This window comes from Ptychodera flava, chromosome 18, assembly GCF_041260155.1.
Source record: "Ptychodera flava strain L36383 chromosome 18, AS_Pfla_20210202, whole genome shotgun sequence".
NCBI lineage: Eukaryota > Metazoa > Hemichordata > Enteropneusta > Ptychoderidae > Ptychodera > Ptychodera flava.
The window spans coordinates 9157115-9284522 of record NC_091945.1 but is presented as its reverse complement, the minus strand read 5'-3'; the positions used below and the strand labels follow the sequence as shown (position 1 = coordinate 9284522).

The 127408-nt window shown below is 37.5% G+C and overlaps 3 protein-coding genes across 7 annotated transcripts; all 3 read left to right on the top strand.

Moving 5' to 3' along the window:
* The first annotated feature begins 17360 nt into the window (after positions 1–17360).
* On the top strand, positions 17361–29466 carry LOC139117913 (multiple epidermal growth factor-like domains protein 11). Its single transcript, XM_070681150.1, has 7 exons — positions 17361–17434; positions 18071–18141; positions 19403–19537; positions 20426–20569; positions 24754–24913; positions 27750–27811; positions 27930–29466. The coding sequence occupies exons 1-7, from the start codon at positions 17361–17363 to the stop codon at positions 28202–28204; spliced, it is 921 nt and encodes a 306-aa protein (XP_070537251.1). The 3' UTR covers positions 28205–29466.
* Positions 29467–31781: 2315 nt separating this feature from the next.
* Positions 31782–77848, top strand: LOC139116791 (multiple epidermal growth factor-like domains protein 10). 4 transcript variants are annotated; one of them, XM_070679447.1, is made up of 11 exons: positions 31782–32137; positions 34394–34492; positions 34703–34773; positions 36000–36152; positions 36376–36510; positions 36656–36790; positions 37329–37463; positions 38443–38586; positions 38749–38881; positions 39204–39262; positions 44294–46236. In XM_070679447.1, exons 1-11 carry the CDS (start codon positions 32043–32045, stop codon positions 44929–44931), a joined length of 1797 nt encoding a protein of 598 aa, XP_070535548.1. In that variant the 5' UTR covers positions 31782–32042; the 3' UTR covers positions 44932–46236. The 4 variants fall into 4 exon arrangements, with proteins under 4 accessions (XP_070535548.1, XP_070535551.1, XP_070535550.1 ...); XM_070679450.1 differs by lacking the exon at positions 37329–37463 and having other exon boundaries at positions 31793–32137; XM_070679449.1 differs by lacking the exons at positions 34394–34492; positions 34703–34773; positions 36000–36152; ... (5 more) ...; positions 39204–39262; positions 44294–46236 and adding exons at positions 52586–52684; positions 52881–52951; positions 71909–72061; ... (4 more) ...; positions 75954–76012; positions 76641–77848 and having other exon boundaries at positions 31852–32137.
* A 6746-nt stretch (positions 77849–84594) lies between these two features.
* Positions 84595–105350, top strand: LOC139116788 (transient receptor potential cation channel subfamily M member 2-like). Of its 2 annotated transcripts, XM_070679446.1 has the most exons (27): positions 84595–84744; positions 85369–85473; positions 85867–85928; positions 86190–86349; positions 87950–88130; positions 89584–89759; positions 90470–90656; positions 91075–91288; positions 92910–93076; positions 93310–93407; positions 93782–93916; positions 94199–94270; positions 94437–94584; positions 96377–96584; positions 97216–97444; positions 97759–97857; positions 98360–98409; positions 98743–98866; positions 99333–99461; positions 100559–100807; positions 101208–101379; positions 101720–101867; positions 102175–102368; positions 102714–102846; positions 103014–103056; positions 103580–103630; positions 103764–105350. In XM_070679446.1, exons 2-26 carry the CDS (start codon positions 85417–85419, stop codon positions 103625–103627), a joined length of 3483 nt encoding a protein of 1160 aa, XP_070535547.1. In that variant the 5' UTR covers positions 84595–84744; positions 85369–85416; the 3' UTR covers positions 103628–103630; positions 103764–105350. The 2 variants fall into 2 exon arrangements, with proteins under 2 accessions (XP_070535547.1, XP_070535546.1); XM_070679445.1 differs by lacking the exon at positions 84595–84744 and having other exon boundaries at positions 85174–85473.
* The last annotated feature ends 22058 nt before the right edge of the window (positions 105351–127408 follow it).

Below are 127408 nucleotides of genomic sequence, written 5' to 3'. Positions count from 1 at the left end.
ACCACTGGATGACAGAGAGGATTTTACCAAACGGCAAACATAAAAGTGAAAGATTTTGCTTCCGTGAACAGTGCACAATTGACTTAAATACAAGGATCTCGCGTACTTCAAAATACACGCAAGTCTACCGGATCAGGCGTGTCAGTGTCGGATGCATGGGGACGTACCCGAAGCGAGAAACTTAAAACAACTCCAGTTAAAAGCAGCGAAATATTCATTTGTGGATGTGTGGAATATCTGGATATCATACCGGCCATTCGGGCAGGTTAGTTTCAATTATTTCTTACATTTTCCCGGCGTGACTGTTATCGTTATTGTTTCTTCCATCGTGTTTTTGAAAGGCCAGTTTAATATGACATGATAATATTTGAAACGTTCGATGCAATGGGTCTATCCCGCCCGCTGAGTGTTGTCCTTTGAACGGAGTTTCAAGTGTGGGATTCCATTACTTTCGGCTCAAATGTCATACCTTTTCGACGGCAATATTTTTCAATTATTGATTATTTTCATTAAATGCAGGTTGCTGCAGCAACTTCTTTGTATGCATAAGGGCTTTGATGAACAACTATTTAAAGAATGCGCTGGTCATCGTCCTGATGAAGAATTTCGCACGTACACTGCGTATCAGCAATTTCCTGCAGAAAACCGTGTCTAACGCTTTACAATCCCCACAACCTGTGACAAAAGTTGATGTAAAAGTTGAAGAGTACCATTCTCCGTGCTGCTTGTCAGATACCACTACGTTTAATAACCTCGTACACAAGTTCATCAGGCCATATTTCCATTCAAAATCAGCACAGTGATAAGTTGTCATTGAAATGTAATTTCGCCAGTTCATTAAGAGTTGCCATCTGTACAATCTGCCAGATGTTTGATTTTCGTTTATATGTAGATAAGTAAACCTTTACGCGTACATTGATATGGAAAGTAGTAAACCTTACGTCTGTATTCATATGATAATGAAGTCTATTCATTAAACTGTAAGGTTTACTAATTTCCATATCAATGAACCGTAATGGTTTACTTATTTGCATAAGAACAATTGGTGTTGCGATAATAAACGTACGGTGAGAACAATGTGTTACATGATCATGAGTGGTATAAATAAAATAACGGTAAATATTCCCAAACTTTGTGGAGAATGGATTGAATTGATCAAAAACCTTGCCGAATCGACGTTCCTGTAATGTTCTTTCTACGGTACAGTTCCATTGTACAATTTGTATGGTATATAGCCTGACCTTGGAATGTGGGTCAAGAATGTACAAAGGTCATTTGCTCTGTAATTGAAACGTGAAAGAGCTTTCCAATACAAGATGCTTTGTTCAACCCGTGACGTATCAACGAGTAGAAAAAAGGGATAAATAGCTTTAGTGAGAAAGTAAGAGAAAGGATTATCTCTTCAGATTTTACACTTTATTTATTAAATCAACCCTTGTCATATTCGCGTGGAGAGGTTATAGACGATGCATAAATGAGTCCTCCATATTAAAAAGTCATGTGTCATGATCTACGCAGTGCCACTCGTATGAGGAAGTATTCTCGTTGGCGAGTTTTCATTCATGTGCAGTTAATATTTTACGATTCAACTGGTCAAGTTATTATGTCTTCAGGAAATTGCGTGAACTTCCAAGCGGATGCAAAAGTAAACCATTATTACCGCGAAGGGCTTTCTACGGTCTACATCGGTAGAATGGTCTGGACTTTGCGATAATTTTGGGTCGCTGTGCTTTTCGTATCTGATTCTTTCCGGGTTCACAAGATGTCAAGGATCCACTGTATATTGATTACACTAGGCGTGTATGTCTTGATCTATTGTACGCCAAGTAAATCTGAAAGATGTAGTGTATCTGTAAGGTAAGCTGTTTTCTCTTGAACCTTAAAGGGACAGAGTCGGCCATATTTCATGAATTTTGTTTGATGTGAGATTCTACTTATATTGTTCGACATGTTGAAAGATACTGAATGAATGGGTGACCATGCATATATTAGACCCCGCTTTTAGACAAATTAAATGAAACCATAGCGAAAATGAATTAATGGTCATGACTATTAATTCATTTTCGCGATGATTTCATGTATTGCAGTGTTTAAAACCGGGGTCGAATATATGCTTGGTCACCCATTCATTCAGTATCTTTCAACATGTCAAACAATATAAGTAATATATCGCATCAAACAAAATTCATGAAAAATGGTCGACTTTGTCCCTTTAAGCAATACCGTTTAAAGTAATCATACACTCAAATACTGCGTAAAACATTGGTTGTAGGGACGTTAGGTTGAATTCAAAAATAATGGTGAGGGGAAGGGGTCTTGAGGAATCGCGTTTAAAAGATGAAATCTTATTTTCCAGCCCCTCTCAATACCCTAAAAACTTCAAATCTCCCCATCTCTATGATCAGAAATTTTCAAGTTTCCCAAGCTATGCCGAATATTATTAAGGGTGTATGCGCGGAAAAATAAACATGTATTGCGCAGTTCTGCTCGCAGGTGTTCAATACTTCCCTTTTCCGACGCACACATGAATATTCTCTAGTTGTTAAAGAAATTTTAGCAGTTTGTAGAGCAATATTCCTATGGCAAAGTCTTAAATTGACTCATTTTTTAAATGCATCAGTAGATTATTTTTATTTATGTATTCAAGCCGAGTCGAGCTCTAATCATTAAATATCAGTTGCTTAAGACGACTATAGTATATAAAAATGATTAATTTGTTTAAATGCATTAATGCCATCGAAACTGTTAGCTGTACAAATAAACAATACAATTTATGGACAAGGAATAGTGCTGTAAAGGCTGGCATAATATACGCGATTCACGAGAGTGGCGGAGGTTATATCTCAAAAGAACGGGAAATGATACTTATACCAATTTGAACTTCCGCATACTAAAAATAGTGTTTGAGATTGTTAATATCAACTTCCTTTTGGTCATTTAAGGAATTTTATGCTTAACAGGCAATCTATATATCTGAAAGGGATAACTTACGAGGAATAATCTTAAATCTTTATTTCTTATATTGTGCATTACATTAAAATAATCTTAAATGCGCTTTACACTTAACAGTAACAAACAGAAGGGTAAATCATAAAATTGTTTTGAAAATCACTGTTAAAAGCAAGAAAAAAAAAAAGCAAACTAGCTACATTTTAAAACCTCATCATAAAAACTACGAAAATTACGAATGAAAAGACCTACAAAGGCGAGTTTTCAGTTCACTTTTGAAAACATCCAATGTTTGAACCGCTCGAATATGTAATGGCAGAGAATTCCGTAAGCGAGGTGCACAAATTGAAAAAGCCCTATAAACGAGCCCGATAAACAACGATGAGACTTATTGCCGTTGAAGGCAAACTTGCCTTTGCGTCAAGTAATTCAGAAGTTTTGAGAACGGGTGTTTTATGGACAGTTCGATTAAGCGATGATAGCAATACCACCTCCTCTGCGGTGTGGTCGTGGTATTTGATGAATATTATACCCATCAAGTGTTGAAGTAAAACCAGCTTTCACTGTATCGTCCACTGCGTTAAAAAACTAAAATGTCAGTGTGATCACAGACAAGGAAAAAAACTGACTAGTAGAAACGGGTACTGTTCAAGGTTTCCAAAGATTTCCGAACAGGCACCCTTCGGCACTTTTCGGATTATCGCCGAATTTTAAGTAAGTTTAACAGTATTTTCGGGAAAGTTCGTGTTATCCTTGTACTTAAGTGCTGAACGAAAGTGGCGTACCTGGCGAAAACGGGAGAAAGTTTGAGCTTCGGAGAGGCTAGTTTGACGATTTTCAAAATTCCCCCCACATTTTTATGAATATATGATAAGTGTGTTTGAACCAATTTGAAAGTCTTCTATCGATACTGTCAGATTTTACTCAATGGTTTACAATCAGTCATACCGTCTCCTACGAGTGTGTCATGGGAGGAAGTGTTTATGAAACCGCTGGCGTGTTATGTTTCGATTGGCGTGAAGCAGTGTTTAGGCCCTGAGAGCAACGCAAAGTAATCATGATTGTGATAGGCAGTACGATTCCATGAACTTGTCAAAATTACAAAGAAGGGCCCGGTGGTGCGATTTAACGGATCGGTTTAGTTTCCTCTTTGCCCCGAGAGGCACATCGTGTGTTTGCTTGCCAGTCAAAACTCATTTATTCACGTCTGAAAATGAAAGTAATCGTACTTTTCTGTCAGCATGACACAGTTCCTAGAACTTGGTCTGTCGATATCTACAACTTCTCATTGCTTTCTCCCGAAAAGGACAGATTAAAACCATTATCAAAGCTACTGCCTGAAAGTTCGTCACAGAAAAGGAGGCCTTTCTGACTGACGCACTCATCTATGTTTGTTTTTGTTTGTATTGAAATAAGGCGCCACGCACAGGACTGTGGGAAATTTCTTTCTACTTTTCGCATAATCTCATGTAATTAGCAATTATGCGCGAAGTCTCGGAGAAGTCTTGGCTGGTCCCCGCCTCAGTCACAAGCACAAAGAGGAAGGTAATTGCAAACCGCCATATATCGAATAACAAAATCTGATTGGTTGAACCGTGGGGCGCTGTCATTGGCTGTTCAATAATTTTACTTGGAAGTAAAGCTAAAATTATCAGAGTTTTATGATGGGAGAGTGGCTAGAATTTAACCAAGGATTTAATAACCATACTTCCAAGTTTTGAAATATTGGCAGCTACCAGACTAGACTAGGAAAGCACGCGAGAAAAGGGATGCACTATGTGCGGACATGAGCAATTAACAACTTCCGGGAGACCAAAAACTAGCACATTTCAAAATGGCAGTTTGCCTCTATCTGCGTCTTACTACGTGCTGCTTGTCTGGTCACTTGAGATACAGTGATAAGCGAACGAGAAGTCTGACACTACTGAAGCTCATTTTAAAGAGACAAAATCGCCCATTTTCTACAAATTTTCCGATTGCAAAATTCCTCAGTCAAATCAATATTAGACCCAAATAGTGACCATAAATGGCTTAAAGGATATATAAAAGCGCCTTCTTGCTCTTTACAGCAATGTTCAATGCTTGCCTGGGCGTCCGGGCGATTTGAATTAACTGCCATGGTTGAACCCCATCACTATTAAACTTCATATCATCGTTTTGAAGAGTGCGTGAGCGGCCTGTAACCTTCATACAATCTTCAGTACAATGGATAACGACGAACACACGCCAAAATGAACTACTGTGAAATAGTGAAACTTACATGTAAACAGTTCGTTGCCACTCTTAATTTGGAGGGTCGTTTTCGAACGACTGCGCATGCCCAGATCTCAACGCGATTACGTCACTGACTTCGAAGTCTTCGTGTCTGGTTTGGGACATCGGCTAATTTCGGCCTTTGTTTTAACGCTATGCAAGGCCAAGTTACGAAAAATTCGGTCGTGGTTAACCTCGTGACTAACCTCACTACAACATCATGGCAGCAAGAGAGCATGATAAGTCGTAATTTGCCAACTTTCCGAGCTTTCTGTTTGACGTAGTGCGATCGTGACCTCAATGTTTTCAGTATCGGCAGTGACAGGTCAAGCACCTGCAGTTCAAAAATGTCCCATTTTCGCGTACTTATTTGTTTGTGAGCAATGTAATTCAAGTTATTCAATCGATAAATATAGATGAACAAAGGATGGCAGTTTCATTGGGCAACGTTGATGGGGGACGTTGGGGGACATTTTTGAAAATCGGTTACCCTTCCAAATTGTATTCGTTTAGCCTGGTGAAGCCAGCGAAATTGATGATCGCCGAACTGTGGATGGTTCAAAGACTTTGGAAGTGCAGATTTTTGACAAAGAGCTATGTTTATTGACTGAATGTTTCCAAGTTGTCTTTCCCGGGGTTGAGGCATTTATCACACTTCATACGATTATTTCCAAATACCCCACACTAGGGTAGTACGTGGGTAGGGGTTGACATTGACTTCGTACTTTCCACTGTCCCTTATAAAGTTATAATAATAATAATAATAATAATCTTTATTACCCTTAATCATAATAATATTACAATTCAATGATGAATGTACATCTGAGTTGTGCTGTGATAAAGGGTAAATGGAAACGGTAAATACAACCATTTTCAGTAATAGAGCGCGAAGAAATAAAACTGCTCACACTAATTAGTTTCAGCTGTAGCCAGCTGGCAAAGTCGACAACATTGTATGTCCCATGCAGACAGTTTGTCTGGGGAAGTTGAAATAAAAAAGATTTGTACATGGACCATAGGGAATTCAGGCTCCGATGATGATGATCAGATGGTGACGATGATGATGATTAAACATTAAAAATGAAGGAAAATAAAAATATAATCGAAGTCAGTAAAGTTATTGTTGTTGTTGATAGTATTTGATGAAAAGAACAAAGTATGGGTTGCAAATTCAATACAGCCAAACTATACACATGCACTGCAAAAATCAATACAGCCTTTATAGTATACTATACACATGCGCAGCAAAATTCAATACAGCCTAACTATACATGTGCGTTGCAGCCTAACTATACATGTGCGTTGCAAATTCAATACAGCCTAACATTACCCAAGGGTTGTCACTTCATTGCCACACACTTTTTTTCAATCGTCAAAAATGCACCCAGCAAGCATCGAAATCGGTAAAATTCGACGTAGGGTCAAAGCACATTAGTCCTTCTCAATCATACTCAGACATTTTTACCTCTTACCGATGAAAAGTCGACAAATCGGCAGGTTTTTCAATGCATCTTGCCGTCTCATTACATTCCAGATTGAAAAAAAGTGTGTGGCAATGAAGTGACAACCTTGGGTAATGTTAGGCTGTATTGAATTTGCAACGCACATGTATAGTTTATAGGCTACAACGCACATGTATAGCTAGGCTGTATTGAATTTGCATCGCATAGTATAGTTAGGCTGCAACGCACATGTGGGGATATGTATAGTTAGGCTGTATTGAATTTTGCAGCGCATAGTATAGTAAAGCTGTATTGAATTTCGCAGTGCATACTTTGTTCTTTTCTGCAAATACTATCAACAACAACAACAACAACAATAATAAAAACAACAACAACAAATTTACAGAGTCCAATATATTTTTATTTTTCTCCATTTTCAAATGTTTAATTATCATCATCATCATCAATATCGCTGTATTGAATTTTGCAGCGCATGTGTATAGCATGGAGATAGCTTACCTCCATGTGTACAGTGAGGCTGTATTGAATTTTGCAGCGCATAATTTGTCCTTTTCTGCAAATACTATCAACTACAACAACAACAACAACAACAATAACAACAACACCAACAACTTTACTGAGTCCAAATATATTTTTATTTTTCTTCATTTACAAATGTTTAATCATCATCATCATCGGAGCTCGAGGACCCTATGCATGGACCAGTGCATGGTAATGTTACATTGTATCGGTAAAGGCTATTTTTGCACCAATTCTTTTCTCAGAGTTAATGTCAAGTTTCAAGTATTAGAATCAAGATATTTAGTTCAAATTTTCAGGATAACTCCCTTAGTTAATACTTTCTCCAAAGAATATAAAAATTGTATATTTGTAGCCATGATTTTGAAATATGACACCAATCAATATTAAAATTTAATTTTTCATATTTTTTTACATCTTTGAATTTATTAATAAATTAATATTACAAAATTAGTTATAAATATGTTGACACTATTAATTGTAAGATTGTACGGCAGGATTTGTAAATAAAATTTGTTTTATGATTTTACATGGGTTTACATATCAAAAAATTATTAAAAATTCTTTCAAATTTCAAAATGTGACTTTTCAAAAAGTACTTCAAATACAGGAAAATTGTGCCGTACAAATCTTATCTGTAACCTTGTTAATAGGCTGTAAAAATTCCATGTCCATATCTCATTTCAAAGGTTGGATTTAATTGGTATAAAATTATGTAGGAAAACTGTTATTCTATCAAAATTGTTGAAAACAAGCCATATTTGCACCCCTCTTTTGAAGTCAAAGAGCAGTCTTTTTGGTTAATCTCACTTTTGACACCTCTTTGACACTCAAAGAATCTAAAAATGCATTTATAATAGCAGTCACGCATTCTGAATGCAAGCACTGCCTTGTCAAACTTTCCTAAAAAACAGTAAAAAATGACTTTCCCTTTTCAAACGTTTTTTTAAAAGCTAGGGGACCTCTACCATAGTTAATACACTAAGGACTCCCCAACTTCCTCTTATTTGGTCAGTTTTTCAGAAGTTTCAACGGGCTATAACTCTGCAATGCCTTTGTGCCCAAATGTCTAGTTTTTTTTATTCCACAGAGACTGTTGACTACTTTTATGTTTTAATAGTGTTATTGAAGTTTATAACTGACGCTCTAGCCTTTACCGCTACCTTAATCTTGAACACAGGGTGCCAATCGTAAACTCTCATTTACAACTCGAGCCTCAGACAGAGCTAGTTTTGCCTTTGTACAAGCAGACTTTTTGGTCTTTATCAAGTAGCCTTGTTCAACACCAAAGTGGCCACGGCTACAGCTGAAACTAATTAGTGTAAGCAGTTTTATTGCAGTTCACTGCGATGGCTTCGCGCTCTATTAATGAAAATGGTTGTATGTTAAGCTTCAGCATGCTCGAGATACAGGTTTCAATACAGATACACTGCTGTTAGTCAAACACGTGTATGTCACACATTCATAAACGACCTGGACACATTGGGCACGGAGTGAAATCAGTTACTTTGCACGTCGTAGGGCCGTGACCTCTCAACTTCTAAACACAAACTGAGAGATTCATCGTGTGATATCGATGACCATCGTTCGTCTGATGGACATTCCCAGTCTCACAAAACTGAAACAAAACTTTTACTTGGGGGAAAAAAGTTCAGTCCTAGGATCTATGATTATTTGTGGCGCGCCGCGCGGATGCTTGCCGTAAGTTAGTTTGTGTTCAGAAGTTGAGAGGTCACTGCTACGTCACTGTAGTGACGTACTGCAGGGATCCTCGACCAACAGTTTTACGCCAGCAAAATGGCGGTCTCCGTGTAGTCATGTCGCGCAAACTTAGAAAAAAGGCGATATTTCAGTGAATTTTGAGCGGATTTCTGGTCTGGTGAGTCCCTAATAACCAAGCTTTCGATGAGTGTTGGCAATTTGTAATATGGATGGAAAATTTTTCGAAATATCGTTGAACAAACTTGCGCAAAGGGTGCTTGCGGCGGAACATGGACGCTAGTCTATGGAATATCCCATAGCTGTGGTGGCGGGGTTAAAATCGTAAAAGTCAAAACCAGCCCGTAAAAGGCATGAATCCCGTCTGAAAACACCACAGCTATGGACCCACAGCTAGCTGGCCTCTAGCTCTGCATGGCAGGGCTGTGTGTTACCGGCGTTATACGGCCTCCCACCACATGGGCAGAGCTAGCTGGCCTCGGGCCATCGGGTTTGCGTACATGGAATCTAAAACTACATTTCAAACAACGAGCAACTTGGCATCGGGCGAGTTGGAATCGGGCGAGTTGATATCGGGCGAGTTGGAATTGGGCAAGTTGGTTCTGGGCGGGTTGGGAAAGGTGCGAGTTGACTGTAATTTGTTACCCGGCTGCACTGTGGCCAATCATCGTCCATTTCCGCGTCAGATAACGTAGGCAACACGTACGTACATAGATTCCCACTGTAATCTGTTTGATGCATTCTGGGATTGAATACGCATGCGCATATCAAAGTTCACCGAGGTCATCCACTCTGCGATTGCGCAAACGAACCTCTAAATTTAGAGTGGTAACGAACTGGTAAAAGGGAAGCTATTTATAGAATGACACCGACTGTGAAACAGAAATAATACCATGGACCCAATTGTTCTATGATAAAGCTTAAACCATGTAAGATTGCTACCGTGTGTTCGTGATACTGATAGTGAAACAGTTACAGAGTCATACATTTTCTTTGCATTTCATGGTGAGCAAATCTTCATCATAAACCTGCATCTTCGTAGACTTTTAAGACTTTTACTTTGCATTTTTCTGCCATTCCATGCTTTTTCAAACATGGCATGATCCAGATGATCGAACGTTGAAACATCGCACCCGGAAGTGCGAATGAACGTTTGTTAGGGGGCCTTCAGTAATTACAGGGGGGTGGGCCAGGGGAATTTCGCGAACACCTGTACCGTAAAATGTGACCCTCCCCCCTATCCTCCTGTCTAAAATGTGACCCTCTCCATTGTCCGACATTCTAAAACTTGACCCTCCCCCCAACCACTGCGGTATTCTCCCCGGGAATAACTGAAACAGTATCAGCTAATTTACATAACAATTGGTTCAATTGTTATGTTAGGGACAAATTACAGAGGGGAGGGCTGGTGTTTTTGGAGGGACAGTCGCAATTTATCACGCAAGAATTTTTGAAGAGATATGGTATTTCATACATTTTAGGGAGGGTCACCATATTTTGTGCAACTATAAGAAGGCAAGATGTAGCTGATTTAGTGCTTCATCCAAAAATATCAAATTATAATACATGGAGTCTATCAGGCAAATTATTGACAATTTACCCCACAAAACATGCTATATCTGTACTTTATATATGTTTGATAATGTATTTAAATGTACTTTGCTTGAATAGGGAAGTAAAATGAACATTTGTGTACAAGAAATTGATTTCTGAATTTCGTCTAAAAAGTAGGTTCACTATCCATGGTGTTTATGATGAAATTATGAATAGTTTTTTCCAATACAAAAATAGGTAAATCTTTGCATTTGTGTACTCTTGATTATTGATATTAATTTTCTTGATTAGACTAGAGTGGTTACAAGTCTATGGTTGTGTAAGAAATTTGATTTTGGAATTTCACCAAAATGTCATTCAATACACTATGCATTGGGGTCTATGATGAAACTATGGATAATTTTTTTTCAGTACAAAATTAGATAAATCTGTGCATTTATGCATGCTTGATTATTTAGATTATTGTTCTTGATTAGACTACAGTGGTTACAAGTCTATGGTTGTGCAAGAAATATGATTTTGGAATTTCACCAAAATGTCCATACGCTATACTAGCACTATGCATTGGGGTCTATGATGAAACTATGAATAATTTTTTTTCAGTACAAAATTAGACAAATCTGTGCATTTATGCATGCTTGATTATTCACGTTATTGTTCTTGATTAGACTAGAGTGGTTACAAGTCTATGGTTGTGTAAGAAATTTGATTTTGGAATCTCACCAAAATGTCAATTCACTATGCATGGCGGTCTATAAGTGTGTGCGTATTTTGTTCGTGATTTCCTATTCAGGAAATATCACACGAACAATCAAAGTTTTGGCTATAATATCAGCTTCTGTCAAAAGTGACCCTCCCCCCAAGATAGGTTTATAAAAAGTGACCCTCCCCCTTGAACTGTTTTCTAAAAAGTGACCCTCCCCCCAATTCCCCCGGCCCACCCCCCTTGTAATTACTGAAGGCTCCCTTAAACATCGTGGAACCGCCGAGTACTATCGATCGTTGGTTACCTCTTGACACACAAAATATGTGCGAATGTTATTGAACGGGGGATTTCTCTGTGCACCATGTAATTATTTGTTACAGTTGAACTGTATTTCGAACCACTAGTGAGTACATGGATGGCAATGACCGTGACTTCCAGTAGCAGCAGTCACCCAATGTCACGTCTTCCGGTCACTCGTATCGCATGGCAGTTTTTACAGCGTTTGCTGCACTGACTGATAGTGGTTTGCCTGTCCGCTAAACAAAAATAAATAGCCGCTTATCTGGAAATTGGCTTTGATCACTAATTGCTGTGAATACCGTAAAAGTCATGCCACGAACAGGAACACATCGTTTGAACCTTTAGCTTAGACTTGATCCATGTCGCCTGGCTTTCCTCGGCAGCTGAATTACTGTAGCTGGTCATTGGCAAGGCGTTTGCCCCATGACTACGCAACAGCCTGCCATTAGTTTGTCGATCTGCTGATGTTTAGTCCTTCAGTTTTGATCCCTAGGCCCTATATGCCCACAGACTTGGAGTAAGTCTATCTTTATCTGCACAATATTGTGCTTGCCAGTACAGCTGAAACCACAAGACTGATCCCACTGGACATAAATCACTACTGGAGGCCTATAGCCGGTAACACACAGCCCTGCCATGTAAAATTGGTTACTTACTGGTGATAGATGCCAGTCCAACAGAAAAGTCCACCGTAAATACAATACTGAGTACAAGTGTTGACATCGCCAATAAACTCCGACTGCCAAGTATCATAGTTGATATGGATCTGGCAATTTATTCAAAGGCACAGGAAATCCTATGGTGGAATGAAGAGTACACACAACGCCTAATACTACGTCTTGGAGAATTTCACACAGCAATGTCATTTCTATCTGCAATAGGAAAGCGCTTCAGAGATGCAGGCTTGGAGGATATCATGATAGAATCTGGTATTTTAGCCCAAGGTTCAGTCAATTGTGTAATGAGCGGACATCATTACAACCGAAGTGTTCGCTGCCATAAACTGGTTGCCGAGGCCATGCACCGTCTCCGCTTTAATGAATTCCTTGACAGCTTGACTGAAGAAGATCACTTAGTGATCACATAAACACTTTACCGAAAAGTGTTCTTGCATCTGCACTTTTATAACCTGTGAGGGCATACTGTACACTGAATCTCGAGAGCCTGCTAAATCTTTGTGACAGCTATCCAGTAACATTTAACATCGAAGCAAATACAGAAGAAATGAAACAGTTGCAACAGAAGTACAAAGACCATGTGCAGAGCCGCGGTGATAGCAACATTAATTATGCTTTCTGGAGCTCATATTTGGATATGGTTCAGCTTCTACTCCTCTTCATTCGAGCAACACGTGAGGGGGACTGGCATTTACATCTAGCTGCTGTACGACAGATGTTACCATGGTACTTTGCGTATGGTAGAGTTAACTATTCACGCTACCTTCCAGTGTATCTACAAGAAATGTCAGCTTTGCCTCAAACACACCCAAATGTATATGAGAAATTTTGTGAAGGTGACTTTGCTGTACAAAGATCTCATGACCATCCCTTTTCGATGACACCATGTGATCAAGTCATAGAGCAAACATTCAATCGTGAGTCAAAGACGATAGGTGGCCTGGTTGGTTTTACGCGAAACAATGGTGCACTAAACCGATGGATTCTAAGTCATCCAGCACGTTCAGCTATTGCAATAGATTGCTTCATCCAAGCTGGTAAGACAGACAAGCAGTCAGAACATAAAGACCTGACGCAAGCTAGGATGAAGAGAGATGAATCTGATGTGCAGGAAGTGATGACAACCTTGCTGTCAGTTGGGTCACCTTTCACCAGTGATAAAGATAGTCAACTGGTACATCTTAGAGCAGGTGCCTTGGCTAGTGAAGAGATTACATCAGATCTTACCAATGCATATTCAAGAGGTGAAGAGGCCTACCTAAAGTTTGAGAGTGAGCGTCTGACACAAGGAGTAAAAGACTTGTTTGATAAAATGTCAGTGGTGCGAGGGAAGACCTTTGCAGATATATCAAAGAAACCAAAGTCGAAAGTGACCATGAATTGCTTGTCGCTGAAAGAAAATAGAAATCTTCTTCAGAGAATGCTGTTGATTGCACAGGTACGACAACTTGATCTTCATGAAGTCCTCACGTACCCTCTTGGTCCTGTCCCGACGATGTTAGCCAACTTTGATGAAACAATGACCAAGACAAATAAGGCTGTTCTTGCTCATCATCTGGAGGCAACATTTCCTGAAGCAGTTGTTGATCTCAGTCTCAAAGGAAATACTGCTATTATGGTTGATGCGATGGCGATGATACAGATGCAGTATAAAGTTCCTGCTACCTTTGGAGAATTTGCCTCAAGCATATTTCATCAGTGAAGAGCAATTGCTGCAAAGTATGGTGCTACAAGAATTGACTTTGTTATCGATCAGTACAGAGGTATGTCTATAAAAGATGCAGAGAGAAAACGAAGGGCCACTACAGGTACCTTTACAGAGATCCGGATCACACGACCTAGTCTAAATATGCCAAGGCAATTCAAAAAATATCTTGCCTCTGGTGAGAATAAGGAAGCTCTCCTACTCTTTCTGTTTGAATCATGGAAAGAATATGAATCAGAATGCCTGCAGGGTATCACCATGTATGTTACCAAGGGTGAACTTTGCTACAGATTGCGTTCAACAAATGGTGTCATGGATGTAACTGAAGTACCAGAATTGCAGTATGACCATGAAGAGGCTGACACAAGACTACTACTCCATGCTCAACATGCATCATACATTGGGGAGGCAGACAACATTGTCATTCGCAGTCCTGATACAGATGTCTTGATGTTAGCTGTGAGTTGTGCTCATCAATTACAGGGCCAGCTGTTCCTTCACCAAACCAGCAAAAATGGTCGTATACTACACGTAAACAAAATAACAGAGTCTTTGGGAGACAAGACAGCCCTAGCTCTCCTTGGCCTTCATGTATTCTCTGGCTGTGATAGCGTGAGTGCTTTCAAAGGCAAAGGCAAGAAGAAGATGATAAAAATGCTGCTTGGAAGTGATACCTACACTGGTACATTCCATGACCTGGGTATGTCATGGACATTGCCCGATACACTGATAACACAAATAGTCCTTTGTATGTGATTTGTATGGGCAAAGTGGGTGTAGTAATGTGAATGAAGCAAGATGCAATTGCTTTCGTCTTGGCCTACAAAGTGATGATGGTGCCCTCCCTCCAAACAAAGATAGTCTGAAACTGCATACACAGCATGCAAACTACCAAACAGCAATCTACAGGCGATGTTTGCAAGCCAAAATGGATGCACCAAGCCCACATGGACATGGATGGATAGTGCAAGACTCAGATGTATCAATCCAGTGGATGACACTTCCCCCTGCACCAGATTCTGTCATCAATTTTGTAAGCTGTAAATGCAAGAAGTCTGGATGCTCATCAAGATGTTCATGTGGAGAAGTTGAATTGCTTTGCACTGAGTTGTGTCAGTGTGTTTCCTGTACAAACAATTCTACAGATGATGAAAGCAAACTAAGAGATGAAGAGAATGACTGTTCCTAAGACATTGATAGTGATGCTGAATAAACAAAATGAATTGCCTGAGACCAAGATGGATATTACTCAGTGATGATAGAGAAGTAGCGGGACATCTCTGTATTTCAAATACATTGCAACAGAAAAATTAGTACACAGTCATAAAGAATGCGTGGCAATAGTGTTTTTTCAGTATTTGGTTAAACTGGAGTTAAAAGAATAATTTTTGGTCAAAAATTAGTTATAACTATCATTTTCCAATTAGAATGACATAAATCATCAAATATTTTCTCTAAGAATCATATACTAGTCAAATGAAATCATTTTCAATTCAATTTTAGGGCCTTTCAAATTTAATGAAAAATTGAAAAAAAAACTCGATTTTGGTCAAAAAAAGATTTATTTGACGTTTTGATCAAACTTAGTTTTCGTTTTATGTCAGTAAATGTGAAATGAGAAAGGAAAATGGTTTACTTTTCATGAAAGAAAATAAACTTGTATGCATGTCAACATTTTGGTGAAAAAATTGAAAAATGCACGTTTTTGGTAAAAAAGGCCCCTTTTTACTGTAATTTCATTAAGTTAATTGCCATTTTGCTGATAAGTACGATTTTAACTGGTAATTTCAATAAATGCAATGCAAAGTAAAGCAACCTTGACTTAGTCGTTTTTATCAAAAATTTGCAAATCTGCACTGATTTGGTAAAAAATCTGAAAATTACAGATCTAACTGCGGTAGAACATTAAATTTTCTATACAAGTATGTGTAAGGTATAAATTCTACCGCATGACAACTTGCTCAAATTTCCTCTTTCAAAAAGTCAACTTCTAGAGCCCTTTTCAGGGTTTGGCCCACAGACTAATGCAGACTCTGAGCTGCAGAACATTTTTGTATGGACGAAGCCTGGGTTGAAACCTATTCCCGGCAGTGAATCAGATTTCTGGGGATGGAGCTCTTAGTCTCACAAGTGTTTCTTTTAGACGTGATAAGAAAAAAGTAGAAGTATGTCTACAGTATCTTACAGCGTATTCACGCAGTCATGACCGGGCATACACATCATGCAGTAGTGCACAATGTACGCGTCAGTTGCCAAAGTATATTGCTTCAATCTGGCGATCACCTCAATACTAACATGACAGTCAGCTGAAGTTTCTTCCTTCATTTCACTCCCTTTTGATATTTCTATGTCCACAGTCCATGGGCAAGTAAGTCTACATGGAGGCACAAACGTGACAAAAACAATCTGCTATTTAGCCAATAGGTCACAGTGAGCGAGAGAGACTGTGAATAAACACTGTCGTCGGCAAACGACTCCGTGATTGTTGTAGCTTACTCTTGTAGGCATTTGAAATGCCCTTTTCGAAAAATGTGCTCTTTTGCAGCAAAGAACCGTGTATCGAAGAACAAGATTGGTCAAGGTCTGCATGCAAAGCTGACCGTCAAAATGTAACTTCAGCAAACGGCATCGATAGTAAGCTTAGGTGAATCCAGAACACTGCGTTCTTGACCTGGAGCTATGTAATTATAAGCGGGACGTGTCAGTGTGTGGGTTTTTTTTTCACACGCGGATGCTCACACTACTCACAGCGGTGAACAGCCGAGTTGTTGGTCATAAGCAACAATGCTTTCTCGCGATGGTTTTATCTATCGTGTCTAAAACCGGGATGGAATATATGCATGGTCACCTATTCATTCAGTTTCTTTCAACGTATCGAACAGTATAAATAGAGTCTCGTATCAAACAAAATTCATGAAAAATGGGCGACTTTGTCCCTTTAATAGTAAAAGGCCATAGTTTATAGGAACGACCATGACATCAAACGGCGTGCCGCGTTTCTTGTCTGCTTTTTTATCAATATACCAAGCATTCCACAATGTGCAAAACAGGGGGCGTGCAGTAAGAAAGTTTCAAATTCTTTTCACCTGCATCAAATTTAACAAGTTTGCAGAACCAGATGACTGACAGTGACTGTCCACATGACGAAAAGGGTGACGTGGAAAATAGTTCACAACGCCAATCTCATATCTTCTCCTTCCTGAACGTTTCCCTCTTGCTCGTCTTCAGCGAGAAAACTGTTCCAACAGCTTGGTGGCCCTTTTAGTTGAAGTTGGTTGTTGACTCGCTAAGACAGTATCGCAATAACAGTACTTCTTAGTTGTATTGTAGCTGTGATGCGCCATCTTGACTCAGAAATTTAAGTTTCGGAGTGGCCAATGAAGGAAGTTCAGTGGACGAAAACTTGTAGATAACCGTACAATTCCTATTGAAATTACACTCAGCAGGCGCCGCAGTGACTGAGTCGATCACGCAAGATTAAAAAAAAATTAAAGTAATAAAATTATTCCAAAAACATGTCGAAAACACGGAGTAGAACAATGCAGCAGGCTGCCATGACGGCGCCTCATGGTAAATATCTCATGATCAGGTATTTCCATCGTTTCATTTTCGATGTTGCTTTACCTTTCCATCTCATATTTCCATATTTTACAAACTTCTGAGACTAAAGTCAGAAACATTTATTCAACAGCAAACTATTTTCTTATTGCATGCGAATCCTTTATTCGTCTAAAATTGAAAATGGCATGACATGGAAAACTTTGAAGTCTTAGTTGATTAACGAGATATTTTAAACAACCTCCATCTCCAGTAACATTCGAATTATTTTGTCAGTTTTATGGTCTATGTATAGTCTGAAACAAGTATAGGAAGCTGACGAAACATGACAATGTTGTTTATTTACAGCAAAATTGTATGGACGATGGTAACAATCAAAAAATCAAGTCAACAGATGTATGTAACAAAATGTGATAGGGGTATTTGGTGGACTTGGCGTATTTGTACAAGATATAGGTGAGATATTAACTAATCATCTGCTTTATTCGACAAAATTCAAATTAAAGTCCATAAGATAAAGTTAATTTCATCATCAATATCGAAGGAGAGATGAGCAGTAATAAATATAAAATAGCATATCAAATGGCGTTTGTATTTTATCGCAGAACTAGTTTGCATAATTCCAATTTATGGCTAGTTATACGTTGTCGATTTTTAACGTCTGTAGACCGCGCTACTCTACCCAATATACGACACAATACCGAAAGATCTATGAAATACAGTACAAGAAATGTCTAGGTAAGTAGTGTTTATTGACAATATTACAATGACACAGACGAAATAGTTTTGATTTGTGTTTCAACCTGATCTATTAAGCCATAGTTTCGTCTGTCCGTTTCTTATGAATTATACGTTAATTGGAGTTACATTTGCCGCAATACCAGTGGCACATATACAATCGCGATTAAGGAGTCATTACAAACGGAGACTGAAAAATCGCTTAACGAAGAATATAACAAAATATATATTATAAATTAATAATATCAAGCCTTGCGCGTCAACATTTTGAGATACTTTTATTGGTCAAATAGGTTCGATATATGAGACGTTTTAAGCCCCCATGCGTGTAATAACGAAGCAGATGTTCTCTGATATGTGCAAATATAACCTTATACAAACTCAGATTCATATAATCTTCCGCACACGGCATGTAACACATATAGGGAGTACCCAGGCCAAACAACATTAGGCCAGTCAGTGGGAAAATGTTTGGAATGGAAAATTGCCTACTTACCCGTAATGCACCTTTTAAATGTATTTTGAGTGCGTAATTATTCTGTGGTGTGCTTATAAGATGCATATTTGACGTACCTCGGGTGTTCTCCTGTGTTTGAGAATTTGGCAAGGAAATTTACATCATGTGCTTTTAAGTACCAAACTTACTAAATTTGACGAGCTGAAGACATTGAATATGAGCAATCTAGCCCTCCACTGTGCACTGTGCCTCTAGAGGTGTATTGAAGCGAAGAGAGCGTACACGATCTGTACCGTGGAGCTAACAATTTCGTCCAGTTTTACCAATTTTAAAAGGAGTGGTCGATCTGCCAAAATATAGACAACACTAATCGCAATGCGTTTGCCCCTTTCCCTTCCATAAAGTAACGCTAAGACATTTAACCTATTGCTGTCTGGAATGATCAAATTAGAAATTTACTGAGAAATCTTAGCTTCCTCGTATATGCGCGTCATGACCTCGTTTCTAAGACACTTGCAAATTCCATCATGAATCTGAACGTTTCGTACCTAGATCCGTTTAAACTGATACAGCTTTATTTTTGATAAACAAATAATAGAAAGTTTTCAAACACTCAGACAGATGCACATGTGCTTTCTCTGTCAAAAGGTATAGTTTAAGGCCATCATGAATTATGTTTGTTGTTATGTTTACTCCTGACAAGTTGTCCTGACCGGTATTTTAGAAAAAGTTACATAGTAGACTGCTACAGTAATGGTGGAAAAGAGAAAGACTTCAGTAATATTTCATACTTTCCGATTTCAGAATGTGAGCAGGGGATGTACGGAGCTAATTGCAGCAAAAAATGTAAGTGTGATATGAATAATACAGTGTCATGTGATCACCACGACGGCACATGCAGATGTAAACCGGGATGGATTGGAACGACGTGCAATCAAAGTGAGTTATCACGTTAAAGGCAATTTTCTCTGAATTTAAAAATGTTATGAACCGGATTCAGTGTACAGTATGCCCTCACAGGTTATAAAAGTGCAGATGCAAGAACACTTTTCGGCAAAGTGTTTATGTGATCACTACTTTCAGCTTGTGAGGTTTTGGTATAACAGAGACGATTGCTCGATAAGCTGCCTCTGTGAAAAAAGAGAATGCATTGTTCTGTTCTCATGACCATGGAATATGTCCATGTAAGCTTGGCTCATGGCTGGAAGGGCACAGGGCGCAGTGAAAGTAAGTCAAGTGCTTATTGTTGCTTGAAAATTAATTCCTGGTTCGTAGATATGCTCTCATTTTACTTAAATGCACCACAAAACCTTTTTGGGGTTCATCGATGCAATTTGTAAGCAATCACTATTTTGTTCAAACAAAATATTTGGCACCTGTATATCTCTTGTACAAAACTTCTTTAAGTGAAAAGAATTAATGCGAAAATTGAGATTGGTCAAAGTTTATAAGTAGCCGTAATGTCAATTTCCCTGAAAACGATCAGGAAGAATTAGTCAAGTAAACTTGATTACTGGAAAAGTTTAATTTACAGAATTTTGTACATTAAATGTTTTCGATGGTAGCAATTACATTATCTTTCAAGAAAAAAACTCTGAAATTAAGGGTTACGTTGTATGTGCGTTGAAGACAGAAGTGTTTGAGGTGACCAGTTCGAAGAATAAGCAGTTGTGTTAAAATGGTTCCTCAGGTGACAATTGTACAGTCATAAAAACTGGTTGGAACGTGCTCGAATGTCTGCATTGAACGAGGAAGAGTGCGGGCTTCTTTGTAAGTATTTGAAGTTTGTAAAGTCATCATGCACTGCCTGTTGTTTTATTTATGTAGCGTGTTCCGAGGGATGGCACGGCGACAATTGTGAGGAACGCTGTATTTGTGTAGAAAACACAACAATTCATTGCGACGAACAGAATGGAACATGTTACTGTGCTCAAGGATGGTGGGGATCAGACTGCAGTGAATGGGTAGAAGGTAAAACAAAATCTTTGACTTTTCAATAAGGGACTGGTCAGTTTCTTGGTCCAGGGGAGTTTTGTAGAAATAAAAAGGTGGCTGACCTCCCCATTCAAACTTTCGAAAACGGGGTGACCCCCAAGACAGAGGTAAAAAAGGTGAAATATAAATATCATATATATATATATATATATATATATATATATATATATATAATATATATATATATATATATATATATATATATATATATATATATATATATATAGTAATATTGCACCATGAAGCTATGGGGCACCTAACACTTTTGAGAAGTTTGAAAAATGTAAAGATCCAATTATCCCAAATTAGTTTCAGTCGTGTTACTAGTGTAAAGGGTTTTGGCTGTATACTCTCATTTGGGACGTGCCATTGTATTTCTAGGTGGTATTTAAAGTTGATAAAAAGTATTTTTTTGGTGGCTACATTTATAACCAACCTAGAGCAAGGCATGTCAAAGTTTATTTGGTCTCTTAAAAACAAAAACCAAGGCTTTAGCGTATCATTGTCATGTGTTGACAAAGCAACGATTTACTCTAACATGTTATCTTTGTATATCAGAAAAGCTACACATAAATCTTCGCTGTAAAACAACTGCTCTAAGTTGGTTTCAAAATGTCACAACCAAAACAGAATATTATTTATCAAATTTTAACACCATCGAGAAATACAATGCTGTGTCAGAACCATATAAATGAGTGTAGAGCTAAGAATCCTTTTTAGCACTGACTGTCTGTCTGAAGGTTGCAGGATACATGAAACTTGAATAACAGATATTATTATACACCTGCGTCTGTAACCTATCGCGTTTCGTCGTACAGTACGATTCGATACCAGAGGACGCGGAGTCCGATGTCTTTTACGCGACGTACAATAACTTTAGGTGTTATTGGACGCTATTTGACGTTTGATCTCAAAACACCTTTACGTCAACACGGGGAAAAGGAGTGATGATTTTACATTTTTTACAAAAATTATATTTCTAATATGTTCATTACTTCACACAGTGAATAATGGTCATCTCAAAACCTGTGAACTTTAGTGAAATTATGCCGCTGACTTACAAAGTCCACAACGTGCACTGCGCTGCTAGGGTTGAAATTTCGTTCTATGCGGACCGTGTCTACGCTTGGCTGACGCGCTGAACGCATTTCCAGTCTGCTTGCGGTCGCTCAGTGTAGTGTGCGACGGATACACTAAAACGCCCTAATTTCGACTTTTTTGGTAAAATTGGACCGAAAAGGTTTAATAATAAGGTTATCTACAAAATACCGGGATTTGTGTCCTCGTAGATATCGTACGCTTCCGTATTGTCCGAGACGCGTAGCTTCGAGGCCAATACCTCCGCTGCACGATATGTACTCGTTTTATATATATATATATATATATATATATATATATATATATATATATATATATATATATATATATATATATATATATATATATTATATTACATAATATATATATAATATAATATAATATATTATATTACATTATATATTATATTACATTATATATCGAAGTATTAGTATACAGATGTCCTCGTGGGAAATTACAGTGCTCGATGCTAAGCAGAGCGTTATAAATAATAACACAAATTCCTTCAAGTACGAAATAATGAAATCTGTTACTTAAGTTTCATGCATCCTGCAATCCTCAGACAGAAATCTGAGGATTGCAGGATGCATGAAACTTAAGTAACAAATTTCATTACTTTGTACTTGAAGGAATTTGTAATATATATATATAATTGACATGCCAGTTGTAATATACTAATTTAAATTTTAAATTGAAAAGTTCGGATACAGTATTTGAATAAGCTGTGAATGAATTTCGCACGTTCTATACATAACCAGGTGTCAAGAACTGTCATTGATGCCAATCACGAATATCAAAGAGAGAACAGCAGTAAATCATAAAACGTCAGTGGGTAACTTGGCTGTTTCCAGCCATCATGTTAAGTGTTTGTGAATCCATGTTGCTCACTGAAAATCTGTTTTTCCTCATTTGTTGCTAAAGCCTCATATATTTAAGGGACAGTTAGCTGTATCTTTGACAATTTCTCATGATTTTTATTCTGTATATTAATGACAGAAATGCTCAGACTATAATTTGTCAACATAGCATGCAAAAAAGACATAGGTCCAATAATCAATGTCATACAAGGTAAATAAATTTGCAATACATAAATTCTGGTTTAGACTGAAAATTCCCTTTTTCCTTTAAATATGCTGGCTATTTCAACAATAATTCAGGGCATTGCAATATGACATTAAACTGGTCCAATAATCATTTCCATTCAAGGTAATATGTTACCAGGTCCATGGGACAATTGTGATTTACAAATTTAAGTAACCACCCTGAACCACTGATAGTTAGTGGTGGTACCAGATGTCCAGAATGGGTAAGCGTACCCTGCTAGCATGCTACACCCGTCAGGATTGGTCCCAAAATTGTCTAAATATTGTATGAAAAGATACAGGATATGAATCACTGTAATAAGTCAAAGCCGGGAATGCTGTCGTTAATCATTTGAGTTACCGAGGTGTCATATTTGACCACGATGTTGTCATATCGACCGTAGAACTTTTTGAAAGTCCTAACAAGTCTTTTTGTCGTTTATCATTGTCTCAGTAATTTTGATGCCAATGCCCTGTGTCTCAGTTGAAAATCAGTGTAGGAATCAGATCAGGGCATTGCAAAGTACCTTTAACACTTTCACCATCATGGTGGACCTCTACGGTGGAAAATTGAGTGAAAAGGTTCAGAGAGTACGTGACACGGTAGTTGATATAATAGAACCAAAAAAAACGAAGAAGTTTTAATGTCATAAATTATAGCTACTCATTCATCTGTTTCTAAAATTTGTGACTTTATCAATGTATTGTGAAATAATACTGCATGTTGCTTTCTAACACTGAGTTCTCATACAGCAACAGTAAAGGATCAGGTTTTGTCATGCTGTGTATATGAACTGTAGATTTCATATTGATTAGTACGCTTTGTTAAATAGAATTTCAATTTGCAAAACATCCTGATATCCCTTGATATATATCTCTTTGCTGTATCGAAGTTATGCGCCCAATACAAAGGGAACGCCGAACCGAATGATGCAATTCGTGGCTGATATGATGCTGGTATGGAAAGAGATTTTTAATTTGCAAACATCAAGATATCTCTGATAGATATATCAACCCGAGATATATCTCTGAGATATCAGAGATATATCTCTAATATATTAAAATTATGCGCCAGAAAGGTGCGCTGAAAAACTGTGACTGGATGATGCAATCTGTAGCTGCTATTGTACTTTGCAAAACAGGTTTCCAATGTACAAACATCCAGATATATCTGTTATTCGGACGTGCCGAAAACTATCAAAAACAGGGTGACCCAAATGGATCGACCCCCATGTTGAAGAAACGGACCAGTCCCTAATGCATTATCAGTCTTATAAACATCTTGCCTTGGCAAGTCTATAAAAGGCTTGTCTTGCATTCAATTGTGCTCTGCTGAGTGGAGACAAACAATTCCTGGCTGTCTTTGGCTGAAGCAAGACATTTAGGTGCAAACTATAAGTTAAACAAGGACGTGGCCTTTTTGAGCGGTTTACTTAGTTCTGTTGCTTAGCAGTGCAGTTGATATTTAACAGTAATTCAGGAAATAGATGTATACAACTCATCTTGGGGAATAATAATAATAGGGTGTAAATGAAATGTATCTTTGAGTTTGTTTTTTTTTCAATTAGCAATAAGGGAGCTTTCATTTATTATGAGTGTGGTGGGACAGAGGACTTGTGGGAAGGCCATTGTTTTATACACCTTTAGGCCTACATAGGGGAGAGTTGCATTTCACATTAAGAACTACCCCTCATTTACTCTGAAAGCTCCCCTAGGAAGATATCGAGGATATGTTGTCTATTGTAACTCTTTAACTTCTCTGTACAAGTGATGCCCAGTGAATATTCAGTATAAATTTCAGCAAATTTCGGAGTTTTCAACTAACAGCTATATACAAGGATGTGGGGTGTTCATTAATTTCTAATTTTGACAGAGGCAAATGAAAATTTGCCAGCCAACCGGAGTCAACTAACTGAATGCTCCCCCACAACTCAGGATAAATATTATTTTATAGATCTTTGTTTTACATGTTAAATAAAGATATCACCGGAATTCTGAACACGACCAAAATTACACGTGCAGAAGGCGAGGTAGCTAATAGTATGCTGCTACAAGTGATGGTACCTGGGATTTCCATCTTGACGTTGTTCATAGCAGTAATAGTAATTGCAGTTTGCATGATGAGGAGATATCGTAAAAGGTAAGACATGGCATGTATAACAAACTGTGCCTTGTGGTCAAGTGATAATGACCGAGTTAACAAAGGCATGACAGGTTGGTTATTCAATTTAGTCGTTTTAACAGCGTTAACAGGTGAACTCATCGCCTACACAAGTCTTTCCTGCTACACACGACCGAGATGATAGCAGGTAAATACCAGAAAAAGAGATCAGACCATTCCCAGATGATAGTCAATGCTGCCATGAAGGGGTGATATTGCACAAACGAACATTATCGCATATATGTTGTCTTGTATCGAAGATTGAAAACATAAATGCTATCAATGCTCTTGACAAAGTTCCATGAAATATCACATGGAGTCATGTGGTGTATCAACTATGAAAAATATCCCATACCATTGGATGCAATCGATACTGTCGTCTGGTATCGCCTGTTATTTTTCACTTAATCTAGACGCGACGGGATCGTCGCACGTCCAAAATGTACAAATGTACAGTACTATCGATGTTGTTTTCTGGTATTGTCGAAGCTTTTAACCTACATGTTTATTTATTGAAACTTTGTCTGGTTTCAAACGATGTCCTTAATTTATGAAAATCTTTTAAGTTTTCAATCTAATACGTTTATTTATATTCGGTGTTAAATGAGTTTGATTTAACAAGTCTGAAATAGATGAGGATTAGTAATTTTATTTTAGAGTAAAGATTATATTTTTAAATTTAATTGTGAATGACCAAGCAAAATCAAATGCTTGACGCCGAAATTAAATGACCAGATGTTTAAGGTAGAATGCAACTCGTGTAGCAGAACTTTATAACTTCAAATTTCGAAGTGCGCACTACCTTTAGATCGATATATACAAAAACATACGGTATATATATTACAAGTACCGATATATAAAATTGAACAACTGTTATTTCAAACTGACATTATTTCCCCATGGAAAAAGACAAATTATGACTGCCTAATGTAAGTTGCTAGTTTAGTGTCTTTGAATGACATTAGTCATTTTTCAGTAGGATAATGATACATTGCGGTACATTTGTTGCAGAATTAGGAAAATCATGTCATAGGTATAAATAAATACTTATTAATCTTGCAGAGGGAGCATTAAATTACTTTTAATTATTTTGCAGAATTGATGAAGATTAGTTGTAACATTGTCATCAATGGTCCGGGAGTTGAACATTACCAAACACTTTTATGAATGTTTTTGGAAATTGTAGGGTGTAGTTGACGAGAAATATCAGAAGACAGTTCTCCGTACTTACTGTTAAGTAAATACATTGCATCAAATTGTCAGGATGAATTTAACCATTTTATCACTCAAACAAATCTCCATGTTTAAACCGAAGAACAATGGCGTCACTCTACAGACCAATCAACCCCCTGGACCTTGTAACTACTAATATATCATTTTTAATGACAGGAAAGAAGAGTTAAGTCAGCGGTTTTATGTCAGCATATTTACTAAAAACTAACGAAAAGGTTAAGTCATAAATAAACACAAAAAAATATTTATACTGAACTGAGCACGGTCAAGCATTTTCCGTTCAGTTACAGTCTCCAAACGATACCAGGTGAGGCACAAGATGTCAAAATAAGCAAGAGAACAATCCTTCCCTTGCTGATGGCTCAAATTAAAGTTCCATATAGGTCAAAATCAAGCAAGACAGATAACTCGCAATGCCGCACTCTTTTCAAACTACCCTTTCTGGAAAAAGTTTAATAGTACGTAATCATTAAAAAATACAAACATGGGCATCTGGTCCAGTAGAAAAAGCAAAGCTACAAACTTACAAAGTTTTTAAAAGTTTGTCAGAACCAGAAAAGTATTTAAACTTAGACTGTAGCAGAAAATATATCCATTCCCTTGCACGGTTTAGATGTTCGTTACTTCCTTTGGCGATAGAAGAAGGAAGACATCAGGGTATTTCTTCACATTTAAGATTTTGTAATATATGTAACTTTGAGTATATAGAGGATGAGCACAATTTTCTGGTGATATGTCCACGATATATCACGTTAAGAGCTGCTGAATACTTACCCGAAGAAAAATACATTACCCAAATTATCACAAATTTAACAGACTAATGACGTCATCAGATGAGACTATCTTATTGAAATTATGTAAATTTATTTATAAAGCAATGGAGCTTAGGAATTCATAACAGACAGACTGTAATTTATTCTTTTATTTTCCATGCATTTGTACTGCGTGTAGGTCTGATTGCGCCTGTACTGTTACTTGTAATCACTTTCTTTAAATACTCTCTACCTCCATTGCATATGGGCTTAAAATGCAATAAAATAATCTGATATCTCAAAATAAGACGCGATAATTCCAGAAATCAAAGTTCTTCACTGACATAAAACCATACGTCGACGGTACTCAGAACTTGTCAATTGATATGAACGTATAACGGTGCTAATATAATCCACTAATAATAAACATGACCTTCAACGCGACATTCCAGAACATAAGACCAGTCATCGAGGGACGGTGATCTCATCATCACTCTTGTATGTACAATAAACACGAATGGGGGGCCACTTTCGCCTATGAATGGGTGATGATAAATCGTAATTTCTCTGCAAATGTCATGATTATGTTTATGAATAATAACATCACAGATGTCGATCGTTGGTGAAGGACAGCTATTCACTGACAAGACAGGGACAAAAGGCAGTTAGGAACATTATGAATGTTATCTTGGATGTCTTCAAAAAGACACCGACATTGTCATAACTCTGAATACAGCAAAACAATATAAACGACTTTTTCATTTCAGAAAAATGTCACTTCATTACGCCGTCTCTTTCTTCTCTAATGATGTTACTTCATTTTAAAATAGGAGAACGATGGCGAAAGAAGATCATATCAGCAATGATCTGAACAGCGGGCATGGAGCACAGGGTAGGCACTAGACCATTATTATCTCTATCTATGGAATACGTAACCATGTTGTTTCTCTTCTCGTCCGTTATCTGTCCTTTAAAGTAAGTTTCATTTCTTAATTTTTCTGCTACTTAAGATCAAGTGCATTCTGGTGGAGAATATGACCCACGTCCAGCCAATAATCATGACAAACCAACATCTGACCGACGAAACGAGGGGGAAGCGGTAGAAAGTCACTACACCGACTTACAAGACATCAGGGATGGACTTTACACAGGACTCCGACGACCGAATGAAGCAGAATATTCAGAAGTAGAAAGTCCCTACAAATCCCTTGAACAAGTAAATGCTGGATTTTACATGGGGCTCCGAAAAGCAAATGTGCAGAATGAGAGCGGAGATCACCCGTAAATCTGAAAGTAAACATAGAAAACATTCAACAATTGTAACATGTATCTAACACGACAAGTATGATTGTGAAAAGAAAGACATAGTTTAGAATTTAACACTGCTGTTGTAGTGAATTATTCATTTTGCTATGGTTCGAGACTTGGTATCATTAGCCAAAGAAATAGGAAACAACCAGATAACTGTAGAGCTCATGACATGTTCAAACAAACAGTGGCAAAGCAGAGTTACGGGAAAACCAAGATACATAGTCTATTGAAATCTCAACTAGAGGCAGAAAACACATTCTGCTAAATTGTAACTGGACGATCATTCAAAACTTCAGCTCTCCAACAACCTACTGAAATGGGAAGAACGCTCAACAATTACTCATCAGCTAGATTATGTACATGATGTAGCCAAGATGACGTAGAAGATGATTCCGTAATTTTTATCCATTTTATGATAAGCTAACAAAACAATATTTTTCCGAGGATTCAAAATTAACCCAACTTTTGCAAGTTTACAAATCGTTTGAGTTAAATTTGATACTTCAAAATAATTTTGTATACAAAACTTTTCATCTCGCAATGAAGACTCCCGGTACAGTAGGACTCGAGATGTTTTACCTTGTGTTTGCATCATCTGCTTATTTTTTGTGTCTGTGTATTGTTACCTTTGCATACGGGCAGTGGCCTTGAAATGCGAATAAATGCACAATGCAGTTTACTTGGGAATACGTCTAGCAATCTTATCTAATGCATAATGCAAGAAAAGTTGTCAGTTAGAAATACTTATTCCTTATATCCCTACCACCATGCTCTAAGTTTTTTCTACATTGAAAATCTTCATATAAGGGGACAACTAAACTTGTATAGAGTTTTCATCTTCACATCTAAATCTTACCACTGGCTTCATCACCATGTTCAATGTTCTAGAGTTTAGCGTAAGTACTGAATGACGCGATGTAATCAGACATGTACGTGAAGTAAGTGTAGAACAAAAAGGAAAGATAACATAAGACGTCTTCAGTGAGTTTTTGATTTTTTATCCTTTCACTTGTTTCACTTTATACATAATTTCCATTTTCAAAATTTTGTTTAGTCGTAGCGTTTAGTTCTTGACCCTTTTCAGTATTGCTTTCACGAGTTGTTTGTAAACGTATGATATTTGACCTCTAGTCAGGTCACCATATGTCTTTTTAATAAACAGTTTATGATTATTATTAATATCACAATTCTCACCTTTACTGGAATGTCAATAAGTAGATAAAATTAAAACACCCGTTTTCCTACGAATCCACCAATAAGAAGTCTTAGTGATCTGTATGTTGATTTGATCAAGATACGATCAGGTTATTGCTAATTTCTTATCTTTGAGGACACTGTCTTGAAGCTTTGATTAATTTAACGGGCGTGTGCTTGTTAAGATCTCAGTGTCACTATTGCCGCTGATCTTGAACTTACTTAACTACTGAATATTCCAAAAAGTTGATATGCTAAAATATTTACTACCAAACATGTAAACAACGACCTTTCATCAGTTCATCGTCAAATACTATTTTACAAGTGGCTGGTTCAGATACACAGTCACTCAAGCTGATGATGTGAAACAGAAAGTTGTGTAGGTGAGTAGACAAAAACGATGTAAATATGCTTTTCTATCCTATGTCTTCTTCAGATAAGTAATACTTGTTTTGGTAAATCAATTGTACAATTCTTACGGTAAAAATAGCCTGACCTTTGAATGCGGGTCATGAATGTACAAAGGTCACTTGCCCTGTTAATGTAACATGTAAGCGCTTTTCAATAAAATTACAAGGGACTTCTTTCAACTCGTGAGTTACGTAGCAATGAGTAGAAAACGGGGATAAATAGCTTCAGTAAAGTATGGGGAAGATTTATATTTTTTTTCATCTTTTATTAAAATGCCTTATGTTATATATACGAAAGAAATACAGAATAAAAGGAAATCATTACCATAAAAATTGGAAGAAAAATATAAACTTTCAAATCAAATTATTAACTTTCTCGAATATTTCCATTACATTTGCTCTATAATATATTTTCTTCTCAAAGTTGTATCTCAAGGTAATTCATTCTTTAATATAACTTCGATTGGTGTGTTTGTCAGAAATATCCAATATTTATGGATACTCCATTTACCCAGTAAAATCAAAAGTTGCAGGACAGAGTTATAGTCTTTTGAATTGATGTTTTCAAAGAATCAGCAAAAATTATATATGGGAAGATTTATCCTGCAGATTTTACTCGTTATTTATTAAATCAACTCTTGTCATTTGAGCGGACAGTTTATACACGATAGATTATACCCTGCATTATTCATAAGTCACGTGTCATATAATCTACGCAGTACCATTCACTCACTGGCATGAGGAAAGTATTCGCGTAGGCGAGTTATCATTCGTGCGCAGTTACAATCTACATTTCAGCTGGTGAAGTTATTACGTCTATGCAAAAATTGCATGAACTTCCAAGCGATGCAAAAGTAATTTACCGTGAAGAGCTTTCTGTCTCTATTTGTAGAAAGTCTGGACTTTGCGATGATTTTGAGTCCCTGTGCTTTTTATATCTGATTCTTTCCAGATTCACAAAATGTCAAGGAACCATCGCATATTGATTACACTAGGCGTGTATGTTTTGATTAGTTTCACGCCAAGTACAAGGAAAGATATAGTCAAAACAACACGTGCTACGATTGTCATCCGATTCGGTTTTAATTGAGCATTTACTAGTTGTGTGGTCAAATGAGACGTTGGATTAAGAGAATATTCTTTTGTGGTAATTATGGATATGTGAATAGTCAAAATGAAATATCGAAAAAAAACCGATTTACTTATTATTTTCCAGTATTGTATAACGATATATTGTTCAGATAAAGCATAACACAAGCAACCTTCATTTGCGCGATCTTCATAGGAACGTATGATCAAACATGATATTACAAATGTTCAACTCTCACGTTTGATAGAACATAGATTAGTTGAGAAAATTATGAAGGCGTTTTCCAACAAGTCAACCTGTGAGAGGTCTCAATGTAATTTGTTTCCATTACAGCTGTTGATCTTGAATTCGGTAAACTGTTGAATATTCCAGAAATGTAGGCTTTTTTCAAGCACATATAAAAAGATCTTTTAATGTAATCTTTCATCGGTACAAAACTAAATTTAATAATTTGTATACGTAAGATGTTCGAAAACACAATGTCGCAAACCGATAATTTGGGACAAAATTGTCTGAAAGAATTGATCAAAACGTTGCCGAATCGATGTTCCTGTAATGTGCTTTTTTCAAACCAGTAATAATATCTACGGCACGGTTCCATTGTACTATTTGCATGGTATAATAGCTCGACTTTGGAAAATGGGTCAAGAATGAACAAATGTCATTTGCCAAGTCTTGGAAACGGGAACATGGCTTTTCAATGACATGTCAACCCGCCGACAAATAAATAAACAGTTTCTGTAATGTATAAGAAAGCATTAATTCTGTAAATTTTTCCCGATAAATTAATCCTTATCATTTGCGCGGAGAGGTGACAGACAAGCTCTGTTGAAGGAATCCTTCATAAGTCACGTGTCATGAACTACGCAGTACCACTCACTCACTTGTATGAGGAAGTATTCTCGTGGGCGAGTAATCATCCGTCTACAGTTGCACTTCACATTTCGACTTGTCACGTCACGTCTTCTACAGGAAATTGCGTGAACTTCACAGCGATGCAAAAGTAAACCCTTATTACCATGAAGAGATTTCTTTTTACACCAGTAGAACGGTCTGGACCTTTGCATTAAGTTTGCGTCGCTGAGATTTTGATACCTGATTATTTCCGGGTTCACAAGATGTCAAGGAACCAATGTATATTGCTTACACTAGGCGTGTATGTTTTGATCTGTTGTACGCCAAGTAAATCTGAAAGATGTAGTGTATCTGTCAGGTAAGCTTTTCCCCCCCCTTGAACCTTCCCAATATTGTCTCAAGTAAGATTCAAATACTGCATGCAATATTCGTTATGACACGTCCTCGGGATCGAGGGCCTGTTTGGCCATCAATGGCCCTTACAGCCAATGGGTCGCAGCTTATAAGATTGAAATCTTCTTTTCATATCAGTGCACAAGTCTCGGAGTATAATCCTTGACACTGGAAACATATCGCCAAGTGTCAAGTGACAAGTTTTGGAAATGACGTTTGCATTTATATTATAAGAAAAAACGAATAAATTGTATACGGCATCCGATTAAGTAACACGACGTTAATATCATTCTTTTACGCCATAAAAGGAAAGACTGGTATTTGCATAGAAGTATTCATACTTATACACAATGCTAGAAACTCATTTTCTCTCATCCCCGGGTAAAAAATAGCTCGATGCTAAAGCATCTTGTTCATTTTTTCCTTTTCAGTGTTCTTTAAACAATCCGTGAATCGCACTTCCGTGTTTGAGTTTCAAACCCCTTCTTCTATTGTGCAATTGTTTCAATAGAACACGGTACCTTAAACAGAAATGTCATTACACCAACGATCGAATTACTTTCACGCCATTTAACCTTTTACCCCAATGTGCATGGTCACAGGACACTGCTTCGAGTGAATGACTCTAAAAGCCCAACCAGCTGTCATTCTTGAAATTTGTTGACCTCAAAATATCTTCCTATTCCTGGTTTTCTCTGAATTCTACCCTTTGAAGGGATATGGGCTTTCACTGTATTAGGAAACCATTCCTTTGTGAAAAAATTGACAATTAATTCAATTCTTAACAGTCATTCCCGCCATTTCAAAGGAAACAGAACATAAGCTTACAACGTCACAGTTGAAAACATTCACCCCTATGCATTACATTGGACTTCTCTGTGCAGTTTATGTGAAGATTTCGGTGCAGATATGCACAGTATCCATGGTTTTTGCTTTTCTGCATGGGGTTACGATTAAATGTTTGGGCAAACATTTAATTGCAGTGTCATCTTTGTCTTGTTCAAATTTGCGTTTACAGTCCCAGCAGGTAGTTAATAATAGGTGTGTTCACACATCTAAATTAGTACATTCTCACAAATTGTACGTCGTCAATCAGAATGTGTTTAATTCACGCAAATTAGCTATTTCCGTTCGAGATTGGCGGTAATGATATATACAGTCAACGATTTCTTAAATCAACAATCTCTGAAATAATACCCTTTTTTCGCATAGGCGAAATATCTGGTATTTCGTAGTTTATCACCAATGGGTATGCATTTTGTCTGAAAACAGTAATCTTCAGAGTCCGTTATTTGACCACATTGTGACAAAATTATACTTGTTGGTTATCTCTGTTGTACAATACATAATGCTGTGATATCGATCACTCTGATCTGGAAGATTTGTCTGAGTCAGATGATGAAATAAGATCGATGCTGATTTAAAAAGTACGTCACCCTGGTATAAACCTTTATCAATTAAAATGCGAAATTTAAAAAAAAATATATCATGGAAGTCCTTGAAAACTCTGCATGGATCCATCGTCATTTTTTACAATAACTTAATAAAAACAATATTCTTCAAGCAGGTCATAAAATGCAGTTGCTTCGGTGGACGATAACATATGCAAAAAAACTGATTCGTTTTGTTTTATTGCGTCAATAATTTACTATAGAAATAATGCATGTTATGAACCAGGAATAATGCTTGAAATGTTGGCGATGTATGCGATTTGCGAGGGTGACGTAAACGGTTGAGGCCATGACTGAAAAGAAGAGGAAATGATATTCATACCTATTTGAACTTCCGTGTACTAAAAATAGTGTCTGAGATTGTTGATATCACCTTATCTTCGAGATCATTTAAGCAATTTATGTGCCCAACAGGCAACATATTCGTCTGAAAGGGGTCACACATGACCAATAATTTAGGTATTCCTCTCTTTTCATTTAAATATCGGTTTACCTTTCCATTTTGTATATCCGTTTTTCATAAACTCGTTAGACTTTCTAAAGTGAGAAAGAGTTATCCGATAGTAAACTATTTTCTTTTACATTAATTGTGAAGCCTTTATTCGTCTTATATTGAAGATGGCATGAAATGAAAAGTCTTTATAGGTTAACGATTAACAATTTCAATCTCCAGTTGCATTGCACATTTATTTGTCATTTTTTATCGTCTGTGTATAGTCTAAACTAAGTATGGAAAGCTGACGAAACATAACAATAATGTTTATTTACAGCAACATGGCCTCGATGAGTGTAAAAACCGAAAAATCAAGTCAACAGAAATATAAAATAAACTGTGGTACATGGGGTTGGGGTCGCTGTACACGTTATAGGTAAGACATGAAAAATTACCTGCATTATTCGAAAACATGCAAAATTTCACTCTACAAGATAAAATGAATTTCATCATCGGTATCGAAGGAGAGATGATCATTAATGAATATAAACTCGCTTTTTAATTGTAATTTGTATTTTATCGTAGAATTATTTTGCACAATTTCAATATATGATTAGTCATGTGTTGTTGATTTTGATGTCTGTAGAACGGTCTACTCTACCGCATACACTATACAATACCGCCAGATCTATGAAACAAGGTACAAGAACTGTCAAGGTAAGTGATGTTCACTGAACAACATTATGATAACATAGACATAATAGTTTTGATTTGCTTCTCATCCTGGGGATAGATTATATCACAGTTTTGTGTTTCCTTTTCTTATTAATTATATGTTAAGGTAGAATGCGCCTCATGGACATATTCAGACTCTCAAAATTTTACAATTTGTTTCTGATCTACCTCTTGTGGGGGTTCATTTTAAAGCTCTTGGTGTGAGAAACTTTTCACCGTTTTAGTTTTTCGAAAATGTTATTTTTCTCGGCTATTTTGAATTTCAAATATCGATCAATCTTGAGAAATTGGTTTCTCCGATCACTGAGTTTAAGTCTTGATTTTGAAAAGGAATGGTTGACATATTACTTTAGGAAAGTTTGACCAGAAGTTTAAAGTTGTTACTTTTGAGGCGCATGCTACCTTAATTTATAGTTACTAGTGCCACAATGACAGTGAAACACATAGCATCGCTATTTAACAGCTATTAAAAAGGGGGGCTGAAAAATCATTTATTTCAACGAAGAATGTAACAAACGATGTATTATAATATCATGTCATGCACGTCAACATTTCGAGACACTTCCATAAATCAATTCGACCCGATATATCGGACGTTTACGCCTATCTATTATCTTTGAAATATCGAAACAGATATTCTCGAATATTTGCAAAATATAACCTAAAACATAAGCTTAGATTCATTTAATCTTCCTCACACGATATGTACCATGTGAACTAATTTGGATCATTTCTTACCGAGTTCAGGTGCACCCTAAACACGTCCAGCAAGACAGTTGGAAAATGTTGGTAATGGCCTTCACTTTAAGTAGTGTCTTTTAAATGTATTTTGGGTGCGCAACATATCTGTGGTGTGTACATTAGATGCATTTTCGTTGTACCTCGGGTGAAGCCCAGTGCTTGAAAATTTGGCTTTGATACTTTGATACATCGTGTTTTTAAAAATGCGTTATATGTACTAAATTTTATGAGCTGAAGACAGTGCATATGCGCATATCAGCCTTCTACTGTGCGCCGTGACTCTAGAGCTCTATTGAAGTGAAGAGAGCGTAAATGATATCTTGACGATAGAGCTCACAACTTTGTTCAGTTTTAACAATTTTGAGAGGAGTGATCGACCTGCAAATGAATATACGTCAATAATCACCACTTTGACCTTTTTTCCTTCCATAAAGTAACACTAAAATATTTATCGTATCGTCATCTAGAATGTTCGGATTGGAAATTTACTGATAATCTTTGTCAGACGTGTGGGAACTGTCAGCCGTGCAAGTGTATTCAAGCAAATTCTGTATCATGCAACAAAAGAGATGGCAGTTGTATATGCGACGACGGATGGCACGGTGAAAATTGCGACAACAGTGAGTGTCAAAATACAGAGTCACTCTTCAGAGATACATCGAATTCCGTGAAATGCAACGTTTCGTACATAGAGCTATTAAAACAGATACATCTTTACTTTCTGATAAATAATAGCAAGGTGATAAACACTAAGCCCACAAATACGTTAGTGCTTCCTATGTATATATAAGTATAGTTAAAGAGAGAAAGACTTCAATAGTATTTCATACTTCCCGATTTCAGAATGTACACAGGGGATGTACGGAGATAACTGCATGCAAGAATGTCAATGTGATATGAATAATACTGTGTCATGTGATCACCACGACGGCACATGCAGATGTAAACCGGGATGGATTGGATCAACGTGCAATCAAAGTAAGTTATCACGTCACAGGCACTTCACTCTGAATTTCATGATTTTATGAGGTGGGAGGGATTCAGTGTACGCCTTCACATGTTATATAAAGAATATATGCCAGAAAAAACTTAAGTAAAGTGTTTATGTGATCACTACTTTTAGCTTGCGAGAGATGGCATTTCGGAGACGATTGCTCGAAAAGCTGCCTCTGTGATAAAGAAAACACCTTGTTCTGTTCTCATGACGATGGAATCTGTCATTGTAAGCCTGGCTGGGAAGGCACAGAGTGCAATGAAAGTAAGTCAAATATTCGTTGTTTCTAGAAAAACTGATTTTTGCTTTTTATATATTCTGTCCACATATTCCTAAATAAAACGGATCACAAAAACTTAAAGCTTCGTTTTCAAGTAATCTCACTTTTTTTCAAACAAAAATATAAGACGTCCCCTGGAATATAACTAGTTCTGGACATTTGCTTGACGTGATGAGAATTACTTTTCTTAAAACCATGAATGTGACAGAGACAATGGACGGTGACAAAAACGTCATATCATCATTTTCCAGCATTTGTAAAAACGATCAACAGTAAAGGCGCGAAAAATGCAACTTGTAGATTTTTGCACAACAAATTAGATTGACCGCATTGACAATTTGCCTCTCGAGGATAAACCCTATGAATAACTCACACACATAAGCTTTAACGCAAGCGCAATGTTCAGCCTACAAAAAAAAGCGTATTCTTCCCAATAATAACACTTTTGTGATATACCTTTGCATTTCTTATAAATCGTCAAACGTTATTACTCTAATGCTGATACTTATATTGGTATTTAAGCATGTATGGAGAACAGCTATGGACAAAACTGTGACTTTAACTGTACGTGCAAAATAAATAATTTCGAGTCATGTGACCCAGAAAATGGTACCTGCTATTGCAAGGATGGTTGGACGGGATCGGACTGTGAGCTAGGTAGGATCTGTGTTCGAAATTATCTTTGGAGTACAATGTCAAAACCTAGCACCGATTGAGGTCGCAAGTGTGTACATGGACGCAGATACATGTAGATATATACAGATACATACATAAACAGATACATATATAAATAGATACATACATAGGGAGGTATGCATCATGTATATATGCATATATATGTGAGTGTTAAAGGGAGGGAGGTACTGATGGAAGTCTATCTATCTATCTATCTATCTATCTATCTATCTATCTATCTATCTATCTATCTATCTGTCTATCTATCTATCTATCTATCTATCTATCTATCTATCTATCTATCTATCTATCTATCTATCTATCTATCTATCTATCTATCTATCTATCTATCTGTCTGTCTCTCTGTCTGTCTGTCTGTCTGTCTGTCTGTCTGTCTGTCTGTCTGTCTGTCTGTCTGTCTGTCTGTCTATTTATCTATCTATCTATCTATCTGTCTATCTGTCTATCTATCTGTCTGTCTATTTTATATCTAGCCACAGGCGACCCAATAAGTTCTGACTTTTTCACACTGTTTTCTCTATCATTTTATCTTCTTTCTTCATGCTCTGAATGATCGGAATAAATAAAATAAATGGTTTATATAACCTAACCTAGCCTCTGTGACTCTTTATTTATTTTACACTCCATTACAAGGACGTATATCTCTCATACACACATGCTGTAATTAATTAGTCAACACAACTAATTATGCTAATCCGTGGACTTATCAGAGGTTGGTCAACATCGGAAAGATAGTGATGTTAATGAAAAAGGGGCCATTCCTATCTTTCGCGATGTTGACCAACCCGTAAAATCCCTGATAAGTCCACGGATTAGCATAATTAGTTGTGTTGACTAATTAAACGCCATCTTAATCGTACGTTGATACAGTTCTGCAATATTGCTCCGCTAATTCAACAGGATCAATGCCTGTTTTTTGAATTTCCTGTGCTTTTCACAGCATGCCCATTTGGAATGTACGGTGACAAGTGTCAGGAAAACTGCATGTGTATGGAAGACAAAACAACCCACTGTGACCAATTCAATGGCACGTGTTACTGCAGAGAAGGCTGGGAAGGCAAATACTGCGATACAGCAATCAAAAGTAAGTGTCCATCTTCTCAATTGAATGCATCATACATTGAGATTATTTTGAAGTTTACTAGTTAGGTATTTATATTAGTTTTACATCATACATTTCTAATACATCTATGTAGTTGTATATCATTAAGTTAAAACGAAACTATTTCTCTTATACCAATGACAGCTGGTGATGCATCACAAAGTCGAGGGGTCTCTTCTAAAACGGGTGCGATTGCTGGCATTACTATTGTGGTGATACTTATCATTGCTGTTGTCATAGTGATAGTACTTTTCATTATTCTGAGACGCGGGAAAGAGTAAGTAACTTATTTCATATATTCATGATTTGAAACGTTTTTTCTATTCTTTTGAACAAATTGAAACCTTCCTTAATTTAGCCTCGCAGCGTTTTTCGTCTGGACAACTCAACGAACAACAAATTAGCGACGTTTCAGTACCAACAAAAACTGCTTCCCTTGAAACTGGAGTTTAATTTAGTGCCCGTTTGTTCGTCTTGCAATCAGTACATTTCCAGAGTAATCCGAAATACCTTGCCTGTGCATTAGATATAAACACAAAAAGACTGTTATATTTTTTATGGAATGCGACTGACTCACGTTGGGGACGATTATGTTTCAGGAATGGAAAACAAGGATTTATGGGACTGATTCTTAATCGTCGCACGACCACTGCTGTAGGTTAGTACCGTCATTTTCCAATGTTTATTGCACATTTGAAACATGGCGGATTTTTTTTCCGGGCCGAGCGACAAGAGCTCAGTCTCAAATTCACTAATGCCAATGTAACTTCACCGTACTGTCAATTCTTGGTATGAATGTCAGTGTGGTAGAACTAGACTTAGCAACTTCATCCTCAATAACAAGCAACTGAGTATAGTAGTTGCATTCTTTCAAAGGATTTGATCGATCATAGCATAGGTACGGTGGCCCATATGTGACAGTTATAAACTTATTTACACAGACAAAACTTTAGTTTTGATGGACAAAACTTTAGTTTTGGGGGACATAACTCTAATTTTTGCGGACAAAACTCTAATTTGGAAGGACACATCTCTGATTTCTACGGACACAATTCTAATTTGGGCAGACAAAACTTTAATTTGGACGGACACAATTCTAATTTGGGCCACCAGATCTCTATTTTCTACGGACACAATTCTAATTTGGGCAGACAAAACTTTGATTTGGACGGACACAATTCTAATTTGGGCCACCAGATCTCTATTTTCTACGGACACAATTCTTTTTTCAGCGGACAAAACTTTCATTTTGACGAACACATATTTAATTCTTATGGACACAAGTCTATTTTTCTTGGACACAATTTTAATTTCTTGAGATAGAGCTTCCATTACTCCCGAACAAGTCTCATTCAACGTAGGCAACTCCTATTTCAATGGCCTTCCCTCTAGTGTTCAATGAGACAACAAGCAACTTACAAAGACAAAACTTTAACTTTCGAGGACAAAACTTTCTTTTCCTCACGGCGGATATTGAAGTATCCCACAATACTGTTCGTCTATATCGCAGTAGATCGCCTCGCAAACCATGGTGCTAGTGCTTACTGTATGGTTGAAAAGGTACTAAAATCATCTTACAGCTTCATTTCATTGTAAGATTTGCAATGAAATGACGCTGTAAGATAATTGATGTACTTTTTTTAGTCTCCTCAGGCAAGGACATTGTTCAATATAAAATTGTAGAGCCAAATTCACTCTAAAATTCAGTTAAGTAGAGCCCAGAACGGTTTCACACCTCTGGAGCAAACTTCAGCCAAATAAATCAACTATTCCTGAGCAGTTCTATATCTTTCTCCCAGTACATTGAGGGTAGGGGTTAGTAGTTATCAAACAGTGTTTACTTTCATAACATAATTTTGAGACCAGTTCTAATAGTTTTAAATTGTAATTCTGAAATCGCTACAGAAAGTTGCTGATCGTAGACCTTAGAAATCAAACAAGGTGTGTAAGATGTCTCATAGGTCCAAGTTTTACACTCAATGGATCTTGCATTAGAATAGTGAAAAAATGATAAAAAAGGTATTGATTGGTCTACTGTCGGATGCTTGTTTTTCGAAATAAATGTTTTTTTTTATTCAGCAACTAAGCATATACGTTGTCCATACATGCTTGCATGTGAATGAAGTTACATTAAGAATCACATGTGAAGTAACACCAAGAGAGTTATTGGATATTTCACATTGCAAAACTCTCTACAAAATACCCTATTGCAAATTTTGTAACAATTAAGTGGCCTCTACACCAAATCAGCGTAAGGATCAGACTTTGAGATGAAGATTTAGATGCATCTGAAGTTTACTTTTCAAAACAAAGAGTTCTGGCTGTATGGATGCAGGTATTGGTGACTAAATACATACTATTTATATGAATTTATGAATGGGCCTGAAATATGTTTGTATTGTATGCTTTAACATGTACTCAAACTCCCCCTGTAAGCCCAATGACTTCCTGACAACCATATATAGCATGAAACATGAATGAAGGATTTTAAAATGACAAATGTTTTGAATTACTGAACCAACATTCTTCACTGTACTGAAATTTGCATATTTCCGCCCTTTTAACGCATTCTGTAAAAGACAATGGAGTATTTACCTATATGAATCTTTGTAAAGAAAATGTGATCCCATTCACTAGAACACTTGGAACTGAATACAACTGAGATACTGCATACTGTTTCTTCCATTGCAATATTTGATGTTTTAGAAAATGAAGAGAAATTTCAAATACACTGATATCTATTTATTGTCTTTGCTATTTTGTGACAAGTATTTTTATGATATACTTTCAGCCAATGTTATTAATTAGAAAAATATCTGAGACAAGAATATTGGCGACATTTGATTCACAAATTTTATTGAGCTGCAGCTCATGGGGCTTTAACAATACAAAACAAAAATTTACTATTCCACTGCATTCATTCCTTAATGCACATTATGTGCCATCACTTGCACATACGAGTAAATTCTCGTACAGGGCTTTGGCTTCCCGCCAATTTTCTGGTACTGACAGTTGACAACTTTGAACCACATACTTGAAGTAATCCTGGTATTCATTTGTATCATCTGATTCAATGATTTGTGTATAGTTTATTTCTTGCTCTGGAACAGGCAGAATCAAATTGTCTGTGCCACCATGGTGTTCTGGAATGAAGTACAACGAATCAGGTCTACCACAGACAGTCTCATTCCGAGACTGTCTTATATAGTGTGTGTTCCAGTGTTCTTTCACATGATCCAAGTCTTCTTGAAGGAGGCCGGCAAAACAAAACCATAAACATTCCTTATTCAGTCTATCACTACTGTCAAAGATAACCTGTGCTTCCAAATCTTTGAACAGGATGATCCACCATGATGAACGATTTCTGCGAAGAAATGACCACCAAGCCTCAATTCTTTGATTACGTTGTGAGGCAACATATCTGTGAGCATCTGAGTCATCTCGAAAGAAGCACTGAATTGCTGCCACTGTCCCGTTTTCAGTAGCCAAATCAGTATCCAACTCAATGGGGCACCCTCCAAATTCACGCACAGCATGTAAATAGTATGCGGCCACATTGTCTGGCAAGTTATTAGAACGGGTTATATACAGCCATAAAATCTTCCTGCTATATCCATCAACATACCCGTGTACAGGGAACCCAAGGGCTTTAGCTAATCGTAGCCATCGATGTGCCACACACAATTGGGCCCTGGGTAAAGATACTCCCTCCGTTTAAGACGGTGCGCTCCCCGTAATTCGCTGCCTTCCGGATCCAATTCCCTCAACATTTCTTGAACAACACTTCTTGGCACACGTATGCCACGCAACTGAAGGGAATGCCACACTGTTCTATACCCCAGTACACAGCCAGGGTCATCCAGTATCTGAATAATAGAGTCTCTCACAACAATGGTATCATAATGAGCAGATCGTCGCCGTAAATTCAACCGTGCCAATCGCCTCATGAGAGTTCTTGGACTGATATGAATGTCATAATATTTTGCCAGGAACAACACAATTTCGTCGTACCTATATCCTCTATAAAAGAAATACTAGATCAAGTCGTCTTCGCAATACTCCGCAATAAAGTCGCTACAAGTCTCCATTGCCAACGCAGCAGCACAGCGCCATTAGCGGACGAACAGTATTGTGGGATACTTCAATATCCGCCGTGAGAACAGAAAGTTTTGTCCTCGAAAGTTAAAGTTTTGTCTCTACAAGTTGCTTGTTGTCACATTGAACACTAGAGGGCAGGCTGTTGAAATAGGAGTTGCCTACGTGGAAATGAGACTTGTCCCGGAGCAATTAAAGTTGTATCTCAAGAAATTAAAATTGTGTCAAGAAAATTAGAGTTGTGTCTCTACAAAATAAGACTTGTGTCCATAAGAATTAAATATGTGTTCGTCAAAATGAAAGTTTTGTCCGCTGAAAAAAGAATTGTGTCCGTAGAAAATAGAGATCTGGTGGCCCAAATTAGAATTGTGTCCGTCCAAATCAAAGTTTTGTCTGCCCAAATTAGAATTGTGTCCGTAGAAAATAGAGATCTGGTGGCCCAAATTAGAATTGTGTCCGTCCAAATTAAAGTTTTGTCTGCCCAAATTAGAATTATGTCCGTAGAAATCAGAGATGTGTCCTCCCAAATTAGAGTTTTGTCCGCAAAAATTAGAGTTAAGTCCCCCCAAAAAAAGTTTTGTCCATCAAAACTAAAGTTTTGTCTGTGTAAATAATATTTATACCTGTCACATATGGGCCACCGTACATAGGCGATGGAAGGACTTGATCATAGACAGGAAGACTCTGCGCTAACAAACTTATGGTCCCTTCTCATTTTAATGCAATAGTATTATTCACTTCATTTCGATTCAGATACCTTATTGTCTGTCCATAAAACATAAATTAACCTTCAGGTTCATCGAATGTATGTGAAAACGTAAAACGACAAAAAGTATATAAATTATTAAAAAGTACATAAAGCATTATTATTCTATATAATTTTTGTCCTCTTACGTTTTGACGCATATTCGATGAACCTGAAGGTGAATTTCTGTTTTAAAGATTGATGATGATATTCATTGTGCTTTGTGAACATGCAAAGATGTCCACTGTTACAGTAACAGAACTGTCGGCAAACTGGCCTACAGTTCTCGGTCACAGTCTTATACATACGTCCCTTATGCTTGTTTCAGTCAGATTTTATCAATTTTTAGTTTCTGGATTAAAAACTGAAATCATTTCACATTGGTACTGAGCAACAAAAACGAGTTAAATATTAAGCAGAGAAAACAGTGAAATCTGAAACGATATTTTCTTTTAAGGGAGAACAAGCCTTGGGGACAGATATTCGGACTGTCAAACTTTTACAATTCTTTTCTGATCTACTGGTTGTGGGGGGTTCACGTTAAAGCTGTTCGCGCTTAGTTTTCAGAAATTTGAAAATTATATTTTTCTCTGTAGTGTTAACATAAGATGGCGGCTATTTTTGGGTAATTTGTTTCTCTAGTACCAAAAGTTGCACGGTGACCCCTAATTTTTATTCTTGATTTTGAAAGAGAATGATTGAAAGATTCCTTGAGGAAAGTTAGAGCAAAAGTTTAAGTCTTTCACTTTCGAGGCGCATACTACCTTAAATGTAAATGCTCGAGAAAAAAATCCGATGACAATTTTGTGATGGATGAAATGTCATCTCTCTTTACCTTTGTCTGAGCAGAGTCTACAGAGGACGGTGATACTATTACATATGCAAACGTTGCGAGCTCTATCAATGGAGGGGAAAATTCCACCCAGGGTGAAAATAAGCAGAATGTTTACGCAGTGCCAAAAGGAAGAACTGGAAAGGAAACTAGGTCCGAGAGACCACCGGGTAATTATGAACGCGGTTACGCCGAAATTGGCTTGGATACAATTAACGATAGATCATCACAGGAGGGCGCTGGCTACGAAGTTCAGTCTCATCAACCTGTAGCTTTGACCTACAGTGACGTAGATCGTACAGGGAAGGCGTATCGGCCAAAGCTGGCAAACGAGGGGTCAGAATATGATAAACTAGCAGAAGTCGACAGCTCTGGAACATCGACGAACGTGGACCTTGGTTACTCGCTGGTACAGAATCCTAACGCTGATATCAGTTACGACAACGTTGATCGTACCGGGAGAGCTTACATTCAAGATCGTGGCAAAGTCAATCACTATAACAACTTGGAAAGCAATACCGAATCCGGCATGGTTTCAGGATACTCTGTTGTGGGTAATTCCGAGAAGACAAACGAATACAGCGGCATCGATCGTACAGGGAAATCATATCGACCAGACACGGAGACAAACTACGACAAACTCAAAATGAATTAACATCGCCAAACACATAATTGCTATGTGCATTCTGTTGAAACTTACAGCAAGCATTATAGAAAGGTGAAAATTCGGATAACCAAACAGCCCCAATGGAAAACAACACAACTGCACAACAAAACGACTTTACTCACCACGTTAATAGAATGCATTGTAAGTTGGAAAATACGGTTTATTTTTGTGTGAGTTGATCATGGAATGACATATTGTATTTTCTTAAATATTTTCTGCAGATCAATCAAACTTAATTACACATGTACCAGCTGGCTGGAGTTACATGTCTATCATGATGTTTTGTCTCTCCCGATTAATTTGTCCGATTCGGCTGGACCAGATGACAGTGACAGTGTTATATGTAATTAATTTAATAACTAATCAATTATTTATATATAGCACTATTAATTCTATAAATGTTAGTTTTCCTGAGCATTAACTTAGCAATGGAAGTGAAGTTTATCTCAGTATATGAACACAAGAAGTTTTTTCCTTTTCCTTGATTTACATGTAAGCGATCATCTTCGCTTCATAACCATATCATCGGATGTTTTCACTGTCTATGGTAGCATAGATCGGTTTCTCTCCGAAATTTTCGTCTCCGTACAACAGCCATCGACACTAGTACTGTCATAAGTAGTCACGTTTGAAGTGTGTTCAAAAATCAATCAAAATAATCAAAATTAAAACTGTTAACCTTTAAGCGGAAAATACGAATTCGATGAATCTTTCTGTAGTAAAAGTGTATTCAGTTGTGGTAGTTCGTTTGTTACATTGAACATTGTCTGTACAAATACATTTACAGTTCAGGCATTCAGCTTCTGAATTCCAACAACTTCTATAATATCCGATACCATCGCTTATATATCTTTATATTTCAAATTCTGTCTTTTCTCTATGGATGGATTTCAATCTGTAAACTTATCGAAACGAAGTTATTTTTTTATAAAATCTCAAAAACATGAACTACACATTGTACTAAAGATACTCGCACACTAAATACATTATTTTATTTATTGTAAATTAGATTCAGTGTGATAAAATATGAGTTCACACACGTAAATAATTTTGTAGTTACGGAAAATTTTAACCTAATGATTATATTCAAATATTGAAAAAACATTGAAGTCATTCTGCGATAAAGTTGAGAGTTCAAAAGCATCAAAAGATTTAAAATCCAGATACATCTAACCAAGAGATAAATTTCATATTTCAAATTTCAAAATTAAGAGTTTCTGAGTTCATGTTGACTCTGTCCTGTTCTGTATTTAATTATTTGATCTAAGTTTGAATGATATGTCGATTCATCAATATGTTGATTCATTCGTGTCTTTAAAATCAAACGGTATTGTACCAAGAGTAATATGCAAAAACTCCTTGGCGAGATAGTGTAAGCACACAGTAATATGGGTATGTGTACGAGGTTTTGCAGTGTATTCTGCTGTCCCTGCATGAGCGTCTAACGATTGCGGGGTCAGCAAAATACACGGCTATCCCGACCATATGAATAATGGTCAGATTCTGTGCGACTAGGAATTACGAAAGTGTCAACAAGTGGTTCTGGTGTACCAAGAGTTAGTCCACAATACTACAGCCTTGTTAAGTTATACACGACACGTTCATATCTAATTAGACAAACATTGTACATTCTAACATAAAATTTGAGCTCATTTAGGTGGCGATATGTTGTCGATAAAACTGAATTCGGAGACCGTGTTCTGTAGGGCTATGACAAACCCTTCATTGCCGTCGATTTTTCTCATCCACTTTTGGTACTCAAAGAGTTTTCTTTTCAATATGTAGCTTTCCATATTTAATGTATGCTTCTTTGTTCTGATATTTGTTCCAAATTTTCTTCTAGCATCGCGTACGCCCTGCCGTACGCGAGGTGTAAAGATCTCTGTAAATCTGCATGACAAGAAGTCGCCTCGTAAATCGCCGAAATACCGCATCCCTTTGTTTACAGATGCTAAATTTAGTCGTATTAGGCGCGATGATGTAATGCGGTGCCTTTCGAATTGAATATCTTCCATTGAAGATCTTCCATTCACTAAACAGCAGCCGAAATTCTATAGGTGAGGTGTCAGCTGATTCCATGAAGATTAAACTTTCACATAAAATTCAGCACAGGAAGTGATTTCAATAAATGTGCTCCAAAACCAGTATGATATATCTATTTTTACAATCTGTAGCTGATGCGAATACCTTCTTCCTTATTACATTTCTCGTCTTCTCGTTCCTGCCCACAGCATTTACGACATAGAGAAAACGACAATACTTTTACTTTGCGTACAGTCACCCACCTTAATGTGCACAGCTACAGCAATGCATAGGTAGCCTGACAGTAATACCACTTACTTGTTCGTCCATGCGATGAAGAGCAGCTGCGGTTGATTCGACATCAATAAGATTTGTCACCGAGATACAAATTTCAGGCAAACCACTCTTTGGCTGCATTAACAAACACCTTCGGAGTGGGATTGACGGGGGACTTCAAAATATCAAGAGTATGTTGGGGGCCCTTGAAAGGCTTTGGGGACTTATAGGGGACTTCAAACACAACTTCTCTTATTGATATAAAATATGTGTTGAGTTGTCCAGTCAATTTAAGCTATAACGTCATGTTTATTTTCGGGTGGTTTTGTTTTGTGTATCCACTGCAGTTTCTCGTTCTACTCGCTGAAGCGTGATGAAAAGTCCAGCATAGCCATATGTGTACAGTCTCATAGACTCCCATGTCTAGAGGATCAACATTTCCGGCGAAATTCCAAAATCAATTTTTGTACACATGTGCACTTGTAACCACCCAATGCTAATCAAGTACGTTTATATCAATTATCCAACGTCTTTAAGGTAGAACGCACCCCGGGGACAGACATTCGGACTCTCAAACTTTTACAATTCTCTTCTGATATACCACATGTGGGGGTTCATTTTAAAGCTCTTGGTGAAAGAAAACTTTCACCGGCTTAGTTTTTTGAAATTCGAAAATTTTTATTTTTCTCCATAGAGTTAACACAGGGATGGCGGCCATTTTGAATTTCTAATATCGGTAAATCTTGGGTAATTTGTTTCTCTAGTACCAAAATTTGCACGGTGACCCCTTATTTTTATTCTTGATTTTGAAAGAGAATGATTGAAAGATTCCTTGAGGAAAGTTAGAGCAAAAGTTTAAGTCTTTCACTTTCGAGGTGCATACTACATTAAATGCACATATACTGCTAGTTTTATATGGAGAAAATTGTTCATAATTTTCTCATAGACTTCCATGTATAGTGAAGCAACACTATTGATAAAATGCACAAATCAAATGTTTGTACACACCTACCACTTCAAGCAAAGTAAATTTAAATGAATCATTAAACGTATATAAATGTAGAGATATAGTTTTGAGGGAATGTTATTTGTTTGCACAATGGAGTCCAGTTGTATTATGATTTGATTTTTTGAGGAAACACCGTTAGTATATAGTCTACATTTTGCCTTCCCTTGATGGGCACTTCAAAATTATAACAAGTCAGAAGGGGGATTTGAACGCATTTTGCGTTTATTTAGGGAGGGGCATTTGAAAACAAAAATTGAGAACTCTTTTTGGAATCTCCTGAACAGAGGTGTTATCGAATGCAGCCTAAGAGACTATTACGTTTCGACAGCCACTTCGTTAATTTAATTCCGACGTTCGAGGTTGCTTTAAACACTTGGGTGTATGGCAACAAATTACGTCTGCTTGGTACGTCGCTGGCGTTATTACATTGACAACACACGCCTTATTCAATATTATTTTATAAACCATCCTTTTCACTATCGTATATGTAACATTTACTTTCCCTTAAATGGGAGTATTTTCAGCAAAATGTATTATATCAATAAAAGAAACGGAGCTATTTTCATGCAAAGGTACGATTAATTTTAATACTTTTATTGAGTTTATTTTTCTGTACTTTTCCTCGATAAAATTTATTAAATTTTCTACTTTGTTGTTGAGAGACAGTTTAAATTTTCAAATGCTGGAAACAATAAAAAACTTTCAGATTGATGTGTTATGAATTATCTAGTGTATTCTAATTAAACATATTGAAGGAAAAGTCATTTATGTCAGACTTTGAAACAGAAACATTGGACATGTAGGTGGAAAATACAAACCAAGATAAAATTATAGAGCTTTAGTGATTCTATGTCTCTCTTTCAATCATTATGATAAAGGAAAAATATATATCGAAGTTCCGTTGTTGATTTCCCAAATCATCCTCTGTCATTTTAATCATCATGACACAACAAGAAAAAACATACTTGCAAAAGCCCCTCCACTGTGATTGCTCTGTCCACCCCATAATAAATAGAATAACTCAAAATCTGTTTTTTATTCTGCCTTCTACACAAAAGCTGTAAGACTGGGACTATGTGCAGGCATGATCCTGCCAATGTCCCATGCAGCAGCGCCTCCATACGAGAGTAATAGGCCATTGTTTGTTGTATGTTGTTTCTTTCTTCAACTTAATTTCCCATTCAGGACAGCTGTCATATATATAATGCACGGTAATAAGGGTTTACTTTTCCATTGCAGGGAAGTTGACGCAATTTCCTGTAGCCGTAACTTGTCTTGACAGGTCGAAATGTAAAGTGCAATGCACATGAATGATTACTCGCCCACGACAATACTTCCTCATATGAATAAGTGAGTGGTACTGCGTAGCTCTTGACACGTGACTTATGAGGATTCATTAAACGTTAACAGAGCTGGGGCTTTCTTTCTCTATTGTAGAACCATCTAGACATTTGTGATAATTTTGCGTCGCTGAGATTTTGATAAAGACTCTTTCCGGGATCACAAGATGTCAAGGAATCACTGTATATTGATTACACTTGGCGTGTATGTTTTGATCTGTTGTACGCTAAGTACATCTGAAATATGTAGTGTATCTGTCAGGTAAGCTTTTTTCTCTTCAACCTTCCCTATATCGTCTAAAGTAATATTTAAATACTGCATGCAACATTTGTTCAATACGTCCTCGGCAAAGAACAAGGGGTTGTTGGACTATCAGTGGTCCTGTACAACCAAATGGTTGCAGCTTCTAATATTGAAATCTTCTGTTCATATCAGCAAGTCTCTGATATTACGGTATAATCCTTGACACAGATAAGATATCGCCAAGTGTCAAGTTTTGGAAACCATGTTTGAAATTGTTTTATAAAAAAATGAAGAAATAGTATACGGCATCCAGTTGAGTAACACGGCGTAAATATCATTCTTTTACGCCGTAAAAAGAATGATTGGTATTTACAGAGAAGTATTCATTCTTATACACAATGCTGAAAACTCACTTTCTCTCATTACCGGGTAAAAGATTGCTCGATGCTGAAGCATCTTCATGTTTTCCTTGTCAGTGTTCTCCAAAACGGTTGAAACTGTAATCTCTGAAATCACACTTCCGTTTTAAAGTCTCAAACTCCTTCCTCTGTTGCGCTTTGTTTCAACAAAACACGGTACCTTGAACAGAAGTGACATTACAAAAACTATAGAATTACATTCCCACCTTTAACCTTTGACCCAAGTGTTTGATACTGCTTCGACTTAGCGAGTGGCAATGTTAAAATGCCATTGAAACAAATTACGGCGTCGGTCACATATATGTTTGAATCACGCAAATCATAATTTCCGTTCTAGATTGGCGTTTTTCACTCAACAATTTCTTAAATAAGCAATCTCTTATCCTGTTTTTTCGCGTGAGCGAAACATCTGGTATGCCGTCGTTTGCCGCATTGTGAGGAAATTACTGAAAGTGGGTAATCTTTCTCTAATAATATATGATACAGTGATATTTATCACTACAGACTGGCTAATTTTGTCTGAGTCAGAAGATAAGATCGAGTTCTGATTTATTATTATAAGTCCTGTGACGTAGTGTCATGTGATTATTATTCATGAGCTGTCATTACTATTCATTAGGGCATGTATATCTCTCTTAGCTCACGTATACTCAAGCCAGTCTCCAGTTTACCATCACTCTATGTACGTAGCTTAGAGCTTAGTGTAATAAAGTAGCATCTTAGATTATATAGTACTCGCCGTTTCCAGTCATCTTTACATCCCTTCATCATTGGAATACCAGCCTTGCCGGCCCCGACACGCTACCACATAACCGACAATACCATCGTAACCTCGGTTATATCACAGTCACCTTGGTATTAACTTTTATCAATTGCAAAATTTTCAACAAGCACGGAAGTCCTTGAAAGCTCTGCGTGGACCCATAGTCAATTTTTCTCAATTATTAATGATGAATAATATTTAATTCTGAATAAAAATAAACGTAAGTATAATATTCTTCAAACAGCTCATAAAAATCCAGTTGCTTATAATAAGTTGATGATAACATATGCAAAAACGATTGGTTTGTTTTTAAGGTAGTATGGTACTCGAAAGTGAAAGACTTAAACTATTGCTCAAATTTTCCTCAGTGAACCCTTCAACCTTTCTCTTATCAAATCAAGAATAAAAATAAGGGGTCACTGTGCAAAGTTTGGAACTAGGGAAACAAATTACCGAACATTTGCGATGTTTGAAATTCAAAATGGCCGCCATCCATGTGTTAACTCTACGGGAAAAATAAATTTGGGATTTTCGTAAAACCAAGACCATGAAACGTTTTCTTTCTCCAAGAGCTTTAAAATGAGTCTCAACAAGTGGTAGATTAGAAAAGAATTGTTGAGATTTGAGAGTCCGAATATCTGTCCCCAAGGCGCGTTCTACCTTAATGCGTTGATGTTATCAAAACTGTTAACTGTATAAACAATGCAATTTACGAACCAGGAACTTGGAAATGTTGGCAAGATGTATGCGATTTATGAGAAAGGCGTAAACGGCGGATGTCATGCCTGAAAAAAAGAGGAAATGATCTTCATACGATTTAAACTTCTGTATACTTAAAACAGTGTCTGATATCGTTGATATCACTTTATTTTTGAGATAGTTTAGACAATATTTGTGCCCAAAATGCAACCTATTCATATAAAAGGGGTCACACTGGACCACAGACGGCCAAGACGCATTTAATTTTTTCTCACTGCTGTTTTCTCTATCAGTTCCTCTCCTTTTCTTCATGCTCTGACTGGTCGGAGTAAATAAAATAAATGATTATATAAGCTAACCCAGCCTCTTGACTCTCTCTTTATTTATTTCACATCCCATTATTACAAGAACGTTTATTACCTAAGTTAAGTTCCTTTTTCATTCACATTTCTATCTTTCGCAATGTTGACCAACCCATAAAATCCCTGATAAGTCCACGGATTAGCATAATTAGTAGTGTTGACTAAACAATCATTACAAGATGTGACACGACCAATAATTTATGTATTCCTATCTTTTCATTTTAAATACCTTTCTATTTTGTGTATCCGATTTTCATAAACTTGTTAGACTCTCTGAAGTCAGCAAGATGTATTCATTAGCAAACAGTTTTCTTAATTACATTACATGTGAAGTCCTTATTCGTTTAAAATTGCAGATTGCCATGTCATGAAAAGTATTTGTAAATTTACGAGATCAACTACTTTTATCTCCAGTAACATTACACATTTTTTGTCAATTTTATCGTCTGTGTATAGCCTAAACCGATATAGAAAGCCGCAGAAACATGAAAATGTTGTTTATCTACAGCAAAGCGGTCTCGACGAGTGTAACAATCCAACAATCAAGTCGACAGAAATATACAATCAAATGTGGGTTTTGGGGTTGGAGTCGCTGTGCAAGGTACAGGTAAGACATGAACAAATCACCTGCATTATTCGAACATTGAACTCTACAAGATAAAGTGAATTTCATCATCACTGTCGAAGGAAAGATGAGCATTAATAAATATAAACTCGCTTTTCAAGTGAAGTTAGTATTTTGTCGTAGAACTAGTTTGCACAATTTATGATTAGTCATGTGTTGTTGATTTTGACGTCTGTAGAACGGTCTACTCTGTGTCGTACACTACACAATACCGAAAGATCTATGAAATACAGTACAAGAATTGTCCAGGTAAGTGGTGTTCATTGAACCACATTATGATAACATAGACATAATAGTTTTGAGTTGTTTCTCATCCTGGGGATCGATTATACCACAGTTTTGTGAGTTAGTTTGTTATGAATTATATGAGTTACAATTGCCACATTGCTCGTGAGACAGATATCATCACGTTTCAACAGTCATTACAGAGAGTGACAGAAAAATATTTCTTTTATTTCCTAAATATCTTTTGTATTATCATGCCATGCCCGTCAACATTTTGACACACTTTCATCGGTCAATAAGACCCGATAGGCCTGTATTGGGCGTTTTAAAGAGCCTTTCCGAGTTATTCGGACAGTAAACTTGCTAATTCACTGATGGTATCGATACCTTGATCAGTAATTACCAAGACACTTGTGTAATTCACTTCAAACTTGATACCTGATCTGGCAGTAGTAACCCCTTGGGTGGTAAAGAGTCACCGGACAAATACAGCTTGCAATGCTGAAAACCCGCCGACTGCTCCCAACAGATTTCTGTGAACTCTATTGACATTGTTGTCTGCTTGAACAGTCCCACTTTTCATACTGTTTTTAACACGATTGTTGAACACTACTCCAACCTTCACTAGACAACCATAGCCAAAGGGCAGCAAAACTCAGTGAATATTGCGAACTTGACTGACACAATATTTTTATATTGCTGTATAAAATCAAACTGATTATGCAATCTCTTATTCAGTGACATTTTCCTGAAAAATACACAGGGTCATAGAATCATAAAGGTACTGGAAAACGTGCCATTTTCTTCCCGATGCTGTCACCGGGAACATCAATGTTTCATTGTTTTAACATCTTTGATCTGAAAAGCAATTTTACCAACTGTAACGACCCATTATACTCTCCTAACCTTTCAGTATTTGAGGTTAACTAGGGTAGGAGTTTATACACGGATGTATAACATTTTCAAAAAACCTATGAAATCAGTGGAGGGGCTTCTACACGAGCAGGGGCTCATACTCGGATAAGTACGGTATATACCTTCTACAATTCATAACTCGTGTTCACTGATGTTACATATGTTGGTTGTACTGAGGAATGGCCTCCGGTGGACCCACAGGGGACTCGGGCTCTTTGTTTGTTTGTTTATGCGTGTTTGTTTATTTGTTACATATGAATATTTCCATACTCAATAAAGAACCAATAGAGAGTTGTATTTGTGTTCGCATTTGTCAATAAAGAACGGTGTTTTTTATTTGTTTACAAATATCAGTAGTAAAATAAAGGTGGTCAACTGTGACAAATTTTGTTTTATTTAACTACAACAGTCAGTCGACGGAGTCCAGCTGATGTAAGTATGTGGCCTACGACTTGAATTTCCGGTAGGTTTTTCTGAACTCGAGAGTTCCTATCGATACGAACTTGTTCATCCGATCGATAAAATTTTAGAAATTTCTCCTGAACTTAAAATATGACAGAAGACCATTATTTCAAACAAAATGAGACGTTTTAGATAAATAACACTGATATCCAAAGTATTAACACTTTTATCTTTACGTACAAATGTAGTTCCAGAGTCGGGGAGGGACTCTACTCTATTCCCTCCAACAAAACATTCAATACTCATTTCATTACGATCTTTATCGATACTTATAATAATATCACAAGTTGTTCTGTTGTCTGTTTTCATAGCGTAATATCCAACCAAATCATCAAACTCGTCTCCTGTAGCTAACTTTACACATCTAATGAGAACTGTACCATGCTCAATTATTTTCATATTATCAGTCATCTGTTGATTCATAGTCTGTAAAGTTAATTCAGCTATCCCCTCCCCCACACTTTTCAGACCCTGTTTCTTTAAAGTTGTGTCCCAAAATAATCTTACTGGAACTCCGCTAGCTGTATATGAACAATAATTCTCCCCATTATTTATCCACCTTCGCAGTGTATTATCTGCTTTCATTATTGTATTAAGAGGACTAATTTTAAGGTGAATTGGTATACCAAGAAGTGCAATGTATGGATTCTTAGGAGTAAGCCAATGACGAAAATCTAGCAACTTGTATTTGTTTACATTGCTATCAAAATAAATCACATTTGGAGTTCCTGGCAGTTCAGTAACTCCACCTGCAATTTCACTATCCAATATATCTAATATGTTACGTGGTACATTATAAGGCATGAATTTCTTACTATCCCCATCCCACGTCAGAGCAAAAGGAGTAGGATCATTCGAAGCCTTTGTGGCGTCAATTACAGTTTCATCAATGTCTTTAAGTTCGGAAAATTCTACAGCATGTTCGTGCTTGTGCGCAGAGGCTAAAACGAAATATTTTTCGCGGTCCTTGTAACGAAGGACGTAATCCTTATTATGATTAGCAGCTATCTTAGTATTATTGTTAACTTTAACATCACTCAAATCTTCAAGCTCAAGATTTTGTACACGAATTGCACCTAGACCGAAGTTACTTGAACCAGACATAATTAACCTATATACAGTGAAAATTAAAATAATACCTTGTAATAATATACAACGTACAACGATGATCATTTCGATTGTAAGCAAAACAGGCAAACTGGTTACTGTTAATTTTTACCCTTGCATTGACATATCACAGTTTACGAAGATAAGACTTTTACAGTGTTCACTCCTTAACTCATGGTATAACATAACGGGGACGAATAGTATATTAAAATATCAAGAAGGCGTCCAACCGAAGAAGACTAAATCAATACGACCGGGTAACTACAATATCGATACGTTAAATAAAGCAATCGGGTTGAAACAGAAAATTAATTTTGAAAAAGATCTGCCGACAGGCCGCGTTCTTCTAACTTTGGCTAAAGATGTTAAAGTATTTTTTAATGCTACAGGTAGCTTCGCTAACCTCGTCGGCTTTTCAGATAAACCTGAGAACAACCCTGTGATAAAAAGTACTATGAGTCCAGGTCTAGCGGATTTCTTAATAGTCACTGAATATATAGTTCATTCAGATGTCGTTGATTTTACTGGAAATTATGTTTCATTTGGCTCTGGCGAATACATACAGGGAGTAGTATCCGATTGTTTACAAATACTTCCCGTTCAGGATACAAAAGAGGTAAGTGAAAAGGTTACCTACGATTTTAAAAACGGAGCACTTTCCATGCCATTGAGAAAGGATTCAGACTATATGAATTCAATGCGTATTTGGATAACAGATCAGGATGGAAACGTAGTTAATTTCAATAACTGGCCAACTACCTTTTGTATTGAATTATTGTAGCCCTATCGGTGTAACCCTATCGGAAGATAAACCATCCCACGACCAATCCTCCAGCAATATAAATCATTTCATATTTCTTTTGCTCAGGACTGGGCTGATAATAATTTGAAAATTGAACTGCTTTGCCTGACGTAGAGTTGTCTTGCGCCGCTGCTTCTTCAAGGATTTCTGCATCTGTATCTCTTAATTCTGCCGCAGCATGTGCATCCTTTGCCTGATTTTCTCTTTCCCAGTCAGCCTGGAGTAATCTTTTTTCTGACCAGACGTTGCGATCATGTTCAAATTTTTCTAATGCTTTATCATGTCGGACTTTCTCTTCAATAAGAGCATCACCATTCCCAGAAAGCTTTTGTCCGATAATATTTCTTCCTGTGAATGCCGTTGCATTTAATACAGCACCGAGAAGTGTCATTCCTATTGCTGAGGCCATAGCTAACTGTATATTATTACAATTTATAAGGTTCTGCAGGAATAAAATCTTTCTGTTCAAGGAAATCTTTGGTCGCAACCGCGGCAGCAGTCCCACCGCCTTATTTTGCCAATCGAATTAAATTTGGTCGACTTGGATCGCCCATATCTATTTTCAGAAATTTGCTGGAGATCATAAGATATCCCATCGCAAGTCCAGCGATTACAATACCATCGTACATTGTGTTTACAACTGTTTTAGTATCCATGATTGCTGACAAGTATATAAAATAGAAAAATAAAATAATTACGAGTTAATCTATCTCATAAAATGTAGAGGAGCTGGGTTCCCCTATCGGAACCGTTCTGCAGGGAGCCGCTACGGGCTCTGTTTTTTTCGCTTTCTGATTTTGCTCATCTTTCCGAACGGGACAACTGTGATGCCGAGCACGCCCCCAATATAGTCCTAATGCAGTCAATGAAACTCCCACAATTCCTAAAACAAGATAACATTTATTATACCAGCTATCGCGTGAGCCATCACACTGTTCTTTTGTCGTAGGCGGTAGGTCTATACAGTTTGCTTCAGTCATACTCACGGCATTAATAATTGCTTTTCATTTCTTCTCCTTGTTTTGCCTGTTCCATTCCGCTAATCTCTTCCTGGCTTCCACTCTCCCTGGATGCTTCGTCGGTAATGTAATTTTCTCTATATTGCGCTGTGGCTCCATTCCGTAGGGTTCCGAATGGTAGGATGTGTTGGTGTCGGTGTTGGTGACGGAGTCGTTTCTGTTTGCTGAGTCGGTGCTTGCGAAGTTGAATCCATTTATTTCAGGTATTATATTAAACCCGATTTTTTTTAAATTTAAATGTTTACCCGTAATTAAACCGGTGGAAACTAGAGCAAGTATGGGGCCCCATGTGTAGGCTATCCGTCCTGATAATCGTTTTATTTCACTGTTTAGAATAAAATCCTTTTTAAGATCAGTGGCATAGTTATCCCCATCATCGATTGGAACTACCTGACTTATTGCAGCGGCTCCTAGATCTATGAAACTTTGAGTGATATTATCACTTATAAGAGAACTGTATTTCGCTTCATATATTTTGAAGGCTTTAATTACCATTTCATCTTCCCATTTTTCTACGTCAGCAACTGAAATCTCCTTACCAAAAAATAACTTACTTTGACAAACTTACTTTGGCCACTTGCGATGACACAGAGTATTTTTTCACGTTTAGTCTCTATTATGGATCGAGCGTCCGACGCTGCGGTTGGCGCTGTCGTATTTGCCGCTGCCGATGTCTTTATTAAATTCTCCATTGTGTGCAGTATGTTATCTATTCTTAGTAAAAAATAAAAAATTCGTTTAAACCTGAATCCGAAATATAAGTATTAACATAGGTCTGGAATGTTAGTACGATTCCGAAGATCCGAAGAAAATTCTCCTCCATTAAAATCTATCTGTATATAGAAACACGAATCATGAGTACAGACTTATTCCCAGTTGCTTTTCAATTGAATAAGACGAGCGTACCGACAGTACAGCATGCTGATATTCCTTCCAAACCGAATGGGGGAGTAAAACCTATTCTCATGGACTTAGAAATATATGTAACGCCGACAGATAAATTTACTTTTCATCCTCGGGATATATTTAAAGATAACGTAATCACTCATCGATCAGCTAAAGAAAGTAATGTCTGGCTGGGCGGCCCACACATGAAATACTGGGACCAGCAATTAAATTTCGCTGTATGGTGCAGCACTACTGGTTGTGGTATATCATTCGCCCATCTCTTCGGTTCCGAAGGGAAATTTCCGCCGCAAATACGATCATTCTGTCGTTTTCATGTATACTTTACAGTACGTCGGATCCTTCATGAAATGGGCGTTGCACTTCCAGACGATACTGTATTCAAAGAGGTCAACAATCCATACAATCTCGTCCAATATGAACTTCTATGTACAGAATTTGGAAATATAAGCCCAACGAAGTCCGACTTTCGTTATCGAAAAGGTCAAAACTCAGGTCTTGGTTATGGTTATGAATATTATACTAATCGTGGGCCCGTTCGACAGCCAAAAGCAATATACAATGGTCATGACTTTTTCCTCTCCGCCGACGGAGGCGTTTATTACACACATACCATTTTTGGAAAGAAAAAACATGTACTGCCCGACAAAGACAGACCACACTATTATTTCTTTAGAAATGATGGATCGGAGGGGCAATATAATAGTTTCATTCCTCTGAAGGGAGACTCCGGACTAACAAAGGCCGGTCTCGCCCGCCTCAATGAAAGTCTTGAAGCCTATGTATATTGCATACTTGGCGCACAAGCAAATATTCGCAGTACCATTGTGGGCGATACTGGCAGTGCAGAGCAAGTCCGAAACGAATTCGGCGTTCTCCTCGAAGATGAAATTCGCAATACCGACAAAGTAATCAGTTATAGGCGATACCAAGACACAATAATGAATACTGGTGTCAAACTTGATATGGCAGTCTCACCCAATTTACTTCTCTTGCCGTCTGAGATGGTCATTCTTTCGGGCCCGGCAATCGCAGGTTATAATAATGAATTGCAATACGCAACTGAATCTATGGTCTTCGGGGTGAATGGTGATATAAACACGGAAGTTCGAGAAAGTGCTATACATGAGATGGAAGGAGGGGAGAGGGCAGGACGAGCCCTCCGGAGGGCGTAAGCCCGGAGGGCCGACTCACAATGATACGAGTCGGATTCCCCTATCGGAACGGGCAGCATCTGCGACACTCACCGCCGGCGCAGACCCTATTCACGAATATGGTAAAATTGGTTTGTTATCTTTAGCAATATTCATTACATTTATGTACAGTATATAGATCCGATGTATGCAACTGTACCATTCAACATGATTATAACTGGATCGACAAATTCTGGCAAAACAGAATATGTGATGGATCTCCTCACCGGTCCGTACTTTAGGAAATTTGAATATATAGTTTTCATTTGTCCGACATTCATGAACAATAAAACGTATAATAAAAGATTCATTTTCACCGATGACCACGTGTTTGTGTTTCCGGTCGGACTCGATGCTGTGGATGATACACTAGCCTTCGTACATAAGGAATGGGCCGGCACGAACACTTTAATAATCCTTGACGACTGTGCCTCGTCCAAAGATATGAAGAAGCACAGTGACGTTTTAGTCAAACTTGGTTTCAGCGCAAGACACGACGGATTATCTGTCTGGGTTCTGACTCAACAATATACTAGTATTAGTAAACCATTTAGGGAAAACATACAAATGTTAGTACTATTTTACACACCGAGCAAGACAGACAACAAAACTATTATAAAAGAATATGGAATGGAGGTGTCAGAACTGGAGGCCGTGGACCTAATCAGACAATTAAAAAATACACCATTCAGTAAACTAGTATTTCATTTACGGCATCCGTACGACATAAAATTTTTCGTATAATATAGCTAATCATGGCTTCGCCCGAAGGTTCTACCAAAGGTTCTACCAAAGGTACTCTTAGAGAATTATATTACAACCCAAAAACTGGTTTTTGAGGTGTACAAAAATTATATGATGCAGCACGCTCCAGCGGGCTAAAAATTACTAAGAAAGAGGTGCAGGACTGGTTAAAAACTCAGCTAACTTATAATCTACATAAACCGGTACCTCGTACTCGTGGCGGTTGGCGCATTTTCGTAACATCGATAGACAATTTTTGGCAGGCTGATCTTGTGGAGTTTTCTTCACAGTTCGCAAAAGAGAATCGTAACATTCGATACATGCTAACAGTAATCGATGTGCTCAGTAAATATGCATGGGCCAGGCCGATACAGTCAAAAACGGCTGATGATACTCTGCAGGCATTACAAGACATAATTAAGAAATCTGGGAGGCAACCCGACAAATTTCAGACAGATGAGGGGCGGGAATTTACGAACCGAAAAATGCAGAAATGGTTGGAGGAGTCGGGAATTCACTGGTTTCACACCTACAGTGACAAAAAAGCTAGCGTTGTTGAACGTTTTAATCGGACCCTTAAGACGATGATGTGGAAATACTTTACATATAAACAGACACGAGAATGGCTCCCCATTCTACCAGAACTTCTCGAGAATTACAACAACACCGTTCACGGAAGTATCAAAATGAAACCCGTCGATGTAACAGAGGAGAACGATTGGCAGGCATTTTATACACTTTACCCTGAGTTGGCAGCCATGGGAGCTAACCCTGAATTCAAGCCGGGAGAACGGGTCCGAATTACAAAATACAAGACCACTTTCAAGAAAGGATATTTACCAAATTGGACAGAGGAGATTTTCGTAGTTTCAAAAGTGTGTACGCAGCTGGACTGGGAACGCCGCCAGTTTACAAAATAAAAGATCTGAATGGAGAGGAAATACTCGGCACTTTCTATTCTGATGAACTGCAGAGTGCCCTTTCGGAACGCGCCGACGAGCTGTACAGAGTAGAACGAATTTTGAAGACGAAAAAAATTAGAGGAAAGAAATATTATCTGATAAAATGGAAAGGTTATCCGGAAAGTTTCAATAGTTGGGAGCCAGAGGAAAATGTTATTAGAACTTCGTAAGTTCCTGTGCTGGTACTTGTCAAGTACTAACGTAAGTACTAACGTAAGTACTAACGTAAGTACTAACGTAAGTAATTACGAAAGTTATTCAATAAGTACCATGGAAGAAGTCTTATTTCTTGAAAGCCGAAAGTGTCAGTTTACCCCACCACCCGCTTCCAACCACCTGGCCAAGTATTTATCATGTACTGTCGTAAGTAATGTTCACTTATTGCATCTTTTTTGGCCGTATGTGGATGAGGTGGTACCTCGGTTCCTGAACATATTAAGTTTGCAAGATCTTCAAAGCGACTTCTCATGTTGCCACAGTCCGTTCTTTCGAGCCCCCCTTTTTCAGCTTTATCGATAAGTTCTGGCTGAAGTATAATGTACACAACTGACATGAGCCATAGACAAGTAACTCCAAAGTCCCTTACGGAACACTTCATCATATCAAGTGCCTGTAAGTCAAACTGAGCAACGTAAGCACACACTGTTTCACAAGCATTAAGAAGTTTGTGTAGGTTCTTGAGTGAGACTCGAGGTTGTTCTAGTTGTTCTTGGTTAGGTGGATAGTAAGCTTTTTCAAGTTCCTCCTTGCTGAAACCGTCTATTAAAAATCCCTGGCTGCCGCCGCTCCATGCAATTCCAAAGTCAAAAGCTCGTGGAAAATCTACTGGTCCGACTGTCTCGGTATCAATTGTTGGATTAAGTATATTCTTGAGAAGGGCAGGCGTAAGAGATTGATGAATTACCAAACATGGAAGCCTGTAGTCATTACAAATTTCTAAGAAAGTCTGTTTGAACTTATCGTGAATCTCTTCTAGTTCTTCTAAGGCAGCTATTTCATATTGTCTGGCTCGAGTCAGAATATTCCGCCTGCAATAATCAAAAGGCATATCTTTGAATATGATAATGAAACTATGTAAATGGTTAAATGCTCTAGAAACAATCTTTTTTTCTTCCGCTGCCACGGAAACGCCCCGGATTCTAGAAAAAGTTAGATGTTGAATTATGGAAGAGTCACAAATAATGTAGCGTTCCGAAGGGGCTTTCCCAGCCTGACATTGTAAACTAAGAGTATGTTCTATAAAGTGATTCTGAAAATCGGCAATCGAAACGACACGCCCATTATAAAAGTCGGCAATGTTGCTAGAAAAACTAGTGTCAAATTCTGGTACGTGAGACGCAGCCAAATTTACTGCATCGTAACTCTTACCACTTCCAGTTGGGCCATTTATGAATATGTATGACATTTTGGGATACTATATCATAGAAAAAAATTTTTTTAAAATTATTTTTTATTAAGATATATACGATAAGACAATGGCAATCCTTTCTATTTCAGATGCAATAAAAATACTTGAAAGTGGAGAAACAATATTCAAATCAGTGACGGCAAACTCATATTTGGTGAATCTTTGGTAGATCCTATTATATATGTAGACAGTGAGCTAGAAGTGGTTTTCAACATCGGACCTAAATATGGTTCTAAAGATCCTGCTACATGTGATGAAATGTGTGTCCGTTGGCAACAAAGTCTTCAAAAGTTTACCGATTTAATAGTATTCCGTACCTTAGGTGAAAGTTTCGATGCAAACACTGCTAAAAGTTATGCTGCAAGCCTGGCCGCTCACTCCAAGAATACTACCGGATTTTACAATCCATCTAAAGTGTATCAGAAGCGAGGGAGCGGGGCACAGATAAGGTATTTTAAATTTCGGTTTAAAAGAGGGGGACCCCACGATTTCGCTACATGTATTGATATGGTTCAAGAAATTGACTGCGGTTTTAAAGCAGTGAGCCCATTGCCAGCCAGAGAAAATCCTGCTATTGTACCTCGTAATATCCGGAAAGGTAGTAAGATAGAATTCTTAGCATTTAAACCGCGCTTAAATAAGCGTGCCCTTTCTTTCACTGTTGAGAGGTTATTTTGTGCCACGCCTAAACCAGAAATTCAAGATGTGGAAGAACTAGTCGACTTAGAAAGATTAGGCGAGATATATAAACAAATAAATGCTGCCAAAAATATTATAGTGGATTTTGATGACCTATCATAGAATAATTATTTTTTTCTTTTTAAAAATTTTTAGGATAGTATATATCATAAAGATTATTATGGCCCGTCGATTACGTACAGCATTCAAGGGAGCAGTTTTACGAAAAGAATTTCCTGAAGTCAAGCGAGTCGAGGATATTGAAACGCTGGTGGATATTGAAGGTATGGCCAAAGAAAGAAAGATGTACTCTGTTTATGCAGAAATGGAAGTCAAATTATCGGATCCGAAAAACGGTAATACACAAAATCGTACATTGCCTGTTAAATTAAAAGATACATACACAAAAGATGTAGGAGGGGCGGAATCGGATGTGAAACAACAATTAATAGAACGCTATGACCATATGCTTGATACAATTGAAGCTGTTGAGGGTTCTGGTCTCGTTCTCGAGGAGATACTTAATTTTGAAGTAATTCTAGTAGAAGTTTTACTCGGGGCCGGCGCAGTCCAACAGCCTGAATGGTTAAAAAATAAGCATTGTGTGAGCGATCTTATTCTACCTTCTGGCAGCGAGAATTGTTTTCAGTATGCTGTCGTAGCAAGTTTAAAGTTGGCGACCCCGAGTTTCGTAAAAGAAATGTGGTCAGGTAAGGAGAAACTGGAAGACGTATGACAAATTTATGGCCGATTACTCTTTTGATGGAATACCATTTCCTACGCCCGCCGATAAGACTGTATTCAAGCGCTTCGAGCAGCAAAATCCAGCCACGAAACTTCAAGTATTTCAGATCTACGAAAATGATCCCACTCCCCCGTCCGACATAACTGTGTTATATAGTGGTTCCGAAGGTCCTAGCGGAACGGATCAAATAACAAATATCTTACTGATAGTTGGTGAAGACGCGTCCCGAAGGTGCCACTTCGTACCAATTACTTCGTTAAATCGCCTTCTTAATTCTCGTAATAATCGAAAGAATGAGCGCAGACAGAAGTGTATTTGTATGGTTTGTAAGCGAGGTTTTGCATCAACAGAAGAATTAGAAATACATCAGGTGTACTGTGGAACAGACACTGCTCAGCCAGTTTTTCCTAAGGAAGTATGTCAATTTGAAGGACATAAGAAGAAGGTGCCCTGTCCCTACGTCGTGTATGCAGATACTGAGGCAATTATTGAGAAGGGCACTGGCCGACACATTCCAATTTGTATTTCGTATGTTATGGTGGAACGATGGGGACTGGACAGTAAGCCGAAAGTTTATGGTAAAAGAACATTCACGGGCCTCTCCTGTGTTACAGAATTTCTAAAGGATATGAAGAAAAGGCTGAGAATTATTCGAAATCATATTATTGGAAAATAAAACCGATGAAAGATCCTTCTAATTACAACGATCCAGACTGTATTGCATGTGCGACACCCGCCGGATACCGAATAGTGAAGGACAGAACGACTTTTTATTGTGAGGGATGCCGCCCGTCGAGAACCATTCCTATCTACTTTCACAACCTCAAGGGATACGATGGTTCTTTTATTTTGAATAAGTTACATGAAATCGGGGACCCTTCGGAACCAGAGCCAAATATCATAGCTAAGACGGGCAATGGTGGAATTATGTGTCTTATGAAAACATTTATTTTTCACGCCTCAATTGTTGTTGGTGGAGAGTGGCCGAATAAGAAGAGGGAGATAAAGAAACGTTTCTTTTCTATAAAGTTTATGGACAGTGCTCAGTTGATGTCTGGGTCGCTCGCAAAGTTGGCAAAGACTGTGCCAGAGGATGGATGGACGGCAGTACCACTTTTGTACCCGGACATTCAACGGGCGAAAGGTTTCTTCCCCTATGAATATTTAGACTTGGTTGATAGACTAGAAGAGGAGGAGCTCCCGGAGAGACACAAATTTTATAGCGAATTGACGGAAGAGGGGATTTCTAAGTCCGGTTACGAACATGCATTGCGAGTATGGGACGAAGTTGGATGTAAGACGATTCGTGATTATATGGAATTCTATTGTGGGACGGACGTTCTACTTCTTGCGAATGTGTTTGAAAATTTCCGCGACACATGTTTAAAAGCATATAAGTTAGATCCAGCCCACTATATGTCAGCGCCCGGCTTGACATGGGATGCTATGTTACTTTATACAGGTAATAAATGTAAACTCATTCAAGATGCTGAGCAGATGAATTTCATTCAGAGGGGAATTCGAGGTGGTATCAGCCAGTGTAATATTCATTATTTACAGACAAATCATCCAGCTTATGCAACAGACGAGCCTGGCGGAGCTGGTGGGAATTATGATCTGGAGAAGCCGCTGTCCGAAATAAAATATCTCGATGCTAACAATCTTTATGGCTGGGCAATGAGTCAGGCAATGCCAGTGGGCGGACTTCATTGGATGACGATGGAAGAGTGGGTAGAATGGTCTGCTCAGAATGGCGGAGCAGGCTCGGGGGGGGGGGGGGACCCGGTGCCACCTTTCCGCCAAGTTTTCTAGAAGTAGACTTAGAATATCCGACCGAATTACATGAAGAACACAGCGATTTGCCATTAGCGCCGCATCACTATGAATTTCCGAGGCAGGGCAGTCGACTGATTACAAGTCTTATGGACAGAGAGAGATACGTCTTACACTACAAGTTGCTTGAATTCTATCTTCGGATGGGAATGCGACTGAAAAAGGTGTATCGGGCGCTTGCTTTCGAAGAGGCGCCGTGTCTCGCGAAATATATTGACTTTAATACTAAAATGAGGACAAAGGGAAAGACAGATTTTGAAAAGAATTTCTATAAGCTTATGAATAATGCGATGTTCGGTAAGACAATAGAAGACGTTCGAAAGTACAGAGATTTTAAATTTGTTCCGGACCGCGGTTCCGATAGTGGTCGTAAAAAAGTTCAGAAGTATAATCCAAAGATGAAACATATAACTCTCATAACTTCCGAAGAGGATGGCGATACCTGCGACAGTGCCCTACTGGAACTGAAAACGGATGAGCATAGATATGTAAAACCAGTTTTCATTGGCGCGGCGGTGCTGGAACTTTCTAAGCTGCTTAAGTATGAGACGCATTACAATTACTTTCGAAAGCGGTTCCCTGGAATACGATTTGCCTACATGGATACTGACAGTTTTGTTTACAGTGTACCTCTTCCTTCCCCGGATGTAACTTTCAATGATATAGTTAAGGAAGATGTGGAAAAGAATGGTGAGAAGTCTATATATGATACTAGTGGGATGAGTTGAATGGAGAACCTATTCTTGATTTTGTTGGCATACGCTCGAAAGTGTATGCTTTTCGGACTCCAACTTCGGAGACGAAAAAAAATAAAGGGATAAAAGATGTTTGTGTTAGAAAACATTTGAACTTTGAAGACTATAAGGATCTGTTTGAAACTGGGAAATTCTGAAGGAAGGAGACCGAGCGGGCACAGTTTGTACAGTTTGTACGGAAAAAACCTGGAGAAATCTGTAGTGAAACCGTAGTAAAATCATGATGGCGCCAAATGATATCAAACGTGTACAGTTATACAATCCAGACTCGGGCGAATGGCTGGCAGAAACGTGGCCGATAGGACGGAGTTCCTAACTTTCATATCCATTTAATCCATAATGCCGCATGTATCGTTCCAGCGGCGGACTAAATCCTTCTTGTTTTTGAATTTCTAGTGCCTGCTTGAAAATGTCCTGAATAAGGTCTGAGGCGGGGGCCTCTGTTGTTGCACCTTTTTCTTGTATTTGTGTAAGCAGCTGTTTATATTGAACGTAATAATGTTTATACTTCTCTCTTCTTTTTGATACTCCTGTTTTTCCTAGTATTACATCAATAATAACACCCGGTATAGGAGTTAAAGCTAAAAGAACTGGAACTGCCGGAATTGCCGCTATTACAGCAGAACTTACAAGAATTCCCTTAGTCACATTAAGAGCCATATCGATTCCTCCCATCAATTTGTAACTTCGTCAATATGCGGCGCTAGTTCTTTCGATATAGTCGGCCAATTGTTCAACGCTTTCAACAACTGAGACGTGCATTTTTTACTGTATATGTAAGGGATGATAAAAAATAATTGTAGTAATATAGAAAGACAATATGGCAGAAGGAGGAGAAGAAAATATACCACTCCAGGATTTCGTTGATGCAAATTTGAATGATGATGATGCTACTGCTGAACCATACTTTATAGCGATGATAATGCCTTTGCAAACACTCGATCCTTTAGTGCATAGCCCAATGGTGGATAGTTTAATTAAACAGAGAGTAGAAATTAGAATACAAATGGCTGAACGACTCTTAGGCAAATTTAATATTACTAATCCGGATGCACGAAACGAATTTATTATAAATGCTAAGATTAAAGGTGGTGAACTGTATTATAAAGAAATCAGAGTTACAACAGATAAAGGAAGTAGATTTTTAGAGAAATCCACATTAAAAAAAAGGAAAGGAGGTTCTGAATTTATAAATAAAGTATACGCATGGAGTGGAGTCGATCGCTCTAGCGCAGAGCCCGAATTTGTGAGTCATACATTGTATTCTGAAGATGTGAAAAATGATAAAATACCGGCTGAGAAGATGACGCCAGAAGACATGGGTGTATACAAAGATGAACTGACAGAGTTACGGCGAGATGCTTCTGGTAATGCACATAAAATACAAGCTTTTGAAAATAAAATCGAACAATGGAACAATCTAAACCCAGAATATAGAGCTATTAATGATGTAATAAGGATTGCGAATATGCGTCTTGGTGAGCTTAACAACGAAAAAGTTAAAATAAGGCTAGAGAAAAGAGACGTTGAAAAACAGTTAAAGGAAATTCCTGAAGAACACATCCAAGCAAAAGAAAAAGCTAAAAAAATACTAGCTGAACTTATAACAAGAGAAGCTAAAATTGTTGATCGAATTGAATATGAACATGGTAAGATCAGTGAGGCACGTGAAAGTCTGGCTACAACTAGGTCTCTTCGTGATGTAATTTCCGATCCAGAATTGTCACTCAGGCTGAAGTTGACAGAGTTATTTAAACGGAATGGTATTACAATAGCTGCAATACTGACTGCCCTTGGAATGACAATATCAACAATTGCCCTGGCTGTGACTAAAGGAGGAGGAGGAGCGGGAGCAGGAACTGGAGCAAACACAGGAGGTTCAGGTCCGCCCAAAGTATATACAAAAGCGAAAGAAATTGTAAAGCATTTTGGCGAATGGTTAAAAACATTGGCCGCAAAAAGTGCTGCTGCAATACCAGGTTTAATCGGTTCACTTGTCAGTTTTCTATTAAAAACAGCGGGATCGGTGGTTGGATTTGTTGGAGAACAGCTATGGATATTTTTAACAGGTTTAACATTAGTCATTATAAATAAAATTATGTATTAATATATGGTCTTACGGAGTCGACATGTTTGGTGAAAAGAATATTGCAAAGTTTCTTTCTAAAAATAAAGACCTGTTTGGTTTCTCTGTCGAATTGGAATGGTGCAAACTCCGACGAGTAAATCGACATATACTTCGAGCAAATCCAGGTGTCCGACTCAAAGATGATAATCTATATCATAACATATTAGCTTTCATTAAGGAATGTCAAAAGACTAACTTCTTTAAGCGACTAGAATTCATAGCTGTATTCCAGGATACTGAGGATGACCAAGAGGCTCATCATCTTCAAGAATATTGGGTCCTTCGATTGATTCGCGACACAGGTAATCGATTTATATTTCAGGCAGACGGAAATATTTATGTGAAGATGTGATTTATTTTTTCTTTTTAACTGTAATTTTTTCTTCTTCACTACTATATACATTACACGAAAATGGGGTACGATAGTTCATTAATGCCGAATTTCACCAACCGAATACCGAAGGGAACGAAGTCAGAAAGAACTCATCATGTGATTGCTCATAATCCAAGTGAGGCAGATCCAGGCCAGACACTTATCATACGATGTCCAAAGTTAGAAAGCGGAGTAGTACTAGTTCCAGATACTTTCGACCTGGTTTTTGATCTCGAAGTAATGGGACATGAAGATAACCGAGTAGTACAAAATGTTGCAAAAAATATAATCGAGCGTATGGTTCTCACATTTGAGGGGCAGGCACTTTTCAATTTGAATAAATATAACCTTATTGAATGTTATCGCGATCTCTTCAAACATAAAAAGGAGAGAACGAACATGACACTGTACGGAATTCAGAACGAAAATCTAAGAAAATTGAGAAGTGGCGCGGCCAATGCAGATCACGCCGTCGTGGACGATAATTTACTTTTTGACACATATAAAACAAAATATGCTATTCGTCTGTCTCATCCCCTCATAACAGGTCATGGGGTTGCATATCCATCAGCGTTAGGGAGTCATATCGAATGGGGAATTACGCTTGCACCAGTCTCCCAGTTACTTGTTAGTAATAATGTTGTTACACCCAATTATAAATTAAAAAACATTCAAATGGAATACGAAACAATTTCTGACCCCGCACTCGCGAGAGATACTGCTGGTTATTACAATGGTGGAAAAAGTTTTCTCTACGAACATTTACATTATTTTAGAGCAATCCAGATGAAAGAATCAACCACGGTTATCAATGAAAATATAAATGTACCACGACATAGCATTAGAGGTATTGCGATACTCTTCACTAAAAATCAGAATCAGACAGAACTGAACAGTGAACTTTTCTTTAATCCATCCATTGAATCTGTGTCTGTAATGATTGAGGGCATTGCAAATAAAATATATGCTCAGAAGATGTTACCAAGACAATTTTGGACAGAAACACGACGGTATTTTGCTGAAGATAAAGATTGGTGTGAAATTGATATAGATGAGGTCGATTATTTGAAGAATAAATTCTGTCTGTTTATTGATCTGCGTAGCTTTAAAGATATTGAGTTTCATGGAAATGGTCTTAGAGTAATGAACACAAAAGATGGAATACAGCTTGAAATCCTGAAGAAAGACACCTCAGTTAAGGCTGGTGACGACGCTCGCGATGATAATATATTTGCCCATGTTTATGTTATCAGTGATGCTCATGTCTCCATTAAGAATAGTAAATTAAATTCTATAGAATTTTAGTTAACTCTCGAGTTCAGAAAAACCTACCGGAAATTCATGTCGTAGGCCACATACTTACATCAGCTGGACTCCGTCGACTGACTGTTGTAGTTAAATAAAACAAAATTTGTCACAGTTGACCACCTTTATTTTACTACTAATATCGTTAATAAATGATACTCTAAAAGTTTCTAATACAATCCCAGATATGAATTTAATCATACCCCGCCTTCTCCATGAGAAGTAAGCATTCATGTGTGTCCACCACTCCACTCTCTTTTTCAAATAACTCACAAAAAATCGCCGATTTTTAGCCTTTCCACATTATATACAGTCAATTAAAAAGTAGATACAGTAAGAACAAGTCATGTTCTCTGCATATGAGCGGTATATTATTTGTCAGGCATTTATTTGGTGTTGTTTGCCGGACTTAAAAGGATGGTTGAGTAAAATGGCCGACAGAGATGCACCCCACACTTGCCCTTAGCAAGGGCGAGTGTTCGGAGAGAGTGGTGGACACTCATGAGTGCTTACTCCTCATTGCAAAGGCGGTTTATTTCATATGTGGGATTGTATTAGAAACTTTTTATAGTATCGTTTATTGACTATATTTGAAACAAACGAACAAACAAATGAACAAACAAACAAACACCATTCTTTAGTGACAAATGCGACCACACAAATACAACTCTTTATTGGTTATTTATTGTATATGGAAAAAGTCATACGTAACAAATAAACAACACACATAAGAAACAAACAAACAAACAAACAAAAAGGAAGCCGAGTCCCCTGCCGTGGAACAACACCCCTGTCACATATCAGTTTATGGTACTAATGTTGTACATATTAGTGACTTTGTGTACACACTATTCTCCATCGAGCGCTCATGCAGCGAGATTAGATATGAAGTTTCAGGTGTATTTCATAAGTGACAATATCATCTGTGAACTTACTGGGTACTTAGCAAGTGTAATTTATTGTCCGCATAACTCGCTAAGGCACTGTGATCCTCGTAATTTATGTGAAATAACGAAAGAGATGTTCTCGAACATTTAAAAAATGTAAGCTAAAACATAAACTTAGATTCATTTAATCTTCTCTCTCATGGTATTTAATAAATGTGAATTAATGTTGATCATTTCTGAGTGAGATCGGGTGCACCCTAAAACGTCCAGCAAGTTTGTAGGAAAATGTTGGAATGGGTAATCACTTACACACTTGAAATGCACCACTTTACAAAGTGGCGTCTTTTAAATGTATTTGGGTGCGTAATAAACCTGCTCTGAGTACATTAGATGCCATATCGGTGCACCTTGGGTGTACTCCCTATGCTTGAAGATTTGGTAAGGGACTATACATCCTGTTGTTTTTAAAGAACCGATTTTACCAATTCGATCGAGTTCGAGCTCACAACATACGGCACAATAATTGATGAGATGAAGATGGCACATATCATCAGAACTGTACTGCGGACTTTGACGGTAGAGCTGTAATGAAGAGAAGAGAACGTAGTGATATCTTGACCATGGGGCTCACGATTTGGTTCAGTTTTTGACAATGTTGAGAAGAGTCGCCGACCTGCCTAAAGATAGATGTCAATAATCAGCACGTCCTTTCTTCTTTCCGTAAAGTAACATTAACACATTTATCCTAATGTTGTCTAGAATGTTCGGATTGGCAATTCACTGAGAATCTTTGTCAGACGTGTGGGAACTGTCAGCCATGCAAGTGTAACCAAGCAAATTCTGAATCGTGCAACAAAAGAGATGGTAGCTGTACATGCAACGACGGATGGCACGGTGAAAATTGCGACAACAGTGAGTGTCAAAAACCATATTCAGAACCACTTCTCTACAAGGTGATCACTGAATAGCTTCCTCCTGTTTGCCCTCCAGGGCGTCGTTTCTGAGACGCTTCGAATTCCGTGAATCTGAACGTATCTTACTTAAAGCCGTTTAAACGAATAAGCCTACACCTTTATTTTTGAAAAACAATTTATCACAAGTTGTTCAATATTTAGACCATAAATGAGTACTTCCTCTGCCGACAAGTATGATTAAAGTCCATCATGATATTTGCTTGTTATTATTTTTATTGCTAGCAAGTTATGATGACCGCTATTTAAGAATAGTTGCATAGATTACTGATATATACAGTGGTGAAGAGAGAAAGACTTCGATAATATTTCATACTTTCCTATTTCAGAATGTGAGCAAGGGATGTACGGAGATGATTGCATGCATAAATGCCTATGTGATATGGATAATACAATGTCATGTGATCATAACGACGGCACATGCAGGTGTAAACTGGGATGGATAGGAGAAACGTGCAATCAAAGTGAGTTATCACGTGACATACGCTCTACTCTAAATTTCATCTTTGTATGAGCTTAATGTGATTCAGTGTACGCCCTCACATGTTATAAAAGTGCAGATGCAAGAAAATTTTCAGTAAAGTGTGCATATGATCACTATTTTCAGCTTGTGAGAGTTGGTATTTCGGGGACAATTGCTCGAAAAGCTGCCTCTGTGATAAAGAAAACGCTTTGTTCTGTTCTCATGACGATGGAACCTGTCATTGTAAGCCTGGCTTGGAAGGCATCGTGTGCAATGAAAGTAAGTCAAATATTCATTGTTACCAGAAAGTTGATTCCTGCTTTGTGGACATGCTGTCAAGCTATCTGTAGATCAAAGGGGCCACAAAACCTGGAGCTAAGTTTTCATGTCAACAGAATTTTTAAATCAATTATCTGTCTATTCCATAAAAAATGTGACAAGAGTAGAATTAGTTTTAGTTGTAAGATAAAAATTGTTACATCGACAATGCGACGTTCAGTGGACGTCATGTTGTCATTTCCCTCGAAATAATAAAATAACTATACTGTAAGGCTGCATTCACAAATACTCGTGAGGGGAGGGCTGCTGAGTTTTCACCTTTTGTCATATGTAAATACACCAGTGGACGTTTTGATTTTGTTATTCTAAGCCGACTTGAGTTAATCCAAATCTGATTGGGTCAATGGTACCCGCAGCAGAGTGCACAAAATGACGATCATGAGACTGTGTGTAATTTGTGAATTATTGGCTACGTTATGCAAAATAGTAAAAAACATTTCGCGATGACCTATACGAAAATATTTTTAATTGTAAAAGACATGACCGAGACCATAGATATAAAAGTTTGACAAAATTGAAAATACTGAAATATTGAAATGCTCCATCAAATAAAACTTTTAATCCCTAAAATTGTGGGTGTTATAATGGAAAATCGTGTAAAAATAAATATTTTCATTTATTTGCACATTTTTTCATTTAAATTAAGAATCCTTACTGTTCAAACTTTTAATGTTGTGTCATTGTACGATGATAATGTGAATATTTCATTCACCTGCACGAACTTGATATGAATGGTTCTATAAATTTATTTTTAAGTGATTTTCCTGAAAAAGAGCGCATGTATGCTCAGGCATGCAGTGGGTCTGAGACTTTTAACTTTTCAGAGTAGCTGAAGGTCAAGTATTAGGAAAGTTCTGATCGAAATGACTTGGAAGCTAGCAAGAATACATTTATTTGTATACAGAAATAAACTTTGTGCGAATCTTGAAAATTCCGACCTAGTCACGTGTATAACAGACTATATTCCCCCGCCAAAATTACATATTGGAAATAACAAGATATTTCACCCACAAGGCAAACCAAATTGTTAGTAGATATATAAAAGCGTTAAAACTCGTGTAACAACCACTGACTAATTCAAAATTGTTAAATCTTAGCGATGTTTTTCTTCAAATCGACATTTCTAAATTAAGTAAAATAATATTATGTAGGATTTGTGTCTCTTATTTTGAGTGATAATTATTCTTTCTGAATATGTAGAAATCAGACAAAATTTTTAAATTTAGAAGTTTTATCTTTAAAATCATGAATTGGAATGGGAAAATGTCAATTTTCAATCACGTGACCATGGCTGGCAACATTTCTAATATTCTAATAGAATATGAGCGATGTTGCTAGACATGGTCACGTGACTCTCGTGACGGTTATACTTTTTCAAGACGAACAAGGTTAGCAAGTTACAGTCAAATCTGATAAAATCTCCTAAAATGGTGGCATTTTATTTAATTCAGGTATGTTTGCTTCAGTAACTCATCATCGGTTTGTAGAAAATAAGTACGGTGACCAAACCCTTTTTCTTCAATCTATGAGCATTCTTATATGCCGGAATTCAAAAGTCCCTGTTTCAAAAGTACGACAATAGTTTCAATTTTCTTTTCTTACTCCTTCAGCAAACAATATTACAAACATAAAATTTTGATTATTTCGTATTTTTTGCTTTATGTATCAACTCTAATCTCTTGCATAAACATCTTATCATGTTGAAATATTCAGTATTCAGTTTATCAACAAAATCTGCATATGCGTTATGTACACTTCTATTGCTGGCAGTCGTATTTCAGTTAAGCTTTACATCGATATGTCACGATACATGTATGTATGTATGTATGTATGTATGTATGTATGTATGTATGTATGTATGTATGTACATTATATGTATGTACTTTATATGTATGTGTGTTTGTATGTATGTTCGCCAGTATTTACTTTAAACACAAGCTTTGCAGTAAGAATTAAATACCAATATGTGTAGAGTAATTACTGCAATTACGGACGCTGTTTACGATATTACTGAGTTCAATTGTATTATCATGTATTTATACAGCTTCACAACGTTGCTCTGCTCGTCCAACAGGATCAATTGACTGTGTGCAAGTTGTCCTTTTTCTTTTCACAGCATGTCCATTTGGAATGTACGGTGACAAGTGTCAGGAAGATTGTATGTGTATTGAAAACAAAACAGCCAACTGTGACCAATTCAACGGTACATGTTACTGTAAAGAAGGTTGGGAAGGCAAATACTGTGAGATAGCAATCGATAGTAAGTGTTCTTAGTCCAGTATGTTCATTAAGTGGATAACTTGCAGTTCAAGAATATGATTGCGTTTCAGAATAGGAATAGTCCACAAGAGGAAATGTCATTAGGATCTGCACCAAATACATACATAATCGTTTGCAGTTTAGAAGCTAGGTTTTATAGAGTTTTACGTCATGTGTCCATGCTGTAATTTATCTTTGTGGTCTTATTATCTAGCTCTCATAGAACTATTTCTGTTCTAGCTGGTGATAAATCACAAAGTCGAGGAGTCTCTTCCAATACCGGTGCAATTGCTGGCATTACTATTGTGGTGATACTTATCGTCGCTGTTGTTATGGTGATAGCAGTTCTCTCTATTCTAAGACGAGGGAAAAAGTAAGTAACTCATTTCATCATATATTCATGTTTCTATTCTCTTAACCAAACCTTACTTAATTTCACCTCGCAGCATTTTTCGTTTGGACAACTCAACGAACAACAAATTAGCGACGTTTCAGTACCAACAAAGACAGCTTCCCTTTAATCCTTTCACCGCCATGGTTTAGCCCAAACCCATTGTTATCAATTGTGATTGTGGACCAGTTTACAGGGACTTAAGGTGAACAGGTTAAACTTGAGTTTAATTTTGTGCGCCGTTTGTTCGTCTTGCAATCGATACATTTCCTGAGTAATGCAAAATACCTCACTTGTGCATTACATAAAAACACAACAAGACTTTGTGATGATTTTTTTTGTGAGTGCAACTGACTCACGTTAGAAACTCTTATCTTTCAGGAACGGAAAACAAGGAATTATGGGACTGATTTCTAATCGTCAAACGACCGCTGCTGCAGGTTAGTACCTCCATTTTCAGTTTTTTTATTGCAAATTTGAAATATAACGGATCATGCTTTTCGGGCCAGGCGACACACGTCTGAAATTCAACAATGCCAGTACTTAAACCTATCGTCAATTCTGAGTATGAATGTCAGAGAGTTGTAAACATTGCAACGTTCACCCTCAATAATAAAACATTAAGTAGTAGTTGTATTCTTTCAAAGGATTTGATCGATAGAATAGAAACTTTTATGGTCACTTTTTATGCGTCAAAACGTAAAACAACAAAAATGTACAAAAATAAAGTTAAGGATGAGATTTAATTTGCCATGTGAACATGCAATGTAGTCCAATGTAACAGAACTCTCGGCGACCTTACCTACTGACCTCGGTCAGACGGTCTAACGTTAACGTTCTTTTCTTATCCATGTTTCAGCCAAATTTTATGTTTTGCTTTATATTCTTGAACTAAAAACTGAAACCATCTCATTTAGGCTCTGATCAGCCAAACCGAGTTTAACATTTTGCAGATAAAACAGTGAAACCTTATTCCAGAAACTATCTCTTTTTCTTTTTGCTCGAAATGATCCGACGACAACTTTGTGATGGATGAAATGTCATCTCTCTTTACCTTTGCCTGAGCAGAGTCTACAGGAGACGGTGATACTATTACATATGCAAACTTTGCGAGCTCTATCAATGGAAGGGAAAATTCCGACCAGGGTGAACATTCCGAAACAAAGCATAATGTTTACGCAGTGGTAAATGCGGGAAGAACTGGAAAGAAAACTGGTTCCGAGAGACCACCGGGAAATAATGAACGCGGTTACGCCGAAATTGGCTTAGATGAAATCAACGACAAATCATCACAGGAGGGCGCTGGTGACAACGCTGAATCTCATCAACCTGTAGCTTTGACCTACAGTGACGTAGATCGCACAGGAAAGGCGTATCGGACAAAGCTGGCAATCGAGGGAGCAGAATATGATAAACTTGCTATAGACGACAGCTGTGGAGCATCAATGATCGTGGACCCTGGCAACTCCCTTGCACAGAATCCTAAAACTGTTATCAGTTATGACCATGTTGACCGTACTCAAAGAGCTTACATTCAAGATCATCGTGACAAAGTCAATCACTATGACAACTTGGAAAGCAATACCGAATCCGGCATGGCTTCAGGATACTCTGTTGTCGGTAATTCCGAGAAGGCAGACGAATACAGCGGCGTTGATCGTACAGGGAAATCATATCGACCAGACACGGAGACAAACTACGACAAACTCAAAATGAATTAACATCGCCAAACACATAATTGCTATGTGCATTCTGTTGAAATTTACAGCAAGCATTATAGAAAGGTGAAAATTCGGATTACCGAACAGCCCCAATGGAAAACAACAAAACTGCACAACAAAACGACTTTACGCACAACGTTAATAGAATGCATTGAGAGTTGGAGTACACGGTTGATTTTTGAGTGAGTTGATCATGGAATGGCATATCATATTTTCTTTAAAAAATTCTGCAGAGCAATCAAACAATTTGACACATGTACCAGCTGCCTGTATTTACATGTCAGTCATGATGTTTTGTTACTTCCAATGTGTCCTATTCGGCTTGATCAGCTGACACAGGTAAAAGTGTTACTTTTCCTGAGCATTAACTTAGCTAAAGAAGAAAACTTTATCTCGGAAAATGAACACAAGAACTTTTACGAAGTTTTACCTAATGACTATATTCAAATATTGAAAAAATCAGTGATAATGTCGACATTTCAATAGCGTAGAAATGTTTAAAAGCCCGATATCTAACCAAGAAATAAATTCCAAAGTTAATATTTCAAATTTCAATATTGAGAGTTTCTGAGTTGATGTTGATTCTGTTCTGGTCTGTATTGTTATTTGATCTAAGTTTTGATGTCATGTCGATTGAAATATGTCAATTCATTTGTATCTTTAAAATCAAACGGATATTGTTCTAAGAGTAATATGACAGAACTCCTTGGCAAGACAATGTAAGCACACAGTAATATGGGTATTTGCACGAGGTTTTGTGGTGTATTCTGCTGTCCCGGCGCGAGTGTCTAGCCAGTGCGGGGACAGCAGAATACACCGCCAGCCCGACCATACGAATAATGGTCAGATTCTGTGCAACGAGCAATTACGAACGTGTCAAAGTGGTTCTGGTGTATCAAGAGTTAGTCCACAATACTACAGCCTTGTTAAGGTAAACACGACACGTACATATCTAGTCAGACAGGCCTTGTACATTCCAACATAAAAATTTGAGCTTATTTAGGTGGCGATATATTGTCGATAACACTATGCTGAATTCGAAGACCGTGTTTTGTAGGGCTATGACCATCCCTTGATTACCGTCGATTTTTCGCATCCACTTTTGATATTGTTTTCATTTATAGCTTATGATATGTAATGTATGCTTCTTTGTTTTGTATTCTCATTACAAGTAAGAGTGGTCCAAATTTTCTTCTAGTTATCGCGTACGCCCTGCCGTACACCTGGTGTAAACTTCTCTGTAAATCTGCATGATAAGAGGCCGCCCCGTAATCCGTTGAATCTCATCCCTTTGTTTAGAGAAGCTAAATTTAGCTACTGCCAGCTGTCGCATTTGGCGCGATGATGTAATGTGATGGACCCTTTCGAATTGAAAAGATCTCTTTCCTGTCAGTCAATATCCAACTTTTCTGTTATCAAATTTCACACTTCCTCACGTAAATTTAATCATTCGACTTTTGTAAACGCCCTATTAAATGCCCTAAAGCAGCTTCAGCAGACTGGCTACGTCGTTCGGCTAACCTTGGTTTGACTTCTAGAATATGTGGACACCAAAGATTGTCGCGAATTCAAAGTTCGTCTTGCCTAGTTTGGTCTTTTCGAAGGTAACCCGATATAAAATCGACCGCCAGCCAATACCGTACACTGGACAGCAGCCGAAAACTGCAGTAATTTAACTGAAGATGCAGTGTCAGCTAATTCCATAAAGATTAAACTTCCATACAAATCTCGGCACAGGAAGTTATTTCAACAAATGTGCCCAAACATCAGTATAATATATGTTAGATGTTTTAGCTAATGAGAACACCTTCGAATTCTTCCTTATCACATTTCCCCTCCACTATAGTTCCTGCCTAAAACATATACAACACAGAAAAGACGACAATACTGCGTACAGTCACCCACCTTACAATGTGCATAGCTACAGCAATGCAATGCCACGTACTTGTTCGTCCATGCAATGAGGAGCAGCTGTGGTTGATTCGACGTCAACGTGATTTGTCACTGGAATACAATTTTCCGGCAAACCATTCTGAGGTTGCATTCACAAACACCTGTTGGGGGGGGGGGGGGGAATTGACGGGGACTTCAGAGTATGTAGGGGAACTTGAAAGGATTTGGGGACTTAAATTGTCTCCGATTGATATGAAATTAGACTTTGTTAAAGTCCGAGAATTTCTTAAAAAAACTTTTTTAATAGTTTCTCTTCTGTCTCTCCTATTTCATACAAACCTATTTAGAATGTAGCAGCCCAGGATGGGCCTCAAGCTAGGTTTTCCTTGCGAATAATTGAGCGCGTTTAAGTCTGCGCAGTAGTGAGTTAGTTTTTGTCGGATTCGGGAGAAACTCCCCTGTATAGCGTTCTGCCCACTCATTGCGTTCACCCTACTCACACGTTTCATATGAAAACAGAACACAAATCATCGCGTTCACCCAACTCAAACATTCACAAATCACAGACTTGAACCCAGTCCAATATGAAATATGTTTTGAGTTGTCAATTTAAGCTATAACGTCAGGCTAATTTCTGGGTGGTTTTGTTCTTGTGTATTGTTCTACTCCGCGGAGAGTGATTAAGTCCAGCACAGCCATATGTGTACAGTCAGCATTGTATTGTTTGAAGTTAAATTCAAGTCCGGACCAGAATTCATTTGTCATCAATAACAATGATTATGGTCTTGGCACATATTACAGATATAGAAAGTTTTGTCAGAGAAAATATTCAATAGTTTACAGACTACCATGAGAAGTAAAATAATAATTTTTAATGAAATTCCAATATCATATTTGTTGTCAGCATCTGAACTTTCAGACACCATATTTGAATAAAGTACATCTGTATCAATTGTCAAACACTTATAAAAGCACAGATTTAGTTAGTTTAGTATTGTAGAAACATTATATACGCACTTGAAACCACCTATTCTAATCAAGTACGATTGTGCCAATTATCCAGGGTCTATATATTCAAAAATATTGCAAGTTTTATATTGGGAAAAATTATTCACAGTTTTCTCACAGACTAACACGTATAGTGAATCAACATTACTGATGAAATCCTAAAAATCAAAATTTTTGTACACTCATTTTTATTGGGAAAATGTTAACAGTTTGCCCAACGGACTTCCACGTATTATGATTTGATATTTTTGGACGAAGCTCTATATATATAGGCCGCATTTTGTCATCCTGAAATTGAGTGGGGTTACTTCAAAATTATAGCAATCAGAAGGGGATTTAAACGCATTGTGAATTTGTTAGGAGGGCATTTCAAAAATTTTAGAGCTTTTTTAATTTATAAATCATCCATTTCACTAGCATATATGTAACATTTACTTTCCTTTAAGAGAGAAATTGGAGTATTTTGCGCAAAATGTATTTATATCAATAAAGGAAACAAAGCTATTTTCATGCAAAGGTACGATTAATTTTGATACTTTTTATTAAGTTTATTTTTCTTTCTACTTTTCCTCGATCAAATTTATTTAATTTCTTACGTTGTTGTTGAGAGAAACTTTAAATTTTCAAACTCTGAAAATACTATAATAAACTTTCAGATTGATGTGTTATGAATTATCTAGAGTATTCTAATCAAAAATGTTGAAGGAAAAGTCATTCATATACCTGACTTTGAAAATCTCAGAGATGGTCACATTTAAAAGACCTATTGGCACACAAGTAAAGAGGTTTTTTACAGTTTTGTCAGGCCTTAGACGTAACCATCAAAAATTAATATCACCTTGGCAAAGTATGCGGATCTCATTACAAAGATAAATTCTTTTCTACATCGTTAATTATCAAATAGAATAAGGTAACGTAAAATAGAGAGAATCGGCCATGAGAAATGAACATGAATGTCAAATATGTCGGGAAAATTACATACGGACAGAAGAAATTTTCGTCCACAATATGTGAAACGTCATTTGGTTTTTTCCAGGTATTCTATAGTTGAACGAACTTTAGCACTCACGAAAGTAGAAGTCTAAGCGCACTTATGAACACCACCACAGAGTCCAATCGACTCCTTGTGTTCTAGTTACTAGTCCAAGCGTTATCCTCGTCTCCAGGGGGCGTAGTTTACAGTGCAGAGACATTGAAGAATTGGTAGTTATAAGACACGTGAACTTGTCACTGTGACTGAACTAGTGACTACATTCATCTCATCTTTAGTTTTACTTTTTGACAAATGACACTCACCAATACATTTGTTACCGGTTTTCGTCCATATGTTATGACGCAGTGGCAAAGAAGTAAACTTATAGACGCACAATCAAGGAAAATTTTGGTGAGAGCAACATAGAGATATTGACCAGAAGATGGATAGGACACAAAACAAACATTGCGCCCAATCTGTTGGGCAGAATACACCGCAAGACGGTTGTCTTCAAGTTTAGGATAGCAATTCTTATCTCTCAGGTTATAACTTGCTAGAATCGAAACAAACATCCGAAAAAGATTCCGCTACATTCTAGTTACCAACGGTTTTGTAAGTCTTATAGTTCACTTTATATGTCATATGATACTAATTATTTGAGAACATGTCCGACACGAGTCCCTAAAAGCTTTCGAAGGTTAAAGCACAGACCCTAGAGAATCTATGGTTAAGGCAAGTATGTAATCTCACTATCCCATTTGCGTAAGGTTGATGTTGTCTTTACTTCCCAAACATTAATTGGGTGTGCAATGGGATCAGACATACCGTCAACTTTTTATTGTTCTTTGCAAACAATGGTGATACGATGATGGTACTTCTGATTTCGGGTTTGCATCTGTATACTGTCCGATTTTCGTACAAGATTGAATACATTCAATATAACAACGCAGATATTATTACGGCTACGCTAAACCATAGACAGTAGAGAAACGTTTCTCTACAGTAACTGTCTATGACTAAATAAAGACATAACTCGTTTGGTTTTTAAGCCACATGATTGCATGGCAGTAAATTCATGGCGTCTAGCGATGTCTTGTACTTGCATCAATAAAAATACCCTTGGAAGATGCGAACTTTACTTGGTAGTACTCAGAACGTTTGTCCATTTTAAAGGTGACAGATTACAGGTCAAAAATCGCATTCATTCATTTGAGTGCAAATATGCACGCCTCGATCTTAGCAGTATGATAACCAGTCTACGAAATATGTTTAGGCCTACAGGGTAACAAACACAAGCTCTCGTAAGGACTCCAGTATTATTTGGATTCTTGTATTCGAATTAAGGTCGTTTCCGGAGTGACGCAGATAAAAGTTCTGCTCCGGGGAAACACATGAGTATACCTATCAAGCTTACTTACATGACCTATGACCTATGACCAATCGAAATCTCTAGTTATCGAAGGTGCCTTTGAGTTTAAGTTGAAAAAGGTAAAGGAGCAGTTTTGATACAAATAAAACAGGTGCTATAAGTAACTAGATAGATTGTGATAAAACAAACATGGTTTTTAAATGTTGAAAGCCGAAGAGCATAAGCGTGCTAACATATTTGCACAAGTTTCTATAGACTGACTGTCAAACAAAGTAATGCACAGGTCACGCAAACGGACATGAAAGAAGCGTTACTCCTGCACAATCGTTGTAAATCATTAAAATCTGTATACCATGTGATTGAAACAGATTTACTTTTATGACATGCAGCGACAGCGAGTATATTCAAGGATCAAAGTTCACCCGACTCTGTATATAAACAAAATGTCAAAGGTCATGCAGCTGCTGTAAACAACCTCAAATGATGCCATAGTCCTGCACAAATAGAATTTACTATAAATATTTATGTTGCGGTATTTATATGTTCGTATACATTCATGTATAAACGTAAGCAAACGGGTAATACTAAAGGATTTTATCAAGTGAAGAAATACAAATGTACATGTTTGTGCTGCACATTCAAGGCAAGATAAGATTTACCGTGTAAAGACTCAGAGTAGACTTTCAATAGACCACGTGTGAACAAACCTATAGCAGCGACGGCGGCAATTATCAAAGTGCAATTATCAAGGTAGTATGCGTCTCGAAAGTGAAAGACTTAAACTTTTGCTTAAATTTTCCTCAGTGAAACTTTCAACCATTTCATACCAAATCGAGAATGAAAGTCAAAGGTGATCGTGCAAAGTTTGGTACTAGAGAAAAAGTTACCTGACATTTACTGATATTTGACATTCAATATGGCCGCCATCCCTATGCTAACTTTATCAGGAAAAATAAAGTTTCGAAAAACTAAAACCATTACAATGAGCCCCACAAGTGGTTGATAAGAAAACTTTATTCTTTTACATTTATCTGGTCAGAAATTAAACGGGAAGTTATAAGACCGTGGACGCACAGTAGTGGGGATTACTGATGACGCAGCCATTTGCTTACACTAGGCGGAAGTTTTTGAATTCTCATAGCATCCCTTTGAGTACCGCATAACACAGTGGAGCCGCTATATCGGTCGCCAGATCGCTTGTCTCGAGTCTGTTTTTCCTTTATTGCTGTGTCTTTGTTGGGTGATGAAAAACAGTGCAGCTGATTTAAATGCCCAAAACACAATGTCTGCATGAAAAGCATCGGCTTGTATGACGCTAATAGCATTGATCCCATAGAAAGGTGTTGCTTCAAAAAGTAATTATTAAATAGAGACTGTATATGCATGGAAGTGATATCTATCGAAATCTTAAACACAGGGTGCCAATCATAAAGTATAATTTGATACCCTTGGCAGGTTCGGTTCGTGAATCTGAATAATTTCACATTTGAATTCAATAAAGCCATTTGACGGTGTTGTAATTACAGATGAAACAAAAGAATTTCAAAAAACGAATGATTTCTTGCGATCAAACAAGTCACATTTTACATTTTGGGACATAAACGTCTGTACATCTGGGATAATTTGTTGAAGAAATAAGGAAAATGCTGATGGACTATGCTGTCTAAAGAATTTCTGATTATGATCAAACAATGTCAGTATTCTGTCACGACACATGGAATAAAAATTATACCATGAAAAGTTTTTAACAGAGAGCCGCGATGGTTTAATACTGAGTGTCTTTCATATAAAACCCTCGTAAAAATGAAAATATGAAAATTTATATTTGATAAAGGTTTGAAAAAAATGAAGATTCTTGCCTTTTATTTGGAAAATTGTCAATATTTCGTGTGTTTACATAACACACACAATCACAAAGCACACCGTCGAGTCTAACTCCCGTTCCGACCCCAGGCCTGTTCTCGCGTATTCACGCCGAGAAGAGGATCACTGTGAGCAAGAGGTACAAAGGCGTTTCCGGTCCTTGACTTGTCCCAGTCAGCACATGTTAGAAAGGTTACAAGCTCTGAGGTGAAACTACTGCGTAGATGCTTTGTCAATGCGGTAAGACTGGCAACCGCTGCTTTTAGAAGCAGAAGCGGTCGAGATATCCAAAGATTTATATTGAGTTACAGACTCGAAATTCACCGAACATTTTCTTGGAGGGAGGTAAGCATATGAGTACATCAACTATCGGAATAGCCAATCATTTATGACGCCAAACACAGCTACTAGACTGTCCACAGCCCCTTGTGCCTTTTCTGTCTCTTATTGGTGTAGTCTCTCGCACATACGACGGAGGGGAAGCGTAGCTCCCAAGGCGTGAGCTTGGCATTCCGAAACTCCTTACCTTCGGCGCTTCGCTTGCGATCACCCACCGTCGTATATGCGAGAGACTACATCAATAAGGAACAGAAAATGCACAAGGCATTGTCGACAGTCTACATAGTCAGCTACTCGAAATGCGTTAAAACGCGGAAGCAAAGAACGCTACACACTTTAGACAGAAGCGAAACTTGCGGCTTGTACCGAATCAATGACTTCTGTTTTGGCGTAGGTGTGGTTAAGTTTCTGACTGCGTAAAGTAATCATGATTCCGGGTCAAATCCTATCTAAAATATAACTCACTAGTCTTGTATTGATGCTACGAAATAGCTGCTGGACGAACGGTACTTGATGTTCATACAATGACCAAAGTCATTTCCAAGGTTGTCCCCGATCAACCGCATATGTAAATCCTGGAAATCGATACTAATAGATCTGCACGCGTTCTGTTTCCTTTCCAATTGCAAGCTACGGTTGCCTGGTCGACTAAACTGAAGCTCGGACTATTTCGACACAATGGCGGAAATACTACCTGAAACTGTACCTCTGAAACTGTACCAACACTACGGAACAGTAAGTCAAACTTTTATCTATATTTTGCATAAAGAAATATTAAAATCTCTAGGAAGCTGATGTGCCTCGACTAAGCATCAATTCGACATATCGTACCCAATTTGCTTTTTCATCCACCTGCTGTCCCAATATGTAACGCACTGAGAAAAAACACGGACAAAAGCGGGGCTTATTATTCTACCTGTTTGTCCATTTCATTGCTAAACTTGGTAACTCAGAACGAAGATGTTCATTGAAACGTGAAAGCGGCCGTCGGGCAGGGAAGAAACTGAGTATGTCATGCATTCTTTGTATGTTCTATTGCAAATTTTGCCCATTACCTAAGTTTTCAGTCGCCTAGATATTTAACAAATCGCTACATAATCGCTACATTTACCTCTTAAATCTATTCAGAAATTGGAAAAAACTGAGGAAGACTTCAACATGAGATTGTGTATTACGTATGTCGACACCGGGTAAGTTAGGAATATTTCTTTTCTGTATTTCATGCACAGAGATTCAGTCTCGTATAAAGTGAGAAATACCTTTTTGAAAACTGTACCCAGGAATTTCCGCAACGACGTGCCCCAACGTAAATACACCATAGGTATACATTTAAATGAACTGAACTTCCTCGCCTGCGTGAAATCTAATAGATAGCATGCAGAAGCAAACCCTTGAATTTAATGTCAAGTGATAATATTTAGGTCAACCCTATAATTCTTTGTACCTCTTAGGCATAAGGACGGGGTCTGTCGTCGTTGCGGTGTGAAAAGTTCGGAACATAAAGGCTCTCCTATCGCTGATTCAGTTGACGGATACACCAGTACTACGACAAAACCAACCAATGCGTACGGTGATTTGAAGTTTCCAGGGTACAGTACGAAACTGGCGAAAGTAATGACCATTATTGTTTTTATTGTACGTTACGATCGGAATCATTGAAAGTATTGTTATATTCTGGAATTAGGAATTTTTGAATTTCCAACATATCAGAGTAATTAAAATTGATGGTGTCACCGTGCTTGATTTTTTCAAAAAGACGATTAATTTTACCCTTTTTCACGAAAATCGCAAAAAATCAGTATCAATCAATCAATTAGCAAAATTTATATAGCGCCAAATATAGCACCAGGTATCGATTTATGACTGTTTTGCAAAATGTAGTCAGGAATTCATATATTTCATTCTCTCTTATGATCATCGACAGGGTACTCTTAAAAGGGAAGTTACAGGACCGTGGGCGCACAGTAGGGGGATTACTGATGACGCAGCTATTTGCATACACTGGGCGGGAGTGTTTGAATCTGTTCTCATAGCATCGTTTTGACTGTAAGATAAATTTGAATAACCATGATGGGCATTTTCGTGACATATGCAAAGAGGGGTCAAATTGTCGTACAGGGAACACATTTTGAAACATGCGTTCTCCGACAAAAAAGAAACATTTTTTCAGCTTATTTTCGACTCAAGGTCAGTCACTACATATTCACAGACATCATATAAAAGATTCAATGACAATGAACGCCTTAAACATGGCAGAATTATGGGATTCTGGGACCAAACGCGGCGCGTCCGATCAGGCATTTTTACATTTGTATAGTATAATCCGGCTTTTATAGGGGAAGTTCCTGTATGGTTGTACATGTACCTAACCTCATTGACCTAGCTGGCTCTGGGTTAATTATTGGCCAAACTGATCCTTGACACTGTAATGTATTTACAAAAAATGATGAAAGCTCAAAAGAGAAAATGTTGAAGCAATTTTAAGAAGGTGGCTGAAGATTTTACCGCTGTACAAACTGCAGACGACATTGTGCGTAGAAGAGCTGTGTCATAACAAAATTAACGACGTGTTCCTCAAAAATGTGGCGTCGAGCACGTGCGTGCTGTTCTGCGCAACATGGTTCTATGTTTCTGCGCATTCATCCGTAAGGTAGTATGCGCCTCGAAAGTGAAAGACTTAACTTTTGCTTAAACATTCTTCAAGGAATATTTTAATCATTCTCTTTCAAACCCAAGAATAAGAGTCGTTGGTCATCGTGCAAATTTTGGTACTACAGAAACAAATAACCCAAGATTTACCGAAACTCAAAATGCCCGCCATCCCTATGTTAACTCTATGGAGAAAAATAAAATTTTCGATTTTCGAAAAACTCACGCGGTGAAAATGTTTCCTACATCAAAATGAGCTCCTACAAGTGGTGGTAGGTCACTTGTAATAATTTTAGAGCCCGATATCTGTCCCCGACGCACTGTTGTTGCTCCATCGAGAAATGCAATATCACTGTTAGACAGGCCTTCTCAACGCAAGAAAATACATAGATAGAATAACGACAAATCATTGGAAACTGCCCTCTTGTAGATGAAGAAATATGACAAAATTCACAATTATCAATAAAAATTGTTAAGAACTGATACTATATACCGGTTTCTCCTCTTTCTTGCTCAAAACTTTTGATTCATTACTTAAATATTGTTTTTGATTCGTCTTAAGTACATCAGATTGGACCATCAAACTGACCCGGACGATATAGTGGACCTGATGCTGAACCACTGGAAAATTAAACCACCAAACCTTTTAATATCAGTCACCGGAGGCGCCAAAGACTTCACCATGACGCCAAAATTAAAGACCGTGTTCCGTTCTGGCTTGACCAAAGTTGCTCTTAGTACAGGTACGGAGGCACGAAAGAACAACATAATCTGGGAAGATCCTGTTGTCTCGTGTTTTTTTCACAGTTTTGGCGAAAGCAAACTTTACGGAAGTGCGCGCCTCAAAATTGAAGGACTTACACTTTCCTAAAAGTTGCTGTGAGAGAGGCGTCTTACTTCACAATGATACCATTGTAAACGCTTTAAACACTTTGTATGAATATATTTATCATATCTCTGTACAGAGAAGCGTATAGGCGTAGGAGGCCTACACGATCGAACTTTAATAAACCTAGCTACGATCATTACATGTAATTGTGATTAGTTGTTGTCTATAGTCTTATTGACATAAGCAAGTCATCGAGGGCTAAGTACCAGCGCATGTGTTATACAACGCTGTTTATTATGAACGATTCTGGGTCAGATCAAAGTGACGTTCTTTTATGATCATGCTTATGCGCAAAACTACCATTTTAATTTACGATTTAGGGTAACACTTTGGGGCCGAGTGCGCTTGCTTTTTCGTTTCAGCGTCTTTTTGTTGCGCGATAGCAGGAGGTAACATCGAGACAGACATTGTCCGTACATTGTCTGTATATGTGTGTTTAAGTATTTATACCCATCTTGGCAAAGGCATTATAATCTTGCATGGATTAAAGTTTAATGGCAGCAGCTTTTTGGGAAATGTGAAACATCCCAAATGGATATAAATTGTGGAAGACTTGAAAGATTGTTCAGGTGACTTTAGGTCGATGTACCTGAGTGAGGCTCAATGTAGATTTGTTGTTTTTCCTGCGATGACTGCGATACTCCATGTTACTCAATTTGTGAGTTTTTAGCACAAACATTCTCCTCCCAAGAAATGGTTGTTCTGTCCAATTAAAGGTTTTAATTCGAAGGGAGCTTTGCGAATTACATTTGTTACATGTGACATAAATTCTTCACTGTCATGCAGACCGTCTTCTCGCCAGAACCCATCTAAGAGTTTTTACGATTGGTTAGCAATTTACTTTGCATTGCTTCTTCAAATGCATTAAAATGGTTCATAAGCATGTGGCTGTTTCGGGAGGAAATTCTTTTCCTTTTTCGTCAAATCTCCCTAGAAATCCAGCAGCAGTCATGTAGTCACTGCAACGTTTGGTGTGCAAGTTGCGTGTACTCAGACTTTGTAACAAGTATCGGTATTAAACAGTGGTATCAATAATTACATCATGTTTCTCTCACTGGTATATTGTACATTATTTACCTGACAGATATGTATATCCACTGCATTAGCTCGTGAAGTAGTAAAAATGTGCCACAAGATTAACGTGATTGATTGTGCAAATGCCCTGGCAGTCGATTGGGAGAAATCGATATGAATTAGAGATGCTGAAATTTACATAAGACAAGGAAATTACCATCTTAAGATGCGCTTGGAATGACAATTAAAGGGAAGTTCACCAAGGATGATTTTAACAAAAATTATTTTTTCAGACGCTTGGATCATCACAGGAGGCACCCATTCCGGTGTGATGAAACATGTCGGAGAGGCAGTACGTGACTACACTCTTGGTAGTGGGTCATACAGTAGAAAACAGATAGTGAACATTGGCATAACACCCTGGGGTGTGGTGCATCAACGAAAAGACCTTATCGTTGCACGGAATCCGGTAAGTCTGAGGAATCAACATATCGGATATGAGGGGTTAAAGATATTCTTTACTTGGTAGGAACATCAGCACGTTTGTTTCTAAAACTTGATGTTACGGTTAAATGAAAGAAACAGTGACTGGATTTTAATTGATCTACAAAGGGGATCACAAACAATTAAAAGTACGATGGCAGGAATTCTACCCACTGTTGGGATTGGATGAACACCTTTTGCCTTCAAGTTGGCTGCTGTTCTTTAGTAAGAGCCACAACCAATATTAATATTCCAATATTAATATTCCGATGCTGTAAATCCTATCCACTGTTGGGAACTGTCTTGTGGAAAGAGAGCTCTTACTATCCTATCAATGTTCTCGGAGTGAAATATTCCCACAATTGCATGCAGAATAGAGCTCTTACTGAGCAGTTTTATGCGTATGTATAGCCAGACCAAATGTAGCGGCCACGGTGTGCATGAGAAAAACACCCTTCCCCTGATCAAATTTGAAGATACTAATCAACAGCAGCCAACTTTTAACCCTTTCACCACCATGGTTTGTCCCAAATCCATTGTTTTCTATGGTAAAGTTGGACCTGTATACAGGGAACTGGGGGTGAAAGGGTTAAGGCAAAAGATGTTTTTTGTTTGATCTAAGACTAGTAATTACTAGACCAAAACACATATAACGTAGCAGGAAAAGTATAACATTGTTTTTAAAATGCATTTCAGAAACACAGACGTTCCAATGTTGCCAGCTACCATGTGAGATGTTCTACACAGCAGGGCGAAGTTTCTCTTGATCCTAATCACACACATTTCATCTTGGTGGACGATGGTCGTGTTCATGACTACTCCACTGCAACAGAACTGCGTGGCAAAATAGAAAAGGCAATTTCTGAGTACAATAAGAAACCAGGTGTGTACAGTTTGTAGTCACATGATTGAACTAGACTCTGAAGATAATAATGAGACCAAAATTCATGCCATTATTGGATTAATTTTTTGTTCAATTAACTTACAGTCTATTTCAATAAAAACACAACATATATTCCGTTAACTTATTTTTGTAAAAAATCGCAACGATTACAATCCAAGAAATTGATGTGCTATTAATTTGTTAATATGTCAATTTTTTCACGTTGAATAAACAATGGTGATATTAACCTGCATGAATTCCCGAAAAAACTCTACTACTTTGAAGAACCAATGGTGACAAAATGAGTCAACCCTCTAAAAGTAAGATATCGATAAGGATTCTATTGTATAAATGACCCCAATTTTCGTCGGAATGTGACCTTATTTTAGACGCTGTACAACTTTTTATCTACGCACAGATAAAGGAGAAATCAGAGTACCGGTAGTTTGTTTGGTACTGGAAGGTGGACCAGGTACTCTGGGAGAGGTAGCAAGTGCTACCAAGAACGGCACTCCGACAGTCATCATAGAAGGTTCTGGTCGAGCGGCTGATTTGCTGGCATGGGCAATAAGAAACGCGCCGGAACCGTACAGGGAAGATAGCAAGGATGAAAAACTCATTTCATTCGAAAGGTAAGAGTTACGTCTATGACAGATGTGTTCGGCCCAGTCTCCGAGATGGAAACAATTTGATTGTCTTATAGGAACTCTAACGGTTATGCACAAAATGCGCTACTCGTATCAAAACCGCACACTAATTCAGTAGGTTAGCGCACTTTCTGTGCGATTGAAATCAGAAAAGAAGAAGTTCGCTGGAAATGCGGTATTGTCTCTTATCATATCTATAGAATCACGTGCCTCTGTAAAGCTATGGGAAAAGAGCCTTCACATCGGTACGTTTTTCACGCATTACGCCCGGCCAGGCCCGTTAAAGATTAGTACAGGCGGCGAACGTTCGGGGCGCACAAATCTCACATCGTGCGCGACTTTTGCAAACTTTTATGGTATCCGTACTGTGGGTTAAAGAGTAAGCACTGGAAAAGAAGTAGCGGCGCTCTAATGCATTACCAAAACCATCTGCCAAAATGGTGATTTATAACAACTTCGTTTAACAAATAAACGTTTTAATGTTACGAAAAGAGGTATGATAATTTAGTTCGCATAATAATTGCATTCAGAATCATTGAATATTGCAATATAATTTCTAGCTTTGTATCATGATTTGGTAATAATTTCGGGTGAATATTTGAGACATTTGTTGAAATCGATTCTTAAGTGAGGCAGGAATATATGAACCTTTGCTGTGCTGGTCACCTGTGACTACATGCTCCCAGTAAAGCTTACCCCTACGCCACGACTTATCAATCGAGGTCATATACCATATTTCCGTAAACAGAGAAGTAAGGTAGCAATAAGACGGTAATTTAACATACAGCATTTTATGTCAAAGAAGAATGCAAAGACATTTATCTTAGATGAGTATATATCCCGTTTTGTCAAACGGTTTTGGACCTCAGATTTCTAACGTCATACCATTCTAATCACAATATCAGATGGAAATAGCTGATCATTATGTGTAATTATCTATCACAAACGTTTCAATTATACGCAAGTCTGGTCACATAATGAGGTTATATACGGCAGAGCCACAGAATGTCAAAAACGCAAACGGAAATATTAATTTTACTGCTTCAAATAGTTGCGTTTACTATTAATATTCAAACGCCTTTATGTACAAAGTCACCTACGGAAGTTTTGCAACCTTTCCTTGGCTGCCACCTCTACTTGGAGTTTAAAACTAGTGATGCAATTCTTTGCAAGAGAGCCGGCACGATATAGGATGTAGGTAGTGAAGTTTACAAGATAAATGTACATATAGCAAGGTTACGGGTAACATCGTGTCCAGTAACATGTGCAACAGACATTTTTAAAATTTCCTGGTGGTCGTTCTTTGTCGTCAATTTGTATGACTCACAAAAGAACATATTTTTTGAAAACATACGTCCCTGCTTGCTGAATAATCCGAAGTGCTGAAAGTATGTTTCAGAGCTTTACTGCTAATTGATAAAAACAGTTGACACGTTCGTTCTGACTTAACATTCAACAGAACGATAATTGTACTTTAAACTTTGATTGTACTTCATTGCAGTGAGAATGAAGTGAAGAATTTATTCCAAGAAAAAAGAGTATGTGTAGAAAGGTTTTTTGTGTGAATCCCAGTTGCGATATTAATCGGTAATCTATCTGTCTTCAGGGATCTTCAAAGAAAGGTCGAGGAAACATTAAAATCTTCATCGCAAGACATCATTAAACTTGTCCGTCAATGCATTGCTGAAAGGAAACTGTTTAATATATATGAACTGAAATGCAAGGGGTCATCCAAGGAAATCGACTCTGCCATATTGAACACTGTTGTCAAGGGTAGGTATTCGTATACCACTTGAGATGATTTCTACGTTACAAGGTATACTCTTCAGCCTGATGAAGTTGAGTGATCGTTATGTCGCAAACAATTTAAGATATATTATGTAGGATAAAATATTATTTAATCTTGTTCAAGTGTATCCTATATAATTCCTACAGACTTGATTTGTTTTCGTCGGTTAAGTTATTGTTGAATTTTCCCTTGAATGTCATAGGTTTTATCTTTTCAGCGAAAACAGCCGAGAAGGAACAATTGCGCCTGTCGCTTGCCTTCAGCAAGATCGAAATCGCTGAAAGAGTCCTATCCAAGTGTAAAGATAAACTGCAGGTATATTTGAGGAAGCACATCGTTTTTCCTACGATATTTTATTTATCTGTCATGGGCCATATACTACAGAGTAATTATAACACGATTGGGACTAATTTGGGATAATTAGATTTTCATACTTTTTAAGTTTCTCAAAAATGTTAGGTGCCCTACAGCTGAATGTTGCAATATTACAAATAACTCATAAAAACAAGTGTCTAACTTAAAAAGAAAAGCAGATGAACTTACATTTGCAGATTAAACAGACATTACTTCACCATCTAATTATCGCATATTACTTCCAATCGTGTTTTATGTTTGTGTTATCCAAAGACATAGCCTTTCAGTGGATCTGTAATACCCGAGCAACGGTTTTATCTCTAATTAATTTTCAGGATTTGAATTTGCCAGGCTTGTTACACACAGCTCTGATTAATAATCAGGTGCAGTTTGTCAAACTATTCTTAGAAAATGGTGTCTCTCTTGACGAATTCCTTACCGTAGACGAACTGACGTCACTTTATAAACAGGTAAAAGTTTAACATGTTTTATTTAGAGGTAATGCATTAATCTCTATGGGCTGGTTTTTAGCAAAAAGTGTCGTTTATTTTGGTCGACGTCATAAATTACGTGTTATTCAATTATGGATTTATTCAAGGTGACTACGTGAAAGCTAGCAACTTAAGGCGCTATTTTTATTCAGGGAGTTACCATATATCATTTTCCTAGAAGTTTCACGCCAACTCAGTTTTTATCATTCGGGACAGTAAATCCCGAGCATTTACGAAAACATGTTAAATGTTCTTTTTTAGCCTAAACCGACAAGTTCTGTGTATCGGCTTTTGAATAAAGTGAAGAGACATGAAACACAAGACAGGAAAATGGTAATGTATGATAGTTTTTGTTTGTTTCTCTCAGTTTACAGATCAGAAACAAAGCTTTAGCAAGTACCTAAGTTGTCTTTTGCACCATTGAAGGCCACAAAATTAGACCGAAATATTCAACAAGGGTATCCCTTTTAAGTTGCGCTGTCTTCATATTTTATCTTAGAGTGAGATTCAATACGAGATTCGCGATATAGAAAACTTAATTGATCAGATGACCGATGGCACCTACAAAATACGTACTACGAGGGACAGACGGAGAAGAAACGGAGAAGAATCTGGAGTTATTGAAACGCAGAGAAAAGAGGCAAATAGTGAGTCTAAGCGTTGAATACTCTAGACATTTGATAACATTTAGGTTTTGATGTCCACCATGAGCCTATTCAGGATACAGAAAATCATTGAAGTGGTATGTGCCTCGAAAGTGAAAGCCTTAAACTATCCTCAAGGAACATTTCAAACACTCTCTTTCAAAATCTTTTGGTCCTAGAGAGAGCAAATTACCCAAGATTTACCGTTGTTGAAATTCAAAATGGCCGCCATCCTTGTGTTAACTCCTTTGAGAGAAGTATAATTTTCGATTTTCGAAAAAGTAAGACAGTAAAACGTTTTCTTACACCAAGAGCTTTAAAATAAACCGCACAATTGGTAGATCAGAAAAAGATTTAAAAAGTTTGAGAGTCTGAATATCTGTCCCCGAGGCGCATTCTACCTTAAAGCATTAATATTTGTAAGTTCTCTCAGTCTGTTATTGCAGTCAATGTCTCGAAATACGACTTTGCCTGACATGTTATCATTTACACTGGCAAAAATTTGGCTGTAGTGCAAAAACACGATTGGAACTAATTTGGGATAATTGGATTGGCAATATTTCTCAAAAATTTTAGAAATTTGTCTAATATTACACCATATTTACTTACCATCTTTAAAATTTTATTCAAAATTTACGATGCTGTTGAAATGTTATGAGAAAGAATCAGTGCATGATAGTATCTAATGCAATATTGTTCAAAACATATGAACAGTATTCATATTTCAATGAAAGTATGAGAGTTTGTCTGTAGTTTCTTTATTACTGAAACACTAGTAATGATCTCAGTTTGTCACTTTTCATCGACCAAAATGAAACTTTTCGATTGATTTACAGTTAAGTCAGTCAGGGTCATTTAAAATGTGCCCTGACTCAATTTAATGTTTATGAAGCCTTAAATTCACGAAAAAGTCAGGGGCATTTCAAAAGTGCCCTGACTCAAAAGTCGTTAATTAGAGAAATTTTAAGCATTTTGTCTCATTTCTTTAGTACATTTACACAAAAATGAACTTTTTTTATGAAAATGAATCCGATGAAAGAGGTATGCAATAATCGTTGTGTTTTCGTTGTTTTGTTCGATGAGAACAATATTTCAAATTTTACACTATTCTATCATTTTGTAAAATTTCAGCCGTAAAAATTTCGATTTCGTTACATTTTCCTAATAATTACTCTCATCCAATTTTCCCAAATTAGTTCCAATCGTGTTCAAATTGTATTAATCTATTCACATATGTAGCATGACGATATGGTTTACCGTGTTTCTGCATGACCATTAATCAGATCATCGCTATGCTACTTCACAGTGTAAACACCATATCACTGGGCAAAATGCTTGATATACAACAATATATACTGATTCTGCACATGTGTCAAATACGTTAAGTATACACGTATGTATACTAATAAAATGCATATGTACAGTGTACAGTTGTTGTGCAAAGATCTGCATTACGTATACTCTTGATCTGCATAGATATACGCTACGCATATCAACGTATTGAAATGTTCCATATACAAAGATATACGTTACGTGTGCAATTAATATTGTGTTCCATATACGTCAATATACGTAAATATACTGAACGTATATCAAGCATTCTGTCCAATCTTTAAAACAATAAAATGTACTTGTCTGGGAAACCGAACTTATATGGTCATCCCCGTTATCTGATACCGTTGGGGTCACTTCAGTCATACTTCCTTCGTTTGGGCTTTGGATTCCATCCTGACCCCCATTTCTCGGGAATTTATTTTTGTGTCAGACTGATGTGCTGTTCGTATACATTTCACAGACGGAACCGGAAGAGAATATTTTGACAATCCATGGCGTGAGCTCTTTCTGTGGTCTGTGTTCCTAAATCAACATGACATGGCTAAATTCTTCCTGGAAGAGATTGGGGACACTATGGCAGCCTCACTGGTAGCTATGCAGTGCCTTAGATACATTGCAAGCACAGAAGATGATATTGATTCACGTGATGGCATGATGCAAAGCGCAAAGTAGGGGTTCGATTAATAATTGTTTTCTTGACACCCAATTTGTAAATGATCTTGAAGCGTTGGCAAAACTTCCCGGGGCAGAAAAAGCTGCATTATGTGATAACTTGTCGAATGTTAAATGATTTAAAATGTTTTTGCCGTTACAGATTGTCATATGTTTACGAAGTACAGGCACTTTATAAACAGATGGGAGTTTGAAAAGTATATCATAAATAGATTATTTAGCATGTATACCGTTTTGTGGATGTTTTATGTTAGGGAAAAAACCTGAGTAAATTATGCAAAAAGTTATTAATATGTAGATTTAATCATCACCATCACAAACAGCTACCTTTAATCTGAAAGTATAAATGCAGTTTAAAAGGGAAAGACTCGTATAGAAACGAAAGAGCCAGATTGAGGCATGATGACTAAAGTAATACATCCGTATATTAGCATATCAGAAATGATATCAGGGGAATGTAACCATCAGTCTAGAATTTGGTTGGCAATTTATTCTGTGTGATAAGTGTTCAACTATCGGAGAGTGATAAATAAATATTTAATGAATAACTAACGAATTAATATTGTATAATGTTCTTTAATCCTACAGGAAAATTATCTGATATCATTTATAATATATTTTTTTCAGAGATTATGAGCAATTAGCAATAGAGATTCTGACACGATGTTACAATGCCAGTGAGAAGCAAACTCTGGCACTTCTATCACGCAAGCTAACACACTGGGGCGATTCTTCTTGCGTTGATCTCGCATTCAGCGCAAGGAGTATGAATTTTATCGCCCATACCGCAGTACAGGAACTGCTGAGCAACGTCTGGTATGGAAAAATTGATCCACAGCGTACATCGATGTTCAGGGTTAGTTACAGTACCATCTGATTGCTGTTCAGTCTATTTACATTATGTTCACCGTGCGTAAGGATGCAGATGAATGGCTGGATGGATGGAAGGATGAATGGATGGGTGGATAGATGGATAGATGGATGGATGAAGTCTCGTAATGTTTGCTATGTACGACATTATGTTTCCGTGTGTGCACGCGAACTTGTCTAGTGCATGTACTCCGCGTGTGGAAATTCTAAACTACCGGTAGTGAATAAACACTGCAACTTTGTCCATATCAACAAACTTTATTCAGTCCAAGAATTATGTGTTTCTCTGTTCGTTTATAGATCTCTTGCTGCACACTGTGTCCGCCTTTACTCTTATGCTTAATGCATTATAGAGAACCAGATAGCGGGGACTATGAGGTCAAGTGTCAAGAAACAAATGTAAGTGTACTAATTATAGGTAGAATGTGTGTATAATTCACAGTGGAATCGAACTCAAAGCGTACGGCAAACAGTATCCTAGCTAAGACATGACATTCAAATCTGCTAGGATAAATCCCCACCCTTTCAAAAGAGTGGTTCAGTAGCCGAGCTAAGTAGTTACAATTTTCAATAGTCACTGACGCTGTAACAATTTTCAATAGTTACTGACGCTGTAGAGTTCATGAAGCACTCACATATACATACTTGCACAAACATCGACATTCGGAATCTTTGCCATAAATCAGATGTGTAATGAATGTGGTTATTATTTTTATGAATCGCAAAACTAAAATAAAGAAGTTACCAAAAATAAGAGATTCGATGGTCGACGGTCTCAGGTTTGGACATTAACAATGGAATCTTTCGTTTTAACTTATTTAGCCTTGTTTTTGCCGCTCAACAAAAACACTTTTCTATCATTCTATTTGCATTTATTTGATTTGTGTTTTACATCCGACAGGATGCAGCTCCTGATACGGTAGCTGAGGGCGCCACAGGGGTAGACAAAAAGTATGTACCAGGTGATATTTTGTGATAATGTCACTTGATTATGATCTTAAACAACAATATGACTTTCATTTAAATTACTCTAACTTTTTACAATTTTGAAGCTATATTTATTGTTCCATAATTCAATACTTTGTAACATCGCTCAAGTCATACGCTGGGTGTCCTGGTTAATACAGACACGAGATATAAGAAGACACCGCATCCCGACCACGTTAACACGTGAGAACACCGAGGTTTTAAAGAAGATGTTGTTGATATTTGAACAGCTGAAATTTTATTGTTTCTATTGCTCTTATGATAATATTCGGACCACTTGACTCTTTCAACCTACAGTACAAATGCAACGGCGTACGATACGACACAGAGAGGCAGAAACGATGGTGATGAGAACCTTACTAGAGTCAAAAAGTTGAAATACTTCTTCGGAAGTCCAGTGGTTAAGTTCTACTATTCAACCGTAAGTGACAATCCATGAATCTAAATGTTCGTGAGTTTTCCTGCGAAAGTAAATAAAGATAAATGCTATACCGTTTTTTTTAGAAAAACAAAAACAGCCATCCTAAAGTCCCTGAGGCTTCTTTGCCTTCGGTTCAGTAGTTGAAGGTACTTCTCTTGATTGTACGAACTACTATGGTGACGCCTAGTGCTGATTAATGTAGTCCGATTAGTAGACAATGCCACCGATCAGTAGACAATGCCAGACAGTACCAACCAATTGTTTTCACCTAAACTTGTACGGCTGAAGATGTTCAATATTTACAAAGTGCCACAAAGAACGCGTTTCCATAGCATATGAAAATAGAATACAGTAACTGTAAAATGAAAATAAACATACTATCAAACTATCCAGGTATCTTTACTGAAGCGTATCAAAGTTACATTTAAACTTTCCACAATATTATACGAGTATTTTTTTCTGGCAGTTTTCATATATCGCGTTCTTGCTACTGTTCAGCTATGTACTACTGGTCAAATACGACGAACTTTATTCTGTGGCAGAAGTGGTATTGGTAGTGTGGGTCACATCTCTACTCTTTGATGAAATAAGACAGGTAGGTCGAGTGTTTATAACAATGACCTAAGATACGTCAAGTAAAGAATGTTTTCCTTGATTGATGGTCTAGTGTTACCACTTTTGCAAAGTAAAATTATGGTCTGCGTAACGCCATAGTAAATACTTCAGTAAATCGCAATTGTCATGACATCGTGCCAGTTAGTTCACGCTGTAAGTCGTGTGAAAACCTAAAGTATGCTTTGTAATTAAGGTATACACCAGGTATTACTCAAAATTTCACAATATTTTTCTGATCTACGACTCGCGGGGACTCATTTTAAGCTTTTGGCCAAAATATAATTTTCACCGTCTTATTCTTTTGAAATAGAAATGTATTTTTCCATAGAGTTAATACAGGGATGGCGGCCGTTTTAAATTTTAAATATCGGTAAATTGAATATAGTTTGTTTCTCTAGTACCAAAATTAACACTGTTACCTCTTACTTTTTATTCGATGTTTGGAAAGACAAGGGTTGAAAGTTGGCTTGGGGAAAGTTTAGTAAAAGTCTCCGAATTTCGTGGCACAAACCATCCTAAAATCGGTTAGCTGTAAGTGTGTACAAATGCCAATTTTCTAATTGCGTCGTGTAAATACAGACAATCGACGCACAAGAATTAGTTCTTAAGGTAAGTTTTGAAGAAGGCCAAAGATGATCGGTGTAACACACGATTTTCTTATTTTCGGTTTTGTTTCAGTAAGTATAGGTGAAACATTTCCTTTGAGTTATTACCATCACGAAATAAAGCATTTATAGTACGAACGAAAACCTAAGAATACAAGAAGCTTACAATTAGCCCCCTCTATTCTTGCCGTATTTTCTGATTTGAACAAAGTCATTTGTAGGGGCACTTGTCTAAACCTGCGACAAAAGTATGAAAACAATAGGTTTCTTCATACATTTCAGCAATTGTTTTCAATTTCAATATCCATTTTCCATACCAATTTCAGTTAAGATTTACGAATTTTATGAACAATTTTGTAACGCTTGGTGGTTTATGAGAAAAGTCTTTATTGCCAGACTATTAAGGGCTATGTGACAGTGAATCACTGAAGATAGTAGTTAGTGGTGTATTTTGTTTTGTGTTTCATTGCAGATTGCGCAGCAGAAGACCAATGGTATCTCTAAGAAATTTTTGTCTTGGATCACATGGAGCGTTTGGAACATAGTAGATTCTATCAGCATGGCAGCGTTTTACATCGGTTTAGTCACCAGATATTTTGTTCGACATGACATTGGAAGGTATATCTGGGCCATCGATTTGTGGGTTTTCTACTTTCGTCTGCTAGACGTATTCTCGATTAATCGACATATCGGGCCAAAAGTCCTTATGATTAAAAAAATGGTAGGTATACGATACATATTCCCTGATTATTGTTTTTTTTTATTTAAATGTAGAATAAACTGTATTTCTCGGAATTTGTTCAAGTCGGTGAATTTTCAAAAAAAATAGAATAATTTGCAACAGTTCCTCCTCTCTCCTTTTCCACGCAAACCTTTTTGAAAGTTGGCTGTCGAAGTCGGGTTTTCCAAGTGATTGAACGCGCTCTACCTTTGAGTCTGCGCAATAGTGAGTTAGTTTTGTGATTCTGGGGAAACTCCCCTGTAACAGTTACACCCAATTCATCGCGTTCACGCCACTCACACGTTCACAAATTACAGACTAAACCAAGTTTATGTTTTCTTTATGTTACTTGTCTTTAAAGTTAAGCAAATCTTCAATTTTTCTTTCAATTATTAAAAAGTTGGTGGATCTGTCTGTCTTCATTGGTATATTGTTTGTAATAATGGTCGGCTACGGCGTGGCTGTTCAAGCAGTCCTCAACCCCGGGGGAAGTCCTTCGTCACTGTTCACAGGGATTTTCTACAGACCGTATTTCCAGATATACGGGGAACTCTTTCTAGATGACATTTCTGGTAAATGGATACTTGCTTTCTGCCTAATAATTCTATCGTAAATCTAAATGTTGATTAAAATATAGGTAACGTAATGGAAATCCTATTGTGTATAACATTTTTAAATTCACTATCGCAGAGGTTGTTATCATATGAATAGGAAACCTGGGTACAAATAATATTTGGTAATTCAATTATTACGAGACAACTTAAATGACACCAGTTCTGAACAGGAGTTTGTTACATCGCTTAGCGATATTATATATATGAATCTCTAAACGGGATGATAACATAACGATTATGTAACACGATGATCTTGTATACGTATGGATAAGGAGTGTTTGTTTTGCTTTGATTTCAGACGACGAATCCTGTACTGGTAACCTGACACTTACAGATGGTGAATTGCAGACGTGTTCTAGAGACCGTTGGTTTGTCTTAGTTCTATTGGCACTGTACATGATGCTGTCAAACGTACTTCTCTTAAATCTACTGATTGCCATGTTCAGGTTAGTGACCAATGAAGAATAGTATTGCTTTTGGAACCGTGGCGGCATTTGAAAGGAAAATGTGGGTCGTTGAAAATATATCGATAATGTAATTTGGCAAATTTCGGAACAAAATTTTGAGAATTTGATTGATTTACTGTTGAGTTCTCTTCATGACAGTTAATTCGACTTGGTACGTACTTATGAAATACTATATATTACATGTGAACACACAGACACACACAGACACACGAACACACACACACACACACATATCTATGTATATTATGTGTGTATTTATCTTACTTCCTCACTGTTAATATTTTAGTTACACTTTCGCTGCGGTACAAGATAACACTGATATCTTCTGGAAATATCAAAGATACGGATTGATTGTTGAGTACAAAGGTCGTCCAGCGCTATGCCCACCACTTATAATTCTATCCCACGCATGGCTGTTGATTCACGGTGTCTGTATGAAACTTCGTGGCAGCAAACATATCTGTACCTCCGTGCCGTTGAGTATGTATTAGCTATAGTTATTGTGAAATTTGATATCACGTTCATACTAATACAGCAGTGAACGCTTGAACATTTTGATTGTAGTTATCAGACTGTGATGTAGTATTTATTTACAGTAGAAATTGAGGTAGTTCACTGAGTAAAAGTAAAGAATTGAAAGTTTTTCGAATTCTATTATGATATTGTGTTTAGTAACTCGCTATCCCTTTTCACAAAATAAAAATTTATCAATGACTGAAAACAAAGACGTAAACTTGGTAGTATTATAACGGCACAGTGTTAAATCTTGTGCGATTGATCTTTGCGATCTTTAATCTCAACAATGTCATTCTTTTGTAATGACAGGGTTAAACCTGACCAATGAAGAACAAAAGAATATTGGATTGTTTGAACTTATTAATACCGAGAGGTACATGGAAAGTAAGGAATCAGAAAAGGCAGACAATGAAAACAAAAATTTAGATGTAGCATTTGAAAGGTTTGTAAATTTAACTGTTATTATTTGATAGATATGTTCATATATTCTGGTTAAACCATTTACCCCATTATCATTATAAAAAAGTCCTTAAACTGACGTTTTCATCCAGACAATAGTTCATAAAATGAAACCTCTTCGAATTATAGTATGGCTTGTTCATATTACAGACTGGATCATGTATCTCAGCAAATTGAGGGGCTTGAAAATCAAGTGAGTATTGCAGCATTATAACGATTGCATAGTTTTTTACTTAATGTGTATGTGAGTATTATACATTTTGGAGAGGGAGAATGAACAGACAGACAGACAGACAGACAGACAGACAGACAGACAGACACAGACAGACAGACAGACTAAGAGACATATAGACAGGCAGATGGACTGGTGGACATAGACGCACAAAAAGGTATCAGATGTCATTTACTATAGATATATTTCCGTTTTATTCATACAAATTAACCTTAAGATTACAGTTATGAGTAAAGGGAAAAATATGGGACATAAAGATTAGCTAATTAATTCTAACATTTCCCGAATTTTCAAGTTATAATTCAATAAATAAGTAACTCAGACATGTATTGTTTCCAATGTTTCAGTGAAAATCATTTCACATAATAGATTTACATATTCACATATACGTTTTATATGCACTACTTGTCTACTTGCGATTAAGTACAGATTTGAGATATTGATTTCTAACAACACTATTAATGACGATACAAATCTCTTTTAGCTTGAAAGGGTAATATCAATTGTAGAAGACATACGTGTTAAAAAGTAAAAGGTAAGTAGAAAGGAAACCAGAAAATAATTGCTAATTTGATTGCATCAAGACGGGAGGCAAATCTTTGTTTTTTATGTTTATAATCGTCTGTTCTCTATGAATCCTGACCTTGTGGTTTTTATTTCTCTTTCAGAGAGTGAACGTGAAGCCTCCAGTCTCGTGCTATTTGGGTTTACTTTTTTGTCATCTCTAAACTATGATATCTATAGCTGTGAACTTCTTCCTGTAGTAGCCATGAAAGTTTGAGGGTGTTGCACTTTTTGTATCAAATAATGAACACTTTAGTGTATGTGTAAAGTTAAACACGGATGTTTGTTTGTTTACTCGTGTGCGGGTTCTTTCCTTTTGAAACTCTTTCCCTCGTCTTCAAATCCACACTGAACGCTTCCATTCTTGACGAAATACCTACAGTCACAATGCCTACCCATTTCGGCCATTTTCATATTGCAGAAGCCAACGGCATAAACTCATTTCTTTCCAAATTTTGGACGAGTGTACCCAGGATGTTACAATGTATACATTCATACATCAGAAATTTTGGAGGTCGTTTATAATAGCGATCGATAAACCATCCACATGTCCATAGCAATTCGTTTTAACTGTTTGAATATTAAAAATAGTAAATGTGTAGGAAAACGATTATAATGATACCTTGATTATTGTAAGCTAGGCATTCACTCGTATTGGCGCTCTTCCGGATCTTTCGGAGGATATAAGTATAGATCGCATTATTTATTTCAAAGTCATCAGGACTATGTAGGGTAAACCTGTCTGAGAGTACGTGCCTCGGTTTCATTGGATATAAACTGTTAGCTTGTTTTTTTAATGTTAAAAGTAAATGGTGCACATATATTGACATCTTCCGGGAATGCTATCGATTACTGTGCATTATTTGCAGTATGATATTTTAGGATTGTGTTATTTGTGTCATTCAAATTATATGTTTCGTGACAGATGCCGAACTGTATGCTATTTACAACTGTTTCCAATATGGTAATCATTAATCCTTTGAGCGTTAAAGTCAAGTTTTTTGCCTTAATAAAACTGAAATCCAGTCATTTTTTTCTGATTTTTGCCAAAATTTGATAAAAAAGTATTGTCGATGAAAAGTGATGTCCATTTGATCCAAATTTATCCAAAAAAATTACACAAAAGCTTTAAATATTGGTAAAACGTAGAACTGAAATTTTGGTGGGAAAAATTACAGACTTTGCGTATGCATCAACTTTCAAATACCGTTTGTTTGCTCATGTCTTTATTGGTTGATATATTATTAAGTAGCTGTCTTTCGTAATATATCATTCGAATGGTTCGAGAAAGTTGACATTAAGGCGAGAGAATACAATATATGAAATACAAGATAGTTAGTCACAACGAGATAAATTCCTTGTTAACATTTTATAAGTTTCCTTAGGACTGCATTTTCGATGGAAAGGATATTTCATACTTTTGTACCAGTCATTGAAGTATATTGAGAGAAAGAAAGTTAATGATCTCGTCACGTGATACGATAGAAAATCGACTCTGAACGGAAAGGATAATTACGACATCACAAACCTCAGCCTAGCCGTGAAGATATATGTTATCGTTTGACAAAGTTTGGTTCAGCTTTTTGAGATTTATTGAAAAGAATATGAATACGCAAATGCATTGAAGCATTTTCCTCTTGTAGATGTGTGTTTTATTATAGAAATAAAATGGTATCTTCAACTTTAATGTCAAACATGGGTACTTAGGCTGTTCAACTCTCAAGTGACTCTATATGGTACGCAAAAAAAATCCGTTGCGCTTTGGTGCCTATATTAAGAACCAAGTGCGGTGGGAAATGGTACATATGTGTAAATGAGCCTAATTGCGTTATTGGTTTCAAAGTTCATTTACACTGGTTCTTTCGGCGTTAACTTATAAAGTACCCTTGAGTAGTATATCCCTGGCATCGCCTTACTTACTATTTTCTATATTTGTAATGCGGTTAATTATAATATGCTTAGCTGGAATCCGGCAATCTGATTGGCTGGAGCCAGGGTTTATATTCTCAACAAGAAGACCTGCGCGCCGCGTTACATTTTTGAGCTCGCGCAAATTTAGAACGCCAACTTGAGAGCTCAACGCGCCATAATGTCGAACAAGTCTATGGCTTCAGATTGATTTTGATTGTTAAATTTTAGTCTAGTGCAGCTTGACGAACCAACAAATGAAGAGTTTCTGTAAGCAGCGGAGGCCAAGTAACAACAACATAATTTTTTAAAGTTTTTTGAGAGTGTTTTGAAGTAAAATTCTTCAAGTTGGATGACTAATCGCGATATCGATGCGTTGCGTAACCGTATTTTATGAATTCAACTGTGCACGCGCGCGCGTTCTAAAACGTTCTTTTTAGAGTTTGTATGAGGCTGGGCGCTCCTGAACTCTCGCTCCGACTTCGGCCCTAAATAACGACATTGTCCACTTGTTTTTAACTTTAGCATATTATAATGAGGTTATAAACGGTGCGCTCGGGTATTTGGTTGCGGATATAAGACCTCTGGGGTGAAAATTAGCATATTTGGGTGAAATAATCACCTCGCTTCGCTCGGTGATTATTTCCCGCCAAATATGCTAATTTTCACCCCAGAGGTCTTATATCCGCAACCAAATACCCTCGCTTGCCGTTTATAACCTCTAAATAGTCACGGCAGTGTGTTACTACGGCGCGCCAAATGTTTCAAAAATATTTATCGTCATAGAGTAAAAATAAACTGTCAAATTTTCTTTCTAAAAAAGTCTTAAACGTGTATGAATAATAAAGGAAAAAGTTCTTTCGTCCATATCATTGCATTTTATTAATGTACCTTTTCATAAAAATAGCATTCATTTGAAAATACGTGTCATTAAATATTTGAATGTGCCTGTACAGATAAAGATGACGTGCAACCGTCTTTCTCGATTGAAATAAAAATTCGATGGAATTACGGAAGAAAATAAAGGGCAGAATGTTATGTAATGCTTAATTGTAAAATATTCTTTAAACCGTAATGAGAAGATAAACTTTTCAAAAATTTTGAAATACCACACTCCCATACTTATTGACGTACACATATACGTGTATTAGATATAAAGGTGCAATGAATGCTGATTATAAGGGAAAAAAGAAAAAAAAATCAAGCACACACACAAAAAGTATTGAAATGATTAAAAACAAAACCACAAATAGTACTTGCACTACTACCAAAAAACAAAACGAACCACCATCAGGTCTGACTAAAAAAAGAAAGAGAATCACAATTGAAAAGTCGACCGAGATCGCGCCGGCGTTGAGGCTGTAAAGAAACCAAAACGAGGTCAGCTTGAAAAAAAACCAAAGCGAGGTTACAAAAAAAAAAAACGAGGTTACCAAAAAAAAAAAAAAAAAAACCTCAGTAGAAAAAAAAAGAGGCCCGTTCGAGAAAAGAAAACAGAGTGGGACACCCCGCAGAAAAAGCCCAACATGAAAATTGAATAATTGTCAACGTCATAATTGTTACAGTTTAATGCCAGATAGCCCTGCGTACGATGCTGTGTGTTCCGCTACAGCTAATCGCCCCGTCACCACGGGGCGATTAGCTGTAGCGGAACACACAGCATCGTACGCAGGGCTAAATGCCAGTGGGTTTTGGATCATCACACTCGATTGTTGGACACATGATATTTGGGGTATTTCAGCGATAACTCTCTGCTTCTAGTCTTCAATATCATCTCATGGACGTCCAAGTTACCGACACGTCCCATTCTATGTTAAACAGTTACCAGTTTTGGTTAAAAGTGGACAAAACACTCGTGGTGGTTCGTCGGCTGCCAGCGGTCCCCTCGCTCCAATGTACACTCGAGGTGGTAAGCCAGCAGCCGGCGGTCCCGTCGCTAGTACAGTAGGCCTACACGCCGGCAACCAGCGATCCCCTCGCTATAAAGTGTAGGGCCGCCTCTCCCAAATCATAGACAGTCTGTGCCCAAACCCCAACAAAACGATGGCTTGCCGCTAGCCCACGGTTACGTGTGGTTCGATACACAGCGGCCGCCGTGTGGGTATGCATAGTAAAATTGCATACCACGCAGCACGCTGCGGCCTAGTTCTGCATGGCAGGGCTGTGTGTTACCGGCGTGACACGGCCTCCCGTATAACGCCGGTAACACGTACACAGCCCTGCCATGCAAAGCTAGCAGCGGCGGCTATGTATCGAACCACACACGTATCCCTTGGGGTTAGCCTCTAAGGGGTGGACCATTTGGTATCCGGGGGGGGGGCTTGGAAGATTGGTGGAGAGCCATTATTTTTTTCCCCACCTGCTTCACCATGAATTATTTTTTTTCTACAGGGCATATGCTGGCAACTTTTTTTTTCACTTTCCTTTTTCGAGGTATATTTTTTTTACCAAATTTCGGTGCAATGTTTGTTTGCCAGGTTTTTCACACCCAGTAACAAGATGCTGTTCTATCGCACACAGACTATATTCAAGAAACTAAATAAAGATATGTGAATACATGTACATTTTTGATTCACTTAACAAAAATATCAGTCTATAGATCTTATTTATACCGTGGGTAACACACTGTAAATACAAATCAAACAACCTGATTACGGAGTTCTACATTAAGCATTAACAAACTTACAGTGAAAACTTTTCTGAGAACATCACTGGTGTCATCAGAAGAGATGATGGTATCCTACATATATTTTGTAAAATCATGTACATTTATGGCAGGCATTTACTTGTGCTTGAAAAAAATATGTCATTGTCTGACAAGTGTCCTGGTTTGAGTGATATTAGCAAGTTGAACAGTCCACTTGACTGACTGAGTCCACTTGACCCAGTTCATGGCAGGCTGTCTCTCTTCTTGTGGTATTTTGACAAAATCCATACATTCAGATTTACACATTTCTGGAAAACACTGGTGAGCAATTTCAATTTCAGCATACTTCCTCTAATCAGAAGGTCATGTATACTGTACAATTGTTCATATTCAGTTATTGTTCCTCAGGCTTGAAATGGTTTATGCTTCATAAAACTCCAGAGCTACTGCTTGATTTTTATTGATGCTGCAGTGTGCATCGAACAATTGCCAAGATTTTTTTTTCAGAGTCGCAATGGTCCATAATTGTTTTTCCATCAGCCACATAAAGCCAGATTTTTTTTTCGAGCAACTCCACCTGGCATCTTTTTTCCCCCAACTCTTCCAAGCCCCCCCCCCCAGGATATCAAATGGTCCACCCCTAAACGGAGTGTGGCAAAGGCAAAAATACTCGGGCTGAAACACTCCGTTTAAATTCGAGGCAACGTTTTCACTAGTACCTGTAGAACGCGAACGCGCCCGACTTGACAAACACTGATCAAGCAGCCGCTATTTCTCTGTACACTGTAGCTCAACACAACCAGCAAAGGGAGTGGTAGGGCTACAGAACCGCAGCAAGGCCGGGCTGTGAGTTGCCGGATACGGCCAGGCCGGGGGCCAGGCCGTATAACACCGGCGTTGTACGGCCAGGCGGTATAACGCCGGTAACTCACAGCCCTGCCCTGCCACCCAGAGCTATGTATAGGCTACTGCACAAATATCGTAGCTCCATATATTGGACTGTGTGGATATAAAGATTTCTGCAATGGGGATCGACATGTCGTGTATGTGCCGGTCTAGCCCTGCGAGTATAATGAGAGTGTCTGGCGTTGCGAAGGCCGGACACTCTCGCCATACTCGTAGTCGTAAGGCTTGTACAGTTGCGTCGCTCGTCATGTCGAACACGGAAAACGATGGACGTTCTCTCAACACGCGGCAGATTTCTTTTATCATGATTTGGGTGATCTTTGAGGATAGACGAGGAATTAGCAAACAACGAAGTGGTTTATTATCATGGTATTTGAACCCGATGTATCGAATCATACGTATAAAACTGTAGAAATCATGTAGGCCAAACGGCGATGACAGTGCGGCTTTGTGGAAGGCCTGCAGTGGGCTCCCTGCCATACCGCGCCTAAGGCATCGATATGTTCGCAGTGTTGCTATGAAGGGTCATGGGTTGTACGTCTCGCTCGTGATCTGACCTGTTGACTGCCTGAAATCTTGGCTCAGTTAACTTGACTCTCTGGAACTATTCACTGTTAACTTGGACGTTCTTTAGGTGATATTGCCCACTTCATTTCATCAAGTATGGTTTCCAGTAGAGCAGGGCCCAGCCAAACAGAGCTAGGTTTCAAGATGTCACGTTATGACTGAAATGCTCAATTAATATTTCGTCAAACATTGGAGTATGTGGTGATCGGATTCCCCGCTGTTGGGGATTCATCGATCGAAGGAAACGTGAACCATGAGTTTTTTGAATAAAATAATTGTAATTTCGGGCTTGTTGTTTTTTTTTCTGTGGCGAGTGCTCGGTTTTTTTTCTTTTTTCTTTTTTTTTTGCTGTGGCGAGTCCTCATTTATTTTTTCTTTCCACAGGCCCACGCGTTTTTTTTTTTGTATCTCTGTTCATGGCATTTTTTATTTTTTTCGTTTTTATTTTATTTTATTTTATTTTTTTGTAGATGAGATCCACTTTTGTCTAGAGCCATCACTGCCGAATTTTTTCACCGATTTTCTCTCTTTACTGTCAAAGCGGCTGGTGATTCATATTATATTTTTGATTATCTATAATACGTTTATTATGAGACGTAGTGCTTTTTAATTTTCTTAAGTACATAAATAATTTTATGTATGCATGGCTTTTTTTGTCTGATTCTTTTACAATTATTTTCTGTATGTGGTTCACGTTTTTATTTTTTGTACTTTTTTCCGAGTGGTAAGGCTTAGTAGTGATTTTTAGTGATTTTCTTGTGAATTTTGTGGACGTATCACTGTATAACATATTTTTCTTTTTCCTTTTTGTAAAATCAGCACTCATTGCACCTTTTTCGCGAACTATTATACGTGTATGTATGTCGATAAGTATGGATGTATGACTTTTTAAAATCGTTGAAAATTGTTTATTTCCTAATTACGTTTAAAATATTTTTTCTCAAGTTAAAATGAAGTATTAAATGACATTTCTGTCTTTTGTTTTTTAATTATACTTTTCTTACTTATTTCCTTCCTAATGAGACCGAATTTTTATTTCAATTGAGAATGACAGTTTATTTTTGCACAGAATCGATAAATATTTTTGAAACATTTGGCGCGCCGTAGTGTTACCCACCTGCCAACTAAAGACTGAGTAGTTGTACTTTGTGGATTCTGGTCCGGACCAGAATTCAAATGCAAACAATGACATGGTGTATTTAGCACGTATAGACGCTATATTGACAAGCTAAATATTAGTTGTTTTATCATGTTTTGGAGTAGAAAAAGAATGAGTAGTAACACTAAAACAGGAAACTGGGGGGGGGGGGGGGGTGTAAGTTACAACAACTGACCCATTAACGGGGAACTGCCCGCAGAATCAGTTGACTTCAAAATCAGTTGACTTCAAAAAATGACAATGTTATTAATAGACGCCTATTACCTTGTCATGAGAGCTATAGCGGCCGTTTATTACCCCGAGGGGCCATGCGTTACCAGAAACACATTTCTATTCCCCGAGGCAGAGTGGTATAGCGATGATAGCGATGTAGGTAATTAACAGGTGGTGTGAGGGGTAATTAACAGGTGCTGTAGCCCGAATGAAGACCAGGCTATAGGTGTTTTATCACTCGTCACACGCTCATGTTGTTTTACTTTTATGTTATAGATTTTAATGTGTTTGATATTACACACTGCAACAAACCATTTTGACAAGTGTTACCTGGCGTTTTTCTTATAGCGGTAACATTAGTAATTATGTCTCCACAAAAAATATCCTAAACATACCTGGTAACATCCTTGATTGCACTTGAATCTTTTTTTTCGTCGATGAGCTGTTCAAGTTCCTACACTGTTGTAATTGAAATCTCGCTGTTTTAGAGAGAGGCTTGTCGCCATCCCGGGCGCCGTGTCTCAACCGTCATCATCTCAAAGCTGCAGACGACACTACGCGTATGGTCACGTGACCGGTCACTTTCCAAATTTGGAAAAAGCTATTTCCCTAGGGAAACAGTTTTTCAATAGTACCCTCTGACGTCACTTATGTCGATTCAGTGGGGGCTAGACGTATCTATTTTGTCATCATTCTGGCAAATCGCAGCATGAAATGAGCTTGTGGCGTGTTACAATGCAGGATATGGTTAAGGACAGTAGTTTCATAACAGAGTAGGCACTGGACAGTCATTCCACTGCAGAATTGGGTGAAGGATACACAGGCGTCCGTGTGCTGGGTAGTCTGATAGATTGATTAATTTTCTGCTCGATCTATCGATCCCATACTCGATCTGCCCGCCACTGCAACCTAAATACTCGATGGAGTATTAAATCAAGTACATAAATATCAATTACCAAGAGTACAAAAATACACAGATTTACCTATTTTTGTATTGGAAAAAAAATTACATATAGTTTCCTAATAGACTACCATGAAAAGTGATTCAAATTTTGGTGAAATTCAACAATCCAATTTCTTGCACACATTTCCACTTGTAACCACAATGAAATACATTAATATCAATAATCAAGCATACATGAATACACAGCTTTACCTTTGAAAAAACTATTCATAGTTTCTTCATAGACTACCATGTATAGTAAATCAACATTTTCAATGGAATCCAAATTCCAATTTCTTGTACACACATGCTTGTTTTACTTCCCACTTCAAGCGAAGTACATTTACATATATTATCAAACATATATAAATGTACAGACATAGTTTGTTGTGTGGAGGAAAATTGTCAATAGTTTGCCTGATAGACTCCCATGTATTATAAATTGATATTTTTGGTGAAGCACTATATCAGCCACATCTTGCCACCTTGTAATTGCGCCAAATATAGTGACCCTCCCGCAAATGCATTACCCTTCAAAAATGCTTGCGTGATAAATTCGACCCGAACCAGAAATTACGGGGGCTGGCGTTTAGGGAGGCGTAACTTACATAACAGTCAAACTAATTGTTATGTAAATTAGCTGATACTGTTTCAGGTATTCCTGAAGAGAATACTGCAGCGATTGGGAAGGGTCAAGTTTTAGAATGCCGGACAAAGGGGAGGGACACATTTTAGACACAAGGATAGGGGAGGGTAACATTTTACAGTACAGGTGCGCACGGAATTCCCCCGGCCCACCCCCTGTAATTACGGAAGGTTCCCTTAAGCTCTTTGAGGTTGTATTGATTGGAGAAACCTACGTTTTCATCTTTCAGTTTAACAGTTATGTGATATCATGGTAAATTCATTTGCAAACCATGGTATATCCGAGTGTTGCTCACTGTGATGAGTATAAAAAGTTTAAAAATCTTCTTCAAAATTGACATGGCCTATTAAGACCTTGATATTTGCAATGTAGCAACCTGGCTATATGGTCTACAAAGCAGTGTACAGTATTTAAAATCTGAGATGGCAGCAGTGAAAGGGTCTAAATATTATTGATGTGAACTGTGACTGACCCCTTTTACTATCATGGTTTGGTCCAATCCTGTTGTTTTCAATGATGAAAGGAAACTGGACCAGTACACAGGGAAATAAGAAAATTACCCATACACATCTCACTAGTCACCATTACAAAATTAATCCACCGCTCGAAAATTGTACATTTTACAGAACAATCGTCAGGCACTAAGGTGAATAAATATGAATAAGTTGAATAGATAAACTGCAGCGAACAGCATTACAAGGTCACTGCAGGATGGAAAAACACTTCAAGATTTGCTTCAAACATCTAAAGACCCCTTTTGACACCTCAAAAAGTGATTTGAAAGAACCCACATATTTTGCAAGGCAGAAATTGTACACCATATCTTTAACTCAAACTTTAAGTTGTTTTTACCCTACTTCGATCTCGTTGATCTTGTACATTGACAAACCGACATATTATGTGTAACTGAAAAACAAGTTCATCCATTATACGAGTCATTGACACATTAACCAGTAAAACCAAGAATATGAACAGATTTTATAGGCTTGAAATGTATCGTCTGATTGTTTCCTTGCAGGGATGTGGACTAAAAGAACCCAAGGGATGACTAAATATATGATTGATCAATCAGGGAAAAAAAAATTCAGTTACAGTAAGCTGCCTAGGATACTTCAATTTGGAAAAGAAGTTAAAAAATGTAGAAATAAAAAGTAATAATCTGGAAATAGTAATGACGAACTTTCCTGCTGACCTGAGTGCATGTGAAATGCACAACATGGTGTCTGTAAATTAAATGTAGACTGAGGGAAAATATAAAGTCACTAAAATTTTTAAAATGCAATTTTAAAAGAGTGTTTTGAAAATGATTAGAAATATATATTATCTGGTCAAAATTAGGTTCAGTCATTTAAAAGCTAAGAAGATTTTTATGTTCTTGAAACCTCGCGGCCAATAATCTGTCATAATTTTGAAAAAATAAAATTGATGAAATTATCGTTTTTAATAGGCATGTTTTTACTGAAATTCAAGACCCTGTAAAGAATATGATGCTAAGTAACTTCTTTTCAAATCCAAGTTTAATCTGTGACCAAAGGAAATTTACTCTATGAATTTAACATATTCAAACATTGCAGTTTGTTTAATGTTGTACAGTCACTGTGGAAAATATATAAAATGACTGAAAAATATAATTTTTGGCAGATTTACAGTCTTTGTGATGTAAAATTATGGGTTGACATACAAGTAATTATTAATCTGATTGCAGTACTGCCGTAGTGTAATTAAAAAAGTAAAGTTCATGCAGAAAAGGTAACATATATTTTCAGCAATTTAGTGTTCATGTTGTCGTCCTTCAAAGGCTTTTTGCCGTATATGAAATATAGGGTTAAATAATAAAATCAGTCATGTTCAGCCTGAGAGAAATCCACACAAGAGCATTGCTGCTTAAAAAGTTCAACCAAAGCAGGTTTCAAAAGTTATCAGGTTAAATGCACTTCCAGGATAACTGTAATTTTGAACAAACATGTCAACTTTGTACAAATAATGACATTCACAGCGGGTGATAAAAATGAAAAGTTACAGTCTATATGCAACTTGAAAGCCTGAGTAAGTATTTGATATTGTCAGGCATCTTTCCTGGATTTTTCTTATCTAGAAACCCCTTTGTTATGAATATCCATGAAAATTTAGCCGCAAAACTACTCTAAATGGTCACAAAATGTGACAGAAATTCCTATTTATGCAAAATTCTGGCTTTCAATATGTGTGTTGTGTGCACACGATATGCATGCTACCTGCATGGCACGTACGTATGTACAGGTACGTACTTGTGTTCCTTTACCACAGGGTGTAAAAACTTATCACAAAAATCAATTGTAGACCGGAGATATTTTTCAATTAGTGTGAAATGCATTATATCAAAATCGGTGTACGTTTGCCTGACAGCAAGGAGGTGATTCGTTAACACGCCGTGTTCATGTTTAGAACATCAGTGTTTATAATATTTACATGCTGTTAACATTATGAAAACTAGTTGTTTAAATTTGAACACCGACATCTACATTTTGAAAGCGTGCATGTACACATTTGAATCTTTACAAATACAACTGAAAGGACGGGAAAGGGATTCACTCCACTTTGACCAAAAATTTCCCTTTCTTCACATAACATGGCAAGATTTTGAAAATGGCGGTAAATTTAAAATGAACAAAAATCTGTTCAATTTCTTGCCTTTTCAGCCACAACCAAACGTTGTTGGGGCATAGTTAATGACTATGTCGTTCAATTTGCAGATTGCAATGAATAGCTTAGGAAATCGGAGGTACCTTGAGGTTGGACAAATTAAGGGTCTACCACCCGTTGTTTTTACCATGTAGATGTTTTGTCATTGCGGTACAATTGGCAACCGTCGTTTTTAGAAACAGAAGTGGTCGAGATATCCAAAGATTAACATTGATTTACAGACATGGAATTCAATGAACATTTTCTTGTTGGGAGGTAAGCTTATGAGTACATCAACTATCAGAATGGCCAATCAATTATGCCGCCAAACCAGAGTACTCGAAATGCGTTAAAACGCGGAAGCAAAGAGCGTTACACACTTTAGACAGAAGCGAAACTCTCGGCTTGTACAGAATCACAATGACTTCTGTTTTAGCGTGGGTGTGATTTAGTCACAGCCTATGACTGTTACTTTGAACTCTGAACAGTTAGTGTTCAGAGAGTCTGCCGAGGAAGTACTCTGACCACGTATCAAGTTACTGTGCAATGCTGCCACAGTGTAACTATACTGACCATACTTCTTAGGGTCTGCTCTACAACTGCGTGAATTTGGCATTAATACTGATCATAATTTGGGATTCAAGTTCTGTTGTGTACTTTTGTAAGTATACAATTATGGCAGAAATATTTAATTTTATCAACAGTATTCATTATCATAAATGTATCAATTTTTTACACTCTTGCTATGACTGATAATGCCTTATGTCCCTGTACTGCTACGAAGTAGATGCCGGACGAACGACACTGGATGTTCACACAATGAGTGAAGTCATTTCCAAGGTTGTCGCCGATCAACCATGCATGGAAAATGCTGAAAATCAATACTAATAGGTATGCACACATTCTATTTCCTTTCCAACTGCAAGCTGCGGTTGTGTAGTTCATTGGTCGATAAACTTGCAGCTCGGACCATTTCGACACGATGACGGAAACTGTATCTCAAACAGTACCTGTCGTACGGCGGCAAGGCCAACATAACGGAACAGTAAGTCATACTATCATATATATATATATATATATATATATATATATATATATATATATATATAATATATATATATATATATATATATATTGATTGATTGCATTGAGAAGTACTGAAATCTCCAGGATACATAGCTAACATGCGCAACTCACCATCAATTCGACAATTCGACATATGGATGCTGTGCACAAAGTGACTTTGCTTTTTTCATTCGTCTGCTGTCCCAGTATGTAGTGGAATGATAAAAAACGTGGACAAAATCGGGGTTTATTATGATACTTGTTTGTCCATTTTGATTGCTAAACATGGCTACCCAGACGAGGCTTGATCGTTGCAAACGTTACGGTAACCCTGGCTGTCGGGCGGGGAAGAAACTGAGTTTTCCAATCTTTGTAAACACAGTTGCATCTTTTGCCCAGGTCCTAGGATTTCAGTCGATTCAGATATTTAACAAATCGCTACATTTACTTCTCTAGTCCATTCATACATTAGGAAAAACTGAGCAAGACTTCAACATGAGAGTGTGCACTACGTACGTGGACACCGGGTAAGTTAGGAATATTTCTATTCTGTATTGCACGCACAAAGAGTCAGTCTCGTATGAAGTTAGAAAAACCCTAAAAATAGTATCAATACATTTCCACAGCGATGTGTTCAATTTAATTCTTACGTGAATACACCATAAGTACATATTTAAATCAACAGGAACATTCTCATCGGCGTTAAGGTAGATCTAATGGATAGCAAGCAGAAGCAAATCCTTGAATTTCATGTCAGGTGATATACTTAGTTCAACCCAATACTCTTTCTATGTACCTCTTAGGCATAAGGACGGGGTCTGTCGTCGTTGCGGAGTGAAAGTTTCGGAACATGAAGGCTTTTCTATCGCTGATTCAGTTGACGGATACACCAGCACTAGGACAAAACCAACCAATGCTTACGGTGATTTGAAGTTTCCAGGATACAGTACGAAACCAGCGAAAGTAATGACCATTATTCTTTTATTTTGCTTTACGATCGGAAAAATTGAAAGTATTGTGATACTTTTAAAGGGAATTTTTGAACTCCAACTTATGAGAGTAATCGAATACTGATGGTGTCATCATGCTCGAATTTTTAGAAAACGACGATTAACATTTTTTATAAAAATTGATAAAAAAACCGTATAAAGCCATTAATTTTAAGTTGATACATCATTCTCGTGCTAAAATGATTTAAAATCAAACCTCCTGAAAGAAAAGATTTTAATTTGAAGGAAAGAATGCGTGAACGAATTAATAGTTTTTATCATATTTGCTAATATGAAACCAAATATTTTAAGGATTTAAACAGGAACTTGCCTATAAAATCCGGATTATTGTAAATCTATACAAATATTAAAAAGCAACACTGCTCATCGGACGTGCATTGTTCGGTCCCAGAATTCCATAATTTTGTCATGTTTCGGGCGTTAATAGTCATTGAATCTTGCATGGCTGTAACTGTAAAGGGACTAACCTTGAGTCAAAAATACCCTGAAAAATGGTCCCTTTTTTGTCCGAGTCGGAGAACCCATATGTTTCTATATGACCATTTGACACCTTTTGCAAATGTCACGGTAGTGCCTATCATGATTATTCAAATTTATCATACTGGTACGCGCTTACCCAGCTGCACCCTATAGCTAGTCGAAGCAAGCATAACGGACGGAGGTATCAATGTAAACGGTTCCGACCAAGTTTCCCTCCTTTTCGTAGGCACACGTTTGTTTTCAGTCGTTAGAAGTGATGAAAATTACGTACGCCATTTCAGCGGAAGTAAGCGTAAGCTATATAACCATGCCGACGTCGACGGATCAAAGAAAGTCAAGGCAGTGATTTCGATTGGGTCTTCAGTACTGAAGGAATAGCCGTACTGCGTTTCCCTTTACCAAAAATGAACGGTAGATGTGTGTATCTGTTTGCGTATACTTCTGAACATTGGCGATCGGTACATCATTGAAATTCCATGCTAAATAACAGTTATTTTGTTTGTCTGTTTGCGACGACCAAGTTCACAGTCACAGTTAACAGGTGCGCACAGCGTCGGGATCGAAGTGTGAGGACAAACCGAGGTTCGGCCTTCGGCCCCACACTTTGATCCCAGGCCTTCAATCGACTGTCCAACAACGCTGCGCGCACCTGTGTTCACAGTAAGTCGATTCGTGACAATTATTGTAAGTAATTTCTGATAAGTGGAGTGCAATACGTATCTGATTTTTCCTTTATCACAGCCTATGATACAGACGACCTTGACCGTACCGCCGGGTCCGGATTACTCGCGGCACCCACAGCGAGGTGGAAACTAATTATCGAAGTTTAAATTTGTAATCCGCTTCTCCAATAATGATAAATTCAGTATACGTGAATAACACACATTTCAGTTCTACTTTTCGTCGCACAATTATTTCCTCTCCTTTGTCGGATCAAAGTATTATAGTAACATCCGTGATGCCTCCTCAGTGATATCACCATGCGACCAGGACACTCGCCGTCACATTGTGCTTTTGGGTCACCTTGGCAAAGTATGCCAACTCGCGGCAGGCTGTTAGACGCTGCCAGCACAGTCTATGTTGCCAAATAGTCGAAAATTTGTCTATGATCCGTCCATTCAATTTGGCAACTAAACTGGATAAAAATATTACTGTCATCATCCTGTAATATTATAAAATTGTATGTCCATTCGGTGTTCGCACTGTCTGTTAGGCAGGCCAAACGATGGAGGAGATTTATCTCCTAGCCACGGAATATGATCTTGTTCAGCGGGGATCACGATTTTGATTTTCAGACGGAAGATGATAATTGAATGCTCCAAATCGTCCTAGTGTGTAACAGGAAGTGTTTACTTCCTGATAAACTATCGTAATACATGAGAATTAAAAAAACTCCAGTGTATGACGATGGCTGAGCCATCAGTAATCCCCTATTGTGCTCCTAGGGTCCTGTATCTTCCCGTTTAAGGATTTACAAACTTCCGGTATATTCAATTTGTCAACATTTCAGAATTTTAGCATGCTTTGTCTCAAACATTGATAAAGATAATTGTTGGGTAAGTCAACTGCACGTAGTTGTAACTGACCTCATCGACCTAAATGGCTTTGGATGAACTGTATCGATTTAGCAGAGTCCAAAGACAGCTAATACATTTACAAATGACAAAAAGGATGAAAGCGCACAGAAAAAAATTGATCTATTTTAAGAATTTGACTAGGGATTTTACGGTTCTACAAACTACAAGAGACATTGGTCGAGCACATGGTTCTATATTTCTACGCATTCATCCTCAAGACGAAAAAGCACTGGAGTAACAACTTAGTTGTTCCATCGAGAAATGCGACATCACTGTCAGAGTAGGAACGAAGGAATACATACATCAAATAACGATAAATCAATCGAAACTGTCATCGCAGTGTCTACGTAGAAAATGGCAAAATTCACAATCAGGCTGCGTTCAAAAATGGTGTGGGGGAGGCTGGAGGAATCGCATTAAAATCTTATTTTTTTAGATCCCCTCAATACCCTCGAAAATTTTCAAGTCTCCCCCTTCTATGTGATAAAAAAATTTGCAAGTCCCCTACCCAAATTATCATATAGCCGTATATTCAGTAGGAATGCACGCAGAGTAAAAATAAACATGTATTGCTTAATTCTGAACGCAGATGTTCGACTCTGTCTCTTATCAGCAGGTTGTAGAGCCATACACCTTGGGCAAGTTCTTAAATTGATTCATTTTTAAATGCATCAGTGGACTTTTGATTTATAAGTCCAAGCCGACTTGAGTTTATCCAGCTCTGACCAGGTCAATGTCAACAGCTGAAAAGCACAAAAAAATGACAATCATGAGAGAGTCTGCAAATTGTGAATTTCTGGCTACATTTTGCCAAATTGTGAAAAACTGGGCACAGTGCTCTACCCGATTTTTTTAAAAAAAGTACATGACATATACAACGTAGATGCTACTTATGTTACAAAATTGACAAAACTGGAAGGTTAAAATATTCCATCAAATATTGTTTTTATCTCAAAAATTTCGGGTGTAATATTGGCAAATTTGGTTAAAAAATAAATGATTCCATTTAGTCACACATTTTTTCATTTATATTAGAGTCTGTACTGTTCAAAGTTTTACATTTGTGTTATTGTACGATGAGATGTGAAAATTTCATTCATTGCATGAGCTGGAAAACAATGGTTTTATATATTGATTTTAAATGATTTGAGAAAAATGTGACTTTTAACCGTACATTTGTATAAGATCAAGCATGGTGACACCATCTTTATATTCTAATATTTGATTATTCTCATATGCCAGAACTCAAAAGTCTATGGTTACTGTTAAGTCTCCTAGTCTTGTATGTGTTGCTCATTGGCCTGATCTTGAGTACAAGTACATGTATGTTTCACTGTAAATTGAGTGTCCTATGACCCAAACTCTTCGACTTAAACTTCATCAGAGTCAAAGTTATCAAATCATTAAAAGTCGTGACGTACGTCCAATCAGGCCATTTTCTGTAACATCAACTTCACAGTAAGGGATGTGTAATAGAGGTCTATGTCTAGCAGAGTATCTAGGTACGCATAGGCCATAAAACCTGTACAATCTGTAAAGTGATAAGAAGATAGAAGGCATTTACGCACAAACATACAATCAAATAGTTTCCTACGTAAGAACAACGGTTGAATTTAAATACATTACAGAGCAATTTATAGTCACAATGATGTCGACATCAAGATGAAAAATCACTGTGACATCCCTGCTTATCATGTAAATATCTAAGAAAACGTTTTTGAATTGACTCAATGCAGTTTGCCTGACTGTCAGAAATTGAATTGAAAATGATTGTATTATATTGTAAAATTGGACGCACCAGAGTAATAAAAAGATGTCGAAGGACAGCAACTTGAATGATCATGCATGTATCTTTTATTTTTTTATAACTTAATCTTTTTTGCTAAATTCATTTTAAGTACATCAGATTGGACCATCAAACTGACCCGGACGATATAGTTGACCTGATGCTCAACCACTGGAAAATCAAACCACCAAACCTTTTAATATCAGTCACCGGAGGCGCGAAAGACTTCACCATGACCCCAAAATTAAAGACTGTGTTCCGTTCTGGCTTGACAAAAGTTGCTCTTAGTACAAGTAAGGCATGTTAGAACAATATAATCTGCGAAGGTCTTTTGTCTAGTAAACAGTTTCAGTTTTGGGGAAAAATAAACCTTTACGGAAGTGCACGCCTTAAAATTGAAGGACTTACACTTTTCCTCAAGTTGCCGTGAGAGAATTTAAATTTAAATCAAGGTTACACCAGAGCAAGACTTGTCTCAACATTCAAACGCTTTTTTGTAGGTATCGCAAGCTGATACATAAATACAAAATCTCTTTTCGTCAAATGATCGCTGATGGCATCGGTGACATTGGGCCTTAGTTAGTGACCAGACCTATCTGACTTACGGATTGATATATGGCGGGTGCCACATGTGGGGCAGGATGCGCTTACTATTTTCGAAACACCTGACATCACTTCTTGGTCTTTTGGCCAGAGGTCCATATATCTTTCTTTCATGAATTTGACTTTGTTTGTGTACCGTCTATTTACTGTCTGTTCTGTGCTGTTTTGTGTCTATATTTACAACTATTGTCTTACGAATTCTGACCTAGTGTTATTGGATTATGGATTGGTATGATTGCGATTATTTTACAAAGTTACCATTCCCTTTCAAAATAAAAAATAAAAATCAGAGATCTCCGAGCAAAAATCTGGCACAACAGAAACAGTTTACCGACATTGAAATTCAAAATGGCCTAGGTTCAAGTGTTAACTTTATGGGAAAAATACAAATTTTCAATTTTCACAAATGAGCTTCATAATGGAATGCCTTCAGTGGTATACCTTAAAAGTATAAGTAAAGATTGACACTCCGAATATCTGTCCTTAAGGCGCAATCTATCTGACAAACGTTTTCGGATTGGAGTGATTTTTCACAGCGTTAAGTCAGTTCTGCTTTATAAAAGGCTGATATCACTTCAAATATCTTCCTAATATTTTAAATATTTTAAGCATCTATTAAAATGTAAAATAGTCAATGAATACATTTTTATTTTACCCCATTATTGTATTAAACGGATCAAAATACTTAGTATCTTATTCACTCATTTCATGGCAAGTTCTGCCTTTTTCGCATGATTGATTTCATTTAGTAGCTGCGTTCACTGACGTTCACAACTTCAAAACCAGTTATAAAGACAGGTATCTTGTGTGGAGTATTAAACATTTTGACATCTGGCATATATTTTATCTTATCGGGAGCAGCTATTAACGTAAGACCGTTTGGCCAACGCGATCGGACTTAAACCCTTAGAGCGCCAAAGTCAATTTTTGTCACCTTTATAAAATGTACCCAGTCAAATTTTATTTTAGATTTTTACCAAAATTTTGATGAAAATTAAACTTTAGCCAATGGAATGTGATGTCAGCTTGGTCCAATATTATGAAAAAAATACAGAAAAATTCATAAAAATTGGTAAAATGTTGCATTAAAACTTTGGTTGGAATATTACAGCACAGCACTCAAAGGGTTAATATACCGAGTCACAATCAGTAAGGCTGCATTTACAAACACCTGAGAGGGGGATATTCTAAAAGAAGTTCTCAGATTTTTTTCAAGTACACCCTAACAAACTAGTTTTGAAGCCCCCTCAAATGAAGGCAAAATATGGCCAATATAGTGCTTCGTCATAAACTATCAAATCATAATACATGCGAGTCTATAGGGCAAACTGTTAACATTTTCCCCATAAAACGAGCTATATCTCTACATTATATGTTGTGTGTTAATTAGCGTAAATGTACTTTGCTTAAAGTGGCACGTAAAAAGTGCATTTGAGTACCAAAAAATGAATATTTTGGATTTTATCGATAATGCTGATTCACTATACATCGTTGTCTATGAAAAAAGTATAAATACGTATTTTCCAATATAAAACCAGCAATATCTGTTCATCTATAGACCTTCAATAAGTGATATAAATGTACTTGATTAGCATGGGGTGTTAACAAATGCAAATGTGTACGAGAAATTTAATTTTGCAATTATTTTGCCGAAATGTTAATCAACTATATATGGGAGTCTATGACAAAACTGCGAATAATTTTTCCCGATATAAAACTTGCAATTTTTTGTGCATATATGGACCCTGAATAATTGATTGTTCTTGATTAAGAAAGGGTGGTTACATGTGCATGTATGCACAAGAAATTTTATTTTGGAAATTCACTGAAAATGTTGATTCACTATACCTTGTAGTCTATGAAGAAACTCATTACATTAAAAATTTAGCTAAATCTTTGTATTTATAAACTTTTGATAATTGATATTAACACACTTGGTTAGACTAAGGTGGTTACAAGTGCATGTGTGTGCAAGAAATTTGATTTTGGAATTTCACTGAAAATATTGATTCAACTATACATTGTAGTCCATGAGGAAACTACGAATAACACAATGGGAGAATGTTATCAAATCAGTTTTCTCCAAAGTTTTGAAAGCTTAACATGAAACTTTTAGTCATTATAGAGTAATTTTTCCACAACAGAGGGTTGGGTAAGTAGAAATCATGACACTTAAATCTTTTGCCTCAAGATGGCTGCTTGGATCATCAATAATTTTTTTAATATGTCTAAAACCGGCACCCGAAGGAAACGTCGAAAATGGAAATGGCAGAAAATGTCAAAGCGCAAAAAGGTATTTGAAAAAGAATTTGATATTCAATAAATTTTCAAGTCCGCCCCTTTGCAATGTCAATTTTTTTTCAGATCCCCCCTGGCATGTTGTAAATTTTTTCAAGTCCCTCCCGAAATCCCCTGCCCGTTCAGAGGTGTTTGTGAATGCAGCCTAATTGTGATTAGTTATTGTCTATCGATCGTCTTACTGACACCTAGAGTCATCGATGGTCAATTACCAGCGCATGTGTTATACAGCGCTGTTTATTATGAACGATTCTGGGTCAGATCACCGGGCCGAAGTAATCCTCTGTGATCATGCTATGAACAACACTAGGATTTTAATTTACGATGTCTTCGATTTTGCAAATGCCCTGGCATGGCAGTCGATGGTGAAAAATAGATATGAATTAGAGAAACTGAACCTTACATAACACAAGGAAGTTATCATTTTCTGGTTTCAAAATTAAGTAGGAAAAAGTATTGTAATTTAGGAGTAAATTACAAGTTACACATATAATCGAGGTGCGCTTCGAATGACGATTGGTATCAGCGTAACAAAAATTGTTTTTTTTCAGATGCATGGATCATCACAGGAGGCACCCATTCCGGTGTAATGAAGCATGTTGGAAAAGCAGTACGTGACTACACTCTTGGAAGTGGATCTTATGGAAGAAAACAGATCGTGAACATTGGCATTACAGCTTGGGGTGTGGTGCAACAACGCAAAGACCTAATAGTCGAAGAGATTCTGGTAAGTCTGAGTGCGGTATCGGATGGGTCAAAGAGAACCCAAAAGAACGACTTTAATGCGGTGCAACACTCACCAAAGTACAGAACAACATGTGCTCAAACACAAAGCCTTCTGGGAGATAAGTCCATGCAAAATAAAGATAATTTATAACTGAGAGTTTCGGCATAACACTGAGAAATCAACACACTTGATATGGCGAGGTAAAAATATCCTTTCTTGGTAGGAACTTCAAAACATCTGCTTCCGAACAAAGATTTTATGGTCATATGAGAGAACTGCTGCTGGATTATATTGGATTCACCGAGGGGATCACAAAAATTAACATTAGTATGCTGGAATTCTATCCACTGTATAGGATTGGATGATTACCTTTTGCCTTCAAGTTGGCTATCGTTCATCAGTATGTGCAGCAGCCAATATTAATACTCCGATGCTGTAAGGGCTGTCCACTTTGATGGACTGTTTTGTGGAAATTGAGCTCCAGCTATTCTATCCTATTGAAATATTCCCACAATTGCATACAGAATACTCTTCACTGAACAGTTTATGCTAATATGGCCAGACCAGATCTAGCGGCAACGGTGTGCATGAGAAAATCACCATTCCCCTGATCGAAGTTGAAGATACTAACTTGAACGCAAAAGATGTTTTCATGTGTGATCTGAGATTAGTAATGACTAGACCAATACGCATTTGCGATAGTAGGCAAAGTATAACATTGTCTTAAAACACATTTCAGAAACACAAACGTTCCAATGTTGCCAGTTACCATGTGGGATATTCTACCCAGCGGGGTGAAGTTTCTCTGGATCCTAATCACACACATTTCATCTTGGTGGACGATGGTGGTGTTCATGACTACTCCAGTGCAACAGAACTGCGTGGCAAAATAGAAAAGGCAATTTCCGAGTACAATAAGAAACCAGGTCAGAATGTGCACAGTTTGTAGTCACATGATTGAGTCAGACACTGAAGATCAACAAAATGCATACCAAATGGATTTATTTTGTTAAGTTAAATGTACAGTCAGTAGTAATGGCTGTGGTATAGTCCACACATCTCGCGAGATTTGTGTCCTCTCGTGTAGCGCGAGAGTTGAGAACTGTCATGCTTCTAGGGGGTTATATGGAGGTCATGACCTTAGAAAAGACCCCCTAGTATGCAAAATGAAATTAGCGAGTCCCTCTCATTGGTCCGTTTAAATACCGCAAAGGATATTGGGATGGCCATACCCTTTTCTGATTGGTTAACTGGTTAATATATGCAAAACAAGAGTATATAAGTAGCAAGAGGGCCAGCTGAGGGCCAATTCAGCTCAGGCGTTCATCCAAACAACAACAACAGCTCAACTATTCAAGCTATGGCTACTCCTATACTATCACCAAGACTACTGGAAGAGGGATGGCGCAAGTGTTATTCAGTGAAGGCTGAACGTCCGTATTACTTTAATGTAAAGACCAACACCAGCGTCTGGACAATGCCAACCCTCTCTGACCAAGATGAGAGGTTTGCTGATGTTCCTGGAAGAAGAGCCCGACTTGCCAGAGCCTACTCAGGAAGTGCCCATGCCTGATCAGACTCAGTCCAGTCAGTCATCAGTTGCTGCTTTGGTCCCTCAACCTTCCAAGCCTGGCGCAACTAGTCATGCAGGTGAGAGACAATTCAGATTTCTTCTGCGTGACACAGAGACGTCAGCTCGGATTGTGAGTGTGCAGATGTACAAGGGAAATGTGTACGTTGGAATACGTGAATTCTTCAAGAAACCCGACACTGGAGAACTGATACCAACAAAGAAGGGAATCAATTTGAATTTGGATCAATGGAATCAGCTGAAATGTATCATGCAGAGTATTGATGATGCTGCTAAGACACTGACATGCAATTGACTTGGAACTAACAGACCCGTCTTTCGTCCTTTTTTCAGAGCCTTCCTTCAGTGATATGCCAAATGACTTGGACAGGAAAGTGGCAAGGAGAGTGGCCAAATATGTCTACGCCAAGTTCATTCTGGACCAAGTCAATGCCATCATCAATCAAAACTGTGAGGGATGCAAGGAAGATTACCCATCTCAGAGAGACCATGAGTGCCTGTACTATGGCAATGCCCCTGCAGGTCAACGGGAAGCGATCATCAAATACTTTACTGATGCTGCCAAACGAGTCAACATGTTGGCTGTGCAGAAGTCTGTTCTCGCCATGGCTGAACTGTGTTACATCACCCTGGATCATAATGTTCCACTCGGATTACTTGATCTTGATGATCTCTTGGAGTTACTGTACTATCGCTGGAGTGAAGACCCTGAAGGATGTTATCAAGCTTTATCGGACAGTCTGTCTGTTTACGGAATGGTTTTATGCAATGACATGATTACCGCAGTTTGTTCAAAATTTGGTTCTGCAAGCAATTAATCTCTTCGATTTCCTTCACGTTCTAAATGATTTTTTTTTCGGACATTTCAAGTTTGCCTAGGACACTGAGAGACACTTGCAATAAAAAAAAAAGGTGTTGTGTTTCATGTTTTTTTTGCCTTGTTAAATTTTGTTAACTTTGAG

Excerpts from the sequence above, each read along its gene's own strand:
- LOC139117913 (XM_070681150.1), top strand. The coding sequence starts at position 17,361 with ATGTCGAAAACACGGAGTAGAACAATGCAGCAGGCTGCCATGACGGCG. Across the intron at positions 17,435-18,070 it reads GGTAAATATCTCATGATCAG|ACCGCGCTACTCTACCCAAT; the intron begins GTATTTCCATCG and ends TAACGTCTGTAG. Across the intron at positions 24,914-27,749 it reads ATGAGGAGATATCGTAAAAG|GAGAACGATGGCGAAAGAAG; the intron begins GTAAGACATGGC and ends ATTTTAAAATAG.
- LOC139116791 (XM_070679447.1), top strand. The coding sequence starts at position 32,043 with ATGTCAAGGAACCAATGTATATTGCTTACACTAGGCGTGTATGTTTTG. Across the intron at positions 36,511-36,655 it reads TGGATCAACGTGCAATCAAA|CTTGCGAGAGATGGCATTTC; the intron begins GTAAGTTATCAC and ends CACTACTTTTAG. Across the intron at positions 36,791-37,328 it reads AGGCACAGAGTGCAATGAAA|CATGTATGGAGAACAGCTAT; the intron begins GTAAGTCAAATA and ends TTGGTATTTAAG.
- LOC139116788 (XM_070679446.1), top strand. The coding sequence starts at position 85,417 with ATGGCGGAAATACTACCTGAAACTGTACCTCTGAAACTGTACCAACAC. Across the intron at positions 93,077-93,309 it reads ATTGAACACTGTTGTCAAGG|CGAAAACAGCCGAGAAGGAA; the intron begins GTAGGTATTCGT and ends TTATCTTTTCAG. Across the intron at positions 98,867-99,332 it reads TTAAGTTCTACTATTCAACC|TTTTCATATATCGCGTTCTT; the intron begins GTAAGTGACAAT and ends TTTTTCTGGCAG.